Genomic DNA, 141,811 nt, shown 5'->3' on the forward strand with positions numbered 1-141,811 from the left:
GAAAGTGTTTCAGAAAGCACAAGAGCCAAACAGAAGGGCATGGGGTAAAAGCCTGTGACTTAGATAAGGATGGAAACGCAAGAAAAGGCATCACAAAGCCCTTGTGATGAGGGAGACACTGAGGGGGCAATGGCAGGAGAGCAATGGGATGTTGCACCTTGATATATATCAGAGGGGTGCATGGGAACACACAGGCACTGCCCAGGCAGAAACGGAACGGCGAGTGCAGAACACAGTGCTGAGCTGTACCGAGTCCACCTAGACTGCAGTGGCTCTTCAAAGTTCAGGCTCACAATGCTTGTGTGCGTGTCTGCAGCCAGCTCTGGCAAAGGTGAGCTCTTCAGGACAGATGTGCTATCTTGATAGTTTAAAAAAATGTGAGCTGCAATATTGTACCCCTATTGTTCAAGAAAAGGGGAGGCCACCATTGTTCACTTGGAAAACAAACAAAAATGAAACCTGCACCCATTCTTCTCCAGAAATTGGCTCATTAAAAAAAAAAAAAAAGTATTACTGATGAACAACACCTGGTGGGTTTTATCAGCTCCAAAACTCCCTCACTATTACCTTTTCCTTCCTCTCTTAAATTACTATGACAGGTTTTTTGCTTCATAGCAGCAAATGTTTTAAGCTTACTGTTCTCTTACAATCTCTCTTCCCGGTACAACTGCCTCAATGAGAAAAGGAATTTAGAGATACCAGAAATTGTGCTAGTCAGCTGAAGAGAGGGAAAAGAAACTACCTTTTCACCCAAAGATAAAACGTCCAGTCTTCTAACAGATACATCTTTATGGCTTCAGGGACAGTTCTTGAGCTCTGGGTAACAGTTTCTAGGTAATAAGGAAGAAAAAGGTTGAGACTGTAACTCATTAAATATCTGGATATATTGTAATGCATAAGCTGAGGTGCTCTAAAGCTTCCTGAACCAAAGAACACAGACTAAACTGTTCTTGCGCACAGTCCAGGGCTGTTCTCTTTCCTAAATACAAGGACAGGCACTGACAGAGGAGAGCACTACGTGCCTGGCAGCTGAAAGACCAGGAAAGAGAAAATATGATGTGCAATGAATCAGGTACGTGCAAAATAATCATGGCAGGCCACATCATCTTAACACTGCTCGGCATTGTTTCCACCTTGATGATCTTTCAGCATGTCACAATGCTGAATCATGATGACACAGGGGCAGGAAGTACATATCAGATGCAAAGTGAAAAGGTCATGTTATGATTATGGCCCTACAAAGCACTGGCGAGACTTTCTTTACATCTGAGTCTCTTATTCTCATGCTAGAAGACTTGTCTGCACTGAAATCAAGTGCAGTTCCGGAGCAGTTCAGACAAATTTGAGCTACATACAGATGAAACAGGAATCTCCTTTTTTTTTTCTTCCAAAAATGCTTATCATTGTGTCAGTATGTGCATTTCAAATAGTGTTTTTAAAATGTTCTTTAAAAACAACTTTCTGTCCATAGCTGGACTTTAAGCACCCCAAGGGCCTCCTGGCTTGCTTAAGTTAGAGGCCAAAAATGTACATAATTGACAATCTTTAGCAAGAGAGGGAGTTCTCTTTGTAACCAAAGCCAGAAATACTCCCTCTGGAGAAACCTCACAAACAATGTGGAAAAAGCTTTTGAACTTTCCATACAAAGTTTAAAATGAGGACAAAACTGGAATGAGTCAGAACCATTTTCTAAGCTGGGCTGCATTTCCATTGCTTTACAGATATGGACATCTGGTAGCAGCATTTTCACTTAAATTAAGTAGAATAAAGGGACATTGTCTCATACTTCACCAGCATAATTCATTTTTCCTTAACATAATACTCATGAAAGTAGTTAAATATTTTAGTGTGCAAATCTCTCTGGATCAACCCTAACCATATTTTTTTGCGTAATAAAAATAGGCTATATTCCCAGAGAAGCAAATGCGTATCATTTCAGACAGATTTAGGGACAGCAAAAACAACTTTAGTTGAAGAGCCTGGAGGAATCCCACAATATTAAACATAATATTAAACACACGTTTACACAAAGTAATTGAGAATACTTCTCTTTATAATTTAGCCCAACCCTTATAATCTCAGATTATAATGAAAAGGTTTTTCTGTAAACACTACAGCATTACGATATTCAGTGATAAACCACCAAATTATTCTATTACTTTAATTTCAGCAAAAACTTTTAGGGCAACTCCACAATGGCATCAACAAGCACTAAGAGGGATAGGAGGAGATCTAGGGTACTAGGGATTAGTTTCAAGGCTCTGAGCCTGATTGTCCTGAGGGCTGTGTGCCACTTCATGCTGTGACAGGGAGAGTATCAAGCTCTTGGCACAGGAGAGACCTGAAGCCTCGATCTTGAAAACTGCTGAGACTCAGCTTGTTCTGGCCACAGAAGGACTTGACAAGACCTTGGGTCATGTGCTCCTTGGGTCATGTGCTCTGTCATGGTGGCACTAGCAGAGCCAGTCAACATCTCTGCATCTTCCTAATCACCTCTACTGGGTGACCCTTTCCTCCTTTTGCAGATTCAGTGGCAGGGGAGGTATCTGGGAGATGATGTGGGAGACAGTGACCCTTTCTGCACCTCAGGAGAAGAGCATGCATTCAACAAAGAAGCATTTGCACAGCCTTGTGGATGTACTTTGTACAGTTTGTCCTCATTAGAAAGGAAGTGAGTTTAACAGAGAATCCAACTCACACAAACAGTTTTATTTGGAAAAGCTGCAAACCTGTTAACAGTTCACTTGCTAGTATGAAAAGCAAGCTTGAAAAATGCCACTGTTGAGATCATGAATAATGGTTTAAGCAGAGTAAGAGCAGTCAGGCTGAAGAACACAGTAGAGTGGCGTCTAGGGGGAAGAGGGCAAACGCTACAAGCCCCCAAGTTTTGAATTTTAATTGTGATGCTGTTGTGGACACACAACTCTCTGACTGAGGCTTTACATTACCACCAACCTCAGGAGCATGTGTAGCTTCCAAGGGCCTTCTGGCAGCAGTGAAAAACTGGGCCTGGAATCCCAGGGACTTTTTTCCTGTTCTAAACTATCTGAGGATGAGACTTCTTCTTTAATTTCTAGGCTAATTTTGTTCTGTGAAAGCAACTACTCTTGTTATCCTGCATTCTCCCTCTTCCTTGGCCTTCAAAGATTATTTTTTGGTTGCTTATACAACCTTACTGCTGCAGTACATGAAATACAAAATGCATGGTATAAATGCAGCCATTATTACTGCTTAATGAAAACAGAAAAGTTATTCATTGACCAACCTTTTTTAATTCTAATAAACAAATCAGATCCATATCTAAGTGGTGACAAAAAACTATGACCTTGCATTAAATTTATTCCACAACATCCTCATCATGACTGGTATTACTTTGAAGACTTTCCATGTGCATTCTTTTGCAAAGCAATCTGTCCCATCATTACCTAGTCACCAGTCAAGTCCTTTTCCAACATTCATTGACACAGATAAGGAACTGGCTATCTTGGAAATACCATGTTAGCAAGTGAAGAGTAACCAGAGAAGAAAGAGGAGGAAGCCCCTTCCCCCTCAGTTTTGGCAACCATGGTGCTGGTCATTTTGCTTTGTATACCATATGTTGCTTTTTGTCGTGCTTTGTTCTTACACTGTATGTTAAGGAACAAACTCTTTGGCGATGAATAGAGTCTTTATATGCCTGGAAAACATTTCTAGCATGTTGTAGACACTATTGTAATATAAATAGTCATGGTCTTCCAGAGTTTCCTTACCACCACCGCTCTTTTCTGCAGCTGTCTCTTTTCTGCAGCTTTGTTGCTGGGCTACAACCTTCATTAAATTGTTTTGTGCTGCAGACAAAGCGCTGCAACCATAAAATATGGCACATGCTTCATATACCTGAAGATGGGTCTTGCTGAATTCGGTATTTCTGTTGACCACACTGGAGAACAGCCTGTCAAGACAACCTGAAGTAGCTCAGCACATTAGCAAAACTAAAACTTAATAAAAACTGAGACCAAGACACCATTAATCGTATCCCAAATGACACGTGGGAAAGAGAGGGAAAGAACAAAAGACTTTTGAAGCCAAATTAGCCCATGAATTAATACCTATCATTAGGATTTAGCCAGGCACCATACTTGTACCTTGGTGCATTTCTTATTTGTTTCGTAGCTGGATTATTGAGTTTCAAGTCTGTGACCTTCATCTCCGTTATGTTTGCTGAAGGAGTATGCATCGAATGGGAAAAGTCTTTAACTCTTCAGTTTCTTTGTGGCAGGAAGTTATTGTTTGCATTTCTTAAGTTTGTGAAAATAACAGCTTTGACTCTCTTCTCATTTAACCCAGTTTAACAATGCTGCAAGTCCAAGGAATTCAGCTGCATTTATATCAGTTTAAAGCAAGTTGGAGAGATGCCTAGCTATTTCTGACATACCTCATCTACCTGTAGTTAAAGAACAACTCTCATTAAACTTAGATTAAAAATCTGTCCACTTCATGCTTAAAGGCTTAAAACTTGTTTTTTAACTCACCTCCTTCCACCTCTACTGCTCTATTTTCCTCCAACAGCAATAAACAGAGAAATTATTAGACTGCAACTCTATTGGGTTTTAGTTCCCAGCTTTTCCAGTTTTGGTGGGTTTTTTTTTTTTGTTTGTTTGTTTGTTTTGTTTTGTGTGGGTTTTTGTTTTTGTTTTGGTTTTTTTTTTTAATGCAGCCTTGGAGCTTGCTGATTATGTTCACCTTGAAATCTCATCCTTCTGGCTTTCATGACCTTGTCCTCCTAGTACTCCTTTTGTCTAATAATTCATCCTGGTCTTCCCTCTCATTTTCTGCCTGTACCACAGGCATTTGTAGCGTTGGCACACTTCGTTTCTCCTTTTACATCCTTCACATAGTACATGCAGTGCCTAACATTCCTCCAAGTCCTATCGCTATGTCAGTTTATTTTAAATCCAATTCCATGTAGAGATGATAAGAACCAAACCATTTTAGCTGTGTGTACATAAAGCCATCTCACTATAATACAAGTATATCACAGTCTTAAGCCTCACACCAGCCTGTGAGGAGCAAAAGTATTACTATTCCTCTTCTATAGTGGCAAATTAAAAACTGATCTATCTAGAATCACACAAAACTCTGCTTCAGCCTATGGGTTACCACCCAGAAGAGTGCTTTCACCTTTCTACCCCCAGAAGTTTATACTGGATCATGTATTTGACACTCCTTGGACTTTATAATGGATTTGCTTAACTTACAAGCAGTACACACCAGCTGCAGCCGCTGCCCCTTGCCAGCCCAGCCCACAGAGCGAACACTTGCTGGCTGTTCACCAAACGGCTTTCCAATGGGGTGGGCAGAACCTTTCTCTGGTTTATCACGTGGCTCCATGGCACCGACCACCATGTTGCGCTGCATCACGGCAAATTGCACAATACACTCCACTTCCCTAACATCTATCACAAGCAAGCAAAACCATGATTTCGGGATCGACTGGAGATTACATATCACCTCAGAAGAGCCCAGATCCTCATACGGCTTCTGACAGCTGACATGACTGCGCTTGGACCTTTGTCTCTCCACCAGCACTGCTCTGCCAAAACCAGCTTCCTTTTTCCTGTCAGGGGCTTTGCCATGTTGATCACAGCACTGGCTCCAAGTCCTGGCCTTTCCTCGTTTCAGTGGCTACATCACCTGCTCCTTCTTCCTCCTTTTTGCCTTCTTAAGTGGTCTGACTCTGGCCTTCATTACCAAGTTAGGTGGGACACAAGGCCCAGGTTATTTATGAGGGAGCCAAGGCTCGTCCCAGTCTGCCAGCCATCTGGCGAGGATATTTGGGGGCCTATGGGAGTGACAAAATGTAGCCCTCCATTGTGGCCCGGTGTGCCGACACCCTCCGTTGCTCCAGATCACACACCCAGCTTCCTGGTCTTCGGCGCCGAGCCTCACTTGCAGCGGGCCCGCACCCCTGCGCTCACCCGGGTGACAGCTCAACACTGGTGACAAGGTCAAGGGCAACCACGGATTAGCGACCCACAGCCCGCGCGGGGACGCCGGGCATGTGCCGCGCAGCCTAGATCGATGACCCCCCAATCCTCTCAGCAAAGCTTCTCCCCGTCCCTGGCGGCGTGGGTAAGCGGCAGCCCGGGAGGCCGCACTGCTCGGTGGCTGCTTCCGCTCGGCCGCCCTCCCGCCGAACCGAGGTCTCCCCAGTAGAAGCCGCCTGGTCACGGCCCGAAGCCTGCTCGTGGGTTCGGAGCCGGACCCCGCGTTTGCGGCGATGCGGAGCCGCCGATCGCCCCTCCGCACGGCGCGGCCTTTCCCGACTCGGCTCGGCACGGTGCGGTGCAGCCCAGCCCGGCCCAGCCCAGCCCCGCCCGCCTCGCGGCGCGGCCCCGCCCGCCTGACGCGCCGCCGGCGCTGGCGGGCTGGAAGTGGCGTACGTGCAAAGCGGGCCGCGAGAGTGGCACCTCCTCCTCGGCCCGATACAGTGGCGGAGGCGCAGTGGGGAGAGGCGGCGGCCGCGCCGGCCCGCGCACTGGGCTTAGAGGCCGGAGGGGAGCGGAAGGCAGGCCCCCCACCGTGCCAGCCGGTTGCCCGCCGCCGCCGCTCTCTCCCCTCAGGCCGCGCCGCCGCCGCCAGGGCGGCGATGAGGCGGCGCTAGCGGCGTTAGAGGCGCAGGGAGGGCGGCGCGGGCCCCCACGGCAACCCCGCGCCCGGCCGCCCGAAGGAGGCCGCGGGCCGGCGGAGGCGGAGGGCGGCAGGGGCCGCGGCGGAGCCGGGCGGCCATGATGCAGTGAGCGCTCCCTCCCCGCGCGGCCGGGCGGGGGCCCGCGTTAGCGCCGCTCCCGCCCGCCTCCTTACATAACCCCTCGGCGGCGGAGCGGGGCTGCGGCGGCACCACCAGCGCCATGGCGAATGACAGCGGCGGCGGCGCCGGCCAGGGCGGTGGCGAGAGCAGCGGCGGCGGCGGCGGTGGTGGCGGCGGCGGCAGCAGCGGCAGTAGCAGCAGCAGCAGCGAGCGGGACCGGCAGTACTGCGAGCTGTGCGGGAAGATGGAGAACCTGCTACGGTGCGGGCGCTGCCGCAGCTCTTTCTACTGCAGCAAGGAGCACCAGCGCCAGGACTGGAAGAAGCACAAGCTCATCTGCCGCGGCGGAGGCACAGCGGCAGCCGCAGCAGGGGGCGCTGCCGAGCCCCGCGGCGCGCACCCCCCGCCGACCCGCGCCCACAGCGCCGGGGCCACGGCGGGAGGCGGCAGCCGGGCGGGGGCCGGAGCTGCGGCGGGGAAGGGCGCAGCGCCGCTGCCCCCAGAGGCCTCCGCCGAAGCCGCCCCGCTGGCCAACAACCACGTCGCCGCCGCCGCAGCCGCCGCTGGTGAGGCTGAAGCCCCGGCCGCGGCCCAGTCTCCTTCTTCCTCCGGGGACGCGGTGCTGCTGTACCGGGACAAGTCGAACCTGTACCCGGGCGGCGTGCAGGCGGGGCCCGGCGGGGCCGCTCTGCGCCCCAATGGGCAGACGAAGTCGCTGGTGCCGCAGCGGCTGGCGCTGGAGTACATCGTGCCCTGCATGAACAAGCACGGCATCTGCGTGGTGGACGACTTCCTCGGCAAGGAGCTGGGCGGTCTGGTGGCCGAGGAGGTGCGGGCCCTGCACCACACCGGCCGCTTCACGGACGGGCAGCTCGTCAGCCAGAAGAGCGACTCCTCCAAGGACATCCGCGGCGACAAGATCACCTGGGTGGAGGGCAAGGAGCCGGGCTGCCAGGCCATCCGGCTCCTCATGAATAGCATGGACGATCTCATCCGACACTGCAACGGCAAGCTGGGCAACTACAAAATCAACGGCAGGACGAAAGTGAGTGCCGGACCCCTGTGTGTCCCCCGCAGCCGGGGGGCGAGGAGGGGGCGAGCGGAACCGGCGGTTCCCCGGGCAGGGGAGGGTATTCGCGCACGTGTGCGCCTGTCTGCTGGTGTGCGTGCGGGTGCGCACGTCCGGCGTTGCGGGTGTGTGTGTGCGGGTGCGCCCGGAGCCGCCTCCCGGTCGTGGCAGGACCTGGCGGGCCGGTGTCGTCCGGGGACTATCTGCGCTCGACCCAGGAGGTGTGAAGGGGCTCGCTTGCCTCTTCGCTCTTCCAGAGCGGGGTGTGTGTTGCAAGTCCGGGCTCAGAATGCGGCCTGCCGAGTGCTGGCCTTAAACATGTGGGGAGGAGACCCGCAGCGGTGAACTGTTGTCTCAAAAGCGGGATACATCGCCGGCGACCCTGTCAACCAGGGAGCCCCAGTGCGAGCCCCTGCAGTGGGTGCCGCGGTAGCCAGCGGAGCCACTGGTGTGAGGAGCTGGGGGCCTTCGGGCAGAGAGGCTTATTTTTTACTATCATGTAGTCTCTTTTCTGCAAAATTCGTACTCTTTAGATGTATTTTGGGACCAGAGACCTGAATCAGAAATCTCCCATCGTATTACCCTAACTTGCAATTCCCTTCCAGTCCTTTAAATAAAGCTCACGCCCTTGGTGAAGGACTAGCAATGAATATTCATCCGTGTCTTTTCAGTTAAATAAAAAAAAGAGGTGGAGGGGGAAGCCCCTTCAGAATTTGCTACCTCTGTTAAAACATAAGGAAGCTAGTGAGTTAGTAGGAACCAGCCCGCAGTGGTGGTTGCGCTGTCACAGACAGGCTGTTGTTGCTGCAGCTGCAGAATCTCAGTTGGTAGGAAGCTGTGGGAGGGAGGAGGGGAGAAACTGAGAGGCAGAAAACAGCCTTGGATTTGTTTGGGGCACGGGAAACTCCTGTGATAAAGACAAGTGGGTGGGAATTTTCTCTTTTTTTTTTTTTTTTTTAAAATGCTGTCTTTGCATACCTTTAGTTGAACTCAAGCTTTTTAACGGAAACGTGGTCTACACTCCTCCTAGATGTCTGGTACCTTGGACTTTACTAAGCCAACCTGTCTTCGAGACAGTCCTAAATCTTTTCAAGGCCCCAGTGCTTCAAACTGGCACTCTAAAAATATCAGTGGCTTTGCTGGGTTCGGTTTATGCAGCAATAAGGAATACTGTTTCTGGTTTTATGTGTAGCTGTACTCACTAGGGCTTTAGAAAAGGACTTTTGGAATTGTAATCCTGAATCCTGCATGTGATTCCTGGACTACTGTCTGACGTTTCTGAGTAGTAAGATACTAATACTTCTGACAATTGTGAAAGGCAGAAAAAATAGTCTCTTAATGCTGCACACTTCTGAGGAGCAGCAGCAACAGAGTGAGGATTGTTTAGCCCCACTTGTTTTTCTGTCACTGCTGAAATATGAAAACTGTCAGTTACTCTCACAGATACCACCCTGAGTTGAATAAACAGAAGCAGTTGGTGAGATGGACAGGTCAGTAGAACAGTTTGATATGTTGAAATGTGGGGTTTGTCAGTGTTTGGGAATGTCAGAGATAGTGATATGGCTTTCACTTGTCTTGTGGCTTTGGAGAATGCACCTTTCCTCTGCCGTTAATACCACAGTAAGTTGAATTGAAGGGCTGTGGTGGGGGAGCAGTCCATCAGTTGTAACTTCTGTACATCTATGCAGGGCTCCTGGCTGTTTAGAGGGGGGAAGGGAGATGTAAAATGAACAGAGACACCTCTTGGTTATCTGAAATAATTTTTAACTCCTTGCCCCTGCTTTTTCTGCATCAAAGTTTGAATGGTTGATGCTGGAATCCCAGCATACTTTTTATTCTTGACAGTATAGGTGGGTTTAAAGTAGAGACACTGTGGTAGCTGCAACAGGTTACTCTCTTCTCTTAGTGCACTTTGCATGGTGACAACTGCTTAGATGATTTAGTCAAATGCTTTCAAATCTTGGTGGGTATGTTGGATTTGCATTCACAGCAAAGACTTTTTAAAAGGAATGATCCACATGTAATGTTTATTCTTACTGGTTTCGTTTCAAGTAAGAGGACCAAAACACATGGAAATTTAGCACAGGTTGACTGACTGAGCTCTTACAAAATAATTTTACTACTCCGGTGTGCGTATGTTGCAATGCTGTGGTTTGCATAGTTGGTGTATGCAGAACTTAGGGTACCAATTTACTGAAGGTGCTAAATAAACGAATTTGCAGTGTCACTGAAGGTTTGTAATTCCCCAGCATCTGAACCAGCAAAAGAATTACAGCCCTTGGGGATTCTCCTGTGCTCCCTAAAATGCTACCAATGTATGCTAGGTGATGGGTTGGCACAGTATTAAATGACTGCAGTTTGGTATGGCACCTCATGCAGCTGGGGACCTGCTAGAATTGGGCTGTGCTCATAAATGTCAGTGATGTGGCTGTGCTGAGGAGATCTGGGGTGGTGGCACCTAGGAGTCTGTGTTTCCATAAAAAATCATTTACGGAGAAATCAGATGTGCAGTGTTTTAACTGTGAGGAGAAGGGGATTTTGTTTTCACAATTCTAAAAGCATAGTGTTTTGTTATTTGTTTTTTAAGCCTAACTTTAATGTTCTTTTCTTAGACCTTGTCCTGGGTTCAGCTTAAACCATGACAGACCTTTAAATAAAAAACAAAAAAGCCCCAAACCACTTGCAGCCAGTTATTTAAAATATTGTTTTGGGTTCACTGCAGTGTTGTCTTAGAAAACTGGCTTTGTTTTTGAAGGTTGTGCGAGGGTTGGCATTATGTCACAGGAGTCACAGGAGCTCTTATTGAGTCTTTAACCTTTATCAGATCTAGTTCAAGCTTTGTAAACAAGCATATCCTATAAGAGGGAATGAATCATAAATCCGCTCCACAGTGTGCTGAAATTCCTACCCTCTTTCTATTACTGAGTCTTCAAAAATGTTTTGCTAACTAAATATACCTACAAAATCAGATTTATTCTCTTTGCTTTAACTAGCAGCTGGGTACTTTTATAGAAATGAATGGATTATTGATCAAAGGTTTTAATGATGCTGTTGATCAAGGCTAATTGTTTTTGGTGTAACGGAAAAATAGCTGTAGATAAAATTGAAGAGATGATACCTAGATTATAATTTAATTCATTTAAGGCTTAACTTCTACACTTGTTGGTGTTGTTGGCATTGAATTTGCCATCACTTCTACAAAGTGTCTAGAAGCAGTACATACAAAGGTGGTGTATACCCTGCATCTCCTAGCCTGTGAAACTATTAGGGGAAAAAGTACATTGTTTAAATTGAATCTGTTTTAAACTGATTTCCATTCAATAGGACTGATCTCTTAAGGTAAATGACATGAAATAAGGTAAGAGCTTAAGTGTGAGAAACCTGAGATTTTACATTTGAAAGTGTCTTGAGTTTTCTCTAGACTAACTGGGCTACTTAGAGCTGATCCACTTCAACTGATGTGTCTCTGCTTAGACCTGACCGGTAGATTACTCTCCACCCTGAAAGGTGTCTATATAGCAGTAAATACAAACAAGCCACAGACCTGGGAGGTCTGTGGACAGTACAGCAGCAGGTGTAAGAGAATGGGTAACTATTTACTCATCTCGGGCGTCTTGACTTACTGCATTCCTTGCTTTTTTTCTCCTAGTCTCTTTCTTTCCATACTCTGCTTCCTTCTTCTCCCTAGCAGATGATGGCACATACTTGCATACATGAGCTGTAGTGGTTTTTCTTCTACTTCCTGTTATTTTCTAGGTTTTTCTTCTTCAGTCTCTTCCCAAAATACTATTTTCTTCTTTTTTTTCGTTTCCCTTATCAATTACCAAACTTGTATGTGCATGTATTTCTGTTTCCTGCCCATCTTGTCTTAGATAGCCAGTGGAAGTATAAACCTGCTCATCAAAGTCAGGGAATGAAATCCTGAATTTCACCCAGACGAGTTTTTTTTCCTCCTTCCCCACACAGAGGCTGAGAAGGCGTCAAGGGAGAGGGCAGCTTCAAGATTCTTTTTGCTAGGTTTCTCTTTCCCCTATTGTGAACCCTGAAAATCATTTAAGTTTGCATCTTTTACTGCTATTGCAGTGATACTGGGGCATCCCAGTCGTGGGTTCCTAATAATCACTGTATAAATGGACATCTGATGTTATCAACTCTTCCTGCTTCTGCTCCTGTCATACCCAGCACCACCCATGTTCTAACCCTACTCTGTGCCATTTAGTAGTAGGAGATTGAATAGAGGTTTTGACAGTCCCTATTACATCCCTTCATGTTTTGCTTCGTTCTCACTTTTTGTAACCAGCCAGAAGACCTGTAGTTCAAATTGCTGCATTTTAATGCTCTCCTGTCTCTACCAGTAGGCCAGTGGCACCCACTGCTCAGCCACCAGTGGCTTAAAAATTCGCTTTGTTAGCTACACATTGTGCAAGCCTGCTTTCCTGCTTTTTCTTGGAATCGTTCAATTACATAATTGCTCATCTCTTACTTGCTCCCTGCCTCCAGTCTCAAAATAAACTGACCTGATCATAAGTACTTTAACTGCTGCTTATAATTCCACGGATGCTCATCAGTTGGCAGCATGATGCTGTGTGCTAGAGCATCCTGGAGTTTTCTGAATACCTGAGGTCTCTGAATTCTGACTAGTACGACTGCGCCTCCTTCAGAGTTGGTAATGTTCCTTTAGAAAATAATCTTATATAGGAGTGAGTGGACTTCTCATACCCTGCTGTTAGCTTTTCTATAAACTGGAAAGAAGAGGTGCTCTGCTCTGACCATCTGTTTATGTTGGTGCTTTCCTACAAACCAGTTGGATTAATGTTACCAAGGAAAGAGAAATGTACCTAAGGAGCAGTAATCAGCTGATAGAGCTGAAGATGTCAGCAGCCATGTAGCGCACACTGAGAGGGGGCAGAGGGAACATGGGAGGAGGATAGATTAAATTTGAGCTTTGCAGATGCTGTTTAAAATAGTATGCAGGAGACTTGAGCAAGACTTCTGGGTGTTCTTTCCACTATATCTTATTCTGCAAAATACAACCATGAGTGTGTGTGACAATAAGACAAATGAAAATACGAGGTGGAGAATAGGTACTCAGCAAGTGGGCAGGTACTGAAAAGTGATGATGATGGTGAAACATGGTAAAAGGAAAGGGAGCACAGAGGTGGGTGCAGGGCTCTGCTGCAGCTTGTGTGAGTCCCACTGTGATCACAGGCCCCAAGAGCTGTGGCTGTGGATATGAGCTGAGGAATGTCTGTAGTGAGTAATTTCCCTTCAATTTGCTTGTGGCATGCTTGGTTACAGCTATCCTTCTGTATCATCCTGGGGGTTTATTTCACTATCATGCCTTGAATTTATTTCTTAGTAGAAAACTGACTGATGTAATTGGTTCATAATGGATGATTGTATGGCTTTGAATTTATCACTAAGTTGTGGGAAGTGTGGTTGGGTCTCTCTGTCTCCCAGTACTCACTTGAGTTGCTTGACCTTGATATAGAATGTGACCAATGCTCATCTTTATCAATTCTTTTCCCAACAGTGATGTTTCTGTTGGTGATCTTGATGAGTGTGCTGGTCAGAGAAGGATTTCATGGTGATGCACAGGTACTCAGGAGCCTGCAGTTCTTGTATCCTTGTTGGGGTAGAGCCCTGACATGTGATAAGCACAGTTTCATTTGTTGTTCTTCATGTACAAGCATTCTGGGTCCCAAGTAGAATATATGATCAGAAGGCTGTCTGTTGTCTCTAATACGAATGATCTTTTGATCAAGAAGTACAGCATCCAGAAAAGACATTTGTTAGTGGCCAGTGAAAATGAAAATGTGAACTTTGCTGAGATTGTCAGATTCTCCTACCAGAGGAAATGACAAAGATATGCTAGTTTCTGAGGGGCAACTGTGTGGTGGTTTTAATGTTGAAGTGTGGTAGGAATACAGCATGTCTGAGGGTGGGGAGCACTACCTGTGACTGCTAGTAGTTTCTCTGTACCTTTGTGTCTTAGGCTGAAGTTCAGTCAATGCTTTCGGCTGGCGCTGCTGAAGAAGTAGTAGCTCTTCTTTGCCAGCACAAGTATTTACATGGCCATCCTGTGAACTGGTTTGGGGAACTGATCCATCTGAAAAATAAACTGGCAAAAGAAGTGCTCCTGGTTCAGTGTGCGGATGTTTGTGCTGGCACAGGGGACTGGCAGATGGTGAGACTTTCTTTCAGCAGCAATGTAAATTCATGCCAGCTTAAAGTGTTTGCCAAACTACAGCCTTAGTTTAACACTCAGGGACTGATTATCCTAAAATTTGCCCATGAAAATTCAAACACGGTTTAAGAAATCTTTGCTAGCTTTCTTAACCTTTCATCATTCTTGCACATTCAGTGGGAGACTCAGTTCTTGCCATGAGAAATGCAGTCTTCTGTCCTCCAAGGATCTTCCTTGTGGCAGTTTTATACAGCAGCTTTCCTGGTCTACCCCCCCATGTGATCCCATGTAGCATGCACAAGGAGAAAAGTATTTTCTGCAAAGGAAAGCTTACTTTTTTTCCTTAACCCATTTCTGCTGGCTCCCACCCTCCAGCTACTAGCTAGATTTCTTAGGCTTGTTCATTGTCCCTGTCCATTATTCTGGAGCTTTATTAGCACCAAAGACATTCTTCATTTCTCTGGTTCAAGATGGAGCTGAACTGGCATTGCCTGTGATGAACATGCTGCTGCAGCTTGCTTTTGTTTGCTGCTGGCTGCCACTTGTAAGGGAGGTCTCTGCTCAGCCGTATCCCCTTGTGCCAGGTCCAGCACTCCTTCTGCTTCAAGGGCTCTGTCTGAAATAGGCAATTTCAGTCTATTTCACTTCTTGGTTCCGTTCCCTGGTGCATTATGATAGCTCTGTGAAATTCGGTGTTGGTTTCTTGTTTGCTTTTTCCTGGTGATTTTTGATGGGCAGCTGCAGTTAGTTTTTGAGTTGTTGCTGTTCTGGAGATTAGGAACCCTTGGCCTTGTGGTTTGTGCGCATCAGTGATTTCAGTACGCTGTGGGTAATTATTTCATTTTTTCCAGTCAGTGATACCAAAGATTTTCTAACCATGTTGATGCTTTGATGTGCTATGCTGCCTCTTTTGTGCAGAATGGGCTTGATTCAACAGTGCCCAACAATCATAGCTGTGCAGCATCAGAGGAAGAGCTGTCTTCCCTTGCTGGTGGCCTCTTGGACTGAAATTCCTTGAAAGTCATGTCCTGCCAAGTCATAGGACTATCTGAGCAGCAGTTCTCAAATCTCTAGTTTGGTTTTTATCAGTAACCCTGACTGGGTGTTGGAGAGATGTTTTCCCTTTTTCTAGATGATGCTTAATTTCTGAATAGGTTCTGCCAGCTATTTCCTGCAAAGAAATGAGCAGTGTATTACTCTCCTTTGTGTTATTTACCTGCTATCACAGTGTTTGTAATTCAGTCCTGGTTATCTGACAGCTTTTGGCTTGAACAGGCTTGGTTGCTATTGGAATTTTGCAGAATGCTGTCTTTGTAGTTGCCTACTACATTGTCCTGTGAGTGCAAGTATGTATGTTTGTATGTACCTGTAGGTGTGTGCATAGTATACTTGCAGGAAGTAATCTACATTTAACCTCATGGCTTAAATGAAGGCTTTCTCCTGCAGCAGAAAGGAAACTTGTTTTATAAAAGGGGAACAGATACTCTCTATAGAGCAGAAATTTCTTCTTGCCCATCTGGAAACTAAACGGGTTTTCATGAAGTTCCTTGGAGAGTTCTTGTGCAAAGACAGTGCTTTTTTTCAGTTCAAAATTCATTGTGGGACTGTTGCGCCTGGGTTTGTTGGATGATTCTTCAGTGAAATGCTTGTGGGGCTCCCTGTCTCTTGTGCTGTTGTATTTTGTTTCTTTACAATAAGGGAGTGACTGTGGACAACCCAAGGACTGTGCATGTAAACTTTCTCTGGATCTGTCAATACAAGATTTTTAATCGCTGGCATGTTTCTTACACTCCACCAAGGAAATAATATTTTGGAAGTGCTATTTTCCGTGAACAAAGCAGTAAAGTTATTTGACTTTGCAGCTACTATTGAATTGAAGTATTTGTTATTTATGATACCATTTTTGTCTTCCACATTTGTGACTTACTATATAGACCCTTCAAAAGTGGGACTAATGCCTGGTCGTTGTGGCCTTTTGAAAAAGCCACTTGGTGTTCATTAAATTCTTGTTAAACTTCCAGTTTCTGAAGACTGTTGGTTAACAATGGTTAACAATAGCTCATCAAGCATATTTTCAGTGCAGGCCTGTGCCAGAATTAGCTTGTAAGTGGCAGTCACAGGCTTCAGGTCGAAAGTGAATTCACTTGCTGTTCCAGGGCAGTATCTCTCAAAAATAGAGCAATGCTTTTATGCATGTAACAGCTGCTTGCACTTGAAGACTTACTTGTTCTTTGGTATTCAGCTTAAAACTACTCAAGATTATTTTTGTTAGCATATAATGTTATAAATAGGAACTGGGTAGAAATGTGCATGCCTGCACATCTATATGGATGTTGTGTGTGAAGATAAGGCAGTTATGTTTACGTTGCATGCATAGTGCTCCCACAAAGAGATGAAGGCTGTACCTGTAAAGCAGTTGATGAGGCCTAACAAAATAGACTATTTTATACCTAATTTTACACATTAATTTAGGGTCAGACCAGCTTGGAGCACGTAGTTTGACCATGAAGGCATTCTGGACTGTACAAATGATGTATGACTTCGAGGAAATGCTGCTGTGTGGCCCCAGCATGCTGCTCTGAGAGCAGAGTGTGGAACTGCTTTGCCTTGTTTCAGCAAAAACAAGCATTATGTTGAAAATGATACAAAGGTGAACACAGTGAAGGAGTTCAGGAAGCTGTTGTCCCTTTTGGCCCTAACAGGGTGGAGGAGTTGTTGCATTGGTTGTCAGATGACTGAGAGAAGTTTTAAAAGTGCAATAAATGATTGAAGACATGAGGGGTTTATATGTACTTGCTTTTTTGTTTGTTTGTTTTAATTTAAAGGTATTTTAAATCTGTTTACTGGGAGAGCTTGTACTGTTGATTCGCATCACTTTGTTTTGCTGATAGCTCGAAATTCTTGGTAAAGTAGCAGAGGCTGCAGGTTTCTCTGCTCAGCATGCTCTTGCTGTGGCTTGCTGACCTTGTGTGCCAGGGTCTGTTATCTTCCTGCTTGCATAGTTTGTTCGGCAGGCTGCAGCTATATGGTTAGAACAGTCCTAAAGTTCCTAGTCAAATTAAACAAAAAAGTTACAATAATAGACTAATCTGACTGTTGTGATAATGTGGAATTTAAATTGCTATAGGTCAAAACCTCGGTCCATGCTAATTTTGTGGCAGAAATCTGTATATGTTTAAGTTCTCTGCACTGTGACAGTCCATGGATGGAGCATGTGAAAGGTTTCCAAAGCAGTTTGTAGATGGTTATTAATATATCTTTCTTGCTCTTTGTCCTGTTCAAGCATCTGTTCAAGCAGCTCACCCTCACCGTGGGCACCAAGCTTCCTCAACAGCTTCTGCTGTATTCAGACAGCGTGTGGTCTGTGCTCTGCTGAAGGCATTGGGCCCTTCCAGTTCCAGCAGTTGCTGCATTGTTGTTTAGGCAGCTGGCATGCAGCCTTGTTGCTGTGAGAAAGGAAGCTGTGGCCAGTTGATAAAGGCATCGTAAGCTGACTCAATTTCAGCTGGCATATTGTATGATGCCCAGTGAAATAGACATTGGCTAATCGTGCTTCTGGCTTAACCTTATTTGTGTCTCCTTTAGCCCTGATATGACAGAGCATCAGTCAGTCAGTAGCGCTCTTCATGATAGTGGATTTGCTTTTTTCAGGTCATACGGGGAGAGGCTGAGAGAGCTGGGGCTGTTTATGCTTGAGAGGAGAAGGCACGGGGGGACTGTACCAGTGTGTACAGATACCTGGTGAGAGGAGTCAAGAAGGGGAAGTCAGGCTCTTCTCAGCAGTGTCCAGTGATGAAGCAGTGAGCACATTGAAATGCAAGAAACACTATTTAAACTTAAACTCTTTTTCCACTGTGAGGGAAAATGGAGAAGCAGGTTTTCAGAGAGGTTGTGGGGTCTTCATCTTGGAGATCTTTGAAACCCAGTCCCTGGTCACCCAGTGTGCTCTGAGCAAGAGGCTGGACTAGATGATGTCCAGAGGTGTCTACCAAACCTCAGCCCTCCTATGGAGAAAACAAACACTGCAGTTTAGAGTGGAGGAGATACAAAACAAGCCCATTTTTGTAGTTATCAAAAATATTTGTTTTTCCAGTAATGGTACAGTCAGTAGTAAGTCCTGCTTATTGTATCTCTGAGTGAAGTGACCAGAAGTCTGCCTTCCTACTAGTGGGTGGTTGTTTCTTAAAGCAAGATTGTGATCAGATGTGTAAGTAATAGTTCGAAATAGTCCTGTCTTCGATCCCTCTTGTTCATCCAGGTGGTCACTTGTACTATAGTCTGTGCTGCTGCCTCTTCACTGTTTTCTCCCATGTTACCTGTTTTACAGTTCCTGTGTGCGTATGCCCATTATGCAGTCCTGTCCTAGGATAGTTTGCTGATTTGAAGCATGTGCGCACTTCATGAGACTGATCTAAGTTTAAGAAATTAAAATCAATTACTTGTCTACTGGGGGGCAGAGTCATACTTTCTCTCCAAAATTATTTTAAAGTTATATATGACTTTGGGACCTCTTCTGTAGTGAAAGGGTAGAGCACACCAGGGATAGCTATCTTTTCTTTGCTAGTCAGAGAGGAAAGTGTCAGAAGAAAACCCACAAAAAGTGCTTTGCTTTAATATTTCCCATACATTTTATTTTATATAGCAAATTTTATAACAAGCATCTGCACAAGATTATTTTCAGACATTTTAATTTTACTTAAGAAAAATGTCACCTTAACATTAAAAAGTTTCAAAGAAGCATGAGGAGGGAACCTTTGGGCAGGTAAGAGTCAAGCTTGTATGTTTTGTCAGACTCTCGTATGAATCAAAAGCCTGCAGCTCTCAAGTTACACTCCTTGCTCCCTGTTTATCTTCTAGCCATTTTCTTTCATCTGTATTCCCCACATGTACTTGCTGCTCTTACCTACTTTTCTCCTGCCTGTGCTCCCCTGGAGACCTCAGTCTGCCGTAATGAGCTCATTTGCCCACCATTTCAGGTTGAGTTGAGAAGGGAAAAAGAGGGAAGGAAGAGCAGCAACGGGTGCCCCCCCAAGGGTGCAGAGGGTTAGGCTTGCCTCAGTTGCTGCTCTTTGCCAGGTATTCAGCAGTTGCAGGCAACCTGTTGATGGGCTGTCCTCTGTAGGTACTGCATTTGAAAGATAAGAGCTGCCTGCCTCTCTGGAGGTGCCAGTTTGACCATCTGTGACCTGTATCTAGTCACAAATTGAAGCCAGATAGAGTTGTGCTCATCTGAAGTGACCTTCTGTATGAACTAGATGCCAGACCATCCCTGAATTGTAGGTTATAAAGCTGTGTTTTTTTGAAAAGTATCCAGTCTTACTGTAAAAACAAAATACAAATAAAAATGCAGTGAAACAAAGTACAAACCAGCTGTTACTGTTCCAATGCTGGTGACCAGCTTTGCTTTTAGGCCATTTTTGTACTCTTGATTAATTAGTTTCGGCTTTTATCAGGTTGCCTTCTTATGTTTGCTAGACAGTTTTCCTTATCAGTCATTTCTGTTTCACACAAGTATTTGTCATCTGTTTCAATAATTGGTGTGTATATCGAGCTTTGAAATTTGCATAAACCAATGCTGTTATATACCATGTACTTTCTGTCAGTTCAAGAACTGTCTCAATCAGAGGTTGCATCTGGACTGTTGCTTGTAAGACACACAGATGGACATAGTTATCATTAATGTATGTAATCTTGTTTTAAAAGCCGTTTGTACTTTTGGCCTCTGCAATATCCTGTGACGAGTCCTGCAGTTTGATTAGATGGAAAAGGAACTTCCTTTTGTTTAAAACCTACTGCCTGGTGATTTCAGTGTCTCCTAGACTGTATTGGGAAAACTAATTTCCTGGTAGTTATATTTTTCATGGTTTAAAAGTCTGCCATTTGCTGCCATACATTTTTCAGCTGATACTGTTTCCTTCCTAAACTGAAAAATTGTAGTCTTTTTAGTGTCTCTTCAGATGGGTACTGTTCCACATTTCTGGTCATTCCTGCTGCTTTTCTGTGCAGCTTTTCTGTTTCTGCTAATCCCTCTTCAAGGTACCAGAAGCACAGTATTTAACGTAGAAGTACATCATGAATTTGTATGCTGGCATAGTGATGTACTCTGTGTTGCCTTTCCTTGCCTAGTGGTTTATGACAGTTTAGTTGCCTCTGCTCAGATAATGATTTTAGGAGAATGACCTGTACTTAGTGCTTTTTTTTTTCTAAGTGATGCTATCCAGTTTAGAAGACATCACTGTATAAGAAGGCTTTTTTTCTTTTCCAGAGGGTATTCCTTTGCACTTACTCTTTCCTGAATTTCACCTGCCACTCTCAACCCGTGGGAGTTACATTCTTTCGATTCTCCTCCCCATCCCTCCGGGAGGGGGTGGGGGAGTAGAAACTGCGTGGCTGACTTGCCGACTAGCTTAAACCACGACACTGTCCAGGCATTTGGCACTGTTTAACTCTTCTGTGTGCTTTTCTGCATCCTAGTCGGGGTAGGATGGGTTATGCAACGTATTTCAGTATTGCATGTAAACGCTGACCCTCTGCTGCTCACCCCCTTTTCCCAGGTCACAGAGGAAAAGTACGGGTCCTGTGGGGATCCTGCTGGTAACTCCTCATTTTTCACTGAAAGTAGATTAGTTTGCTGTAGTGAAATTTACTGCAATTTACTATTTTATTGCTCTTTGCTGTGCCCTTTCCAGTACTTTAGAATGCCTTGGAAGCAAGATCTATGCTTAAAATGATTTACACTTAAACACTTCTAATTTTTGCATTAAAAACAATGCTTTGAGAACATTTTTATTGACTCTCCATTATAGCTTGGAGAAAATGACATGCAGTGACTCCTGAAGGCCTCTTAACACCTGGCACAGACTCAAAAACAACACAGGAGTTCCTAGACTGGAGTCCTGACTTTGTCATTTTCCTTAGTGAAAATAGAAAATGGGAGTGGTCTCTCTCTTGAGCCAAAGGCTATGCCAGAGTTGTATTGTAAGCTATATAGGTAATAAGATAAACATATTCTTTTTGCCTGTTTAGTCCTATAACTTTATAAAGGGCCTTGTAAACATGGAAAGTAATATTCCTCTGCAGAACAAGATATGTAGCTTAAGATACTATCAACTAGCTTTAAGTTTAGTCTTCTCATACAGCAACATGAATGTTGCAGGGGTGTTGTTTCTGACTTAGCCTTTTACTCTTTCTGTATTCACATCCTGCTACTTGGAAGGTACACACCCGTTGAAAGACAAAGCAAGTAACAAATGATCCTTCCTCGCCATTGAGGCTTTGGCTTCTACAGTTCAACTAGTAATAGTTCCATAGTAAAGCCCCAGAGAAAACTGCCTTTGAGTGAGTGAAGTTGTTTTTCCTTCCCCACCCCCAGCTGGGTACAGCTTCCTAGAGGGAGTGATGGAATTCTTCAGGGGCTCAGTGGGGAACAGAATTTGCCAATGAGGGGAAGATGGAGTCCCTTTGAGATTTCTCCCTTTGAAGAATCTCTTACACATTTTTTTCATCATCAGGCCTTCTTTTGGCAGTAAGGGTTATCTTGGCTTGGGAGGCCTTAATTAATGGTGCCTTTACAGAGGAAGTAAATTCTTGTTTTCTGGAATACCTTTGGTAGCTGCTTAGCACTGCTTGTATTGATCCTGGAAATAAAATATATTATGGCCTTTTTACAGGCACTTTAGGGTTTGTATGTGTGCCAAGCTGGAGCACCAGTCAATACGCTCGAGAGCAGAGCTGCCATTCAGAGACATAGGGACAGTTAGCTTTTTGCAAGGCCACTCCATGTGAGCATTTTATCTGAGAGACAGATGATGTGAGCAGCCTTCTGCACCCAGTGGGTGGATATGAGCAGGATGGTACTGTGCTGTGCACAGAGTGGTGCCTTTTTTCTTTCAGTGGCAATTCTGTGTGCTGAGAGTAGCCTCTGCTGTCTGAGGTGTTTTGTAGTGCAGTTGATTAAGGGACCGGAGAACACAGAAAAGCAATTATAGCTGAGTCCTGATGGGGAATCTTAGTCATTAGTGCTTGCAGCTTGATTTCATGGGATTAGCAGCAGGGCAGTCACAATTAAAGCCCATGCTGTGGAACTTGTTCCCTTTATTATCACAGCGCATGGTTGGCAAGCACCTCTGCTGTCCGCTGGTCCTTACCTGCTCCTCCTTTTCCTTGCTCTTCTTCAGCCTTTCTCTGGCTTCAGAATTGGTTTTCCTCTTCAGCTGCACATCTCAAACTGTAATATCCTTAGTGCAAAGATACAGGGCTATCTACTATATGTAGTAGAAGTTAGTAAATCAGTTGATTGCCCATGGTTAACTTTCTGATATTCTGTCTCCTATTCAGAAACTATTATCCACTGTTAGTATACAATAATAGGCACAAGTTTTAGAAGATCTGCCATTTATTTTGGTAACGATGTAGAAATTTAGTTTTAGAATATGTCTATGGCTGAAAAATATACTTCTGCCTGCCCTGGAATCTAAGGTGATTGCCTGCTGTTGATTTTTTTTTTTCTTTTTTGTATAGAAATCTGGAATCTGTATTTTGCAGAATTGATTGTTCCACTTGTTCCTTCGTTCTCATGGTACTCAGCATTATTTTCTGCCTTTTGGTAATGCAGACTTTTGTCAGTGCTGTTATTCTTTCTGGTGTCTGCTTCTTTATCTTCGTCTTCCTTTTGTTTCATTATACATCATCTGTCTATCAGTAATTTCCACTGCTGTTGTTTAAGATGATGATGAGTTCCTATCCTTGAGTTGTTTCAGGGAGTTTGCAGGCTAAGGCACTCAGGTTCGGTTTTTCATCCGTTATTTTCCCCCTCCCCCCCCCCCCTCCTTTTTTTTGTCACAACTTAAAGCTGGCACCAGGATTTGAAAAATGAGACTTTGAAAAATAAATCTCCACAGATCTTCCATGTAGGTTGTATAAATATGTCCTACGGGACAGTCCTTATGATCTGATGTGACTCCTCTGATCTATGCTACTATTGCTGATCCCTGCAATCTCTCCCCAGTGAGTATGATAGATTGTAAAGCCTTAACTGTCCATTGGTTTACCAGAAAAGCTCCTGCTGACTGGATTTTTGGGGACATACAGGAAAATTTTTCTACAGGAACATGAGAGAATGAGGTGTGCATGTCCTGTCTTGAAAGACGTCATTTCTGGGTGGGGTGTGGAACAGTGTGCTTCCGTTTTTCACTAAATGCAGTGCTTTTATGAAGGTTTAAGAGTATATAAGCACTAGCTGCATGCTCTCAGCTGGTGTTAGGATGACTAACTTTCTCTGTGAGCATCTGTGGAGAGGTCCTGATTCTGTGCTCTTCTGAATGCCTTGAAAGAGGTAAAGAAATTCAGTGAAACATTGTTTCAGGGAGATTTCCTTCTTGTTCCCATCTGATTTTGTACACTCTGGCTTTTTCTGCTTACCTTATTGCTTTGTGTGGAATTTGAGTTCTGCCTCCTGATTTTTAGAGTGGTAAATTTGGAATTTGAGGTTAGCATCCTACTTCTGACCATGATAGTGAGGTACAGACAGTCATAGCAATGTTGATTGACAGGAGCCTTTGCAGATTGTATCAACAGGTTTTTTAGTAGTTCACAGAAAAGGGGCAGTCTCTGGAGAGGCCTACTTGCCTTTTAGGAAGGGTGAATAAATTTGATGAATATATGAGATACTATTTTTGTCATTGAAATAGTGGCAAGAAGGAAAGTAGGTAATTTTTTGCCTGGATTGGTTGTTTTTATAGCAGTTTCCTAATGCCAAGTATAAATGGACTTGGAGCAAACCAGATGGGGTTCCTTTAATCAATTGATAGCTTGTAATGCAGCATGCTTTATTTTTCCCAAGGCATGAGGCTGATGTGTTTTTCCATCACGCTGGTCTCTTGGGGCATAAGTGGTTGTGACCCATGGAGAGAGTAGGAAAAGGCTTTTTGGAGCAGCACCAGGGAGCTCTGCTCTCTGCAGTAGGTCCTAACCTAAAGATGATCTTGTTGCTGCCGTGAGTTTAAATCTGTAGAGTTGGCGAAGACAGGCAGTTTCCTCAGGTGTTTGTCACTGCCTGGAGTCAGTGTTGGGTACATTCAGATCTTTCTCATGCTCACATGGCCATGTACTCCTAGGGCAAATACATCACATTCCTGAGCCACCCTCCTCCAGGAGTTTCACCAAGCAGCACAGCTGAATGCGTCTTTAACCTGAAATAACGTGGCTGGTTGTGCTGGGACATTCATAGAAGGGGTGGGTTTTGGAATCGCTTTCCTGAATTGCATGCCAACATCAGCAGTCCTGCTCCTGGTGTTTTTATAGTCCTTCTTTAGCTGTGCAGGGCCACTGATGTTCCTCAAGGCTTTCCCCAAGCACTGGTGGGAGTCCAGCACAGCTGGAACACCAGTAGATTTGTATAATGCCTGTTTACGTTTGAACTTGGATACGTTGGGTGATCTGGTTAAAACCAAAAAAACCCCAAGTGTTGTTTATGCCATCTGAGAGAGAGGCCTTATTACAGTGTGATAGTGGGAGTGTAAAGAAGGGCTTGGATGGAGGCAGTTTGTGTGAAAGCCCATAAAAAGCAGCATGGGCAGAGTCAGCATTTCTTGGATTAAAATTGTAGGTGACTTGAAAGTGTATTACAGGCTGTTTGTTGCCATTTGGCTTTAAACCTTAGTCAGACTTCTGTGCAGTGTTAATATAAATTAAAGCAGCCCATTGTCTATTAGCATTTCAGTGCATAGTTACTTGTTTTTCTAATTTATAAATATTTTCAAAGAACTGTCTGGACTCTTAATAGTAGGAGTGAGTGCTGTGGTGTATGGTGTCAGGTTTGGAATGCTGTGGGCATGCTGAATCATGTGTGCCCCCTTGCAAAAACCATTAAAAAATATCTTTAAGTAATTTTCCTCAACATACTGCTTATAGCAGTAAATCCATCTGTGGTTAAAATCTGAGACCTTGACTTGGGCACTTCAGTAAATGTTTGTGTAGATACATTAACCTTAAGATATCTACAGCACACAAGCACCTTCAAATGTCTGGCTAACCATAGTACTAAACATGCCATCTTATTACTATGCAGTTGCACATAATTCAAGTTTATATAAATATCTCTGTCTTGCAAGCTAATTATCAGTTACATGGTTATTTTGCGCCACAAAGCAGAAACAAAATTACAGTTTTAAGAAATAAATAACTAAAATCAGTTCTTTTTACACACACACACAGAGATCTCCTAGTATTCACTTAGTTGCTTATCTTCTATAGGGGAAAAAGTTCCAGGCTTCTCAGTATGTATAGTTTTGGGGGGAGAATGGTAGTAATGATGAATGATATTTTTTAGATGGCAAATCTCTCAGCCATTTCATAGATATTACAGTGAGATTTCATTTAAAAATAAACCAAAACCAGTCACCCCGTTGCCCACCCTTAATGCTTAAGCTTCCTTCCTCCTTAGCTTCTCCTGGTATCGAGAATAATAAAAAGTCTCCAGCTGTGAAGCTTGGGCTGGAGTGCATGCTTTATTTTTAATGCAATGCAAGTTCAGTTTATCCAGCAGATCTTGCACAATTAAATCCACTGTTCGTGTATAATCCATCAGTGTGCCTGTTGATGTCATGTGGTTGGCTCTGGAAATCCGGTGTGCACAAACTACTGTTAGAATGTATTTTAAGTGATGTAGCTGAATGAGACTTCTTACTATATTAGTGCACTGTTGTAATTTGGTTTAGTGTTGTGTTATTTTTAGTTCTTAAAAGGTATTGCTTATCTGTTTTCTTTCTGAATGGTTAGTGGCAAGCCTAGGAAGTTGACTAGTCTTATGCGAGAGCAGAATGTTCTGCACCAACTTGGGGGAAAAGAAAGCTTGAAAGTACTTATTTTCTAAGTGGTATTATTCATTTCAAAGCATTTATGGTGTTAAATTAAAAACAGACTCTTAAAATTTGTGTTGATTGACTTACTTCTCTGTCAAATTTTTGTACAGTGCCAAAACACTGAGTCACCAGTCTGCTTCTCTTGGAGGGAACAGGGAGTTATCCATGGAGGCCAGCCAATTCTGCAGTTGTTTGAATCTGAAACGTATTGGTCAACTTCATCATAATTTAGACAGATTTAGGCTGACACAAAGTATGCTTTAAATTCTTCTCACCTGTGAAGTCAGGTGTTGTATTTGCTCCTAGGCTTTTAAGAGAGAGAACTTTCTGCCCCTGGTGATAGTGTTTTTTGTCTGCCTTCTTTGGGAAGCCTCCATTAGGTATCTCTGAGGGGTTTGTTTGTTCTAGGTTATTGACTTTTTTTTTTTTTTAAGTTTTCAGTAGACTTTGATATTGAAACTATTAGAAAATATGTTGAACCTTAGGGGGAGCTATTAGTGCTTTGGAACACTAACATAGCTTGGATGTGCTCATACTTTTTTGTTTGGGAAATGCAGGTGGTTTAGGCTTGGAAGACATTGCTTATATTCAGAGATGTGTTAGATAAACTTTAATATTTTGTGTAAGTCAATGCACAGCTCTCTATACTATTTTTTAGATTTGAACCCAGATTTATTTTCCTAATAAGCAGTTACATTATGTTAATGGAAGCCAGGCCTTCATAAGATTGAAGGACTTTGGGTGTTTGCACTGGTTTCACTGATTCAGTTTTAAACCAGCACCTTTAAGCTGGCACAATTTTGAGAATAAGCTTGTCATACCTAGTTTGGCTAGCAGCCTGGAAAATGCTGGTGTGTTAACTATTAAAGAAGAAGCAATCTTCATTATTCCCCCTGTAGCTTGTAAGCTGACTTGGTGATCTCTTTGCCTTTGGAGATTTGAGCCTTGCAACTTTACAAGCTCAGATACAGGACAGCAGGGAGAACCTCATTAATGTTTAAGTGTTGCTATCTCAGTTTAGTAGCAGTGGGAAGTGTGGTTTTGGGTCTTCCTGTTATGTCTGTCTGTAACTCTGGTTTCAGTCGCTGAAACCAGGTCACCTGTTGTGTTTCTCTGATTGCCCTGGTTTCCTTAGCCTCTGTGCAGGAGACGTGCCTTTTATCCCTGCTTTGAGAATTGCCACCATCTCCCCTTGGTTAATGGCTCCTACTTGATAGTTTCATGGGAATTTCTCTATCCTATGTAAGTTTTTTATTTATTAGATGTATTTATCAAAGTGTGAGCACATCTCACATTTAGTAATTTCTGGAATATCAGACTTGAGCAATTGGAGTTCTGAGTTTCTGCTTGTGCCATTTGGAAGGACTAATAAATTATCCAAACCCATATGCATATTTCTTCAGCAATTCAAGAGCTCATGAACATTTTTTAAAGCCTATGTGCATGCATGAATGAAAGGAGTGATATTTGGAAATCAGCTTCGTGTGATGTTGCTGTTGAGCACAGTTAAAATTGAACAGTAAGGGGATGTACCAGACTTGAAAAATACCTGAGCTTGTTTGCTGAGTGGCAGCCTGGTTACTCTCAAGGTGTTTGGATCCAAATTCTGTGTGGATCTTGTAGAGCTGGAATGTTGGGCTCGCCACAGCCACTGAAATGACATGACAGTTTCTGTCTTCCAATTTGTGTTAGTTATTAGGATGTGTGAAGGGAATGTTGTAAGCAGGGACATGCCATATGAAACTGAACACAAGAGTGAAGTAGTGACCTAATTTGAAGTTAAAGAACCTGCTACCAAGCTGCTATGTTGACAAAGCTGATTGGCAAGTTAGAAGTAAACAATGTAGTAGAAATATTAATCTGTTGCGCCAAACTTTTGATGGAATGTTATGTTGCTTGATTTTGTAAGCATATGAAATGTTCTATCAAAGCAAGCAGAAATCTTGCATTGGCCATTGCACTGAAAGGCTGGGAAGGAGCGAGGTAGGTCAGGTTCTTACAATTAGTTTCTGAACTCCCTAGAAGGTCATGGAAGATACAATCCATGTACTTAGCTGTGTGCTGTTTCTGTTTATAGTGTAAGCAGCTGTGTCATCTCTCAGTTTTTTCTCTCTCCCTTCCTATCTGAGTTAATTTTTCATCTCTGTTATCAGTTCAGTTTGTCTTCCCTTTGCCAGCTCAAGAGCTGGCAGCTTTTCCAAGCCTGTGTCCCTGTTAGAACTTCTGTTACTACCTTCAGCAGCTGCAGGAGAGGGGTGACTTACACTTCTTGTCCTTCCCTCCAGTTGTTTTTTCCTAGAAGAGCAGCTTGTGCTTGCCAGAAGATGAGCCAGATAGCTGGTATGTGAAGTAGTGAGGGGTTTTTGTTTGTTGTTTTTTTCATTTATTGTTTTTAGTGAGTTTGTGGTTTTGTTTTTCTTTTGTTGGGGTGGTTTTTTTGTGTGTTTTTTTTTGTTTGTTTTTTTTGGGGGGGGGACGGACGTTTTCTCTTTGTTTGTCTGGGTTTTTTTCTGTTTTGTTTGTTTTGGGTTTTTTTTTTTGCTCTGCACCTAGGTGTTTACCATAGCTACAGAGAAAGATGCAGCAGAAAATAATACCTTGTAACTGCTTTGCCTAGTAGACAAATTGAGTGGCTGTAGTGGTAATTTAGGAGAGAGGGCTTAAGATAATTTTTCTAAGCTGCTGCAATGTGTCAGTCTCTTCTTTATGTTAGCTTCTAACTCAGATTTACAGATTCCCATTCTCTCTTGGAGACTTGTTAACTACTGTGTTGTTAAATTTATAAGCTCATCGGTAGTAGTTTGCTTTCCTCTTGCAGATTCTCCAGTTGACCATGATTGCAAGGCATGGGATTTTAATGAGGGAATCTTTACAGGGGATGATAATTCTCTCCAGCTTTTCTAGTTTCACAGTGTTGACTTGTGTGAAAACTTAGTTCTCCAGAGTTGCTTACTAGATCATGGAGGATATCGGCATAAAGTTTTACTCAGATGAAAGCTAGTGTGGAAATACTTGGATTAACTGTGTCCCAAAAAGTTTATTTTACCCCTGTCAGCTTCCTCTGTTTTGGGTAAGCCTGACAGGAATTTCTCCCCAGTGATATTTTCTTTCTGTTGCAAGTGTCTGTTTCTGAAGAATTTGCAGGAGCAAAATTATGAATTCAAGTCACGTTGTACCACATTAGCATGTTTAAATCAGTCATCTTGGTGCTCCTGGCACAAGGTAGTACCAATACCACCTTCCTTCAATTTGACTGTTGTTTTGTACACCTTGCGAAAATCTTAGACTGTTATGTCCTTAAGCTGCAATGTATTTTGTCAGGACTGTTGTTTGTCCCAGATGAATGAATTCTTGAACTAGAAATACATCACAGATGGAGCAAACAGGGACAGGTCAGAATTTTCTTTTTGTTTTATTTGGTTCTTCATTCCAGCGGTGTGGGGGTTTTTGAAGTTGGGTTTTTTTTTGTTCTTTGAATAGCCTGTCAGATGACCCTTGCCAAGGATTTCCAGTGAAGTCTGTGAGAGCATCTGATAAATTTTGGTAGGAAGTAATTGGTCTTGCATTTAGACACCTTGTTTTGCTCACTGAGATTTGCAGTTCCTTCAGCAAACAGCAAGTGACATCTCCTTGACTGATGCAGCTTTCTTTAATTTGAGCTAAACAATAGTTATTTTACATTAATAAATTAATATGACAGAATACGGCCTCTCTCCATTTGGTTTGTGATTTGGGATTTTTTTCCTCTTTGAGGAATTTTACGTTGTCATATAACTGGTGTTTTCCCCTCTTTCCTAAGAGTTTGCTGTTATTGCTTCCTTCTTTTTAAGGAACAATACCTAGACTTGCAGGTGTCCAGCTGTTAGAGGAATGGATAGAGAAAAAAGCTTCAGTCTGTTTACCTGCAAGTCTTTCTTTACATATATGTGTGTGTGAGGCTGTCAGACTTCTCTGGTTGAGGCTACTCCCACATGAAATCAGGATGTGTTGCGCCTCCCAGAGTTGAGGTCTTAGCTGATGCCTCTTTACATAGTAAACTAAATTGTATGTCAGTGGATTGTTCCCTCTGATGTTACCTTTGTGCATTTAATGGTCAATTAGAGTTAGGGCTGACATACTAAGGATGCTGATGTTCAGCAAAAAAACTGTGGTTTCAATTAGTTCTTCTATTAATAACTTAATGTACTCGTTTGGGCTGATGGCCTGAAGTTAATTTTCTAGAGTTAAACATTTGCAAGTAGAACATATGTGTGTGAAAGAGCGATCAGCAGCTTCTTAAGTGTGTGAATACTTGGATTTGATAGGATTGGGTGGATTTCAGAGTTGGGAGGGCTCTTTCATGCTTTCTCGATTACTCATGAATTCCAGAGGGTATCTTAGGACAGTGCTCATGTGCTAGGCATGAGTACTCAGATGAAAAGAGAATGTTCTTGAGTTAAAGAAGGTTAATATTAAGAGTGTTTGCAAAGGAATCCAGTGGGTGAACAAATACACTATGTGACTTAAATATATTCTTTGCAGAAATTTAAAGATTACTGAATACTTAAAAATTGTAATGCCCAAGAAGCATAAAAAGGGAGAGCTCCTTCTCTCTTACGAAAATGCAAGTTACTCATTGAGTCCAATTCATCAATTACTTTTATGGCAGAACTGACGAGACAGGTAGCTCTTTGTTTTGGAGAGCTAACAACTATTGTTCATGGTCTAAAATATTAAGGAAGCTTGGACATTCTGATCTCAAATACCTGGCCCTCTCCGCTGCCATTAACAGTGTTTAAGCAAACAACGAAAAAGCACCAACCCTCAATTTTTTCTCTCTGATTGCATACATGTATTTGCTTGCTTACTCGTACTGTAAAAATGTTAAAGCAGCAGTAACAGAAGTATATGACTTCATAGCCAAGCCACTTTTTTTTGTCCTTTCCATGTTGGTAATCTCGCAGTACATGACAGTTTGACATGAACTGACTTCATGTTCTTTCACAAAGCAATATATTTTTCATGTCTTGTAAATTATGACTTTCCTTATCATAGTTCAACCGGGGAGAGGGAATGGTCACACTGACTGGCAAAAGCAATGTATATTTTGCTACACCAGCCACTTCAAGTTTGTTTGCTTTCCAATTTGCAACTAAAGGCTGAGTCATTCTTACTGTTATAACAAATACATATTAGATAAGTTATTGCAGCAGAACTGTTTCTCGTCTCTTGCAGTAGATGATAGCAGAAGTTTCAGTCAAGTCTAAAGTCAAAAACAAGGGCTTTTTTAAAACATTGACAGTATTTCAGACTCAAATGATTGAATGAAATGCTTCTGACATTGAGTATGGCTGCTCATTTATATGAAATCGATGATAATTGGTGTTTCCCCAGACCTTCGAAAAAAATGGTGTTGATGCGCTTTCTCTTTAGCAGTTGATGTTGAGGATTCTTTTCTTGATTTCCCTTCAGCAAAGACAGCAAGTGCCCATTTCAGTACCTTATAAATGAAACTCTAGCAATAGGATACAAATTTATGCTTCTCTAACTGCAAAATTATTTGTTTTGAGGAACAGACAAACAAGTGTGCCCTTGAGGGGGAAAGAAAAACCAACCCAGCAGGCCCGTGTTAGCCAGAGAGACCTGGGAGCTGCCCTAAACTTTTAACACATTTTGTTTAGCTCGGTGACAGATCTTTCATATCTGAGGCTAACTCCTCATGATTTCAGTGAGAATTTTCGTTGCTCTAGCTACTTGGTCTCAGTGTTTTCGCCATTCTGAATGAGTTTTAGTAGCTGGTTCATGCAGAAGTTGAGCAACAGTTAATGTCAGGGTGTAATTTATGTGATAACTTCTCATCAAAATCCCTTACATTAAAACTTTCCAGTTGTTAGGAATGCTGTTACAGGATTGGACCTGGATCTGCTTTCAGCTCCATGAGAGCTTGATAGGGTTTATGTGGTGTATGGGACTTTTTTCAAGAGGGTTGGTTTTCCAATGGAAACCGAATACCTTCCTCTTCCAGCCCAGCTTTGCTTTTGTTCCTTTTTTCTCCATAAGAAAGGAAATTACAGAACCCGTATTGCGTTATTTGGTATCTTTAACTCACTGTTTTTGATTTTTGTGGGTTTATCTTCCTGCAGCAAAACTGATAAGTAATGACTGTGCCAAATATTAGATCACATAACTTGATACATGTAATATGTTTGCATAATGTGAGACCTATAATGATGACTACGCTGTGATTAAAGAGATTGAGAAGTGCCTGATCTCCAAATTACAAGTATCTTTGAATTTTATAATTTTGAGTACTTTTCATGCAGTGTACTTGTTTATATTTCACGTAAATGAAGATTGGCTTAATTTTTAGAGTTTTTTTAATAGCCACAGTGCTATTACTTGGCAGATGATAAATTCTGATTTCTGCCTAGGATTTACCAAAATATTGCTTCTTCTCTTAGTGGAGTATATGGAAATAGGGATTTTAAAATGTTTGCTGCTATAGCAAAATCCACTCTGCTTGTATGCAACATACAAATATTTTGCTGATTGAACTGCAGGTACTTTAAACTATTTCCCACCCTGCTCAAAGCTCAGTTTCTTCCAAGTAATGCAAACTGTGGAAAGCTTCATTTGTTAACATTTAGAGGGGGTAAACTTAATAGAAACCAAAAAATGCACTGAAACAGTTGATCCAAAATACTTTTAAACTGATGGGTTATATTTTCACAGTACACACTGTATTGGGAAAAAATATTTTTGAATAAGTAATATTTCTGTGTATTTATTTGGGGGGGTTGTTTGTTTATTTTTTATATTTTACTTGAGAGGTGAAAGAGTTTGCAATCCAGAGGTCCAGGGCTAAACCAAGACAGGAATGATTGTGTTTGAAAGGCTGTTGTTGCTGCAGTCATCTGAGTACTGCGGTGGCAGTGGATGACTTGGCCTGGAAAACTTTGTCTCTGATCTCTTTCAAAAAGCTGAAATGATTCGTATTTCCAGCAAATGCATAAAGATACGGGGATGTGCCATACAACAAACAGGCCATGTGAATTAATAGCTAATCAAGCCCATCAGGCCATCCGTTAGCATGGCCGGTTTGTGTCACACGCACATCCGCATGTCTGAAGACTCAGAAACCAAATCACCTTCTAGGGGTCTTTCAAGTCAGCTGGGCTAAGTGCAGCATGGGAAGTTAAATGTATTACTGTACTGGGAATCGTTTGATGTCAGAAGGTTATTGCAGATTACTGTTCAGTGTCTGTTTTCAATTTCTCACTTCTTGGCTAAAAAGGATGTTTTTGTTATACATGTGGGCTTGTTTCAACAAAGGTTCAAAGACCTCCTATGTACAGGACAAAACACAAGTCTAAGAATGTAATTGGAGTGATTGGGTAAGATGGGCTAATGGTCTTGTGTAAAAAGTCTCCTAAAAATAGTTTGCTGTTTTTTGAAGAGGAGGAATTCTTTGTATTGGAAACATGGAGGGGAGGGATGAGGGGGGTGGTGTGTAAGACAAAAAGATAGCTGTCTGTGAACTTGAGTCTGGAAAACAGGTATTCTTATCACAAGAAGCACGTACTACTTAATTATACACAAGACATTTTTCCTCTCTTGTGTTTCATTCAAGGGAGGGAAGTCTGAAGGATTAGTCACAATATGGAGCAGCCCCACCTTCCATACCTTAATTAACAGTGTTCCTCTCTGTGTGTTTCATGCCTCTGTTGTAGACATCTGTGTTCAAAACCGGTTTTTTAACTAGCTAGAAAAGACAGATAAAAGAATTCTTTTCCCATTATTTGTAACTTAACTTTTCTGTTGCTTATGTATGAACTACTTATGAGTTTATACAGATAAAATACAGACTTTTCCCCCTCACAAAGATAAAACTAATTACCCTGTTTGATTCTTTGACTCTAGGCTATGGTGGCTTGTTATCCAGGCAATGGAACAGGATATGTGCGCCATGTTGATAATCCAAATGGAGATGGAAGATGTGTTACATGTATATATTATCTTAATAAAGACTGGGATGCCAAGGTATGCAATAATTTCTTTCTATAACTATTTTTTTTTAACATACTTGCTAATGCACCTTTGCCACGGGTCTTTGTTCTTGTCCTTGTTTCTGTGCCAAGTGTTGTGGTTAATGCTATATCAGTATAGTTTAAAGCAGCACAAGTCTTTGTACCATTGTAGATACAGGGTGTAGAATAGATAAGGATTTATAACACAGTTAAAGCGGTCTAAGAATTTACTACCAGTGACTTGAAACTCTCCATAAATGTAGTGACCATGGTAAAGTAACTTTTTAATACGGATCTTCCTAGCCAGTCAGTGGCATTATGTGGATTGAAAGAATGGATGTAGCTAAATGGCTGTGTTAAAATCATGAGTAATGCAAAGACAGCTTTGTTTATTCCTTGATTGCTGTGCAGTTAGCTATGGAGAAGTTTATTCTCACTGTATATGAGAAAAGAAAAAAGACAAAACTTCTGATACTTTCGTCATACTTGGGAAGTGTAACATGTGGAAGAGCACGTAAGCAGTACGTTTCTGTCAATTGGTCACACCAGATATGGATAACGCAGTAACACAGGCTGCAGCTGAGAAGTTCTGCCCCCCTCTGCCCCTGCTTTTTTTTTTCTCTTGAGTGCTGTCCATTTCCTGTAAAAGCTGGATGGGACAGTGAGGCTGATAACACTCACATAAAACTGGTAGCTGAGAAAGCTGAGACAGAGATGGAGGAACTTGATGCTTTCTTTTTCTGACTTGCTTTTTGAAATGTCAAATTTGATCCTGCAATTAGAGAATAAATTACTAGCCCTTTTTGCCACAATAGCATCTTCACATACAAGTGGATTGTTTGGACTGAACATCTTAAAATGCAGCTTTGGGGCATTTTTAGTTGTTACATGTTTTTTTTTTTCCCATGGAAAAAAAATACGTAATAGAGCATAAAAGTCAAGCAAACTGCATTTTCACAATAACTGTGAAAGCTAAATCCCAAACAATCAAAACCCACAGCTTTTTACTTAAACATGAATAGAAGTTTTAATATTTGCAAGCATTCTGAAATTACTCAGTTAAAAATGTGTAAAAGATTTTGCTAAATTAAATATATTGACAGAAAAGCCGTAGATACATAATTTCTGTAGCATCTGCTGAAGGTTTTTATTTCAGTTCCAAGTGTCTGAAATATTTTCATATGTGATACTCAGTACCTTTACATACAGTGAGGCATTGTTTTAAAGCACTGGTTTTAAATATTTAATTTGTAGGTAAGTGGAGGCATCCTCCGGATATTCCCAGAAGGTAAAGCCCAATTCGCTGATATTGAACCCAAATTTGATAGACTGCTATTCTTCTGGTCTGATCGCCGCAACCCTCATGAAGTACAGCCAGCATATGCTACAAGGTAAGACTGATTAACTCTCTTTATATTGCACGATGTTTTTTCTATTGAGAAATGAGCAAATTCTAATGAGAAACGAGTGACACTATGAATTATGACCTGCTCCCAGGTCTTCCCATGTACAGTTCCAGTTGCGGTATGACAAGAAGGGGTTTATTTCTACTGATTGGTTAGGCGTCTCTCCTGCTGCTGAGTTTGTACTGACGTCTGATCTTGTATTTTTGAGAAAACATCCTGTAGGGTGGGTAGGAGGGAGGACTGGAAGCACCAGGAGTTTCTGTGTGTGTACTTGGCAGAACTGAGTAGGAGCACACAGCCATAAGCATACCCCACCTTAGCCAAGGGGTGTTGTCTTCACTATTTCTCTGTAATGGCTTTACACTCCCTTCCCTTTGTCCTTAGCACCTTACTGTGTTAGTGGAAGATTGAGTAGGTACTTCAGCTTTCTGTCCCTAATCATTTACAGACCAAGCCACCCCATTCTAGTTTGGGAATTGGAAGAGGGGCTGTGGGGCAGAAACGACCATTGTTACACAAATCTTTTCTTTCTTTGGAGTATTAGAGGAGTTGCTCCCAGTCTGAGTCACAGGGGGAACTTGGTATCTCTTTTGTCCCTCATGGCAGGGCAGTGGATGATGTTAAAGGTACCTGCATTCAGTGCCCCCACCTCTGGGCAGTGAGTGGGGATTACAGGTAGCATTAATAGGTAAATCATTGGAGTTGTTGATCCAGACTTCCTGTTGCCCGAGTTGCAACACGTTTGGGTGGCCAGAGCACTGAACATGGGAACTGTGAGATAATGCAAGTACCTTTGCAAGAAGTAACTTGAAGCTACACGTCCTCTTGCAGCCTCTCAAGAGGCTGTACTGCTCTCCCCTCCCCCTTTGTGCTCTGAGCAGATTCAGAGGGTGAAATGCATTTACTAAAGCTCCTTAAAGATTTTTTTTCTCAATAGCTGGTATTTCACATTTAAATCCTCTACGGGCAGTGGAAAATCAGAGAAGCTGTGTGAGAAGGGGTAGTTCCTTTATGTCAAATGTGAAGAAAAAAAAAAAAGAATAGGTTCTTGTAGTGTGTCTCAGTGATGGACTGGGGCGAGTAGAGTGAAAGATGAGGTGCAAGAAGAGTGAAAAGAAGAGATGCAAGAGTGAAAGAAGAGGGCAGGGTGATAGGGACAGAGACTACATTACAGCTTCTGCACAAGAACCATAATAGCAACTCATCAGGATAAAGAAGCATAAACTTTACACCATCAGTGTCACCCTTCTGATGACTGTTCAGGCAGTACCTACTGATGGGACATGCACACATACACACAAAACAATTGCAAACTGCCAAAACTGCTTGCTTTTTGTTTTATGAAATATTTCCTCTGTCAGACTGCAGAAGTATCGTCTCATTTAGGTTGTATTTTATGTCAAGTGCTTCACTGTTTTTTTGATTCAGGGTTCAGGAGTTGTTTTTCCATCCATTTCCCTAGGTACGCAATAACAGTGTGGTATTTTGATGCAGATGAACGAGCACGAGCTAAAGTAAAATATCTAACAGGTAATCTCTTTTAATATATTCTGTGTTGGTTTGGTTTTGTTTTGTTTAATGGAAGAATAGCTAAGTAGTCCTCCAGCCTCTTTGGCCTACTCTGTACACAAAAAGGGAGAGAAGACCAGTGTAATTCAAAGTCAGGTTTTACAGGGAAGGTGACCCAGTGGTTGAGCTGTTAGGCAGTGACTTGGGAAATCCAGGTCAGTGCCTTGTCCTGCTCACACTTCCTCTGAGACTGCTCAGTATTTTCATATGGGGGTTACAGCCTCTCCCTAGTCTTGTCTCCCTAGTAGTAGGTGTGGAGGATAAATACTCCAGAGACAGTGGGGCACTGCAGACCTGAGAGCCCTGGAAATAGTTTTGATGGAATATAGTGATTCAACAAGTGAATATGACTTAACTGGACTAGAATCTCTATATTGGAAAAACAAAAGCCTAAAATTAAAATCTGGAATCAAAGAATGGAGTTACTTCCTCTATTTCCAATTCCACATATCTAGCATCTGTTTTCCTTTTCTGGCTTCTCCCTCAAGAGGAAGTTGATCTAATTTTCCTGTTCAAATTAGCATTATAAGGAGAAATGGCCGAGGACTTCTGTCATGCTTGTAATTGCCAACATGATTTTGTGTTTGTTACCACAGTTTAAAAATAAAGCAAAATCATGTGTACTGCAAGTGCACACATGCACAGGGCCAGTTTCTCCATGGCTTCATCGAGAGCTCTGAAACTGATGATGTTGAAGACGTGGCAGTGATTTCCGAATGGTATTTCCATTCATTGCTGTTAGATATCTGAAGCTCATGACTAGCCCCAGAGCTATCTAGTGGCTGCAAAGGGTGCAGTTCCCCCTGTGACTTTGTGTGTTCTGGGAGTGGCAAGAGTAATGCAGGTCCTGCAGGGCTTGTGAAGAAACACAGGGGTCCCTCAGCTCCAGCTCGGCAGGTGACAGCAAGGTACCGTGGCTTGCCAGGCACTCAGGAATGCCGGATATCTCCCACCTGGTGTCTGCAGGAAGCCTGTCTGTAAGTTAGCCTCCGTGTCACATGCGTGTGACCACACAGCTCCTGGAGCCAGCCTTACTGGATCAGAGCTGTTCTGATTGTGTCTGCCCAGCTTCAGCTGCTGCCCTTCCCCAGAGAGTGCAGACTTGTGTCTGCGTGCAGGGAAGGTGCTCCCTCTGGCCTCCCTCCTTCTCCAGTTTCCCCCTAAACTGCAGGCATTTAAGGAAGGAAGGCTGGGTTGGAAGGGTTGTTTTAAGTTTCAGTATCAGTATGTCCTGTAATTGATTTATGATATCGTATTGTGGTGATCCCAGTTTTCATTTGCAATTAAAATTGCATTCTTTGCTCTGTATCAGCAGCAAAAACTATGCAAGATGCCTTCTATTTTCTACTGAAAATAAAATTCAAAATTATAGAATAATTTTATAATTTTGTTTATTATTATTAAATTTATTATTATATTTATTATATAATATATAATATAATAATTATATAATTATTATTATAGAATAATTTTATAATAATGTTATGAAAGAGAAAACTAAGAATTTCTGGCTTAGTGTCTAAAGGCATGCAGAATCTGTTTGATTTTTTTCTTGAATACGGGATACTGTGTCTGTTAATGTTTTGATAGTAAAGCTTTTATTTGGGGGTAACTGAAGTTACCTCGCTCAATTTATATTAAAAAAGGAGATGTGGGTTGGTTGGTGGTTTGGGGATTTATTATTATTTTTTTAGCAGCAATTCAAATGGAATGGTTCATTTTAATCATGCCTCAGAGTTTCTTTACAAAGCTAAATACCCAGAAACTCCAGATATTCTGATACTAAATAATGGAGGGTACTCCCTCACATTCTCAATTGGCTGTTCTTAAAGCTTACCTTTATAAAGGCTGAGATGATGAGCTGCAGAACTGCATTTGTAATGTGAAGTATCCAGTTTTCTACTTGGGCAGCCAAATACATGCCCACTTTCAGAGACGATGGGTAACCACAGCTTGTTAACTATGCAGCACAGGATATAGAGCACGTATACAAAAATACCTGTCTTGCTAGATCATTTGTACTAGATAATCTTCAAAGTGCTCTCTTAAAACTGATTTTGAAAGTCATGTAGTGATTCTGTAGACTGTACTTTGATAAATGCTGAAAAATAATGCCAATTTCCTTTTCATATTTCTGCAGGTGAAAAAGGTGTGAGGGTTGAACTTAATAAACCTTCTGACTCAGTTGGGAAAGACGTTTTATAAGCCTTTGGTTTAGCAACTCCCCTTGCTATTCTCCCTGATAAATCTTGATGCTATCTATTAACTTTTGAATGTGAATAACAAGATAAAGGAAAATCAACAACAAACCAACATTTTAATAAAGAAGCAAACAGTGTTTCAATGTTGCATCAAATAGAAGGTTCTTTGACTGCTGAAGCATTGTACTATGTGATTGTGACTCCAGGCCTGTGACTGCTTATGTGAAGAAGATAAGCAATCAGTAAGAAACAGCATATGCATCTGGACATAAATAAGTGCCCTACATAGAATTTGTCCATCCTTATATTTTGCCAGACCTGTCATCCAGCTGAATCCAATTCATCACTCCCTTTTTTTATATGCTAAAAGTTTGAATTTTGGGTAATTTTTGTATGACCAGGTACAGTTAATCAAAATTGAGTCTTAAAAAAAAAAAAAAAAAAGAAAAACTGAAAAAAAAAAAAAGAAAAAAATTACCGTATTCTCCAAAATAACATGGATCTATTTTTGTAAAACTGTTCATACTGTTCTCCTCTGCCATTGAAGACCTAATTTAATGTAAGGGTTGCCAGTAACTGATAATCACTTTAATTTTCTTTACACCTTAAGTCAGAAAAGGAGCACTTTAATTACCAGCTAAAAACCTGATTGTTTTATATCATATCTCACACTAATCTTAACTTTTAAAGATTGCTGCTGTATTGTTTTTTTTGTTTTGACTATGTCCTCCTGAACCGTATTAACAAGCAAATCAGTATCTCGTTATTAGTAACATTCAGTTTGTGGTTTTGTATGTTGGATCCACAGAGGGGAAGTTTCTGTCTCTGTTTTAATTTGGGTTAGGGGATTTTTTGTTTTGTTTGCCTTTCTATTTTTTTTTTTTTTTTTTTAATTTTATTTTATTTTGTGGGTCGGTTTTGTTTTGCTTTTGTTTTGGGGTTTTTTTAAGTGACTGGCACTAAGTGAACTTGACACTATCGGTTGCTGTCATTGGCTTTGGGGACCTGGTAAATACCATCGAGTTACAAGAACATACAAGGGCTTTCCTAGGCTATTAGAGGTACCCAGAACCTCCTTACGTACTTGACGGAGATTTTTGAGCTTTCTCTGTTTTCTAACGAATACTTGGCACTCCACTTTCCTTTGTATATAAGTTAATAGAATATCAAAACCCTCACTTTTTAATTTCCTTTTCAATTGTTGGTGTCCTGTGCAGTCTGTAAGTTGACACCTTGATCTATTATATAGTATCAAGGAGATGGTCAGCACACTGAAGCTGAAGTGCATCACTGTAGGCTCCTTGTGCAATACATCTTTAGGTTTTCACTGGGCTGAAGGATTTCCCCAAAAAGGCACTGCCCTTTGATCAGTACTGAGGTATATATTTAGTAGAAAACATTTACTTTCTTTTACATTGTTTTAAGTTTATCAAGGAGAGGGGACATCACAGAATAGAAGTGAGATGTGCAGAAATGTTGATACTCTTTTATTTTTAAGAAATGGATGGGTTGGACACTGATCTCTTTTTATTATTATTATTATTTTTTAATTCTTTCCTTTTTTTTTTTTTCCCCCTGAGCTTTAAAAGCTTGAGAAAACAAAAACAAACCTATAAAAGACAGCATTCGCATTTTCAGGAGTTTGAGGGTTGATCGACTTGCCCACTGCAGTTTTCTGTCTGTCCCTTATTTCCTTACTTAGCCAAAACAATGTGAGTGTACAGAAATATTTCTGTATATATTACAACTTGTGACAATTTTAGCATCTGTATAGTTTGTATTCAATTAGAGACCTTTTCTATGGAAAGCTCAGTAATTTTTTATTAAAAACATTACTATTGTTCATGTAAAACATGAAAAAGCTAATTGTTTAGTAACAAACTGACAGAAGGGGGGGGGAATCAGTATTGGTATATCATTTAGGAGAACCAACAGAAATCCCAGTTTTGTTTTGATTTTGCTTTTCCTTTTTTTTTTTTTTTTAGTATATTCTCACCCTTTACAGTTACCTTCCTCTTTCCTCCTTTCTTCCCAGAAAACCAGACAGGATACCTTTACTCTAAGTGCCTCTGCCAACCTGGCCAAGGAGTGCAAATCTTCATTACTGTCTGGTCTGCAGTGCATTTAGGCTACCAATGAATCAAGCAAAAAAGCCACCTCTTCTACTTCACCTTCTTCAGTACTACTCTAACAGAGGTTTGTTTAGTTTTTAGAAATGTAAGCATAAGCCTTTAAACTCATTTCAGTCCCTCTGTAATTCAAAGTTCTGCAGTTACATGGCGTATCAAATTCTAATCACACTGTAGGTTTGTGCTTGCCAGACAGGTTTTAAAAGTGCTTATTTTTTCACTCCATGTAAGTTATTACAATAGGGTCAACAAAATCAGGTCAGCCATTTCTTCCATGTCCTTTAGAAACTGTTCATTTCATGTCGGTTGAATATTCAGTCTTGAGCATCACCAAGCAGGTCCTTGTTCTAAAACTATTTTTTAAACTGTCTTATGATCTGTATGTGTCTAGTCCTGGTTAAAGATAAAGCTTCATAATGCTATTTTTATTCATGATGTTAGCTGGCTGTGAAATACGAGACCTTTATCTATAGCAGGCGAAGAAATTCAGGATTCATTTACAGGTTGCCTATAAAGTTGTGTAATTTGAAAAGCAGTGTTCATTATGAAAGAGCTCTCAAGTTGCTTGTAAAGCTAATCTAATTAAAAAAAAAAAAAAAGATGATGTATAAAGGTTCTTGAAAACTATGTGTGGATTTTTTTTTTTGGGTGGTTTGGGAGGGAGAGTCTTCTGTTAGGTTGGGGTTTGGGTTGGGTTTTTGTTTGGGTTTTTTTTGGGGGGGGTGGGGGTGTGTGTGTGCGCTTCTTTTTTCTTGAATCTGAGCTACTTCTGGTTTAGAGGAGGTTCAGGGAATGGGCTGTGTTTTAGGCTGCCTGCAGTTACCTGGCTGTGGTGATCATTTTCCTGGTGATTTTGTTCTTTGAGGGGCAGCACCAAGTTTAGACTGGCTGGAGGGTGATGATGGACAAAGATGCAGCTCTAGTGTTTTCACCACTTTCTGACAGGTACATGAGGGGCAAAGTGGAAGTCCTCTTCAGAGAGGATTTGTAAGGTTTAATGGGAGTTCTTCAGTTTTATGTGGCTCCCAATGAATTATGAGTGCTTTGAAGATGGCAAAAAAATGGTAGAGCCTGCAGACGCCTGTCCGTATGAGATGCCACACAATTTCCCCCAGCTTTTTGATGAGCTTTGTAATGACTGTATGGTAATCAAGGAAGCATCTGCCTGGCTGTGCTTCTGCCATTGCTGTGCATCTTGTGAAGCCCCCCTGCATGCACTTGTCTGCCTTGTCCCAGTTCAGAGTTACCTAGTTCTCCAGATGAGTCTGTCAGCCTTAGTGCACCTTCCGTGGCACTTGGCTACCTGTTGTGCTCAGTTCTGCTCTAAGGTGATGGCTCTTGGCAGTATGTTAGGCTGAAACTGAAGTGCAGTAGCCCTGAGCTGATCCCAAAGTCTTTTGAGGCTTTTTCCATGCTCCAGTGCTATATAACATCTTACATGTTCTCTTGAAATAGCCTGTGCCCCATCTTTGTTTTTACATTTAACAAGGAAGAAGCTTTTCAGCACTTGCAACTATCCTGTGTCGACCTGACCTTTTTAATTATCACATTGTTGAACACAGTATGCAGGGGGATTGTTTTGCATAGTAAAGTCAAACACTGCACCAGGGAACGATGAGGTTTCTCTTGGATGTTTCTCAAAAGAAGGACACTTGCAAATCTGAGAGGAAGCAGACAGCCTGTATCTTATGTAAAACATCTGGCTGTGCTGACGGCTTTTGGGTCAGGAGTGGAAAGATCACATCTCCAAGTATAATCAGACTGGAAAGTACCATTTTTGTGCTTGCTGAATGCTTTGGAGAAGAGGGGGGAGTGCAAAGTGACAACAGCAAACTCAGAGCCTCAACATCCTGAAAGTCTAACACGTACCTTGCTTGCAGGCATGCAGATGTGCAGATGGCTGCATGCGCTTGCAAATACCTAATGGGAATATGAGTACTGAGCAGCAAAGACTTGGAAGCAATTCATGGGACTCAACTGGATTCGGATTTCATCTGCTTTTTCTTGGGGGGGTGGGGAGGTGGGTGTATAGAGAGACTTGGGTCTCTCATTGTCGGCTTTCATATTAAATACTTGGGGGCTTTTTTTCAGCTGTAAAGCCTGCAAGTAACTGCAAATGCACTTAAGTCTGTTCATTCTATTACACTGATGCAGGAGCTGTGTTCGCTTTGGAGCATCTGCAAGTTGCCTGATGCTGTCTAGTGGGGGATGATAGCAGCTGACAGAAGCAGGTTCAAGGTCCTCTGTCCTACCAGACAAAACCAGTTCCAGGGAGTTTGCTCTGTTGACTTTCACTACCACTTAATTCCGTCAAGCTTTTCCCCCTAGCTTTGAAGTTGAGGAGTGAATATACAGCACATTTATCCCTTGCCTGAAATAATAATAAAACCAGTCCAAAGCTCCCAAATGAGTGAGCCAGGTGCTAACAGTTGGCTCTAAAAGTGGAAAGGGTAGATGAGATGCAAATAACCAGCCCATTTAGGGTAAGGCAGGACAGGGAGGAATTGAATAAGTTGAATAGAAATGGTAAAGTAGGATTTGACTCCTACTCACAAACAGCCTAATACCTGAATGTGGTATTGGGTTATGAGCTGGTATTTCACATTTCAGAACTACCTTAAGGCAAGTCTCTTGGATTGTAAATGTATCTACCTTGCTTATATTAGTGATTGTGGACACCACTAATGTTTTGGCAAGGGAATCAGGGCCATGGGTAACAGGATCTGTTTTCTGAGATTAGAGTCCAGTTGATGGTGTCCCTGATAGCAAAGAGCAAGGTTTGAGCTGTCAGATTGGGGGTATTTATTTTCCCTTCACTTCCCCTTCTCCAGCCACAACATAATAGTAAGTAACGCAGTGCTGGGCACGTGTTCTACAGAGTCATATCTTAACAAACAGGCAAAACCTGTAGTAAGTTAACACTTTGGCCCTAAATTTGTGTTTCGTGTAGAACTCTTTAATGGGATGTGGGAAGCAGTTTCTAAGCTGCTTTGATTACTTTTATTTTTTCCCACCTGCACTATGAGAACATTTTAGTTAAACCCCCCCCCCCCAAACTTTATAGAAAATAGCACAGGTTTATTTAAAACAAACAGCTGTATATAGTTAAGAGTTGCTGCAACTTCATAACCATGCAATGTTACGCAGTGACATAACCAGGGAGGGCATATATTTTACGGTAAAAGTTGGGGGAGGGATGCAGAAATCCTTCGGGAACCTGCTCCCGGAGAACGGCTGGGAGCAGGAGCGGTTGACTGGGTCCCCCTGGTGTCCTCACCAGGACACGGCCTCTCTCTGAGAGCAGGGAGACGTGTGTGCCGTGTCCTAGACGTGACAAAGAGACAAGTGGCTCTGTTTTAGGTGGAGGAAGTTGTGCTGCACAAACAAAAAGTTACTTTAACTTGTAGCAGCTAAAGAATGCAACCTGGTCTAATGGAAGGTGTCCCTGCCCATGGCAGGGGGGTTGGAACTGGGTGAACTTTAAGGTCCCTTTCAACCTTAACCATCCTGTGATTCTATGATTCTACATGTATTTTGGTTGGGAGGTTTATTTTGCTGTTGATTATGATAGTGCAAGCTCTTGTTTAGATACTCACGAGCCAGCCTTGTCTATGAACAGCCACCAGTGCAGGGACAAAGGAATATCAGAAGAGAGAGGTGGTTGGTTACACATCCAGTGCCTATAGCAGATTTGTTCTGGTTTCCTCAGGTGAAGCTCTGCTTCCTACCTCCCGGGCACATTCCCTTGGCATTTCCAATCCTGCACATGTGTGGGGCCTCTCCTGCCCCTTGCTAACCCAGGACTTCTGCATCTTTCCAGGCACCATTAGCTCCCCAAGTGCTGTCCCACGTCCCACCCGCCGAGCTGCAGGGTTCTGTGTTACATGGCTTCTGGGGTGTTGGATTAAGTTATGAAACTCACAGCTGAGGAAGACGTTTGGGGTTGGTTTGTGTGAGATGAAGGCTGGCAGCAGCCTGGCACCTGCCTTTTCAGGTGGTCTGGTGCTACCTAAGCCCTTGGCTGAGAGTTGCAATAAAAGGCCTAGGGAGGAGTTGGTGCTGCCTGACAGAAGCTCAGTGCAGCAAGCTGCTGACCATCTCAGGGAAGCAAACTAATGTTGAGTTGCTGAGGGTGCTGCTCCTCCCCTTTGGCAGAGATGGTGGGGTTAATCATGACACAGCTGAATGGTGGCAGTTCATGGGACATACCCTTCATCTGGCACTGTATTCAGTGTCTCTAGTTAGAGACACTGGCATCACTGGCATACAGGCATCACCCAGGAGCAGTTTCGTGCCAAGTTTGGGTAGTCCTATTGAAGAAGGAAGGGAAGGGAGAGGCACAAGGAGACTGGAAACTGGTGCAGGATTCACAGACAGGACATCTACTTGTCAGTCTCCTGACACTGGTATCACTTCCACACAAATCCACAGCCACGTGGAAAATACGCGTGGGGCTGGGATCAACCCATCATACAACTCAAAGCTGAGTGGGGCTGCTTGCCCAGGAGCAGAGACCTCCACTCCCTCTCCTCTTCCTGAAGAAGGTAAGCCAGTGTTCCCCTCAGTACCTGCTGCAGGGTGGGCATGGACTGACTGAAACCCTTGGCTAAGAGTATACAGCATCAGTTCAGTGTGGGAGCCCCACACTGCAGGAGAGTCTTGGGGAAGGTAACATTGCTGGAGCCCATTGGTAACATTGAAGGGATTAAGAAGAGGGCTGCATTAAGGCAGCTTTTCAGTGTCTTCCTCAAAAACCAAGGTCTGCTCATTCCTTCAGGGGATACTTGTGTCCATAACACCTTGCAAACAGCTCCAAAGTTGTGGCATCACTTACCACTTGCATCTGCATTTCAAGACCTAAGTGTCAGCCCAGATATTAGCAGCAAGACCTCTTGGGTGGTGTCTTCTTAACTCTGCCTGGGAAATGCTGCCAGCTAGCTTGAATAGTCTTTCAGGGGTTTGCAGTACCTGAAATACCTCCTATTTCCTGTCATCCGATACTTTTCCTGCCTTCTAAATATCTTATAGGTACATTCAGAGTTAATTATGTCTGTGCTTTCATTCATGTCATCTGGAGGGCTGATAATCTGCTCTCCCTTCCCAGCGTGGCTTGGTGAGGAAGCAGCAATTAAAACCTGCTTTTCTGTGGCCGGCTGTGAGAAGTGGTGACCCAGCTACCTGCTCCTCCATCCAGCTTCCTTGTACCTGTTTTTGTGTCATGGCACGTACCTGGCTCCAGCCTGAAGTCCCCCAGTCTCTGATGCATGGGATATGGGGGACTTCTCTCTCATGGTTGTGGCCTGGGTGGTGGCAGGGATGAGAGCTGCCCGTGTCAACCTTTGCAGGGAGAGGAAGAAACATACGGCTTGAAATAAACTGAGGGTTACAGATGCTATAAGCACTCCTGGGCTGTGTCAGTGAGGATCTTAACTGCTTTCGGCTGTAATTTCACTGTCCTGAAGTGCCTGTGGGGTTGTTACGCAGAAGCCCAGGGTGGTGGAGGTCGGAAGTGGCTCTTGGAGATGGTCTTGTTCAGTTCCCCTGTCCCTGTGCAGGTTCACCCAGAGCTGGCTGCCCAGGACCGTGTCCAGTTGGGGTTTAGGTATCTTCAAGGATGGAGACTCCACAAGCTCTTCAGGCAACCTCTTCCCTTGTTCAACCACCCTCACTGTAATAAAGTTTTTTCTTGTGTTTAAACTAGATTTTCGATATTGGTACCACTAAATGCCAAATCAAAGGAATTACCTAAATAATTGTTAGTGATATGTCCCACAGAAGACAACTGATTTAAAAGGCTGAAGTCCCTTACTTGCAGCTTTCTATACTACACCTGGTATACAGGTACCATCCTCTCTGAAGCCCTGGGGTGTTTTATCCTCAGGACATCTCTTCCCTTTGGATGTGTTTCCACTTGCCATATCCCTCCATTGCCACATAATCTGGAGCACAAATGGGTGGCAGAACACCCACTTAGCAGATCCTTCTGGAAAGAAAGCAGGTAATTACTGGGATGCTTCCAGGAAAAGACCAGGATAGTCAGTGGGAAGGCAAAAGCAGAGGAGCAAAGCAGCAGGAAAGAAATGGAGTAAGAACAGAGATGCTCTATGGCTGATCATCCCACCAGTAAATTATGGAACGAAGCTACTAGAAGAATTAAAACCCCCAATGACTCCATAATCTTATAGCTGACATACTGTACCAGGACTTCACCAAGCTGTAATCCACATCTCACCCCAGGCTTTCTTCATGACCAGTGACATCTCTTTGAAGAGAAGATACCTGCAGCAAACACAGAGGTTGATGTCATTAAATATTTACTGCTTCTGAATTAAGCAATGGGGGAGCCAAATAGTTGGCTTGCTGGGTGTTGCTATTTAAAATGTTCTTTGTTATGCAGTTTATGAACTGTCAGGTTCAAGACTTACTAGGACACAAAAAAACAGATGAAATGATGCAAATGATAAGGAATGGATGGGACAGAGGGCGAGTTATTCAGGCCAAGCTGCTGCACTATCTTAGAAACTTAATCTAGTCTTAAAGCAGCCTGGCCAGGCAGAAGCTAAAAGGGAATGGAAGGATTAAGGCCGTGTTCACGTCCCTTTTTTAGTTTTCACACCTATGGTGCACTACCCTTCCCTGGGCCTGTCACAGCCCTCCAGCTCCCCAGCTCAGCTGAGGTGCGGGAGTTGTTTTGTGTTCTGTAAACCCCTCTGACTTGTGACAGCTCCATCCTGACTCTCTTGCAGAGCTGGGTCAATTTCAAATGATAAAAGAAAATGATATTTTTCACTGGGATGGATGCAGACCGCAAAAGAATGCCTTTTGGGTTGTTCACTGAACTCAGAACTAGAAAAAAGAGCTACTGCCTCATCTTCCAAGTCCCTCTTGCAGCAAAGCTAAAAGAAGCACTCACAGAAAAGCCAGATAGTCATAAATTTACTTTCCATTGCTCAGCTAGTTGCAAACCAACCCCCATTCCTCCTCCTTTAACTTGTGGTCCGTGCTGATCCATCTTCAGCCTGAGAGTGCAGCCTAGGTGAAATGCGAGCCTGCTCATTCTGCACTTTCCGTTCTTGCCCTGTATCGGTTGGAGAGGAGGTATTCCGTAAGTGCAAGGAGTGCCACCTAATGGCCCGTTGAGGAACCCCAAGGCTCCACCCAGCCTGCCGTCTGATGCTTTTTCCCCCCATATACACGAGTATAGTAAAACACGGTATATTTTCACAAGCACTCTGAAACGCAAGTCTCTTTCATGGCTTGTCTACCCATAAACTATGTTTTGAGGGTAATGTAATGTCGAGTGTTTAGTTTCATACGCGAACACTTGTTTCTTTAAGCTCAAGACTTGTGTAGCAATCCAGATGCAAGTAAGAACTTGGATGTCCATGGTGCTTTTTCTCAGAAACTCACCATTTGCTTCTTTCTTGCTATTACTCTTCAGTACAGTGTAACTTGCTTTACTTTAAGGATGTATAGGGATGCTGTATGGAAAATACAACAGAAATGAGGGCCTCCAGAAGAACACACACAAGCCATTTACTCTATAGCACGTCCTGCTGCTGCAGCAGGAATAGCTTGAATTTTCAATAGCTACTTTGCATTTCAGGAATTATTCACTAGTTGTTCACAGTATCACAGTATGTTAGAGATTGGAAGGGACCTCAAAAGATCAGGTTCAGTTACAACCAAGCCCTAACCTTTGCTTTGGTAAAATATTATTACCTCAAATCCTTTATTACTAACAGTGGTCCAGTGCCAGGTAGCACAGCCTGTTCCAAAGGAGCAGCATTTACTTTTTCTCTTGAAAAACATTCCTAGAAAGGAGGCTCAGGGAACTAGTTCCTATACAGTCTGAGCAGCAGCACCTGCCCTGCCTGAGAAATGTACTTCCATCTAGACATAAACAGCCTGCTCATCAGCTTAGGCATAGGCATTAGGGTTGAACTTGCTGCAAGAACATACTTCCCATACAACCTAGATCTCCCAAATGAAAACAAATAGTAGTCATAGAATCATAGAGCGGTCTGGGTTGGAAAGGGCCTTCAGATCACCTAGTTCCAACCCCGCTACTGGATATGGTGAAGTATAGAGGTATGCACATTATCACTTTTAACACACACTATGAAGCAAACTATTTCTATTACATATCTTTTTGCAAGATACTAATTCATTTTTATTAGTCCAGAGAAAAATTCTACTTCCCTCTTCTTCATCAGAACTCATCAAGTAGTATCAAAACCTCAATAACATGTCCATGAAGGAGAAAACAGTTGAAAATATTTGACCTTCAGTATTTCTTGCCCAATAACCAGTTTCAAGGTAACTTAAGAGCAGCCTTTTATTACAATGAAATATTTAAGCAAACCCCCACTTAGACAGTTTAACCCCCAGAAATGTTACCTGAATCGTTCTGAACAGTTCCAGTAGATCACCACAGCATCAGATTGCTTCTGCCTTCAGTGTGCTGACAAACAGCACACACTCATTTTTGACCTCTGTCGTACCTGATTTGTCTCAGAAGCATATTAACTTGTTTCTCAGATTTCCAGTCAGGTCACTTATTTTGCAGTTCAGTGAAGCGTGGTTGTTCAGGATTCATTACTAACTTGTGCTACAGACAGTCTCTAAACTCAGAGGACAAAGTCAACTGACAGAGAAGATGGAATTTCTCACCTTTTACCCAAATTTACCAGCATATTTTAAAAACAAACTGATAGCCATTGTCATAATTGTGGGAAGGTCACTGTATTCAAGAACAGTCTTACAGAAACAGCATTCACAACAACATACCCAAAAAACCAAGGCCATGACCTGTTAATAATAGGCTGCAATAGGTAGGAACTGCAAAGTGCATCCACCTAGGTCTTTGTCACCTTTACCTCCATATGAAGGACATCTTGGCATCATAATACCTCACTGTAAAAACACACATGGGCAGCAGTAATGTTTTTTCCACGGCTGGCCCAGAACTGCTCAGTTGTTTTGAAAACAGATCTTTTTTAGGACATTTATGTATTTGAGACAGAACTTGCCTGTAGCTTAAGTTAGCCCTGCCCCAACAGGCATTACTGGCCACTGAATTCTGCAGGTCAATCCCCACGTTTGTTTTCTATTTGTTGTTCAAATGAACACCACTGATGTAGAAGATGACATAAGAAAGAAAAAAAATCCATTCAGCTATACCCACAATCCTCTCTTCTCCTTTACTCTTATCAGTTGCAGTGGGACAAACAAGGAAACTGGTGAGAACAATAGTAAGGGAAATACCTCTCAGAAAATGCTTCATGATGTGAGATACCACTGACACTATGAATCTAGTCCTCTTCTTAAAAACCTACGGTAGTAAAATACATTTTAGGAGTACCATCCATGCACACATCAAGTTTCACTGAGAACACAGAGATACTGCAGTTTTACAAAGGAAGCATGAAAAATTAACATGTCAAATCAAGTTTTAGAATCACTATTTGTAAATTTTTCCACAGAAAAGAAATAAAAGTGAAACTGTACTAAAAATATGATGGAGAAGGCAGAGCTGGATGCGGTCTATGTTCACCAATGCCTGTTTTGACAGGGAAATTTAAGAAGGAAAATGTTGATACAGATAGGATATACTAAATTGGACAGTTGTTAGACAGCCGAGCTCACTCATGAGCAACACAAGATGGCCACAACTGCCATGAAAAACCCAGGCTTAATTAAGTGTAATTTAATGAAGATGAAAATTCAGTAACAATTTATTCAACATATTTAAGAACAATCCAATTCACATTAAACCTCTGTAGCATCATTATTTAAAAAAATACACCAATGTTTAAAAAAGATTAAGGTATTATTTGCTAAATTCCATTGCACATCAGTTTATTTTTGCATTTCAAAAGGGAGCAGCAAGTAGTTGATTATATAAAGGCAAACATACGTGCATCCAAGGCTAATATAGCCATTTAAAGTTGTAGCAACAATATATGAAATAGCATAATTAAGTTTGGGTTTTTTTAAACAGAAATATTTATAATCAGTTTTACAAGTAAGGAATCTAGATGTTAACTGTGGAACCAGTTAAATACTTTCAGTGCAGCAAGAGAACGGTTAACATCTCACAAAGTTTATGTAGAAAACACATCTGCTCAGCATTCATAACTTCTCATAGCACAATGGTTTTAGTACTCAACTACCTGGCTCCTTGGATACTAACCACCAGTTAGCAGCAAAATAAAGACTGTCAGCTGCTGTCAATTTAACACCATTTTGACTTGTGAAGCACTGGAAGTTTAACTGAAAAATCATCTTTTAATGACATGGCCAGGAACAGTTTTTATCAGTACTGATACCAATATTCCTCACAACTTTTTACTTACTAGTGTCAGGATACGGGGGTCAGTTACTTGTGCTCATAATTCTTATATCCTAACAAAAAATAGTGAACAGTTTGTGCAGATGATCAGAAGCAGCGGATGGAGAATCTAGCTGGGACCCTGGACCAGACAGACATACCTAAGACTGAAGTTCCTTAGCTTCCATGTGACCACTCTGACTTGCAATGGTGTAGCCAATGTTTAAACAATTTCTGAAAATAAGCTCCTCAAAATGCCCTTTTTTTTTTAACTTTTAAATTGAGCCCTTAAGTATAGGGCCTTCTCCTCGTCTATCAAGAACCTTGTGCTTGATTTCCTAGCACCTTCATTGCTCTTCTGGATCTTCTCTTTCCTGCTACAATCCACCCATTAAATATAAATGGATGGTTTGTTATGTTTTTGATGCCTATGCCTCTCACATCTTTGGTAAAATCCTCACTCTCACCTACCTTTCTGAAAAGCTTACAGGTGAGATGACCACCTAAGAGTGTAACTGTGGCTTATGCAAAATAGTTTCTGTTCTAAAAGTACATGCCATTAATGACACTACAGTAAACAGAAGAATTCTTATCTATTACAGGTGATTAACTTTAAGAATGGCCAAAAAAACCCCTCACTTAACTCTCTCCTCCCCCAAGACAAAGGGGCTTTAAGAACAAACATAAACTAACAGGATTAAAAATGTCTTAATATTAAAAACTGCCTTGAAACTAGGAAACAGGGAGTTCAGCAAGTGCCCACCTCCCTGTGTATTGCCCTGTTTCTGCAGCAAGAACATTTGCACAAACATCCACCTGCTACAGCTTCAGAATTTAATTCCTTGGAAGACAAGCAGCAGCTAGCTTCCCAGCCACCACTGATGTACCACTCCACAAAACTTCTTGTTCAGCATGCTGACAGTGGTTTAAATTCCAGTTCAGAACAGGCACACGGGGAAGTAACCACAGCTTAAGCAAACCCTGAGCAAAGTAGTTTTGAAGCAATGGCTTATCTTTTTGAGACAGCTTTCTGAAAGGTTTTATGCAAGACAAGAATCAAGGTGTTCATTTATTTTAGACTCCAAAACCTCAGTCTGGCAAACAGGACAACTGACTTTTTTATCCTGCCTCACAGCAGTGCTGGAACTTGCAGAGGACACTGTAGATTCAGCTTTGGTTTTTGAAGGTGTACTTATACTTGAAGTGACAGCAGTACCACCTTTTTTAATGAAATAGTTTTCAAAGGCAGTTCTGTCTTCCATTTTTGGCCATTGCTGAAGTGTATTAGAACCTTCTGAGCTTTTTTTCTGACCTGCTGTTGTCTGCTCAAAACAGATTTGTTTTGGTGACCCATTATAAAATGGCATAACCCTCTTGCCACTTGCAGAGTCTTGGTTTGATTTTTCTTCCATAACACGAGCAATTTTAACAGGTGATCCGCTCACATTCTTGTAAGCTTTTGAATTAGCAACAGAGAGTTTAGGAAACTCACGCTTCGAAGCTAAGTTGATTTTCTCACTGGCATCACCAGTATGCAGTGGAAAGAAGATGCCACTGCGGGGTGATTTTTCAAATATTATCTCATTTTTAGGGATTGGTATTGTCCTTACGGGGGAACGAAGTTGTGAATCAGATGTTTCATTTGTGCTTTTTTCTGAGAGTCTACTGTCTCCTCCCCCAAGCCGATATCCCTTTCCACTAAAGGGCATCAGATCTTGCGTATCATGGGTTTTTGTCTTGCCTGCAAATTAAGAAGAGAAGAAAGTAAGAAGAGTAACTTTTTAATATACAAGTCATAGGCTTACTATTTTACATACTTCATAAAAACAAATCTGCTGCTTGAAAATAGTGCAGTAAACTAAACCTTTTGCAAACAGTTTAGTTGAGAAGGAGCCTAGAAATGCACAAATAAAATGGGCCCCGTTCTTTGCTATGTAACAGTAGTATCTTAAGCAGAGCTCATGTAGTGGCTGATCTGTACTTGTTCAAGGAACTGTTTGGACAAAAACAGTTTGGAAAACTGGCAGAAAAATTATTTTAAATACCTTTCTTAGGTGACTCGGAATTTGGAAGTTTTGCTGCCTGAGTTTTCTCCTTGGATTTCTTATAGACGTTCTCTGGCTCCTTCACTTTTGTGAATGTACCTCCACATTTCTCTTGATGCTCAGCCCACCAGAAGTCTCGCGCAGAGGGTGCTCTATTCATCGAACGTTTCACATATCCAAAGTAAGGTTTCCTATTTTGGCAGGGGCCGTTGCATCGCCACCAGTGCTGGCGGTACAGATCCACCTCATCATGAAAATCATGATAGATCTAGGTTAAAAACCAGAATAAAACAGTCATTCAGAAAGTTCCTAATTTTACACCAACAGCTCTACAATATTCTTTAAAGATACATTACCATTTCATTCCTTCCATTACTGCTGTGATTTTTACATTACCAGTTCAAAGAGCTGAACCTGGGTAAAATTCGGTCAACATTTAGACACCATTTAAACAAAGCTTAAGAGACAGGATGCGTAGGAATGTGTCCTGGCTATCTTGTCTGAACTGCAGTAAAATCACTTTGAAAAATCTATCTACAATTTCACCCTACATGATGTACTGGTTAGAATGCATTGCAAACAATGCCAGTACTGTATTCTTTCTCCAGATACTATCTTAATGGATCTTGCCAGACATATTATTTTGCAATACTATCAACCCACTTGCCTCTACTGATACAAATCTTAACTAAAACAGATTGTTCTTCTCCAAACAGTATTCTGACATGGAGCTATTCTGTCTCTGATAGCATTAAGTTGTTTCAGGTTTAAAGAAAAATACTCACAGAGGGCATACTTGAAAATCGTATGACTAACAACTTGCTACACCTTCCTCAACCTGTTCCCACCATCATCCCCAACAAAATAATTATGGAACTGGCATACACTTGGATGCAAGTTTGTATTGGTACCAACTGTAGAGAGTCAAACAGGAACAAGTCTATTACTCACACCACATACACCAAGAAACCAAATCAGGAAGAAACCGCTATTAAATTAAGTGATTTGTGCTTACTGTGACATTGGCTCCAGTCAACCGATTAATGCGACGCATATGTTTGCAGAACTCTGGTCCATGAGATTCGCGATCTTTGTCATTATTAGTAACAAAAAGCAGGGCATGGATCATTTCATGCAACAGTGTCTGAAACGATGAAAATCATTAGCTATTTACTGAAAAGCGTTATATATAGTTTCAAAATTAAGCTGTAAGTATTCTACTCCCCTACATTTATCTCTCTACTGATCTTCTCTTCATGCATTCACATGTTTATTCTGGGGCATAAAAACATGTACTCATTCTACCTGTCAAATGAAATTACCCCTATTCCCATACCACCAAAACATATTACTACAATAAGTGACATTCCAAAAAGCAGAAATAATCCCCAAACTTAAGTCAGATCTTTGAAGAGATCATCCCCTCTGCAATCAAAAGAGACACTTGTGAGAAAGTTGAAACCCCACAGCATTTCTGCTCATTAAGTAAACAAGGATGTTCAGCCAACTCAAAGCAGCAACCCTGACAGAGGCACAAGAAGCAACACAAAGTTATGTTTGCAATCATATCCTATACCCTTATTTTTAGCTGTTGACCTTTAGAGCTAAAAGATGAAGCTACAGCCACCTTCCAATTGTGCTATCAGTCCATGTTTGGTTTTAGTATTAGGGAATAATTTATGAGTAAAAAAGTTGGGGTTTGGGTTTTTTTCAGTAAAATAAGCAAGTGGCCTTAGTCTCCCACTCAGAGTTGCCCATTTAGAAATGCAAAAATGAAAGATGACCACGACACCGAAACATAAGCATCACAAGCGTAAAAATAAAGACACCATTATTTTACAATCTATAGGTATATAAGTATATATAGTATATAATGCATACTACAAGAATCCTACTATAAAATATTTGGGGGGGGCTACAATACATTTTATGTGCAGATTCATGAGCACTCTTCAAATACCTCAACGAGATCCTTCCTTGGTCTTAACTTGAGGAGTGGCTCACTTAGACGAATGGAACACATTCCACCTTTTCCTTCATATTTACACACTCCAGCACAGCTGAAAGAAATACAGAAAGAAAATATGAAAAGCTACTTGTTTCTGTAGTACATTAATTAAGAACTGGAGTTAAAATGCTGTCCTCTGCCAGCACATACTAGGTAACTCTCATGAAAAAAACCTTTTAGTAGTTACTTGAAAAACTCAAGAAAAAAAAACAAGAAAAAAATCCAAACCCACAAGTTCCTTAGAATAAGCTGTGACTGAACCAGCAAAAGTGAATCTGTAGTTTATTAGATATCTTGCAATCACTTTAAGTCAAAGCTGAAGTAATCCTGAGGAAGGTAGGGGGGGATCACAATGGACTGTTCCAAGCTAACCTGTTTAGGAGGCAGAGGATTGTTTTTATTAGAACTCCTCATGGAGTGAAATACATAAAACAGAGGTTGGAGAGTCAAAGCAGCCAACACCAACTTAACAGCTGGTTGCTGCAATTTAACTCCTCATCCTCTCCCAGTGTTTGACTCTTACTGAACTTTCATGTATCATCACTTCTGCATACTAACCCAGCAGAAAACATTTTTCTTTTTTTTAATGTTACTGAGTTAGTGCTCTACCTGTTCAGTGTTAAAATATTTTCAACTATTTAAAGAGTACTGCAATCAGCAGAGAACAAAAGGGGGCAGTACTCCAGCAGCCAGCAATTGCATCGGCTGATCTGCTACAGAACTGCAACCGGCAGGTCAAAGCTTTTTTTGTTTTCATCTCAGATTCCCTGTATATTCCCCTTCCTAATCTAAGCTTTCTTAATATACTGTTACAATTTCATATTTACCTTTCTGCCATGGTGTAAAATTATAATAGAAACTGAGAACAAGAAAAACAACAGCAATACAAATATGTTCTTATATATTCTGACATACAGTTTAAGATCAAATTATTTATTCCACTTTAACATCTCTCCAGTGTCGCCTGCACCCCAGGAGAAGACATCTAGGGCTGCCAAGGATGACCAATGAAGGACAAAACAGACAATGACCAATCTACATCCTAGGGTACAAACCACATCAGAAAAGCAGGACACCCAAGTACTAGGAAGAGAAGCTGTGGCACTAGCACACTGTGCCTATGAAGCAACACTCAGGAGTAGCATGTAACTATAAATGTCAGCTTTTACTTCCCTGCTCCCCCCCCAACCCATAGCTATATACATGATATATTAGAAATAAATTCTTCATTGTGAGGGTGGTGAGGCACTGGAACAGGTTGCCCAAAGAAGCTGTGGCTGCCCCATCTCTGGCAGGGTCCAAGGCCAGGCTGGACAGGGCTTGGGGCAACCTGGTCTAGTGGAAAGTGTCTCTGCCCGTGTCACAGGGTTGGAACTGGATGAGCTTTAAAGTCGCTTCCAATCCAAACCGTTCTATGATGAGATGAGCTACTCCTTATTTGAGGGGCCACAGACTCTTCCAACAGCTCTGACACAGCACCGGCACCCTACTGGGGCCCCATAGCAGCTTCCCCTGTCCCCCCCACCTCGCCTGCCCACCGGAGCCGGGCCTGCTTGGCGGGGAGGCCGCTCACAGCCGTGCCCGCCTCCCCATGCAGGGCTGCCCTGCGCGCCAATCCAGCGCCCCCCACTCCGATAGCGTACAGGGTCATGCGCGGGCTCCACGACACGTCCACCGCCGCCAGGCGCCCCCAGAAGAGCGCCTCGTTGAACTGCACGAAGAGGCCGTGCACATCGGGGCTGGGATCCAGCAGCTCCCACGCCTCATCCACCACCGACAGCGGCCGGAGGGGAGAAAGGTCCCGCAAGGCCTCAGGACACGGCGCTGGTGCTGGTGCTGCCGCTGCTTCCTTGTCTTCCGCTTCCCACAGCTCCTGGAGCTGCAGAGCCAGCACGAAGTCCTCCTCCATCCCCCACAACACAACACCGCCACAACCGCTGGGCACTAAGGCCGCCCCATCCGCCAGAACCGCCTAGCGCGCACGCGCGTTATGCGTCTAAGCCCCGCGCCACCACCTTGTTCCGACCACGCATGCGCCTAACGTCGTCTCAGTCCATCTGTCCCGGGCGCTCGCCGAGAGGGGAGCCGCGCATGCGCGTTGGGCGCTGTGCTGTTGTCGCATGCGGCCCACGTCCTGCGGTGCGCAGGCGCAGCGCGGCTGTGCCTGGAGGCGGTGGTAGTGCCGGTGGGGCGGGTGGCTGGCGCTGGGTAGTGGGGCTGCTGAAAGTGCGGCCGTGGCGATGGCACTGTCGCTGGGGGAAGGTGGCGGGAGCCGGCTGCGGCGGCAGCTGGAGTCCGGGGGTTTCGTGGCGGCTGAGTACGTGAAGCAGCTGTCGCAGCAGTCGGACGGGGACCGGGACCTGCAGGAGCACCGGCAGCGCATCCAGGCGCTGAGCGAGGAGACGGCCCAGAGCCTGAAGCGCAACGTGTACCAAAATTACCGGCAGTTCATCGAGACGGCGCGGGAGATCAGCTACCTGGAGAGCGAGATGTACCAGCTTAGCCACATCCTCACCGAGCAGAAGGGCATCATGGAGGCCGTCACCCAGGCCCTGCTCCTCCAGGCCGACCGCGACGACCCCGAGCTGGGCCCCCGCCGCGCCGCTACCACCGACCCCTTCCTGCCCCTGTCGGCCAAGGAGGCAGCAGCCAACGAGGAGGGGCGGCAGCGGACACTCACCACCCTCCTGGAGAAGGTGGAGGGCTATCGTGACCTCCTGCCCGAGAGCCCCAGCAAGTACCTGGTCTACAACGGCGACCTTGTCGAGTACGATGCTGACCACATGGCACAGATCCAGCGGGTGCACGCCTTCCTCATGAATGACTGCCTGCTCGTGGCCACTGCGCTGCCCAACCGCCGTGGTGCCTACCGCTACGTTGCCCTTTACTCCCTCGATGGGTTGGCTGTGGTCAACGTCAAGGACAACCCTCCCATGAAGGATATGTTCAAGCTGCTCATGTTCCCCGAGAGCCGCATCTTTCAGGCTGAGAATGCCAAGATCAAGAAGGAGTGGCTGGAGGTGCTAGAGGAGACCAAGCGCAACCGGGCCCTCAGTGAGAAGCAACGCCTGGAGCAGGAGGCCCTGCCCCGGCCTGCCCCAGCACCTGCTGAATCCACCAACCCCTTCGAGGAGGATGAAGAGGAGGAAGAGCCCTCTGCTGAGGAGGAGGTGGTTGATCTGTCACTTGAGTGGATCCAGGAGCTGCCTGAGGACCTGGACGTCTGCATTGCTCAGAGGGACTTCGAGGGGGCAGTGGACCTCTTGGATAAACTCAACGAGTACCTGCGGGACAAGCCTGTGAGCCAGCCTGTGAAGGAGCTGCGGGTCAAGGTGGATGAGAGGGTCCGGCAGCTTACAGACGTGCTGGTGTTCGAGCTGTCTCCAGACCGCTCTCTGCGGGGAGGGCCGCGGGCCACCCGCCGAGCTGTATCCCAGCTCATTCGCTTGGGCCAGTCCACCAAGGCATGTGAGCTCTTCCTGAAGAACCGGGCAGCCGCAGTGCAGACGGCCATCCGGCAGCTGCGCATTGAGGGTGCCACACTGCTCTACATCCACAAGCTCTGCCATGTCTTCTTCACCAGCCTTCTGGAGACAGCAAGAGAGTTTGAGACGGACTTTGCTGGCAACAACGGCTGCTACTCGGCCTTCGTGGTCTGGGCCCGCTCTTCCATGAAAATGTTTGTGGATGCCTTCAGTAAGCAAGTGTTCGATAGTAAAGAGAGTTTGTCGACTGCGGCAGAGTGTGTCAAGGTAAGAGGGTCCAAAGAGGATGGTGTGACATGATAGCCAAAACAGAGGTTGTAAAGCTTGTAAATCTGCTTTTCTAACCCTAGTTTAGTTGCTGACTCTTGGAAGGGTCTGTGGAAAGGTTTCCTGAGTTGAAAAGTGAATATTCATTTGGGGTTGGTTTGGCTTTTTTATCAGTTTAACAGAGGAAAGGATTAAGATGAAAACACACAGCCAGAAAAACCCTGCCTTTATCAGAAATATGGTGTGTTTATTCTTAATTTGCCTTTAACCCGTAGGAGGTCCTAAAATTTATGTAAGCTGCATTTGAGTGATGAGTATTTGAAGACTTTTTGTCTCTTTTCCAAGCCTGTCCTGGACTACATTTCCATAGTTTTTTGCAAGACTAATTTATTTCAGCTTCTAGTGGGGGAAGAAGTAAAGAGAAAGGGTGAGGGAGTTCATAATGTAATTGTCAGAATGTTTTTCATAGGGTTTATCTTTCAGTTATTAATTTCTCATTAATAAGAATTTTCTTGAAGCAGGAGAAATAAGTGAAGTATAACTAACACTTCTCTGTTTTCTGAGAATTATAAATTTGGTAAATAAGGTGTAAGGGGGGCCTGCACACTAGTAACACCCTTTGCTTTTTGTTACTACCCAAGGTAGCTAAGGAGCACTGCAAGCAGCTTAGTGAGATTGGACTGGACCTCACCTTCATCATTCATGCTCTTCTGGTAAAGGATATCAAAGGTGCGTTACAGAGCTACAAGGATATCATCATCGAGGCCACCAAGCACCGCAACTCTGAGGAGATGTGGAGAAGGATGAACCTAATGACTCCAGAGGCGCTGGGGAAACTCAGGGAGGAGATGAGGAGCTGCGGAGTGGGCAATTTTGACCAGTACACGGGTGATGACTGCTGGGTCAACCTGAGCTATACTGTAGTAGCTTTCACTAAGCAGACTATGGCCTTCTTGGAGGAAGCGTTAAAGCTTTACTTTCCAGAGCTGCATATGGTTCTTTTGGAGAGTCTCGTAGAAATCATCCTGGTGGCTGTCCAGCATGTTGATTACAGTTTACGGTGTGAACAGGATCCTGAGAAAAAAGCATTCATTAGGCAAAATGCATCCTTCCTGTATGAAACTGTCCTTCCTGTTGTGGAAAAAAGGTTTGAGGAAGGGGTTGGAAAGCCGGCCAAGCAGCTACAGGATCTGAGAAACGCTTCAAGGTTGATGCGTGTAAATCCGGAAAGTACCACCTCTGTGGTGTGAAGTGACCTAACTGTTCTTATGAACAGTCTGAAAGCATTTGCTGAAAATGTTGTACATTGGATACATGAACTAAATGGGTTTTCCGAGTCCTTGCAAAATGCAGAAGTCGAACTGCTGCATTCCAGAAGCTGAAGACTTACAATCAAAGCCTGAGAGGATGCAACACTTTACTTGGTGGATGGGAATTAGGGGAGTGAGAAGTAAGGTTGAGGTCCCATGTCCTTGGACAGCCTATCTTGTAAGAATAGCTTGTGTAGTGTTTGTGACTTGAGAAACACTGCAATATACAATTTTTGGCCAAATGTTTGTGAAAGTCTTAAATATATGTACACCACATGGCAGGAAAAGATCACTTATCACATCACTGTAGGAATTCTTTTTTTAAGGCAGGGTTCTGGTAGGAGGGGAAGTGCTGAAAAGTTCCCAGGGTGTGGTGTGAGACACATCCACCATCCAGATGTGAATCAGCACTGCAGATAAACAACATGAATTTGCACAGTCTGATTTGTTTGGTGGCAATACAAACTCTTCAGTTTTTTCCAACATTCAGATTCTTTCCATTCATTTCAGAGGCAGATCTAGATTAAAAATGTTGGGGGGTTTAAGGTTTTTGTGTTTGGATGAAAGGGCTGCTTCTATTTAATAAGCTTGCTTGTCAGCTTAAATTGCAGGTCTCTGAAAACAAACCTGCTGCCAGAAACATTTGTTCCCTTCAGAGAAAAAATGAGAATAACTTTTTCCTTCCCTTTTGTGTTCCCGTTCCGTATTTTTTCATGGACTTAATTGGGGTCAATTTGATTAAGCGTGCACTCTTGCTTGAGGTGCTGTCATAAATGCATGACACACCATTGCCTACTGGTAGAAACCACAGTGAAGAAGTGTAAATGCTCTTGAGATGTGCAGGTCAGGGAGAAGGTCTGAAGGTACTGTTTCATTTGGAAGAAACAGAATGCTAGTTCTGCTGTATGGAGGCAGCACAGGATGAAGGAGTGAGTGTGAGGCTTTTTGTAAAGGATGTCATCTGCAAAATACACACTTTGTCCCTCCTGCAAATATTAGTATTGTTTTCTGTAATACAGCAATAACCTAGAAGCACTATCTTTTTCTGCAGAAAACCCAAGGACTGTGTATGGTTGGGAGCACTAATGTATATAGGGGAATTTTATGCAAATGCTTGTATGTTTGGATTGAACGGTGATGGCTGTCTCATTCAGTATATGTCTCTGAAAATACAATAAGCCAATCTTGTATAAAGGCTGGCTTTAGAAAGCTGTCAGCATCATGTTCTGAGCTGCGTAAACTTCCCCTTTCGTGAAGACTTTCTTAGTTGTGAGAAAATCGTGTTGCAGCTACGTAATCTTGTATTAGACTCTCAGTAAGTGTTCTTAACTGGAATCATTGAGTATCCTATTCCTATTATACTTTCGGATGAAAGATTTTGCAGCTTGTATCAGCGTAATGAATGCCTTGTGACTGCCGGAACAAATAAGGTATCGCTAGTAAAACATTCTGCATAACTGCTCATACTGGAACTACTTTCCTCCCTATTTTCATGGTGCTAATTCATTGCACTTTTTACTTTAGTGGCTAGTTTTCATTCTGTTGCTCTTTGAATGCCTTTTGAACTGTCTGGTTTTGCCAAGTGTGCTACTGTCTCTGCTCACTTGCTTTCCAGTGTTTGGGCTTTTTGCTAGCATATCATGGGAGAAAAATGGTTTTAATGGATAACTTATTGCTCTTGCTAAAACTGATTGAAAACCACTGAAACAGCTATAGTTTTATTTTAAGGGACTGAGACAGTGAGAGTTAGAACTTGTGTGAACATGTTATGTCCAAGAGAGAGCCACACAGGTGTTTTTCACTAATGAACTTGTTTTGATACCAGATCCTAAGGAAGTACATCAAAGTAATATATTCTTTCTCATTTGCTTGAAGTGGACAGAGGTAACAACCTTACTTAATCTGAAGACAGATATGTTTTATTGTTTTCTTTACAGCAGAAGAAAGCAGAATTAATAGAATTAATACAGATGAGTTGTTTTGGTTTTGTGTTAGTTTTTTTCCTGTGCAAGAGAAAGGTAAGCTGTGGAACTGCAGCTCAACACTAATTATTGTGATGCTTGAGAATTTTGTGTAAGAAGCTGAATTGTAGTTTCATGATTCCCAGCTGTGGAGTAAGATTGAATAGGAGGAGAGCCCTGTTCATGCATCCGTTGCAAGCTGGTGCAGCACATCTTATCCTCATCAGAGGATGAAAGGTAGAATGTAATTCTGCCATGTGTTCTGTTATGCCTCAGTCACTGCTCTCGTTATCAATCTGTTTACAGCACGTGAGGCCTACTGGTTTTGTCTCTGCTTTCATCCGTGGATCAGTGGGCTTATGTGGATGTTGGTTTAATGGATCAGGGAATCTGGCGTTTCCTCTGGGTGATTAAATATCATGTTCGTGTGCCTGGCACAATCCAAATATGCGTGTGGATTTGTATAAACTGCTGTAGGTAGCATTGATACTTTGTAACTTGTGAATCAATTCAAATTGTAATGAAAGAAAATCAGTAACTTAAGGAAAATGGTGTGCAATTAAATTAAACTTTCTGTATGTTAATTCAGTTAACAAAAAAGTTAACGTATACAGAGAATCATGGTTTAATAAATTTCAGATTTGAAGACAGTAATTTGAAATGGCACTTTTCCTGAGCCGTACACTTGTATAGTGTTGTTCAAGGTGGCGTTTGCAGTAACTACTGAATAACATGATAGCAGTTTCGTTGATTTGGGGAAGAACTAGTCTTTTTGTTTTGTTTTGAGACAGTTGCATATAAAATCTGGTTTCCTTTAGCTGCTGTGACAAAATTGTGATGTGTAAAATGAAGATTTTTATTATTATTATTCAGATGAATTTATGTATTACAATTTAATGCAATAACTTTTCTGAACAGTGAGGACCATGTATTAAAACTTTTGGACACACAACATTAATGATGAATTTCTATTTTTATTACATCATCATCAGGAGGAGGATGTTGATTCAAAGTTCGAGTCCACTAATAAATTTCCAGTGAAGCAGGAGAGCTGCAGGTCAGTGATTTGTGAGGGAGATGTAAGAGGCAGCTAGGTGGTGAAAGCCAAGTGATGTCACTTCAGTTACATTCTTACAAAGTCAGTGTGACCAGGGCAGTGTCATGCTATGGGATTCGTTACCTTCCAGGGATGATTTTGTCACCGGAGTCCATTCGCTCTTAACTTGAATGCTCCACGTGCAGTGCAGCCCTTCTCCTCGCTAGGTGGAGTTCTGGCTGTTGAAGCTTTGCTATGCCAAGGACAGGCCCAGCCATTAGACCTGTGCCATCTCACAGAGAGGCTTGGGACGTTTTGTGACACGCTGGGGAATGAAAATGCTGCACTGAAGTTTTTGGATGTTAGGGTCAACTTTTTTTCCTTCCTTGGTAGTGCTTCTCTTCTGCATTTTCTGATTTTTGTGCTGTTAATGTCTTAATTCTTCATATTTTCTTTTGCTGCTGTTTCTATACCATTGGCAGGCATCCTGCAGAGGATCTCACCTTTCTACTTCTAAAGGTATGTACCAACATGTGACATTTGTTCTGCCTGAGACATGCTTTGCTAGACTGCAAGCTCCTACAGAGATGTGAAATCACTTGTCACAGCTTCAGCTATCTTGTGTAAGATGCTCAGCTTTATGACTTCTCAAAGTCAAGCTTGTATGACCTCTTGTCATTTCACTTCAGCATTGAACTGAAATTCCAACGAGAGCTCACACTCACAAAGCAGCTTTGCACTCCAACATGATAATGCAGAAGATCCCTACTGTCAATCTCCATAACTTACTCTTCACACTCCCTTTGCTGCACAACTCCTATGTTTTAACTGGGTTACCTTTTACTTAAAAATCTCAGTAGTTCTGCAAACTCTCACTGTGTTTTCCCTGAAGAAAATCAAACCCAGAATGGGGCATGTCTGTCAAGGAGCTTTGTGAGCATATCCTGTAGACACATCTTTTTCCTCAGTGGCTTGAGAGTTCTGATGTACATTTAATCCCTGTAAACCCTGAAAGGTAGTAGGGAGAGAAACACCTCAAACTGTGGCGAAAATAGATTTATGACCTTGATAATTACAAGGGATGCTGAATAGAGTAATTAATCAGAATTTGATTGAGCTACCTCAGACACAGAATAATCATGTCTTGAGTATTTAGGAAATTTTGCTATTACAATTTTAGTGGCCTCAGCGTGCCCTGTAATGCAGTTTTCAACTTCAGGGTTACAGGCTGAACTATATTCTCTGCTACAGATGTGCTAGGTTTAACAGCAGAGAGAAAGTATAAGCAAGCAGCCTGTGCTGACCGCTGAGCAGTGTTCCCCTTCCAGGTGACTGATCAGGACAGATTTGGGGCAATTTTAGATCACTCTAATGTGCCCCTCTAGTATTTATCCTCTATTGCTCCCCATACAGTAGCTGCATTCCTTTCAATGGCCTGAGCATCCTACTTCTCACCCAAGCGAGAGATGATCTGGGAGGATGGAGAGAACCTGCTCCTCGGATTTCTTGAAGAGGGCTGTGATGGCACATGATTACCAGTGGGGGTCTCACAAGAACTCTGCATCAGCAAGCATCTCCTCTGCACGGGAAAACAGGCTGCTCTGTATGCAAGCAGATACGGTTGTATTCGATTTGTTCTCATAGACCAGTACAAGAGCTAAAAGCAGGTATGGAAGCTAAGATATTAATCTCTTCATGTCATGGTAGGAACTAGACTCTGAGACTTTAGATTACCCAAAATATAATTTGGCCCTGCAGTTGCCAGGAATCTTGTTCAGATGTGCTAATATGTTGGCGTATGATTATTGAATGTATTGCACTAGGAGGTGGACCACGGAGAAAAGCAGGTAGCTTTAACTTCACTGCTGCTAGGGAAGTCCTTGCAGATGCTTGAATTAATGATGATTTCAAGTTATTTATAAATAAAACAAAACCATGCAGCTCTTCAGTGAGTTCTGCCAACACACACAGTTCTTTCTCTGTCCTCCCAGAAAGCTGAACCAGTCAAAATCTAAATGCTCATGAAGGTGTGAGAAAATTAGCCAAATCTTTTGCAGCGCAAAGCATGACTTGGGGTCTGAATTTCATATACCCCTAAGCTGACTGTGGACTGAGAGAAAACTTTTCCTCAAACACTTCCAGACATAAAGTTCTCTGGGTTTTGAGTCATTCCTACTGTTTCTAAAATCACAGTTCACAGACAACTGTCTGTGCCAGTCAGATTTGTTAAGACTAATGTGTTCTGGGTTTGTTTTAGTTACAGCTTCACAGCACTGCTGCAGTCTGGGATTCCTGTTGTTATGTTCATTCTCAATTCACTGGGCTCAGTTTTCACCATAGGAAGGGGCCCAGCTCCTGCAGGATGGGGTTGTCAGAAGAATATTTGAAGCTCTGCAGAGAATCCTTCCTTCCTCAGGATTCAGTGAAGTTTTCTCTCAAAATGTGGGTCTCTGATAAGCAGCTCCTGTTCTGCTTTTTTTCCTCCCTCAGTAACAATTGGCAGGATTGTTTGTTTTTCCCACTTTGCAATGTAACTTCTCCACCAGAGGTGCCAGGTTGGCTTTGTGGAGGAAGGAGGCCAAACTGCATGTTAGATTACAGTCTGTGCATCTGTCTTAACGTAATTCAGGCAATATACCTCCCTGCCTGTTCTCACTAATGACAATGTGCATGGGGAGGTGGGGGATTGGGAGGTTTGCAAGGAAAGATCTGTAGTCTTTGGCCCTCCAACTTGCATCCAGTGAGGTGCTTAAGCACACACTGAAGAACATAATACTGAATTTGAGAGGCCCACTCCTGCACACAGAGCTAATAAGATGTTAAAGTGCTTTTCATGCATGCATCATAAATAGATTTCATAAAGCCAACTGGCAAAGAAAGCATAGGGCAGCAATACTGGAGGAACAACAGCACATGATCGAACAAAGTGTGCATCTCTGTGACACCTCAGCTCTAGTGTGACAAACTGTGGTGCCTAGCAAAACCTTCCCCTTCTTCAGTGGGTGCAGTAAGCTCCATGAATCATCAGTGTTGCAGCTTTCAGGAGGCAGCAATAATAGAGTTGGACATGCTAAAATGTAGTTGCTTCATCTGACCTGGTGTGATATGTGGCACCACATCAGGGTGGAGGAAATGCTCTCTGGATAACTATGATGCTTAAGGAAGGGTGTACAGCGAGGTTGGACCAGCTGCTGTTGTGTGATATGGCTCCATCTGAGCCTGACCCCAGTGCTGGCTGGCACAAGGAGCAGCAGCCTCTTCCCACAACTCATCCTTCCTTGTTTTACCCAAACCCAAAGCCTCCCATTGTGAGCTTTCCCCTCCTGCTGTCTGCCTGGCATGAAATAAGTCTCCTCCCTCCCGGTGGGATTAAACCCTATGATGTTTGCTTGGTGACAATTGATGTAGACAGTAGGCAGAAGCGCTGCTGCCTGGCATCTTTGCCTCAAATAGCCCCTCTCCTGGTGTGCCTGTAATCAGTCACCATTTTTTGTTTTCCTCTGAAATTTATTACCATTTAAATAGCATTCCAGCCTGAGACGTCCTGTGGGGTTTCTGGCTCTGCTCCCTCGTGCTCTGTGAAATTAATTCCATTAAGATCATGTCCTCACAGGAAAATGGTGCAGGTTCAACTAAACTGATTTAGATACTTTTAAACCCACACAGGACCTTCCGTGCCCGTTTAGTTGTGAGTGGAGCACTTTCCACATACTTGGCTTGGGCTATAATATGCTTAGACAGGAAAGTGTTTATTCCCAACCAAAATTACAGCACCAAATCCTGCTGTCTGGGCCAATGTTTTTGACTACTGTGGGCAAATTCCATATTTAACTCAGTGTGTGCTTTTAGGCCTTGAAAATTTAAAAGCCAGACTCCAAATGCCTTTAATCAGGAAGCAATTAATTGCACAAGTTTCCTCCTTGCAGCCAGTGTAACACTCAAGTAGGTAATACTCCATGTGAGGCAATGGCTCATGCTTGTACACTACTTTTATTACTGTGTATCTCTGCTAATTAGTTCCTGTTGGATGGTAGGCCAGGTTGCTACAGGGGGTTCAGATAAAAGGTTAAGAGGCAATCAGTTAAGACAATCTAAAGATAGCTTTAAGAAGAAAAATAGACGGTTTGTTTTCCTGCTGAGCTCTTTTTTCTTTTCTTGTTATTACTGTTATTTCTGAAGAAAACTCACAAGCAGGACTCATGCTTTTGATGGAAGTCCGGACCAGGTTTGCAGGGGTTGTTCCAGTACTTTGATGTCAAGCACATTAGATTGGAGCTTCTTCCAGACTACCCTGGTGCTCACCCAAGACCAATCCCAAGTAGGAAACACCTAGTTTGTCTCTTTTGCACCCACATTCATGCAAAGGATCACAGTCCTGGTTGTCCCTCCAAAACCATGCTCAACTTCATGTTGAGAGAGGTGGATGGGTACCAGTGCAGGGAGAGCTGGGGGGGTGTTTAGCCCCTGTAGACAGTCCCTGGGGTTGCGCATACCCAATGTCTCACAGAACAGGAGGGTAAGGCTTTATCTACCTCTCTGCTCCAAATTCACACCAGGGCCATTTCCCCCACTGCTATCACTCATACCAACCTTGCTCGCCTTTTCAAACACAAGCCACGCATCCTTCCTGTCCTACGTGCTGGCCAGAAATGTCAAACTCCCTCTTAAAGCTATTATTATAATTTCCTAGCAGAAACCGTCCTCTCTGCACACACAGGTCTTCATGTTTGACTATTATAATTGTATTTTCAAAGTTATAAATAACACATTAGCCTGGTTTATGTGTTCATGCAAGTCAAGCTATAAACTGGCAGATGAATGAAATTAACTGTCTTCAGAATTCACATTCCTGTCACTTATTCAATTATTTGATCAACATAATTGCTCAGAACAAGAGCTAATTGGAAAATGACATGCATTTGCTCTCTCTATAGAGGAGAGCCTTATCAGGTATTTTACTGCAGGCACTTTCATTATTCTAATATTCTGGAAGAAACAAGGTTTTTAAACAAGCCAGGCCCAAACACACAAAGCTTGTTTGACAGCCAGATGCTTTCCTGCCCTTAAAATAGCTCCAGTATTTTGTGGTGCAAAGGTTTGAACACGTCTGTGTTGCAGCGCACACAAGTAAGTACCTTGGCACACGTGTATGGGAGCCACAAGCCAAGCTTGCCTCCCGGAGTCTACAGCGCTAAATGTGTCCTTGCTACCGTGTATCTTTATTGATGCATTCATGCTGGTGCTGCAGCTGTATGTGTTTGGTTCTGCCTAGGACTGGCTCCCATCCTTGGGAGCTGATACAGAGGATGCCGATCAGCAAAACATCCTCTCAGGAGTAAGAAAGGCAGAAAGTGATTTTATTGTTGCTGATGTGGAAAAGAGTGTAATTTCCCACCTTGCCAGCTCAAACCCTGCATCGAGGTCACAGTTTGAAACACTGATACCTTTGGAATGATTGGTTTTTGTCACTCGCCTTGTTCAGATGTTCTGGTTAACATCACGAGTCTGGACACACACATCCAGACATCTGTGCACTTGGTTATTGAATGAAAATCTAAGTGCCAGAGCAGAGGGGTGGAGATTGAAAGGATCAGGAGGTAGGAGATTCAAATCCTAAATCGGTCCCTGTTTCCATTATTTTCTCTAGCATTGTTTGGGGTTAGAATATTCGATTTGTTTAAGTAAGAGACAAGCAAGCACTTTTCTCTGCTGTGTGGAGGGGGAGGAAGCTCATCTATCAACGCCAACAGTTTGCAACCTATTGTTTGCAGGCCCCGAGGGGATCTGTGAGTTATCTGTAGGGGAAAGGGAGCTAAAAAAAAATCAACCCTGTTGTCTATTGCTTTAAATTCATAGCAGATGGCCGGCACCTCCGCTGGAGAATATTGGGGTCTGCAAATTGAAATCGGATAAAACCCGGTGTGTTTTTCCTCCAGGTGTTTGTGAGCAGTCCAAGCACCAGCTTTAGCTTGCTTGAAAAGACTCTGAAAGTGCTCCATGGAGCATATGAGAAGCACACTGTACTGGATCTTGTCCCCTGAGCTCTAGATGTGCTGCTAACACTGCACAAGTGGTACAGGACAGTGCTAGGAAACACACTGTACTGCATGCACCGTCTTAGGGGGGCTGGTACTGTCTATATTTGATGAGAAGTAGTTAACCAGGTAAGTGGTTATTTAGTTCATCCACAAGGAGATTAAGAAATGAGTGCAGCAGGGCCTGTTTGTACTTACACCAGGACATTTCTGAGAGTGCAGCGTTTTTAGGGCAAGAAGCAAAAGTATGCAATAACAGAATAAAACCCATCAGGGATGGGTAGGGAGCTTGCAGTGCTTATATATGTGTCCCAGTGGTCCCTGGGGGAAAGAAAGTTAGATCCATCAAATGACCTGTAAGCACAATCTTGTGCTGCCTAATGGGGATGACCTGCAGTTTGTAAAAGAGAGGTGCTGAGGACACCAGGGACCATTCCTGCTCACAGCTTTGCATGGCCACAGCAAGCTGAAACCGAGGACGTTACCAAGGTTTGGTGTCCTGGAGGTGACTCCAGTTAGTAGATAAATAGCCCCTGAGTGCAATGCTGTGATTTCTAAGCTGTGACTAACAGTATAAATCAGTAACCTGATGGCACCACAGGACATCTCACATCGAAAATGCAGGCTCCTCTGTTGCCAGTTTTAGGCACAAAGGGAAGAAATAAAACAAACAAACAAAAAACAAACAAACCACCAAACAAACAAACAAAAAAAACGCCCAATATATGGGATTATTTTACAAATTCAGGCTGCTGCTACGGCCAGACTAGGGGAGAGGCATGCAGGGAAGTAGCCATTGCTAGAGCTGAGAGAAGAGGCAGCCCTGCAGCCTGTCAGGCCTCAAAGCAAAGGGATGTCACAGGCGTCTCGAACCGGCGGTACGAGCGGAGCAGCTCCCGGGGGAGCGCGGCACCCTCGGCCCTTCATCCCGGCTCCGCACTGCCGTGCAGCCGGGGGCGTGCTCCCGCGGAGGCCAGCCTGGCACCGGTACCCGCACCCGGTATCGCCAGCAGGGGGCGGCCGTCGCTGCCGCAAACCACTCGCCGCCCCTCTTACAGCCCCGCATCGCTGCATTCCAACCCAGACACACGCCTTCAGCCCCACAGCCCGGCCCTCAGCCCTCCATCCCATCACTTCCCTGTGCCCACCACCCAGCAGCCTCATATTCTCCCAGTTCAGTGTCCCGGCAGTCCCACAGCCAAGTTCCACACCGGCAGACCTGCAGCCACATGTCCAGTTCTGTAGCCATGCAGATCCACTGACCAGCACCTCAGCCTCCCCACAGCCCAGCATCCCTGCAGCCCACCATCCAGTGTAACATCCAAGCTGCATAGCAGGCCCAGAGTCCCACAGCTCTGCATTCCCAGTCTCATTTGATTTGAAAATCTGTAAAATGGCTACTCAACAGAAAACAGGTTTTTCCATATCGATGTTCACAAAGGTGTTAATCCATCTGTATTAACATCCTTCATATGGATTAAACTATTTAGGACTTTGAAAAGGGTTGCATGCATGCAACCATGAGCCCTGCAGTCCAGCAGCCCTGCCATCCAGCATCCCTACAGCCCACCATCTGAGGGCAACATCCAAGCCCTACAGCAGCCCCAAAGCCACACAGCTCTGCAGCTCAGCATCCCCATAGCCAAACCATCTTGGCATCCCAGCCAGGGCACACAGCAAGTGTGGTTGGCACAGTGCTGCTGCTCCTGGGTGTAGGTGTTATTGTGGTTTCTGCCTTCTGGGGCAATGACAACTGTGACTGTGGAGGTAGTTGTAGTCACACTGGGCCTTTTTTTGCTTTGGGTCCTGTTATAAAACGTACTGGTGAAGATACTATTTCGTTCCTCAGAGCTGGAAAAATCTTTCTAGTGTGGGCTTGCCACCGCCTGAGTGAGGAGGCAGCTTTACAAACATACAGGATGCAGCCAGGGTGCACTTCTGGTCCAGCTGCTGCAACCTCTTAGCTGCAGTGCTACAGCCTGGTACTTCACAGTGAGTTTTGTCCCCATCAGGAACAGTCCCTCCCCCTGCACAGTACAGCTTTTTCTGCAGGATTTCAGAGTTGGAAATGCATACTAGGAAGCTGGTGCTTTTGTTCCTTTGGGATATTCACCCTGCTACCTGTGAATAGGCCTGACTGCATTTCTGCAACTGGAAAACTCAAGAACTATATGCAGAAAAATGTTTATCCCCCAGTTTTTTTGTCTATTCCTGTCCACTTTCTTGTCTTGCTGAGCCTCGTGCTAGTTTAACTCCTTGCAGAAGGCTCGTAGCATGTTTGATCTGATGGAGTGCTCCTTTCCAGCCTTGCTGTATACCCAAAGCAATGGCACAGGTGTGCTGCTCCTGTGTGAACATATTCCAAAGGCACATGTGGGCTGTCTTAGCTAGAACTTCATCCTATTTTATACTCAGGCACAAAATATCTGGTTACTATTTTCTAACAGAGAAGGTACTTGAGATGGAAAAAGTCCCTCAGGTCACGAGCTGGGATAGAAAATGAAGCCATGGAAAATATTTGCAGGCGAACAATAAAAATGCAGTTTGAAACAAAGGAAATATTTACTTTCAAGCAGATTCTTTTTTTTGATCACTTCAAAGTAAAATTGTTTAAATTGTAGAAGACATTTGAATCAATAAAACATTCTAAAAGTCAACAATGGGAAAATGTGATGCTTTGATATTTGTAAATTTTTCCTTATTACTTTTATTTGAAAAAATGTTTGGGACATGTTTTCTTTTGTAGGTCCCTCAAGAAAAACAATAGTTTTCAGGAATCAGTATTTTTCAATTAGAAAATATTTTTGCTGGAAACTCCTATCTGGAAAAAAGCTGGAAATAGTTAGTGTGAAAAGTCTAGCAGGAAGCTTTTAGTTCCAGATGTGTTGTTCTGCTTCCCCTGGTATGACAGAGGTACTTACAATTAGAGTTCAAAGACGCAGCACGGGTGGAACTAACTACATATTTCCTGACGTTCGTGCCTCTCAGTGCAGGGGTGGTTCGACCACTGTTTACAAACCTGAGCTTAATTCACTCTCATACCAAAGGCAGTAATTAAAACCCCAGCGAGAAATCAGGGCCAGTGTATCACAGGCTTTCTCTCATCTTATGTCTGGCTGTGCTGTGTTCAGAAGAAAGATGCACATAGTAGATACAGTCCAATCCCAGCCCTCCTCTGGTGAGTCAGAGTCAGCTTCTTAGGTCTTGCGGATCTAAAGTCAGGAGGGAAGGATGGTCTTGTGGCTTAGGATGAGGACTGTGAGTCACAAGAGTTTATTTATGGAAAAGAAAGTGCTCCTTTCATGTATTAGCAGTTGTCTCTAACCAGCCTAAGCAAGTTGCCGCTGGAAAATTTCAGCTGTAGGCATGTTAAAGCTGGAGGGGGTTAAAAAAGCAAAGAAGTGCAACTGACATTTCACCATTTCTGCAGCAACATTCATCCATAACGGATTGCCCTGCTAGGAAAAGGACACACACCAGGGTAAATACCAGAAGTATCTTAATTAGCGTTTCAGGCTAGCTAAACTCCCATTGATTAAGCTGGGAATGTTGATTAAAGACCTCAAGCTGTGACTCCAACAATTCAGTCAGGTTACTCCTGCTGCTTAGCAAGGCTTGAGTTAAATTGGAAAGCAGGATAGAGTTTATCAGCTCTGAGCAGTGTGCTTCTAGGCAGATAACCTGCAAGTACCTCCCTGCTCCGAGTCTTACAGGGCATTCAATAGGTTTTCTGTGTGCTGGTGGGAGATATTAAAGTCTTTTAGGAAAAAAACCTAAAAGCCAGCCTAGCTTTGGATCAATCCTCTGGAAATCAGTCTTGCAGTTCATATAGTTAATGATCAGTTGGCGGGTTAACAGTCAAAGGTGAAGTCAAGGGTGATTAAAACTCAAAGAAAACCCTAAACTGCTCAGTGACTGTAGTCAAAGACATTCAGCTCTTTTCTGGTGGTTACTTTTCTGTCTAGGCTCCCAAGGAGGCTGACGAGGGATATTTTAGCTTGTTAAGGCAATAGCACCATAGCAACAAAACCCTAAGAAGCCTGTCAGTTTGGTGCACAGGACCTGTTTTGCATACCAGGCCTTTGATCCACAAGTGTATGTAACATTGCCTTTTTTTTATCAGTGTGGTGAAAAGGTGAAATAGGTCCCTTGTTTAAGTGGGACAATTTATTATCATCATTTAGCTCTTGAAGGACAAGCCATGCAGAAGAGCTCCAGTCAGGGGAGAGAGGCCTTGAATGCAAGAACGTTTATGCTTGGGTTAACAGGGAAGCAAGCTGCACCAGGCTTTGCAGAATCCAGTCCTTGCATTGGGGAAAAAATGATGTTTTAATTTGTTAGTCTGTTTCCTCAGTTCTTTCTCTCATAGAGAGCAGTCCGACATCCAGGACAGACAGCATTTAACAGGATCTAGCTGTACATCTGACAGCTCTTGACTGTGGCTTCTCACACGCTCTTGGACTGGCAGCATGACCAGGGCAGAGCACCCGTGTGTGCCTCACCCACAGAGCTGAGCAATGCCCTGGCCACAGGCACTTCCTGAGGTAGGGCAACTGACCATGCTTGCATGGGGAAAGGATCCAAACGAGTCCCATGAGGATATCCAATCCCATATTTTTCAGGCTGTTTTTCAAGGGCACTCTGGTGATCCACAGGACAAGAGGAGGTGGTCAGTGAAGTGAATGGAGAAAAAGTGAATGGAAAAAAAATGAAAAGTGAATGTGCAACAGGCACATCTACTTCCACATGTGCAAACAAATATTACAGTGAGAGAGCGAGAGCACTGACGAGTATCCTCAGCTTTGTCTGGTTTCCTTTCTGTTGTCAATGAAAATCACCACGAACCCGTAGCACTTGATAGTCCTTAGATTGTTTTCCAAAGGTATGGTTGAAAGAGCAACTCTCAGTGAACCCTAACTGCCTAGAAATAAAACCGGCTGTCCCTGACCATTTCTGACAGCCCTGGATGTCTCACCTTGCTGGAGATGCCTCAGGCCCCAGGCGCAACTGCAGTATCCAACTGCCCATACTATCAGAAAGTTTGTCCTGACTTCAGTATTGAGCTCCTCATGCTGCAATTTGAGCTCATTACATCTTGCCTTACCTCCACTCTCCACATCTTTCCTTTTCTGTTGCATTGGTTTTATTCATTGCTGCCTTCCCAACCTTAACCACCTGCTGGATTTAACTCTACTTCTGAGTCCTTTTCAAGCGCTCCTTCCTATCCCTGAGCTGTATTTCCCAGGAGCAGCTGAAGCACATTCCTGTTTCCTCTGCGCCTGCTTTGCTCCTTTGCTTCCCTTCAGAAGGGCTGCCTTTCACAAAAGGCTGCTCCCGAACCTGCAGGAACTACACCACACACACACATGCAAACAGCTGCACAGTAACCAAGACCTAAGATAACTCAAAGCACGAGAAATAAAGATCTCTGTGTATAGTCGGTACCTGGAGCTAAACAGAGATATTCTACCCTCATATTTTCTGTTAATTGTTGCTCTGGACATTTTTGTTTTATCAGATGGGGAATGACACTTGAGACCTAACTAATCTGTGCCTCTTGTCAATGGCTCTTTGTTTCCTTTTAGGTTTTTTTTTCCCTTATTTTTCCCTGGCCCTATAATAATTTCTTTGTTCCCTTTGGTAAGCTGACCACTTGGAGCATTACATCCCTGCAAGGCAGGCCTGGCCGTAACAGCAGCAGCATCCACTGGGATGGCATCGATGCACAGCAGCCAAGGCTCCCTCTGCTAGGCACCAAAAATCACCCCACTTGCATCAACCAAACCCACCTCCACAGTGACCAGGACAAAAGAGATTGAACCTTGGATGAGAAAGTACCTTTTTCCCACAGAACCAGTTGAAATGCTTTAGACCCTTCCCTCCTAGGCACTTTATTGCTCTTGTTAATGGCAGGCTCTCTGTCTATACTAGTGCAGGCTAGAATCAAGGTACTAATAAACTCATAAACAACGTGGAGGCAGGGAGCAGGCCCGGGTGGTTGCCCATATAGTTAAATGGTTGGCATTGTCCTTGCATGAGTTTGTCCCAGACCAAGCAAATATTCCCACAGCCCATGCCCAGGCAAGTTTCAGGAGCTGGGGTGGGCAAGGGAGAGTTCCCAGCAGGCAGTCTGGGCACAGCTCTCCTGCTCCAGGCAGACAACAGCTTGTCCCTCTGGGGATGACTGGGCACGCCAATGAGTGCATCAGGGGCTGTAAACCTTCCCTGGCCTGTCCTGTTAATTTACGTAGCTGTAGTCTTGACACTGCACAACTTTTAATGGATTTACTCATTCCAGCATCCCTGTGGGGTGGGGAAGTGTGCTCAGCCCCTGGGTCTGAGGGGCAAAACAGACCCATGGGGACACTGAAAGGGCAATGTGGCTCCAGAGAAGCCTACAGGTCCCACAGCCCACTTGTTTCCCAACCTCCTGCCCCAGCCACACTGTTTGAAGCCCCTTGGGCTGGTGAGGATGAGCCAGGCAAGGAGATGTGCCCCAGGCCTGATGCAGATGCTGAGCTTCTTGGGACCACACAGTGTGAGATGTGGCCACCTCCTCTGAGCTCTGCAGTTGAGATGAAACCCAGCTTGATGAGGCTGGGTGGATTAAAGCATGTGCTGGGCAAGTCTGGTCCTGAGAATATGGTCAGGCTTGCACTTAACTTGACCCTTACGGACTTGCAGGAGCTTAGGCAGAGACCTGGCTCTTCCACCCCTTGTGCTTTGATTTAGTGGGCATGTGAGGCCTTGGGGCCTCTCAGAGGCCATGTATCAAATCCATACAGAGAGTTTCTGCAGAGAAAATCGGTTTGGAAGAGCAGAGGGTGCTCAATGCTTTAGATCTGCATTGCCTGAAGTTCCCCTGCTGAGAAAACCAGAAAACAGTTCAGCGTAAATTTTCCATGTTTGTTTTCCCCATGCCTGTGTTAGCAGTGAGATGATCGGTCTTTTAGCCACTGCGTCATCTGCTCTTGGATCATGTCCATCACCATGGTGTCAGGGACTGCTAACACAATCTGTGTTCATTAATTAAGGCATTGTATGAAAATGAACTGTTTCATCTACAACTCTATTTTGAGATCGATGTTTTTATAACCAGTATCATTACTTTCATACCTGAACAGTCACAACTGGACCTTTCAGCAGAGCACCTTCAGCTTTCCATGGCCAGCTCCCAGGCACAAGTTTAACATCCCTGTGGAGCCCTGTGCACCTGGGGTGAGGATTTGTGGCAGGAGGAGGAGGTGTTGGAAGCCACAGCTCCGGGACGCTGGGGTGACAGGTCACCTTGCCCCAAGCCACCCAGCTGCAATAAGCCCACCCTTGGCCATCACCCAGTGACAAGCTTTGCTATGGCTGAGGCCAGCTCAAGGATCTGCTGGGCAGGAATAGATCCAGGGGCCATATGGATCCAGGCTGGGAGGCTTCACCTGTGTTTATCCCAGCCTTTTGTTCTTCCTGGCTCACCTCTCACTGACATCTGCACACCTCCTGTGTGGTGGGAATGTTTTGTGCCTTTCCCTGCTTTGGGGCGCTGACAGCAGAGGGTGCAGTGAGGGCTCATTACCCACTTGTGATGGGGCTGCAACGTCGGACCCCACCGAGGAGATGAAACCCACTCGTGGCCTTTTCATAATTATTCTCGTTCTCCTTGCTGAGTCTTCTCCTTGCTCAGTGCTGCTTCTGGTAGGAAAGATGTTTTTCTTGCATTACCTAAACAGCTTAAATGCAAAAAGAAAACTCAGCAAAATGAAAAGTACCACCACCACCAAAAAATCCATGAGAGAAATCTGGGCCTCATTGACTCTTCTGTTAATTAGCTTTAAAGAACACAATAAAACCAGAAAGCAAAGCAAAAGCCAGTAGAGGTAATTGGGGGGTGGCTGCTGGTGAAGCAGCAGCAGTGGGGAGGTGGCTGTGGAGGGCATCACCTTGCAGACAGCCCCAGATTTCTGAGGTCTGCCTCTCCCTCGAGTCCCATTTTGTGGCGAATCAGAGTAGACAGGGTAATTATTGCAGCTGTGTTTGGGGCTGGTTTAAGAGCTTGTACTTCCCCAGCTGTGTTGTGAGTGCAACAGCAGTGGCAGGCAACATTCCTGCCAGCACAGCTAGAAACAAGCAGCCTTCTGGAGAAACTCGCTGGGTGATTTTTGCCTGTTCATTTTCAATGACAAGTTTCTGAGGAAAACAGTAGCGTCTTAAAACCCACACCTACAGCCAAAAAACCTTGTGGACTTTTCCCTCCTGCTTTCCAGCAAATACTTCGCTGCCTCTTTTACAATGCCATTTCTATTGACGTAAAGCAAAGATAAGAAATGTTTGCCTGCGCTGCCTCACTCAGTTTTCCATGTGTGGCTCCTGGCTGACTTGCCATGTGTCCCTGCTAAGGTCTCAATCCACTTTCGACTGAAAGCGTCTGGGTCCTTGCTTGGCTTATCATGCCGACACAGCTGGCAACCTATTAATCTCCTGCTCCCAATGCCTTTACTGCAGTGGGAAAGCTCTGGTGCCTTTTAGTGGTTTGTATTTACAGCTAACAGAGGCCGGTGCTCGAAGCCCCTATGTTACTTCTCCATTGAAACCCCTCTTCTGAATCTCTGGATCCAGGGCAGGTTCAGCATTTTGGTCCTTCTTGCTCTAGCACTCTATTTCAAAGGCATGGAAAACCATAAAGCGGCAGGAGGAGTAGGTTTGAAGCCAGAATCTACCAGTAATTCTTTGCCCTTGCTCACATCTTTAATCTGAAGACTTCAAGACATCCAGGAAGTATCTTTTCATACCCTGGTAAAATTAGGCTCAGTTTTCACTCAACAGAAGTTGTCCTGTAAAGCTGCTTTCAGGCACATGAATTCTGCCTGCTCTCTCTCCAGCTAAGAGAGGACATTAGCCTGTCAAGGCTACACAGCAAGGGAGCCCTTGGAATCTTATTCTGTTCAGAAAACTGGTTTAAGCCAGGCTGGTCAAAACACTGATGTGTGAAAATAAACCACTCTGTGAGGGTTTGCCTTGTAGAGCTGTGCTGGTGGTACCATTCTGACAACTCTTCTTTCTAAATCCAGCTCAATCCTCAGGCAGAGGGAGGTGTGTGAGCAGGAAAGCTGGGACTAGAATGGCAGTTTCCTGAGCCCAGCCTTGTACGCTGGCCAGGCGACACTCTGGCTGCTAACAAAATAGTTAGCAAGGGACTCACAGGTAGAGATGGGACGCTTGAAAGGCAAAAAATAACTCACAGAGTGGCTGGCTTCAGTGTCTGATTATGCATACCTATTGTGTATGGCCTGAAAACTTGGGAATTGAAGGTTTACATCCTGTCCCTGAAAAAGAAATGTAATGCCTGGGTAACTGCTTTCCAGCATCCCAAACCTGTTTACAGTTCCTGTCCCAAAGCAGATTCTCAGCATGCTGAGAAGTAGCTGCTCCTTCCCCAGCTGTGGCTTCCAAGGCCAGGGATGTGGCTGGACTCAGTATTGAGCTGGCTCAGCTAAACTGGGGATCAGGGAGGTAACCGGGAGCCTCCAGGACAAACACTGGAGACAGTATTTATATAAATAAATGCTGAGCCAGAACAGTGCAGATCTGGACAGCAGGGTTTGCTCTGCACCAAGTGCATCATGTTCTGTGCTTTCCTGCCTTTGTGTTACCAAGCAGCACAGAAAAAGACATGGCTTTTCCCCCTCTGCTAAGCTATCCCAGAGACAGCTGTGGGTGCTGTCCTGTGATGCCTTCCCTCAAAGTCAGGCAGCTATCAGGAAAGAGCAGCCTGCTCGCTTTCAGTAAAACTGGCACTTGTGCTGCCTTCTTCCAAGCCTTTTAATCCCCACCTAGCAACTGCTTTCAGAAAAGATCTTTAAAGGTGGAAAGGGAAAAGGCTTTTCAGCAGTGGCCATGGGGTTCTTCCAAGTTTGATACCAAGAGGAAACGGCTGGCTCCAAAGGAGATAACACTGGGACCAATTGTTGTTTTTCAGACTTTGAGTAACCAACTAAAAATGCATGGGTCAAACTGCCCATGGAGACAGGTCAGCACGGATCCATTGGCTGGCCAAACTTCACTGGAGAGGGTGAGTGCGGAAGCGAGTGTGGGAGCATCCCTGCAGAGCAGATAGGTCTCTCTGTGCCCCTCACCTCCCAGCACTGTTGACAGAAGTACCCCGTTAGGAAACTGCTCTCACCCTCCATGAAACATGGGCTCATGCAAGGACACATAAGGCCCAGCAGGAGGTGCCCCTGGGGGCAGCTGGTGGTGGTGGAGAGATGATGGAGTTCTCTAGAAAGTACTGATCTCTGTTTACCGCTTCAGGTGACCATTTCAGCCCAATCTGGGCATATTTTACAAGCACTGTATGATATAGCTCAGGTTTATGAGGCTGTTCAGTGTCCTTTTCAGCAGCTGTGACCCCAGATCAGCTGAAAAGGATTTTGAAAGCGAGATAAAGGGCTCACCTCCCACCGTGGTTCCCCTGCAGAGGCACTACAGATAGGAGGTTAGGGTTAATTTGTTTTCTGAATTAACAAGGAATCTGTGAGGCTTGAAGCAATTGTGCTTTATTTTATTTTGGGGTTTTTTTTTTTTCATGTTGATCTCAACAATCCTTTTTGCCTGTGAATTTTTGCCAGTCTCTTCTCAGTCAGAGCTTAGCTGGAAGGGTGGTGAGAGTTTATTGTGTCAATGCGTGCCACTCACTAATCCTTTTCCCCAGGTAGTGAAAACTTCCCTGAGATGGTATCTTGGGTGATTAAAATGTTCTTTAAAAAAAGCCCTGGGAAATATATATAGAGAGTAAAAGCAGTAGTAACTTGTATTTCCCTAGCCTTTCCTCTCCTAGTTCTCAAATAACAGCCTCTAAAGCACTTCTCTTGAGTCAGAACAGGTCAGAGCCATGCTTCATAAAAGCTGCCTTTTCTTTCCCAGGTTGTTGCCCTTTCTTTGCTCCCTCATGCTTCCCATTTCTTTTCTCCCCACCTCCCCTGGCATGGGCCAGCTCAGCTTGATCCTGCTCTTTGGAAAACGAAGGGGTGCATCACAGACGGTTTTGTTCCGACAAAGAACAGGATCTTGGTGACAGCCCTGCAGAGCAGGCTGTACCCTTCCCTGGAACAAGCAGCAGTGCATCACGTCATGCTCGGACCTCACAGCCTCACTCCCTCGCCTCTCTCCGTGTCAGGCTTTTCAAGTTTCTACAAGAAAAAAAGCTTTCATTCTACAAGGCCAGCATCCAGTTCATATTTGTTATATCACAGGGACAACGATAAGGTAGGATGTAACAATGACCTGCTTCACGTCTTGATAAAATAATTTCCTCTCTCTGCCATTTTTCTGGAAGCATAATATTTAACTAATGCGAGCGTATAAGATAGAGCAGGAGCTTTTCTGTGAACTGCCTGATAATGCGACAGATTCAGCCCTGAGACAGACAACTGCCACCCTGTTGACCTACGTGGAGTTAAGCCTGTTTATCCCCCAGCTTAGAGCTCTGAAAACAATTGGGTTAAACCTGTAAGATGTGCGCGTGTGATAGGGTTGAGGCCAAAAGCGTTGGAGACAGCGGCTATCTGTTACAGCATCCCTCCATCAATGCCCCCTCAGCCCACCACCAGCACGCCTGCTCGGGAGCTGCTCTGACTTGCCGCTGTGGTGCAAATGGGCCCCCCTCCTGCAAAACAACCAGTTAGCTCATCCTTTTACACAAAAGGCTACTGTATTTGATAGGGTACATTACAGTATAGGGCAACCATGCAGCTCTCAATCCACTCACGCCCCCCTCCCCAGCACAGACAATGCAGACTGTTATAGCTGTCTTGGTGGAGCCTACTTAGCTCAATGCATTGGCTGTGTTTGTCTACTGAAGGTGTTTAAAAATATGCATGTGGCATTTTTGGCTCACAGCATTTGCATGAAGAGCTTTCTCACATCATCTTTTGATGCTGTTTAAGTGAATTGTCACCCAGGGCATATTGCCTGCCTTCTCATCTCCCACCTACAGGATTTTCCTTGTGGTTGTGCATCTTTTCTCTTACTGAGTTCTCGTTGTAGCATTGATACATTGTAGCATCGATACATTGTAGCATTGATACATTGTAGCATGGATTTGCCATTTGTCACTGCAGATAAGAGGTGACAATGCTCAGGCACCTTTGTGCCCTCCTCAGCTGGGTCATATTCCATCCTGGCATCAGAGATCACAGTATGTCTGCTCACCTTCACTTGGCACACTGTCCCAAACAGACAGAAATTCATCTGCTGACATGACTTCAGCATGCCATGACACAGTGTCCAAGGCGGCCAAAGCTGACCAGCATACAGTGTTTCCCACATTTACTGTATGCTGACTTCCAGCATCACATGCCATTCCACGGTACTAATGAGGTATATGATTTATGGGATGCCGCTGAGAGTAAAATATAGTTATAATTTTAGTACTACTTTTATTTCTTTCCTTGCATAAATGTGGTATGAACCTAGTCTGGTCTATTGACTTTTCTCCAATTTCTTGTTCCCCAAGGTGGAAAATTCCTCTGGATTTCTAGAGATGGAAAACTACTAACTGCTGGGCGCTGGCAGGAGAAGGGTAACAAGCATCTGGGCATAGAGATGGAGACTTCTCTTGACAGCTCTGTTCCTCAGGCAGAACAGGCCTTTCTATCAAAGCTCATGAGTGTGTGAGACAGCTTTCTTGGGCACTGCTTAGAACCTGAAAAATCAACTCTCAGAGGGAACTAGAGTCTTAAAAGCCACTCCTTTTCCCATTATATGTGCCTTTCGTTAGCGTCACCTTGTCTTGCGTAGATCCGCAGCTGTGCATACACTCAGAACCATGCAAAATAAAAATGAGACTGGACGGCAAATGTGACTCTGCCCCCTGCACAGAGCAGTAGGGACCAAATGTATCAGACATAACAGCATCTAGTCTCCATGCTCCATGTAGTTCCTCAGAAATGAATGAGTATGTTATTCCTTGTCTTGTGTAGATCCTGACTACCTTCGAACTTTCACTGAAGCGATCTGTTTTCAATTCAGAAGGGACACAAGTCTCTGTGCAGTTCACCCATTTTCCTCTTGGCTTAGGTGAAGGGAAAGAAAGACCCATAACAATTTTTGGTACTGGGATCAGTACTCGATTTTAATCAGGGATGTGATTTATCACCTCTATCACTCCTACATTAAGCTGTGTGGTTCACTGTTGAAACAGCCTCGCTGCTCAAGGTGTTACCTCACTATGGGTAGCTCTGAGCCCCCTCACCCATTACAGCAGAACAGCCACACAAAGGCTTCTCACCCCTTTCAGTGAAACATCTGCTGGGCTGAAGCTGCCTAATACTGAATTAAACACGATGACTTTGCAGCCAGGTGGCTGTGGAGCAAGTAGCCTTTTGGGCTCTGCTATCGAGGCAGAACACCCAGAAACAAGTGCAGCAGTGGGCCGTCATGGTGGTAACGTTTCTAACAGCTGTAGCTGTGTGCAAAGTGAGCCTGCACCTACACACGTAATGTTTTCCCCTTTCCCATCAAGAATAAGCCATATTAGCATTATCCCGGCACAACTGCATCCATACTCTGGGGAGTTAGCTGCAACAGCATTGTTAAAGCAATTCAGCTTTTCTAGGTAGACAGGCTATAATTACACTAAATTAAAATAGAGTGCTTTTGTTCTAACCTAGGCCACGAGGACTTGCACCAAAAATAACCAAAGGTATGAATTAAGCCGTTTCTGTTATTTTAGTACATGCTTGAGCACAGGCAGGCCCCTGCTCCATCCCTTCTGGGTGTCGAGCCTGGCAAAGCTCAGCTGCCTGGGTCATTGCCTCTTCTCAGACTTCATCACGGAGGGGTCAGTATACAAAAGCACCCGAAGGAGAAACGCTTCTTGCTTGTCGTGGGTGCCCTGTGATGTCTCTTTCTGGCACTAGCGCCCATACCTGACAGCACCCTATCCCAGCCGAAACCAGGACATTCATTTAGGAGAAGGTAATTCTGCAGGACTGGGGAGTCTCACAGGAGGGTCAGCAGTTCCTAAGGGTTTTGAGCATGAGGGTCACACTGAGCTCCTGTGCTCTGTTGGCTGCTGTGCTCCTTGCAGGGAGTGGGTGCATGCTGCCAGCCCAGGACAGGGATCAAGAGCTTTTTCTTCCCCCACCCTCCAACTGCATGCACAAGGCATCTAACCTGGGGTCTTCTCATCTGCCTTCAGACAGGGAGGACCTTGGCTCTGGCCCTGCTTTGGTGTGCAATGTTGTCATGGTGAGCCACAGTGGCTGGTCCCATAGGAGAAGCCAGGGCACATAGGAAAGCAAGATCAGCTGTACTGAGTGCTTATTTCCATGAGGCATGAGCCTTGGTAGGGTCTTTGGTGGTCAGACCACAGAGCTCCCGAGTTTATAAAAGCAGGAAGACCATAAGCCCCATAGGCCTGACCTTTCCACATGGGACAGGCTGTTGGCGCATGATGTGTAGTGGGTACCACATGCTGTGGGTATGAAACTAGCAGCATCACGTGGGTTTCCAGTTCATCAAGGGAAATTGGGAAATAGTACTCCAGATCACACCAGGAACTCAGTGACGCTGAAAATGGTAAACTGAAATCTCGACTCTGCCACAGAGCTTTCAGCACTGCTTTGGGTAAGTTAAGATGCCTGTACTTGCTGCCTGCAAAATGACGGTACCAACAACGTGTACATCCCAGGTGCTCCAGGTGGCACTGTTCATGTTTGCACAGTACCATTAAGGGCCCCAGAAGAAATGTGTTAATAATGTTCCCAATTTAGGGCACAGACAGTCTTTTCAGCAGCTTTTCATTTTCCGTGTTCAACCTCAAAACTTTTCCACGTCTAACTTATTTCAACGGTGCTAAAAGCATAGCTCCCCCTTTCCCACGGCACATGGCCCAGTTTATCCCTCCCGAGGCTGCAGATGAGAGATTACAGTGTATAATACTGCTGGGTACATAGCAGAGAGAGTACTGCTTTCCAGGCGGGCAAGGGGTACAGTTCCCTCAGCACCCCGGTAAAGCGGTGGACTCGCCGCAGTCCCGCGGCTCCCGCAGGGCGGCGCGGGCAGAACGCGGCCACCGGCAGCGGGGCTGGGCAGGAGCGGGCACGGACCCCGACGTGCGTGTTGGGGGGAGAGCCGGCGCGCCCCCGTCCCAGCAGCCAATAGCGCTGCGCGGCGGGGCGAGGGAGCCAATGAGGGGCGCTGCGCTCCGCGGGCTCGCCCTCTGCTCGTCTGTCCTCTGCCTTCGGGGCGGGCGGTGCGGAGCACTGTGGCGCCGCCTGCCGGGCGGTGCCGTGCCGCGCCGTGCGGCGCCGGCTCCTCCCCGCGCAGCGCTATGTCACGCGGAGGCGCGGGGCTGGCGGTCGGGACTTGGTAGTGCGGGGTGAGGCGAGAGCAGTGCAGCCGGGATCCCGCCACCGACTGCTCCGGGAGCCACCGCCTGCGCACGGGAAGAGCCAGCGGCGCCGGGGCTGGCTTCGCGGCGGTCGCGCCGCGCCTGCCGGCCCGCCGGGACCCCGCACCGCACGCCGGCCGCCGCTGCTCCCCGCCGCCCCTCGGCCGGCGGCCCCGGGCCGCGCACCGCCCCCCGGCCGGCGGGGCTCTGCGTCGCCGTGCGGATGCCGCCGCAGCAGGAGGGCGAGGCGGGCTACATCAGCAAACCGGTGCCGGGCGGCTGCGAGGTACCGCCGGTGCCCCCGCGCAGAGTGCGCAGCGGCCGAGCGGCTGCAGCGCTGGGGGCAGCGCTGGGTGGCCGCTGCCGGGCGACGGGAGCCGGAGCCGCGGCCGGGGCCGGAGCTGGGGCCGGAGCGGGGACCGAGCCGCGGCGCAGCATCAAGTGCGTGCTGGTGGGGGACGGCGCTGTGGGGAAGACCAGCCTGGTGGTGAGCTACACCACCAACGGGTACCCCACCGAGTACATCCCCACCGCCTTCGACAACTTCTCCGGTAAGCGCCGGGGGCGGACGTGGGGGGACCGGGAGGGTGAGAGGGGGTGCTGCCGCCGCGGGGAGCTGTGCGTCCTGGCTGTTCCTTCCTCGGGGCTGCTCGGGGGGTGAGGGGATGTCCATCTTAGTTAGTTGAGGCAGGACCGGAGCGTGTAAAGAGCTCCGTCTCAGGAAGCAGCACCGGCAGATCTCCGTGTAACGGGGCCGGGCTGGCAGCTGGTGTCGCGCCCGGCAGTGCGGCCAAAGCCGGGCTTTAATTATGTACGCTCCGGTCTAAAACTCCCAGCTCTCGGCCAGATGGGAAGCGCCTAAAGGAAGGTTTACGCACTTGCCTCGTTCCCCCATTACAAAGGAGGAGGTTCAGGGGTTTCCCTTTGGCTCAGCGCGGGGGGTGGCGGTGTGTCCCGGGCGTGTTGAAGGTGTACGGGGTGGTATAAACTAAACAGACTAAACCTTTTGTGGTGGAAGAAGGACCCATACGGCTGGGCTCGCTCTCCTGCCGCCGCTGAGGGTTAGTGCAGTCTCTGCTTGCCACATCTCTTGCGGGGAAGTGAATCGGAAAGCCCTGAAGGCTTGTGTGTGCCCGAGTGTTAGCAATGGACTCCCAGCTCTGCTCAGTTGTTAAATCTAAACTAATTGAAGACTGTAAGAGCTGAGGGATGGTAAATCTTCTTTTCTTCCTTTTTCTTTAATGGAAAACATGTAAAATTGGACTCACCACACTTTTCCCGTCTCCCTCCTCTCCAAAGCTGTCGTGTCTGTCGATGGCAAGCCGGTGAGACTTCAGCTCTGCGACACAGCTGGTCAGGTCAGTGAAGCCACTTGATTTAACTGACGGCGGGAGGGGAGAAGTTGTTGTGCAATGTAGTCCTGCTAATGACTTCATGGATTTGAAAGGCTTCCCAGTGTTTGATCATCTTATTAAACTGCTATCATTTTCACTGCTGCTTAACTTGCTGTTCTGCCCGGCGTCTGTTGAAGGATGGGGTACCCCAGTACAGGGGCTGGGCACAGGCTGCTGCTCTGCTTGCTCAAGCTGTCGCTCTGCTTAGCCTGCCTAGAGAGGCTGAACATATTGGGGATTCAAGGGCCACCTGGTTTTCTCTTTGAGCGGTTGTCGCTGTCTTTATGTTTGCTAAGTAACTGCTGGTTTAGGAATTACAGTGTTTGGGATGTATGCATGCAAAGCATCCACAGCTGTAGGTGTCTGGAGATAGAGAGTGTGCTTTTGAAGGAACAGAAACTTAAGGGAGAAAAAAGTCCTCTGGGGTGTTGCCTGTGGAGTCCTCATATTTGCCATTCCCACCCCCTTCAAAAGTGCTGCCTCCCCAAAGCCAAGAGTTGAGGGAGGCTGATGCCTCTCAGCTCCTGGTTTGCCTGATAAGTGAAAAGAGCCCATTTCTTCCTGCCTTATGTTTTCTGCAAGTCCCTGGCTTGTACCACCCTGAGCAGTGTGCAACACTGCCTGCTAGGGTGGATAGCCAAAAAGTACCCAAAAGTGTTTTGCTACCTAGCTAGTGCTTCAAGACAGTGGGAGCTGGGTTCCTGTGCAGCTCTGTGGATCTGGGTCTATGCCTTCCCAAACCCATGCTGAAAATCTCAGTGGCCTTAACATACAAACCTATTTAGGTAAGTTGTAACTGGGCGCCCTACTTAGGAAAGGGGTTTGAAGGGCTGTGCAGTCCTAGACAGCAGTGTAGGACTCCCATGTGCCCTACAAACCAAAGCTGAAATCCTACAAGCACCCTTCTGCGAGAAAAGGGTAAAGGATGGGAAGTACAACAGTGGAACTGTCCCATGATTTTATGTCCTGCTGAGGGTGGTATTACACCAGCTGGGGCTGTACATGTTCATATGCAGAGCGTGGCAGGTGAAATTGCCATTGGGTGACAGGCAGTGCCTGTGAAAACCTGGCTGCAAGCTGCAGGAGGGACAGGCAAGCCCAGTCACCTCTTGCCTTTGCTGCTCTTAATGGTTAGGATGTTTGCTCTGGCTGCCCAAGTGCAGCCGGAATGGGTAGAGTCGCTGCTTCAAAAATGAAGGGGTTATCTAAACAGACAGAAGTCATCCTGAATAAAAGATATCTAGCTGGATACTTCAGTAAACCTGCTGCTGTGAGATGGCTGCTGAAATCTACAGCTAAACAAGCACTCCAGTCAAGAGAAATTGTATTTCAGCATCACCAGCCCAAAGAAGTGTAGAGTCCCTGCAAGGACATGCACCCACCACTGAAACCACAGGAGTGTACTTGGGATAGAAAGGGCACTATTTCATCTCGGTAGACACCCTTAAGATCTGGGTTTGGCTTTCAAACTCATTGAATGGAGCCCTTTTGAGGTTTCTCACATAGCAAGAAGAGGCAATTATAAGCTAAGGTGCCTCTCTGTAAATGGCCCTGTCTTTCAGAGCAGTATCTCTCGATAAATGTGGGCCTTCTCTTGAGCCAGGCAGTGAGAGCCTGGTTTCCTCTGAGGCTTAATCTGAGAATCAAGAGAGCTAATGAAGCTTGCTTTCTCGACTCATGTTTTATAAATCGCTGCCTCTCTTTGAGATACTGCTGGAAGAAATTAATTTGTGCAGAACAAGACTTCTGAGGCTTCCAGGGGGTTTTAAACTGCATATCCTGGGCCTCCAGAGGCTTTAAAGCAAAATTCCACATCTCGAAAATTAACATGGAACTTGCAATGTAGCAATAAACTGCTGGTACCAGAGAGATGTTCTCAGCTGTGAGTGTGCTTTGCACTTTCAGTTCAGAGCTTTTGAGAACACGGTCTGTTTTAATTAAAATGTCAGTGCCACTGAGGCAAATCCTACCTGTTCAGGCTGCTAGTGTTACCCTGCTTTTATCCTGCTGTCAGCATAAAAGCAGCCTGCTTGGAGTTAACCCTTGCTTCTTGCTGCATTCTTCCCTGAGGATCAGCATGCCTTTGTTACCATGAGGTGTTTGGCTTTTTTGTGGCTAGCTCCTGAAGCTGAAAAAGAGCCTTGCTTTGCTGGAGTTTGCATTAAAAGGGAGGGGGAAAAAAAGAGGAAGGTAGGCTGGAAGACCTGTTTTGCAGTTTGTTTGATGTGGCTTGGGTGGGAGGGAGGGAAAGGTAAAGCTCTTACTCTATGCCATTGGCATGTTAAGCCTGCACATTGTGAGTCATTATTGCTCCCCTCAGATTTAAATCCCTAGGCACAATGGCAGGGAAATTATTCCCATATCCTTTAGGATGTTGTTAAGCAGTCACAAGTTCAGAAGGTGATTCCAGGAAAGGTACAAAGTATTCTTGCTGCTCTTGCCTGTATCTGGAGGTAGGGGTGTCAGCAGAGCAGCTTTGAAGTACATGAGTGCTCCTCTTCGCGGCTGCTCACTGACTCACCCCTGTAAGAGATGGACCTGTAGAAGTGCCTTTTCCCTTCCAAACTTTGATGTTTTGGCTTTTGTGTGCTGTAACCCGCTTGCTGCATCATTGCTCCTTTGCTGAAATAGGGCAGAGGGCCTGCGTACAAAGAGCTAAGGAAATATTTAAGCACTCAAAACAAGCCGCAGCATTAGTCATAAAATCTCAGCTAGGTGGGGAAGCCACCACCTTGGTCCCACGTGCCCAATGGTGGCAGGGTGCCTGCTGGCTCGCAGCTGTGAGACCTCAGGCTGGGTATGGGGAACTTCTGCTTGTAACGCACCTCGTTGGGTGGTCTGGGTGCTCATGTTGAGGTGCCTCTCATGGTGGCAGTGGTATGTGATCCTCAGCTTCCCCAAGGGTCAGCGGCAAGGGTCAATGGTGTCCTCTGGGACTGATGTGCTCTTTCCATGGGGTGCTAATGCAATTTTGTTCCATTCAGGATGAATTTGACAAGCTCAGGCCTCTGTGTTACACCAACACGGACATCTTCCTGCTGTGCTTCAGTGTGGTGAGCCCTTCGTCCTTCCAGAATGTGAATGAGAAGTGGGTTCCTGAAATCCGGTGCCACTGTCCCAAGGCCCCCATTATCCTTGTTGGGACGCAGTCGGACCTCCGGGAGGACGTCAAAGTTCTCATTGAGCTGGACAAGTGCAAAGAAAAGCCTGTCTCAGAGGAGGCTGCGAAGCTCTGTGCTGAGGAAATAAAAGCCGCATCCTACATCGAGTGCTCTGCTTTGACTCAGAAAAACCTCAAGGAGGTCTTTGATGCGGCCATCATGGCTGGCATTCAGTACTCGGATACCCAGCAGCAACCAAAGAAATCCAAGTGCAGGACTCCAGACAAGATGAAAAACCTCTCCAAATCCTGGTGGAAAAAATACTGCTGTTTTGTATAGGGGTTGCAAGGACCTGAGTGCTGCTCTGAGGAAATCAAATAGAGGCTATATTAGCTGAAATCTCATTCTGTGTCGTCACGAGTGTATAGTGTAGATCTGTATGTATGTGTATATGTTGCTACTGGATATCTCAGCTGCCCTTTTGAGGGTGGCAGAAGGATTCTTAGTTAAATAATTGCTATAAATCAGGTCTGGCATACAGTTTCATGGTTAAAACCTCTCATTAAGGAAGAAAAGCACCACATGGCTGTGAGGGTAGAAGGATTTGTCCAAAGGATCTGACTTCTTGTGTTGTAAGATGTGTGCAACAGAGAGGAGCACACCAGAGGCCTTTGCTGCCAGGGCTTCGCAGGAGGAACGCGTGAGCAGTGGTAGAAGTGTAGAGCTCTGTACATGGACGATCAAAGGTTAAAATAACACTGTGCCTCCTAACTGACGTTTGTAGCTTTAAACCCCTACTCCTGCTCTCTTCTCCATGTCTTCCCAAGCCAACGCTCTTGGGGATCACTTTAAAAAGGGCATGCGAGAGGTGTAATCTATACGCAAATGCTACGGTTGGAAAGGTCATGAATATACCTTCAGCATGTGGCGAGGGAACCTAATCCCTTATGGAGCTGGTATCTCATTTGTCACCTCCTGACTTTGTGAAAGCCCTTTCTGTCCTCCTTCTCCTGCCCTTCCCAGGAAGCCGAGTGAAAGCCCGAGAACATGACCAAGCTTTAACTCGCCTACCTCGAGCTGGGGCGAATTCCTCTGTATTTTTGCAGAGATGACGACAGTTCATCTATTTCAGCTGAAAGGAATGTAAATGCTGTTGTGTTGGTTATTTTTTTTCTTTCATTTTTAAAGAGATGTAACAAATGTCTGTGCAGCAGCACGTAAACCACATCTGGCTTTAAATCTACAGCAAGAATTTCAGGATGCCCCACCTTACCTTTTAAGGCTGCTAAACAAATAACAAATCAGGCAGGTTAAGATTTATAACAAGCCGGACTCTAGAAACTGAGGCTGCTGTGTCCTCTTCATGATGCTGTTTTCAACCAAGTTAATGTTTCCTTTCTAAAGGCAACAGTCGCTTGTGGTTGAATCTTGTCCAAGCTCATAGTGGTGAAATTTGCTGAAGCCACCCCAGAAATTGAACTGATTGGGGTTTTTTTCCCAGACCAGTCCAACAGATTAGCTGAAATGTGCCTAAAATGTAGCTGAGTGATCAACATAGAGTTGATATGTGACCTATTCTCTGACTAAATCTGGTTCCTACTAAACTAAGCCTCATTCCAGTCCTGGCAAGCTCAAGTGACCTGAGGGATAACGTGACTCTCTGCAAGAATCAGTATTCTAACTTATCCTGCAGAGAACATTTAGTTTGTGCTTTCTGTCTGCCTACCTTTTTATGGCCCTGACTATGGGTTTTTTTTCCCCTAGATATTTCAAGATCAGGTTATATTGGTTTTTCCCTCCGTCAGCCATAGCCTTCAAGTGACCTTTTTCATAGTCTTAAACTAAACTGCAGTGACAGAAAGCCGGAACCCTTTTTTCATCAGAAATAAATCAATGTCTGATACAAAGAAGAACTGTGGAAGCCATTTGAGTTGATAAAACCGACCATGGTTTACCTTCTGGCACATTAAATAAAATGACAGTATGTAAATGGATTCTGGCCTGTATTGGCATAGGCTCCAGAGGCAGTACTTTTTCCTCCTCTACAGTGAAATGAGTGCAGAATGGGTAATGTTCCATCGCAGAAAACTTGAAAATGGGATGGAAATCTTTACCTAGGGCCTAATTCAATAAAAATGTGTTGGCTTCTGCACTGGAACAGCTTGGAAAAACAGTTTCCATAGCACAGAAGCTGGATGCATTTAACTTGGTTGCATCTGGTTGGTAATGGTTTAATGTTTACTGGTCATGAAGTTAACATCGGAGCCTTTATATTTCTTACTCGAACTCTTTGACAGGATTTCAGATATGCAGTCATACCGTCATCTTGGAGAAAAACATAAAGCCGTATTTCTCTTGGGTGCTTTGCTTCTCTGTAAAATGGTCTTGGTGGATCGAAAATGTGGGTTTGGGAAGGAGACAGGCTTGAACCTGAGCAGCTTCCATTTGCAAAAACAACAGCATTTCTCCTGCAAGACCATCCTACTTTGTATCACGCCATATTGGAAGCAGTAGGTTATATTTTATACGCAGCCTGTTTCATAGTCTGGAGTAGCATTACTTTTAAATGTAGCCAGCTGTGACTGTTTCTGAAAATGTGATGTATATACAACTTGTTATAGCCCTTTACTAGGTGTGTGTAAACTGAGTCTTATAACTTTACGAATACTGCTCTACACGGGGCTACACAGGGTCTAGGTTTTAGAAATACTACTTTTAAAATCATCAGTATTTTACGAGCGCAAGCGAGGGGAAGATAGCGCAATTGAGGGAAAGATATCTCTATGTAGTCTATAATCTGACGTGCCTTATGAAAAAAAACTTCTCTTCTGTTTTCTAAGTGTAGGCTATATTCTGAAAGAAATATTTCATGTGAGAATGATATAAATGAGGTATTTGGAAATAAATTCTGACCTGTGTATGTGTCTGCCTCTGCTGCCCGCTCGGGGAGGCTGGAGGACAGTCCCTGGCCATGCACCACACTGATGCCTGGGGCTGTGCTCCTGGTGCCCTGGCAAAGTGCCTCTGGTTTAGAACTACAGAGTTCTCCCTGCCTGCCCTGTCTCCAGCAGGCTGGGCTGGGTGGGAAGGGTGTGATGGGCTTCCTCACATGCAGGCTTGTGCCCCTGATCATGCCTGCAGTGCAGGAGTGCCTGACCCACCAGCAGGTCCTTTCTGGTGAGTACCTGATGTTGAATCCCCACTGCTGTTGCTGTAAGAATCACTTCCCATGGGTTTGGGTGCTAGTGGCATGAAGTTGGGGTTTGCTTGCCGGAGACAAAGTCACCCCATGTTTGCATGCTGATTTTGCAGGAAAAGGGGCTGTGCTAGCTGAAAGCCCAGACCCCGTCTTGCCAAAAATCACTCTGCTACCTGTGGGGCATTGCCTTCCTGCTGAGGCAGGATGCTGGCCTACACATCCCAACATCTGGACAGGGCTGATGCAGTTCAGGTCATCCTTTACGCCAGGGTGACTCTGTGCATGTGTGTGCTGCCGTGATCAAAAGGCTCCTTCAGCTGCCCTGCTTCAGATACTAGATGGGCTGGCAGCTGAGTCTGATAAGAGCACACTGAAGTAAGCCTGCTGCATGTAAGGTTTTCCAGGAATGCTGAAATTGCTGCAGCTTTGTGATGGATGGAAGTTCCCAAGAGAGGATTTTGTTTTCTTTTATATCAAATTAAAGTGCTCTAGGAAAAATGGATCTTTTTTTTTTTTCCATTTTCATGGAAAAAAATGTCACCTTTACCATTTCCCCCCTGGTATTTTGTGCGTTGGACATGCCTCTAGGGTATGATTGAGGGTTGACTAGAGCTGGGACATTGACAAATACGGCAGTTCGGTAGAGGGTATCTAAGGAAACTTAAGCACACTCTTACTTTGCTTTTCATTTTCTTCCCAGACCTAGTTACTACCCACAGAGGGGGAAAACTGCTACAGGAGATGGCCTTTTTGTATGACTTCATGCAGCTGACCTAATATTGTCATATGCGCTATCCTTAAACACTGAACCTCACTGAAGCATGTGAGTGTCCTTACAGCTGAACAACCTTTCTAAGCCCTCGTATATAATTGGTGTGCTCAGAGGTTTGTACAGAAGATACCTGTCAACTTCTGCCTTTAGTGCTGCCGTGGCATGCAGCAAGGTGGCAAGAGGGGACAAGGGGAAAAACAAACTACTCAGGAAAGAGTGAGACATTATAAACCTCAAGAAGTACTGGCAACAGGACTCCTAGGCAATTGGGAGTGATAGAAACTACTTTAGGCATAAGCAGATTAAAAGCCCAGTTAGAGAAATGCATTGGGAAATGAATAGCCCCAACGAGGGCTGTTAGCTACAAAGGTACAGCCTTTTCTTTAGGAAGTCTCAATGCTATGGATAGCTGGAAGCTGGGAGGAAATATCACTGCACACTACAGGGAAAAAGTCACTCTGTTTGCTCAGCTCTTATACTTTTTTCCCAAGCACCTGCACTGGCTAGGGACAGCATATGGGATGAGGTGGGCTTTTGGCATCAACCAGCATGGCTGTCCTAATGTATTTAATGTTTTTGAAAGAGCAGGATGGGTTTCAAGCCAACAGCAGGCCCCCAAGATACAACAGGACCTTCTGTAACGTGGTGTAATGATGATGGTTGCTCATTACCCATTAAGTGCAGTCCTCTATGGTACAATCTGAGGAACAAGCAGTTGTGTAATTCAATGAACTTTACCATCGGAGGCAGAGTATTCTTCAGCATTACCAATTTGTTTCCCCACACTATTTTAATGGGATGGATAAATCGGTGATGTGTATGGAAAAAGGCATAAACCCCCAGCTTGGAACAACTTTTTTAGTTCAAACCCAGATTTTGGTTTTGTTTTAATTCAGCAAGGGAAATGGGTCTAGAAGATGAAGCATGAGGAGCAGCCCTGCTGATCTGCAGGGGGCTGCACCAGTCTGAGGAGCTCCCCTGGCTCTTCAGTGCAGAGCAAGGAGACCTGCAGCAGACACCGATTCAGACACTAGTGGTGGGTACAAGAGTGCCCACAGGCATCTGGCGCTCTTTAGGTCTGTGCATGTAGGTTGGATCCTGATCTTATTTGGAGGCAGAAGAGGAATCATTTCACCAAGGTCAGCAGAGCTGCTGACCCGTAAAGCTTTATGTAGCCTGAAAAAGACTCAAGCAGGGATCCCTGTTAAGCTTTTGGAGTTGCAGGTGTGCTTGTAATGACATTGCCTCTCTATGGCTCTTTTCCCCCAGCTTTCACGAATATTGATCCTCTACTGCTGCTCAGAATTCTGCTTCTCTTGGTGGTCCCATGGGTCCAGCCCACCTACTTCAAGTCCTCTGTAAATTTTAGCCTGCCAGTTTTGTGTATAAGCATTAATCACTCTAAGGAGCTTGTTTCAGTGTCTGCCTCACAGTTACATAGGAGTCCTTTGGTTATTGTTCATCAGAGGGCAGGCTTAATCACTAGGTTTATGCAATACCAACCTATCACCTCTTGCAAGGTGGGATGTCCTTGTGCTGTGGGCCCTCTGTGGCCACCTTTCCTCTGTCCCTGATGGAGGCCTCTGTGGTGATGCTACTTGTTAATAAAGACAGAGAACAAGTTCCAGGTGGAAATGTGATTTTTATGAGTCATGTTTCCATTTTCAAGTTGCTGATGGAGTGAGAGCTGCATGCACAGAGTTCTATCTTTTGTCCTGGCGAGTGCTTGGTCTTCCGTGATTCAGCGGGGCTAATAACACCATGAAACAGCTGCACTGCTTTCCTGTGCCTCACTACACCTCATAGTCTTTTGGCAGAGGAATGCCAAATAACATTTATCTGAGGGCAGTACTCTAACAATAGCCCTCCCTAGTCATCCTCTCTTCCCACAGCTCCTTGCCCCCTGTGTTCCCCTCTCTATAGGCAATTTTCTCATTTATTTTTAATTCAGAACGGCATGTTGCCCGAAGCCCAGTGCTCAGCATATTCCTGCTGCTTGTATCCCATTCTTCCATCTTCTGAGCTCTGTCATGGCCTTTCTACATTTTAATTACAAGCTCAGCAGGCTTCAGGCTTCCCTGCTCCTTAGTGCTGAGCAAACCCACTCCTTTTTCTTTCCCTTCATTCCTATAATCTGTCACAATGCACCTGAGTGAATCCGTGGAGAAGATGGGCAGCACATCGCAGAGCAAAGGCTGGAGACTGGGTGGCAGTAGCAATGGGGTAAAGCCTTTCCCACTGCTCGCTGTTGTGGCGGTGATAAGGCGGCATTGGACGCCTGTGTGCGAGGTAGCTGTTGACTTCTTGGGGCGAGGGCGCCTGTATCTGCTGGACTACAAGCAGAGTCCTGGCCATTTTCAAAGGGCTTTGAAGTACCCTCTGACAATCTCTTCTGGGAGATAAGAGATTGTGGGAGAAGAAGGCGTCCCTGGAAACAGTTTCAGCAGCACGTATGTTTATCTAGGCTGGGTAAAGCAGGAGGAGGCCAAAACCTGGGCATCTGACACCAGAGAAGATACACAAGGATTCAAGGGGAAAATGCAAAGTAATGTGAAACCTTGGGGTTTTAAAGCTTAAATCAATAATTTTTCTAGCATCTGACTCATGCCTCCTGTTGTAAAAGGCAGACATTGGTGGCTATATCCCTGCCTGGTCCTTTCAGTATCTGCATGGCGCTGTTATTTGTGAATTTGCCTTCTCCCTTGCTTGTGCTGTCTGCCCCTGCAGCTGCCCAGGGCAGACATCTCCAGAGGTCCCACACCCACTGCAAAGGAAGTATTTGTTTTTCTTTGTTTTAAACTGAGCTCCTGTTCATTCCATCACATGCTCCGGCATTGCAGGAGGTAGTGAAGAGCAGTTTACAGAGAAATAGGTGGCCAGGTGACCAGGTTAATGACTGTGTGACTTCATTTGCTGCCTTCTCTGCTTTGTAAACCACCACCATGTTTGCTTTTTGTCTCCCCAGCTGAGGAATCCCGGCCTTTTTTAGTGTCTCCTCATAGGACAGTCGCTCCATTCCATCCATCATTTCATTTGCCATCCCTCCAGATCTCTCTCCTAACCCCACCACCCTACTCTTGAGAAGTAGAAGGCAGCTTTGTGTGCAAAGCCTCTGCTCCATGTTTTGTTCCTCAGCACTATTCCTGGTAATGCCCCGTAATTTATTGGTTGAGTTTCATCAAGCTTTAGTGTTGAACCTTGTCAAATACTTTCTGGAAATCCAGCTATACCATGACCTTGGGACCTCCATTACACCCAAACTTCTCTTCACCCCCTACAATTGCAGTAGCTTTCCAGAAGCATCTGTTGCATTCAATGGGTTTGGGAGCAGAAACATCAAAATAATGATGAGAAACAGACAGGAGGCATTTTGCAAGCCTGATGACAGAAGGATACCTTGAAAAGCTCTGCTATTGTTTGGGATCCAGTCCAGATTTTTTAATTCTTCATCTCAAGGGTCAGTTAAAGCAGTCACTAAACCCCTTTCAAGTGCCACAGATTGGTTCTAATTAGGACCAGGTTGTTCTGACTGGAGACTGCATTTGCCGGTAAAGCTCTCTGGCATGATCCAGGGCTGGCTGACCAGGAAGCAGCTCCAGATCCCCACTGAGCTGTGATAAGTTCAAAGTGGATCGTTATGTCACAGCGGCTTTTTTACAGGTCCTTTGCATCACTTTACTGTGCAGGTGAGAGTGTTAACATTTATGAGGCTTGAAATTTTGACCTATGCTTTGGATGACCACGAGGGAGAGGGTGGCACAGCAAGAGAAGTGGAAGTGGCAGTAGGCAGGGTCAGGGCTGCAACTATGCAGTGCCCTGGGGCTGCTGGGATCTTCACAGTCCTGACCGTTGTCATTTCTGTAATAAACAAGATAAAAAGGTGTTTGGGGCTGGAGATTGCTTGATCCTAGGGTACCGGTTTAATACAAACCCCCAGTTGCTTTGTAGCCCAGTCTATTGGCTCCAGGGGGGTGTTTCCGCAGTGAGGGCAGCAGTTGCTGCACAGGATCCTGTTTGTTTTCCCTTGACACTTTGTATTTCTCACCCAGGCACTTCTGTTTCTGATTAATTAACAATCAAGGTGGCAAAAAGATAGCACAATCTGGGGTTTACAAATAGCTTTATCTCAGTGGGTGGACCAGAGTGGAGGTTCTTGGGACACATGGCCCATAAAATCCCCATGATGTAAGGGCTTGGGGTTGGTTTCCCCCCCCCCCCCTTCTCCTTTTCTCATCGTGGTTGATGGTGTTACTCCCAAGAGTGGTGTTGCTGATTGGTAATTTCTCCATGTGCTGCAATCAGGTTGGGACTTCTGCTTCAACGACTATTCCATTGGCTCTCCCAGATCCCTGCAGCCACCATGCGCTGCCTTTCAGAAGCAAATACTTGAGTGGGAAAATGTGTAATAAATGGAATAGCAGCATTGATGGTGCTCATTTGGAAAGAAGATAATCTCCTTTGCACTACCACGTGTTAACAGGTGAAGCATCTGCGTTGCTTGTTCAATAAAATTGGTGCTGGATTTGTCTCCATTGCCTAGAAAATCCCCTTTAATCTTGTGAAATGCTATCTCTGTAATAAGAAGTATATCTTGCATCATTTTGGTTATTCCCCACTATTGTCTCGATGCAATGTGGTGCCAATTTGCAAATATTTAGCCAGATTAAAGCATTAGGCTTGTGTGACAGGGAGAAGCATCATATAATGAGGAAAGAAAGAGAAGAGACAGAGTTTATTGTATAAATACATGTGCCTACAGACCCATCTTACTCAACACTTTAGTCTTTGGTTTTATTTCTTCTCAAGCAAGCTTTGCACCCAGGCAATTCAAGCTTTTCCCTTCCACCTTTTGTAGCTGCTGATAAAAATTAGGTGCTGTTTGGTCCTTTTGCGCTGCATGTTACCACATTAGTTAAATAAAAGCCTCATTTATCTGTGCGTGAAGGTGGTATTGCTCTGGCTGGATAACTTAGGAAGGCCTTTACTAAGTGCTTTACTAAGCAGACAGATGGGGCTGCTTATGTGAAGAGCCGGAGAGTTTAGGTGAAATGGAGAGAGGTGGGATTTTCCCTTTGTGGTCTGGTTCTTTGGCCTGCAGACTGCAGGTCCCAAATCTGCTCCCGATTACACTGTGTAACTTGATTTACAGCAGCCCACTCTGGATTTAACTCTGCATAATTGATGGCAGAGTCTGGTCCTTATTATTCATTCTGCACCCAGGCAGTTTAAAGGGTCAGGGAAAATATCTGAAGGACAGAACTGCCTTTGATCTTTGGTTTAATATTTCTGCTACATTTTACATACACAAAGAGTTATCGTGGCCTTTTACTAAGAACTGTTTAGCAAGGAGAGGCATAACAACTGGTCCCTGTGATGATGATGATGGTCCCTGTGAAAGGTAAAGTAGAAACGGGAGGAGGAAGAAAATGGATTTCTCCCCCTGTTATTCCCACTAATAAGGCTATATGCAGGTAGAAGAAAGGAAAATAGTGAATACATGGCCTCTTTATTAGAACTTTCGATTTGAAATTTTTGGCTTGCAGTGTCACAGAGAATGACATTGTGAATACCATCATCATAATACACCGCGAGATACTTGCCCTAAAGAATTCACATTTGCCAACGTATACCCTACACCTGCACTACCTAGTCATTATTCTAAGTATGGCAGATATAAGTACATATATATATATGTATAAAAAAAGAGATGACTTCTCAGTTTACTGTTTGCACATTCTGGCTTGTGTGACATCAGTGCTAATATGTAATTTCACCACTGTCCCAGAATGTAACAGGAAGTGTCAAGAGGGTTTTGGAGAGGTGAGACATATATCTGTAACATCTGTTCCGGATATTCATCAGGGCCCAGTTAATAAGTTGTATTTGATGCTATCTGAGCATAACTCGCTTTTCTTCTTTGCTTTGCAAATCATCTGTGGCAAAACAACGAGATGGAGACTTGAGAGGTGCTTTTCAACACCACTCATTATGAGAAGCAATGCAGCGTGGCTTTCCCCGCACGTCAACAGCTCAGGTTTTCCTTTGGAGACCCATCCTCTTCAAATCAAGTTAACAGCCATGCAGAGCAACCAGTGGTCGGAAGCCAGGATTAGCCCTGAGGGATCATTTTAGTGGGCTTCCAGATAAGCCAGCAGGTTCCCGAACAATCCAGACTGTGGTGACCACTATGTGTTTTGGGGGATCAAGGAGGAATGCAGATCTCTGTTAGGCCTGTTAGAGTTTGTTAAGGTAGGTGCAGATTGTGCAAATGAATTTCTAATGGTCATGGGGCCCGGACCTTGACCAGCATGGTGGGAGCGAACATGAGGTGGACATAAGCACACAGTCTGCTACAAGGAGAGAAAGCCTTAGGAAGTGGAAGGGATGGGCTTGGGATTCAGAAATGCTTCACTTTCAAATCCCTACTCCTGGTTAGAGAAAAATCATTTCCATTCTATGCTGAGGTATCTGGGGACGACCTGTCTGCAAAATGGCAATGTCTAGAAAAAAAATCACATGAGCATGCATTCCCGACAAATTCCATGTATTGAGATACTTACTGATCAGAAAAGAAGGCTGCCTTTATAGGCCAGTCCAGACTTTCAGCTGAACACGCACAAGGAATGAAGAGCACTTCAGATCTGTATTGACATTTTGATCCAATGGCATATAGAAACTGCTGCCCCATAAAAGTCCAGTATAACTGCTGTCTGTGCACAGATTTTGTCTGCTTTTTGCATATTACTTCCATGACTTGCTGATATTCAAGCTGACGCTGTGGAAAATTGGCTGTTTTCACCTCACACGGGGAATCAATTATACTTTTGCCATTCTGACTTGCGAAACTCGTGCCAGATAATTTTCACGTAAGATTAGGGGACTGAGCAAACCTATGAAAAGCCAAACAGCATCAGCCCTGCGCCTCCTGCCATATAGAGGTCCAGGCAATAGGAAGCCAATTAATGTCCCCAGGAAGGTTTATACACTTTGGCTCGCATCCAAGTGCAAACGTGATAATGACTGGAAAAAACACATTTGCCCGCAGCCTGTGCTAACTTTTTAGCTCCGAGTCCATTAATTATTCCATGTGTCACGGGATGATAGGGCATCCCTACAGACAGACCCATGGGTCTCTGCTGGCAGAGCACTGGGTGAGCATCGGCAGCAAGGCGAGCAAGATGCCTACAGCCCTGCCTGTCCATGTGTCCTGCAAAAATGCCTCCATCCTGCTCAGGTCAGGAGGGGCTGTGGATATTTGGCTGCTGGTGGGATGTGCACAGCCTGAATTCGATGGATCTCTGGGTTGCACAGGGGACACGGATGAGTTCCCTGCTTGGGGTGCAGCTCCAGCTGCACTATGTGATCAGGATCCCTTGGGGCGTGCTGCAGCACACACCCTCCCCACGCCACTCAGGAGAAGATGGCTGCACTGCCTCACCTGGAAATACCTGAAATACCTGTAGGCCACACGTGCTCCCTCACTACGGGCTTTCCAAGCACTCCCAATGACCTTCCCTCCCTCCTCTGCCTCCTCACTTCTGGTCTTGCTTAACCTTGGCAGGGCAGAGGTTTGGCCCTGTACTCCCCTTCCAGGGAAAGCATGTCTTCTCCTTCTCTTGGGCCATGCAAGGGTTTGGGTTTGGACTGAAACTTTGCCTTGCGGGGCCGTTTCTACAGTTTTGGAGTGGATTTTCCTTTCCCAGGACCTGCTCTCCTGTACAGGCGTAGCGCAGATATTTCCTCTTGTAATTAGTCCTTGAGCCCCAGAAAAAAATGCAGCTTTTTAAAGGGGCAGGATTTAAAACCCCTCACTGAAGCAGAACATCCAAGCTAATCCACATTTTGGTTTTACTGTCTTTAGTGTCTTTTACAGTCTTTAGTGCCTAAAAAATGTAACCCAGTCCTTCCCCCTACTGAACAAAGGCAAGTGCCAAAACCATCTCTTTCCTTCTGTCTCTGTCTCCATCCTTGGGCAGCAGGCCTGTACTCAGAGAAGGGAGCTTAAACCAAAGATTAATCTGGGATGTAACCTTGAAGTGTTGTCCAGCAGGAAGACCAGTTGCATAAGCAACATGTGGATTTTCCCTTTCAGCAACAGGCAGCACCTCAGCCACAGCAGCCCCTGCCCTAACTCATCCCACAGACTGCACATACGATTGGTGATAACATGGGATCCAGTTTCCACAGGGAGAGGCATTTGGCAGGGAGGCAGGAGCCAGGGGAATCCTCTATCTGAGCAGCACTGCAGACAGGGCCCTGCCTTTTCCTGGGGTGCTCAGGCAGGCAGGAGCTTGCCACGGCCCTGCCCTTGGGATCGGGGCCTTCCCATGGTGCAGCCATCACAGAGTGGCTCAGGCAAAGGGTGGCATGTGGGCAGGGGGGGCTCTGGGACACCCCAGCCCCATCCGAGCTGTGCAGCTGAAGGGAGCCAATACTCCCAAACACACCCAATTACTTGCTGGGGAAGGGATGCTGTGCGTCTGGGGACAGCCTGTGGTATGAAGCATCTGAGCCTTACCCTCACACTCTGGTAGGGAAGCAATGGCTTGGCATGTCTATGGAGCACAAAGCACTCAGGAAATGCATTCTGCAGAAGCTGCGCCCTGCTACAGCAATGGCTGAGGCAGCGTGCACATCCTTTATCCAGCAAATGAGATTTCTTGCGAACTTTCATTTACCTTCCAAAGACCTACATTTTAATTGAACCTGGAGGGATGAGCATGATTCGTCTTGCAGGATTCCCCAAAACTGTACTTCCACATTTCTCAAAAGCATTTTGAACACCTCCCAAAGAAGAATCACAGTTTGCAGTAAATGCATTGCATAGACTCTGCCCATGATACAAACCAGTCCTATAATCCTGACGTTTCCATTTTCCTTTGTTTAATCTCGATGTCTGGCTGCCTAGGGCACACCAGTCTCCTGGCTAGCAATGCCACTTGGCTAGAGCACAAGCATGGAGGTTTTACAGCCCTTTCTTCTTTGCAGCTGAGTATCTGTGTGATCATGCGGTCCCTGCATCACCTGAATAGTGCTCACAGCCCTTGCAGAGCCGAGCACTTAAACAATAAGCAGACGTCCCCAGGCATTTTGGCCTTTATTTTACCAAGCAAGGAGAAAACAGAAGTCTCTCTGAGCATGCACAGGTGAATGCACATGTCACAAGTGAGTGACCTGTGCAGGGAAGTCTCTCTTGGCCCTCGCAGGCAGAAATAGCCAGCACCGATTCAAAGCTGCTGTCTGCAGAAAACAAGGGCAGGATGGCTTCATTGCTCTGCAAGCAGCAGGGAGCAAGGGAGCAGATATTGGGCTCAAGCAGGCCTTGCTTTGTGTCAGCAATAACTGCAGGATCACAGGAGGATTCTTTTATTAAAGAAAATAAATTTGGGTAAGTTGGGCAGTTATTCTCCAGTGGGCTGTTTGAGACTGATTGATTAGACCACAACTGGTACCAGGAACATCTCTCTGAACGACTGCTGCTTTTACAGCCGTGTTTTAATTTCTCTCTCCTCTCTACTTTGTTTTCTTTAATAGATGAGGAGACTAAAATGCAGGTGAACCCTGTGAACTGCAAACAATGGGAGCTCAAAGCTTCATATTGAGACATTCAGGGACAGTGCACTATGTACTTTGTGCTGGGGGGCTTTAGTTCCTCTGGAGGAAAATAAGTCTCTTGTTTGGAGAGGTAGAGCTTGCACAGCATTACAGAGAATAAAGGAGTTGAATTTGAGAAAAACAAGTGAATGAAAAAGAAAGGAAGAAGGAAGGACGAAAGGAAAGGAAAGGGAAAAAAGAGAGGGAAAGAAAAGGAACCAAGTGTTGCAGAGAGTCCTGGACACTGAGATGCTGAAAGGACCTGTCCCCTGGGTCAGGACTGATGCCTCAGGACTGATGGCCTTCAGTGTCCAAGAGGTGTCTGGAACTCTGGAGTCTGGTCTCTGTGAGCTCTGGCCTCTGTGGCTGTGAAGAGGGAAGGAAGAAGGTCAGTCCCCCCACACTTTGCTCAGTGAGTGCAGCATGGCACAGCTTGGAAGGAGATAACAGCTGAGGAGCTGAGAGGAGGGAGTCACGTGAGGACTAGGATAGAAATGGTATTTGAACGTGCAAGACAAAAAAACAAGGTGATAGGGAGAGGGTGTCTTCAGGAGCTGTTGTGCAGGAAGGGGTAGGATGAAGACGACAAAAGTGAGGAAGATCTCTAGAAGAAGTAAGTACGAGTTTACTGGGCCTCTCAGTGTGAATACAAGGGCAAAAAACATGCCAGTGCCAAACTGGTAACTGAGAAGTGGGAGGTTTGCAGGCATAGACCACATGTTTAAGATAACATAAAGAAAGACTCAGTAGTGTGTGTAAATGGGGAGATGGATTATGGTGCCTATGCACTATACAGGTTAAACACCCTGGAGAGACCAAGAGATGCAGCAGCATAGTTCTATATCAGGACGAAAAAAGGAGTAAAATAACACAAGGTCCTACCTGACTGAGAGAACAAGAGGGATGTAAAGCAACTAAGAACAAATGACAGTGGCAAGGAAGAGATCACAGGCGCTTCTGTCTCACAGAAAACTTCCTTCTGCCCAGTTTGACCCTGGCCCAGGTCATAAAGATGAACTTTCAGCAGGATGGAGCCTGCATTAATAGCAGAAACTGTTTGGACTCTGGTTTCCAGGCACTACAGCAATACAGCATGAAGAACAGCTCAGATGCTTTGGCACCTGCTGAGGGCTGTGAACAGCGTCTCTATGTACAAAGCGTCAAGGAGGAGAAGGAAACATATTTTATCCATTGTTCCCCTGGCTTAGAAAGGACATTTTTATGGAACTGCAGATTGCCTGGAGTCTGTGGAAACTTGGGGAGAGGCACTACCACTTCCATCTCCTGTGGTCGAGGGGGAAATTCATCGCTGGGAAGAGTCTGCCCTGCCAGGGCATGGGGCTATGGAGGTCATCAATTCCTGCAGCTTTGGTTCCTTAACATCAGCAGCAGCCAGCCACAGTGTGTGATCTCTGAGTTCATAAAAACCCATTTGATCATTGCATCCCCAAGAAGCATTTCAGGGAAAACAAACATGTTCACACTGCCTTGGGTGTTACCGCAGGATGGGTCATTTTGGTGATGTCAAGGAATACTTCTTCATGTAAGACAAAGGGCTGCTCTCCAGTCAACAGGGAAGCTGCTGGGGTGCCTTGAGCAGATAACATTTATTGCCTTCCAGGGGAATGGCTGTGCGGTGAGCATCCAGCAGAAATCTGCTAGTGAGGTGGAGGAGAAAAAGTCCTCAGTCACACGGTGGGTGTGATAGATGGCTGTCACTGCAAAGTCATCATTTATGGCTTGTGTGAAAGACAAAAATGGGAAGTAAGAGAGCAATGATTCATTTTAGGCAAACAAGGTAGAAGAAATACTGGAAAAATCTAGTGGTGTGCATCCCCTAGGAAAGAGTTAACTCCTATAAGGCTTCTCTGTTGCACAGAAGCTGGGAACACTGACATCCCCCTTGGCGATGATCAGCCATTGAGATTTTTTCCGGGTGATGTAACACTGGTAACGTGACATCTTGCATACATTTCCTGGTTGGGGTAGTTCTCTGCAGAACCATACCCCCACACGTTGCTCTGGCAGTTGCCATGATGCCATGAAACTCAGTTGATTTATTTTGTCTTTATTAAAATCAAGTATTATTTTATAATCATGGCTTTGCTGTGTAGCACTGTGGGCCATATTATTGGTTTCCAGCTATTCCAACATGGACCATTTATGTTAACATATAAGATATAAATGAGGGGGGTGCAATGGAGGGAAATTTTTTCAGCTGCCCCAAAAGTAGCAACCCTCATCTTGTTGGTAACAGGGCAGTGAATCCAGGATCCCCTTCCTGGTGTCCAGGTGACATGCTGGAAAGGCATTCGTCTGCTGCAGGCTCCTGTACATATATGTATATACCTGCCTCCCCATGTGAATAGCTAAGATAAGGTAGGGCAGCTTACAAAGCACTAGGCAACTCAATCCTCCAACATGTTGAGGGCTGAGCTGCTTTTCCAGCTTAAATTTATAGTTTATGGAGGAAAGTAATAGTTTTGTGATTGCTGTGGGCTATTTTAGCTATCTACCATAGGAGAAGATGAATTGTTTCCTGTAAATGCCTGTTTATCTCTGTTAACTGAGCCCAGGGTGTCTGGCTCACGTGTGGATGTCACTCACATGTAAAGACATTTCAGACAAATCTACTGCAAAGTCTGGGAAGAGACCGCAGGCAAATTTCCCAAGAGCACCCAAGCCCCATTTTACAGAGGGTAAGTGAATAGGTTCTTAAATGTCATGGAAACCAAGGCAAATGGGGCTCCTAAGGCTCCTGAAATACTTCCCCTGCGTTAACTAAAGGCTCATGGAACTTTTCATCTCCCTCTTCCCTTTGGGAAGTGAAGCATTGGTAGTTGAGCTCAAAGTGCTGGGCACTTCAGAGACTGGCGGCTGTGGGTACCTGCTGTGGAGCTCCCAGAGGCAGAAAGGCCAGGACATTTAGGCTGCTAAGTGCTAAGTATTCCCCGAAGTTTCCAGAGTGCCTAGCAAAGAAAAGAGAAAAGCTAGCAGGAGTCCTGTGTGCAGGTCAGGGGAAGAAGATGGCCCAGAGTAATGGCTGGCTGGGGCTGCCTTTGCAGTAGGTGCACGGCTCTGGGAGCAAAGAAAGGAGGCAGCTGAAGTGTAAAAAATACAGCAGAGCACAGCCAGAGTGCTGCAGGGGATGGAGGAAACACAACTAGGCAGGAAGTTCAGTAATCCTGGATCTGTTGTCTCGGGGGAAGAGGAGGTGATGGGGCCATTATAATGCACAGAGTGCTTTGCTCTTCTCTTGCACCTTCCAGCTAAGGACGTGCAGATATTCACATCCTCACACCACTGTGTATTGCTACTTATTTCGACGTTATACAGAGGAAAGAGGTGTGTGGGACTGTTTTAAGCTACGTCACGCAAAGCAAGGCAATGTCAATATTGGGAAAAGAGCTATATCTTTCAAGCTGTCATCCTCTACTTGGCTTGCAGGTTGTGCTGCGTATACTGGAAGATAGGCTTTCAGGCTACCTACATAGCATCATACAGAGCAAGACAGATACAACTTAAGGAAGATATAAGGGTCAAAAAAATGAAAGAAACATTCAAAATGTTGCTTGTCCAGGGCAGCAGGAAGATTGCTGAGGTAATCAGCAATTCTGGGGATGAGTGTGCACTATAATGCAGTCATAATGGGGTGTCCTTTTGTACAGGAATCTCTGTTCTATTTCAGTTAAGATATGGCAAAGGCTGCTCACAGTACTGATCAAACTAGACAGTCCTTGTGAGCCTTGCAGTGATCCATTAACTTTGACTTTTTTACTTCCTCAATGAGAGCCATTTTATGACACCTGGGCATGCCTTAGTTTCTTTTCTAGGATATTGAGATAAATACTGTATGCCAATGGGAAAGTGAGGAGAGGAATAAACAATGTCTTTGATACAGTCACACCTTTAGTTCCTGATATTGAGGTAGAAAATACTCAGAGTACAAAGCCTCGTAGCTGTTGCTGAGACAGAGATGGACAGAGCTCTTCAAGAGGTTAAGAAGAGCATCTCTGGGCTAGGACCATGGGATTATAGAATGATTCTGGTTGAGAAGGACAACTCCTGTTCAAAGCCAAGCCAGCCTTGAGGTCAGGCCAGTTTGCTCAGGGCTTGATCCAGCTGGGGCTTGAAAGCCTCCAGGGATGGAGACAGTACAGCCCAGTCTGGGTTGCCTGGCAGGCGAACGTGGAGGCAGAGAAAGACCGAGCAGATGTGGCTCCAGTTCAGAAAAGCTGTGAGGCTGAAGGATTTCCTGTAGTCAAAACTTCTACTCCCAGTAAAGCCTGCTTGTCCTGTTTCACTGTAAGACCTGCAGTGTAGTGCAGAGCAGCTTTAGGGTGGCTGACTCGGCACAGGACAATGACTCTGAAGACGTTGCAGGCTACCTGAGCTTACACTGTAACTATTAAACAAACCTTGGGTTTATTAGCCTGCTGTTAGAGCCTGAATGTATTAGATCAAAAGTAAGGTGGGTATATCTACAACACAAATCAGTGTGGTGACTGCACGGCAGACCCTTAGAAAGATAGTAGGCAAATATTTAGAGAAGTTATGCCCCCGGCTTCTGAGAGAAAATAAATGGTATGCAGTGGTGTATAATGAAAGCAATGAAATCAGATATTCTTTTTGGTGGCTTCTCTGCTTAAATATTTTTTTCCTCTTCTTATGTGAAAGCCTAAAATATTAAGGGTTTATTCTGCAGGAGACGGTCTCTGCTTACAGCCCTGAAGGCTTAAAAAAGTTCAAACCCAGACATTGTCAAGTGAAATGCTATGATCAGTTTGAAATTCAGCTTAAACGCTGTCTGTGTTATCCCGTTAGTGAGGCTTCCCTAAATCCCATTTGCACATCAGAGCTGCACGTTGCCTTACAGATTATTATGGTTACTTACAGTGACCGCTGACAACAGTCCTAGTTTAACAGATAGCTGCTTGTTCCTGTGAAAGGGATGCTTTTGAACAGGGTTGAGGAAATGAAAAAGAAGACTGGGAGTATCAGCACACTCTGGGCACATCCTTTGCATCCTCAGCAGAGACTGGCACCTTCACTTGGTCTTAAAGACATCATCTGCAGAAGCTGTCCCACGATGGCAGCCTCCCACTCCCACCCCTGCTACGTCCTGCCTTCTCTTTTGTGCTTGCTCGACTCTCCCTTACTGTGACATACAATCAGCACCAGGCACAGGTTTGAACCTATGAACTCTGTATTCAAACAACACTGGGCTTAGAAGGGTTCAACTCCAGGTAGAAGAAAATCCTCCTTCACAGCTTGCTACCTGCTCTCTATAAGGAGCAGGGATGAAGCCATCTTGTGTGCTTCCAGCATGCCTTAAAGAAAGCAGAACAAGCTTGCTCCTCTAATAGTGCAGTGTGGTTTTGCACATGTGAGCATCTGGCAGCTGAGCACATGCCATTCTGCATGTGCAGAAGACCTCTCTGTTCCCTTCACTGTAAGGAGCTCTGTGGAGGATGTGGGCAGGACCACGCTGTCCCTGTTAGTGATAATGAGGAGCACAGTGAAAACTCTGGCTCTCTGAGCAATGTGAGTACTTGCGGGACTCCTCGTGGCTGCAGACAGCCTGCCAGGATGGGGTTTGTCACTGCCATTCCTCTAGTGACATTCAGATTGTCACCGTTCAGCCCCTTCTCAGTTAGGGATGGAATACACCTCAGGAGACATTTAATAGCCCTCAGGGTTTTGAGGAGGGAAAGTAGAAAGGAAGAAAGGGTTTAAACTTGTCTTCCTGGCTCGGACAGCCTTTGGACCATTTTGTTCTTGCACCCAAAAGGCACTGGCCTGGCTCTCTCACAATGCCAGCATTCACAACTGCAAACCCAGCTTTCCCTTGCAGTGGACCCACCGCCATGTACACACAGATTTTCCTAAACCTTTGTACACGTCTACAAGCTCACCTTCTTCATGAACAGAGTTCCCTAAATCTTTGTTCACAAAGTCACAGCAATAAACTTTTCAAGGTCTCTCAAGGTCTCCCCAGAACATCAAGGCACTCATGGCCAAATTCTGTGCTTTGAAATTTCCACACAGTTGCTCTCCATTACAATTGTCTTTCTTAGATGGGAGTTGCCAACAATATCCTCAGGAAATATGTGCACCTCAGATCAGTCCTTGGTCAAGGCAGGAGTGGAGAGTTGAAGCATCACATTCTCCCTGAGGTGTAATAGCTCTATTGCCAGTTGAGATTTAAATGAAGGCAGATTGTGGTCTAAGGGTTCAAATTCCTAGCCGAGCTGATCTGACCTGCTGTTTCTCCTGGAAGGCTGGGCGTATAAATAATACCACTTTAGGATTATTAGAGTCCCTTAGATCCTATTTGCATGATTTTAAGCTCTGAGCTTCCTACACTTCACATCTAGGTTTGCCTCTCCACTGGATAGATGCTTGGAGAAGAACCAGGGGCCTGTCAGAGGGACTGAGGCAGGAAATGGTTTCATGAGCCAAAGGGAAATTGGAGAAGGTTAAAAATTAGCTGTCTGAATTCTCTGCTGATATCAGTTGGCCTAACGTAATGGAGCTGCATTAATTTACTCTAGGAAACCATCTGACACCACTCCTTGTGCAGGACTCTGCTGACAGAATAGTAACCTCTCAGGCAGAGACAGGGAGGCGTCCGTGTCCCGTTTGGCATGGACCCTTTGCTGCAGACTGTTCCATACACATTTGTTAATGCACAAATGCCACAACTAGAGATGGTGAGTTTTGCAGATATAAAAAATACTAAGTCTGGATGTAGAAAAGCTTTTGGAAGTGCTAATTGACATCAAGTTTTCTTTAGTCTCCTCTGAATCTGGCCCAGTGTTACTAAATAGCTTCATAATGCTGTGTAGATTCAGAGTGTTTGCTGAAAACAGTTTGTATGAAACCTGACCAGCTGAAACAGAGTCTGAGAATATCTCCAGCTTGCAGAGCTGTCATTAAACATTAACAGCGAGCAGCTGGGTCTCCCGTGAATAACACAGGCTTGCACTCCTGCCATTGCTAGCAGGAGCAAGTTTCATAAGGGAAGAAAACACACCCCAGCATGTACAACCCAAATCGTGAGTCAGGAACAGAGGAGCAATGGATTTAAACTTTAAAATGGGTTTACAAAAGTAGTTTAAACTGCTTTTGCCTCTGAGGCTGAAGTGGGAGGCATGTGTCCCCAAGACAAGAGGCTGGGTTAAACAAAGATGGGGCTCCTTCAGATACAGCTGTTCATATGGCCTTTCTTTGGTGTTCATGTTACTTTCTGTTCAGCTCAGCACTGTGGCATCGTTAGGGGAAGCAGAAGCTCTGGCAGATGACATTTCACAGGGGCTTAGGTCCAACATCAGGCTGCTGAAAGCAAAATAAAAAAGAGGGGTTTCATTGATGATACTTGTGATGAGAACCATGTGGCACCCCTGTGCTGTGCTAGCTGCTCCAAGCAGATCCAGGCTGGTACAGAAGTCTTTCCACAGCAGGGGCAGTGCAGGAGTTGGCCACCACCAGCCTGGGCATCTCCTACCCCATTCTCAGCAGTTAACATCACTTTGCCCTATAGACCTCATTGCTGTGGCATAGACTGGGATGGTGTTTGCCCCTGCTCACACAGGACCATCAGTGGCTCTCCTGCCACAGCCCTAGATACAGTTCAGCAGACAGCTGTGCTAATTCCATGGAAATCCGTCAGAAGAGGATCAATGGGGAAAGGAGATGAAGACAGACAGAGACTTAGGAGCTGAAAATATGAGTGTCCTGAGTTGGATGTGCCATGTTGTGCATTATTCTGTGGTGAATGCCCATAGGCACCCACTTGCTGATGGGGCAAGTAGCTCAGGCAGCTAAGGAGCCTCCCATCTACCTGTGCTATGATATAAACCATGAATGCTGGCAGTTACCACAGGTTGCTATGGCACAGTGCCCACACCTTTCAGTTTCCCATACCTCTGAGCTCGCCTTTGAAAGTCCCTTTGCAATCAATACATCAGGGATTAAAACCTGGGGTAGTGACCCTGCACACCACCACACTAACCAGTTCAGAGCTCTGACACCAGCTTCCTCCTGACCCCTGTGTGGCACTACACAACTGCAGGGTGCAGGCTGCAGCTGGTGGCTGCAAATTATGGGGCTTCACCCGTGTCTGGTTATGGTGGGGGCCTTGCCCCAAGCCTCAAAAAAAGACACTCACCCAGCCAAGGATGATTTCCTTTGAATACGTGCAGGAGTCGCCTGGGGCATCACCGCTCTGCTCCATGGAGTCAAAAAGAGCTAGGCTTAGGATGCACGAGCTCTACGTCAATCGCAGCCCCTGTGTCTACACAGGAGCTTCTTGACTCTGTTTCCAAAAAGGGCTTCTTTTTGAGTGGATTTTCAGAGCCTGGTGCCACAGCTGCGTGGGTAGGCAGGCGATTTCAACTGAAGTTAATGAAAGATACGGAGCTAAGAACTGCCACCCCTGCAACCCACACGGCTTAGAAAAAGTGCCCCAAAACTTTATGTCCTTTTTTATTTTTAATTTACAGGAGGTTTCTTGGAATGGAAAACACATTTTTTATAGGCTAACGCGTGTTCCATGGATAACGGAGGAGGTGTGTTTCCAACTTAGGCTCAGCAATTGGCATTGGAGTGTACAGGGGAAGACAGTGAAACAATACACAGGAAGTCTTTAAATACAGTACAAGAGCATGTGGGCTGATGAAATAATAATTGGAAGCTGTATTCAGCAGGGTATTTAAGTGTCTGCCTGATTCTGCCCAGAAACAGTTCCACTCGCTTCAGTAGGATTAATCATGGGATTTACGAATGAATACTTTAAAACATCCTGCAAAATCATGGCCTGAGCAAACAAAGCACATTAATTTGGGTCTTTTTTTCACATGTACTTGTTTCAGGGCCCTTGCTTTGCTTGCTGGAGACTCTTGCAAGAGCTTGTTTTACTGGCAAACCTAGAGGACGTTTCAAAAGCCTGCACGAGGAGTCATGGAAAAAAGACTTTAAATGCCCATCCTCAGGGCATTTCAGCCAGAAGACGGTGCCAGTAAGGGAAGAGCCCCAGTGTAATGTGATTTATTTGTCTGGACAAAGTCGCTTGGATTTCATGTACCTGCAATCCAGTATTTTATGGAATAAATATCCAAGCAGTTCTGGTTTAGATACCTGATACGTACGAGATGATTGAATAATTAATAAATCTGAAGAAATCCCAGTATTCTCCATGCTATTTGCACCCACAGGGAAAAAGAAGTGAAATCCTTCCCTACCCCGCAAGCCACTCACTCAATTCCAGTAATAATATTTCAGTTTTCTAAATGCATCTTCCATTTCAAAGCACTTTTCAAATGCTAATTAACTCTGACCGCAGCCTTGCCAGAAAGGGAAATATTACCCCATACCAGACAGGTGAGGAAGACAAAGACCTAAAGAAGTTCCCTTCCTTGCCCCAAATCTCATAGGAATCACTGGCGGACAGACCTGAGGGGCTGTTTTTTTTCTTTTGGCTTTTCAGTTTCTGGTCTTGTGCTTTAGCTGTTTGTCTAATCTATGTCTAGACATTGCTTCCTTGTCAGAGCAGGACCACTGTGGGGGCTGCCTGCCTTTGAGCAAGGGTACCCCTTGGAGACAGGAGCACTGGAAGATGGCCTGGGCACAGTAAAAGGGCGAAAAACCCTAACCCTCAGCTGCAGAAGGGAAATACTTTAACCTCAGACTAGGTGCTCGGTGCTGGAAACAGTTCACAGCCCCCTTCTTTCCCATTCCCCTCCACACAGCACGGCCTCACACATGAGGAAGGGAGATGATATGTTAAAGCTATTCACCATTACAAGGTGAAAGGCAGCAGCTTGAGGGCTTGTCTTTGGTGAAAAGGGCTTGCTTGGCTCTCCCAGTGTTGTGCTTTAATCCCAGATGGCAACTAAGTACTGTGGAGCTCTCATTCACTCTTGGTGTCTTCTCTCTGCATGGTGGGAAGGGAAGGAGAATTGGAAAAAAGGTGAAACTCACAGGTTGAGATAATAGCAATTTAATAATTGAAATGAAGGAAAATTATTACAATAGCAACAACAACAACAATAGTAATAGGAAAAAGAGAGAGAGGAACAAAGCACAAGAAACATAAGTAATGCGCAATACAGTTGCTCACCACCTCCTGACCAATGCCCAGCCTGTCTCTGAGCAGCGATTGGCAACTCCGGGCCAATTCACCCCAGTTTATATACTGAGCATGACATTCTATGTCATGGTTATGGAATATCCCTTTGGCTAGTTCAGGTCAGCTGTCCTATCTCTGCTTCCTCTTGGCTTCTTGTGCCCCTCCTCACTGGAAGAGCATGGGAAACTCGAAAGTCCTTGGTTTAGGTAACTTAGCAACAAGTGAAACATTGGTGTGTTATCAGCATTATTCTCATACTAGATACAAAACACAGCATTGTACCAGCTACTGAGAAAAAACTATCTTTATCACAGCTAAACCCAGGACAGTATCCACACCTTATTCCATGTCATTTGTGTGATGACAGGTTCCACACTTCCAATACACCATCACCTTTCCTGTCTTTTGATACATAAACACACAGATATTGTTTTCTTAGTCTATAAACCATCCCTGTAAAAGCCCATTGAGTTCGTTTAGTCCATGACTTTGGGCTTCATCTAACACAAGAGCCTTTTAAGGCAAGAAAGATGGTGTGTGGTGGTGGATAGTTGCATGCTGGAGTCAGTTCTGGTTCCATCATCAATTTAATTCATTGGCTATTCTCACCCAGAATCGTATCCACTTGTACACACTGGAATTCCCCGTCCTCCCACATTAGCCACCAAGTGCACCCAGGTTCTTCAGCAAAAGCAATCCCACAAACGGGTTTGCTTATGCCTGAGGCATAAATAACCCAGACTGCTCCCCTAGGATATTTTTTATGTGCACTACAGGAACTTTATCCCCTTCTACAGTACGTAAAGTTTTGATTGGGAAGGGCCAGACCCATCCTGGCAAATAAAATCCAGATTGTCCTGCTGGTATAGCCTAAACCCATTCCTTGATGGGAATAAGCTGTATCAGCAGCAAGATATAGTTGCCTGTATAGCTACATTAACACTAGGAAGAGCGTAGGTTAGGGAGGTAATATATTTTCCCCTTATTCCCATAACTGATGTAGCTATTCTCACCTACCTTTATAATTACATTGCTAGCACTGCCGCTGCCGCGTTATGTTTTCCTATTTCTCTGCCCAGCAGGTTGTAAACCACTTCAGATGTGGTTAAAGCAGCTCAGGGCTTTTTTGCTGAGGTTATAATGAAAGGCATTTAGCTGGCAGAAGGCCTTGGTGACACTGAAATCCCCACAGATGGTCTCCGCTCCACCCCAAGCCCTGTGCCGGCCCTCAGCACAGTGTGAGCTCAGCCAGGGGAAGGGCTCCAGGAAGATGCTCCCAGGAGGGACTGTCCCTGTTTCATGGATAAGCAGACCAAAGCCCAGGAAGATTAAGGAGTCCTATTCCCTTGAGCCACCACCACCGGCTTGGTGGTTACTCAATTGTGATTAAAAACACAAGTGGACTGAGCTATCAGGGATTATGCACAGGGAAGGACCCACTCTCTATCAAATTAAGGCAAGGGGAGCTTTGCTAGGGGCCGGGTTGTTAGTGGTGGATATCCGCCTGCTTACAGACATAGGTCTCGGAACCCAAGCACTTCCATAAATCAAGTGTACAGCTCTGGGGAAATATTGCACCAGGATAAGACTGTTAGAAGGGGGATCTGCACTGGGGTGGAGACGTGAGGTGGGCATGTGGGAGCCTTGTTGGGATGGGATTGCCCGCACTCTGAGGAGATAAAAGCCATCCCATAGCCTGCTGCTAACTCCCTTGTTGCTCTTCCTCATTGTAGGAATGAATGAGAAGAATGTGTGTGTATGTCTTAGAGGGTAAGACAAATCTGGCACAAATCACAGAGCAAGGCTACTTTTGGTAAGTGTGTGCAGGGGACATAACGGGACCTAAAGGTGGGGAAATTAGAATGTGGAAATTTGTGCGTGCATCTGTTTTAACTCTCATTTGTGTGATAGGGAGAGAATGAAAAAAGAACTGTAGAGCATGTGTATGACAGAAACATGCTTTTTTATATTCCTGTAATTCATGCTCTGCATAGCTAAATGTTAGTGAGCTTATAGGAGATGGTGAAGGTGACAGGCTGTGCTCATCACAGAGAAAGCAAATTCACTGGATCCACCCACAAAATTAGGATCTTCCCGATTTTTTCCCCCTTGACGTTTATGCAGGGTTTGTTCTCAGTAGAAAACTCCAGAACTACTTGGCAGGTGTGTCTTAAAATGTTTATGGCTGTAATCATGACTTCACATCTGTGAAACGCTGTCTGTGCTGGAGCCTGGGGGACAACTGCAGGCATCTTTCCTGGCCTCTCCTCTACAGTCCTCTCAGCAGATTTTGGCACCTCCATTTTTTACATGAAAAAACAGATGGGAGAGAGAGCATTTCTGAGAGGGCCTAACACCTTCTTAGACCAAAGATATTTTAAGCATAAATTTGCTAAGAGACCTCATGAGGTTCCAGCTCCACGCTCTCCCAAGGCAGCAGACTCAGCTTTGGTATTCCATGCTGTGCAGATGCAGCACTGGTAAGGAAGGAGGTCCAGAGGCAGTGGGACCACTCCAGCCATAGTGGAGTCACACCAGAATAAATCAATGTGGAAATTCATTGAGCAGATGGGGAGAGCCGAATCCTCCACGCCAGAGAAAGTACCAAGTTGCTTTGAACCGATAACGCATTCGCCAGGACGAAAGTGGCCGCATGAGCTGGCCTGAACAAATGTCAGGAAAAGCAGTCATGGGATAACGCCAGTTTTTGGAACTCAAGATCCGCCTCTGCCTTCACACAGCTTTGTTTCAGTACCGGCAGGAGCAGGGTAACCCTTCCAGGGGGGAAGGTGGTGTGCCAAGAAGGCATCATGGCACAATAAGGAGCTGCCGAGTGACAAGAACAGGCTGTCCCTGTGTTCCTGACTTGTTCTAGCTGGACAGTGAAGGTGCTTCGGCTTAGATGTTCGCAAGAAGAAAGTTATTTGCTGAGGGAGGAAATGCACCACCAGCTCCTGCTTAAATGGAGCAGGGGCTATGATTTTACCAGTGATTCGAATGCACTTTCATAAGGGCACAATTCATTCAAACCTGCCACACTGCTCACTTCCCCTTCCCTGTTAGTGATTACAGTCACAGTGGTGCTGGTGTCAAATCTCTGTAGAGGTACTGGCTGAGCTTCTTTGTGAGCTGTTTGATAAACAGAAAAAGATCTTTCCCAAGTGTTTCGAATGGCCAGCTATAAAGCAGCCTGACTCCTCACTGCCTCCGGGCTCCCTGACCCAACACCTGCCTTGGCTCAGCATCCTGGTCACCTCTGAGAGCCTTGCTGGAAAACCTGCTTTCCTTAACAAAGCCCCTGATGACTGTTGTTTAACACAAGTGCCTTTTCAAGTGGTGGAGATGGGGTGTTGCTTGGCTGGTGCCAATGCATTGCCCCTCAGCACTGGCACCATTGACTGATGTGCTCCCATGTGTGTCACTTTTCTCTCCCATACAATGATGGGGCTTGTGCCTCACCCTACCGATGTGACCTCTTAGACCAAACGCTTAAGCAAGCATTCACCCTTAATTTCAAGGTGAAGTGTTTTTTAAACTTCACATATCTCCCCAGTCTACTACACAGTGCCTATCCTCTCTATCTTTAGGTTTCAGCCTTCCCCTGACTGAGTTGCAAGCAGCAGTACCCCAGCAAGGCTGCTATTTCCTATTCCCATCACTGGCTGTAATTGATGGATGCTAAAGGAAGATCAGAACTGCCTTTTATACACATTTGTCCACCCGGCACTCCCTCAAGCTTTATTTTATTCCACTGGAGCGTCAGGCAGACCTGTAGTCATAACAGGCTGGAGAATATTTTCTGTGCAGGCTCAAAACTAGCACAGGGTTTCAGACCCTACTCAGAGAAGGGATTACAGCATGGGTAAGTGGACTCCTGGTAGACATAAGCCCAAAAAGCAGTGGCTGGGGAGATGACATAGGGTTACTGCTGCCAGAACTGTAAGCTGCTCTCTTGGGCATGCAGTGCGTCATGGCACGGCATGGGCACTGCCACCACTTTCACAGGCTTACCCCTCTCTCCCTTGACTTCATTCATCATCCACCAAAGCCACAATTTTGCTGTCCCATCAGGAGGCAGAAAATGGAGTGTTCCATTTCACAGAAGTGTTTTCTTCCCTGTACAAGAGCACATTCATACGCTCCTGTGATCATTGAACACGTTCATGCCATGAATGATTCCAGTCAAGCCCATAATGTCCTCCGAAGAGCAAAGGTACCATCCAGGAGGGGTGGCCTATGGTTTGCTGCCCTGGGTACTTACTGATAACTTACTGCTAACTATCTTCACAAAACCACCACCCTGTGCTGAGTTACATCATATCATAGTGTATTGCCTTCAAATCACCAATCTGCCTGACTTCTGGACTAGAGCCAGAAAAACTGATGAAGGCCAGGCTGAGTTCAGATCAAACCAGAGGACACTGTGGTTACGTTTATGGTTTTTCAGAGGATCTCTCACCTGCAGCCACAAATCTGCCTTTATTTGGCCTGAGCGTGATCCAGAATTACCTCAGAGGTCAGCAGTGCATGTCTTGTGGATTAGTGAAAACTACTGACTAACCTAACGTAATGTATTATTATTATTATTCCAGGAAAAAGGGTGGCTGTAGTCTTGTTTCGTAATAAAAGCCTAACATTGATTTTACTCTCTTGGGAAACAAAAGCCAAAAAAAAAAAAAAAAGCCAAAAATAAAAGTCATGGGAGTGTTTTGCACCCTGCATCTTACTGAATGCTGTAGCTCTTGCTACAAGGAATCCATTGTAGGCAACACTCTACATCCGCTTTGTAAATGTGAATTAATGAAACTTCTCAGCACCTTCCCAATGTAAGTCAGTGGGGCTGAAGTCAGCCTCCACAGGAGCCGTGTTAGGGAGAGGGACTGTGACTCAGGCCAGCCTGGGGAGGAGGACAGTGGCACTCGCTGGGATGCCTGGAGATGCAGCCAGGGAGCTTGGCTCCTGCTGCAGCCCGGCTGGCTCTGGCTGTTTGTTCTGGCGGCTCCTGTTCAAAGTCCCTCAGACTCAGTAGTAAAAGCACCGCTGACTTTCCCCAGCTTGAGAGTGTCACCTTTGCTCCATTTGTGTATCTGTAAAATGGGAATAATAATGTTTCCCTGTTGCCCCGTGGCTTGGGAGAATCCCTCATTGTTCCTGTGGGTGAGAAGGGTGCAGGAAAGGGAAAGGAGAATAAATATTTGCACAGAATCGGATGCAGATAAATCGATCTTTGCGATCACTCCCTCCTCCAACAATGTTTCCTTCCTACAGGGAGAGGGAAAATCCAGCCTCTATTTGGTTAAATCATTTATGTACATTAACGAACAATTAGAGAGTGAAGAGGGGGGAACCAGCCCAGAAAACATTCCAGGAAAGAGCTGCCCTCGGTTGCGCTTGTTTGATTTAGGATAGGAGGGGAACAACCTGACTGTGATACACGAGGACTCTGTCACGACCCTGAGTGTCTGTAAAATCAAGTCTGGATGGGAGATTTAAGACAAAGGGCCAGACATGGTGTTGATCTAAACTATTGTAGTTTCTCTGGAGTCACTGGAGCGATGAGAGTCATATTGGGAAGGTCTGGTCCCATGGGAGCCGAAAGAGAAGGGTAGAGTTGGAGCAGAGCTGGACTCTTGGCAGGGTTTTGGCTCTGTCAGAGGAGTTGTGGGTTTTGCTCTTGGTTATTTAATTTGTTCAGCTCAGCCTTGTGATGGTCCCTGATGCCCAGCTGCTATTGAGAGCTTTCAGCTTTTCACATGAAAGCTATTGGATGTGACAAGGTACACATGGGTCATATACTACTCTCTAAGTAAGCCACGTTTAAGTGCTGTGTGGCAATAAGAACAGGAAAATCCCAAACCCATCCTTTTCACCCCATCACAAGCTGCCCCACATCCCAGCTTTGTTCCTGGCCTCTTTTCCAGCAATGTTCCCTGCTGGAAGCTGTGCAGGAGGTCCCTCCACTGATCCTCTGTACATCGTGGGTGTCTCTCTGTGCAAGGAGAATATTGCGAGCAGAGTAAGGAGCCAGTGAGCTGGGACAGTCTCCTAGTACAGAACGGCCAGAAGGGGCTAAAGACCAGAAGGCACGTCCCTATTTTATGATCATTTGGGCTGAGTAAACAGGTCTGTGTGAGCTGGAGCTTCAGTTGCTAATTCTGACTGAAGTTCATCAAAGCTAAAGAGATGGAGGTGCAGAATATGGAATAAACTAGATTTGTTTTGTTTTATTTGTTTTGTGCTGGAGAAGAGAAATATAGATCAAGCAAATGCAAGTTCAAGGAGAAACCATGTACCCTAGAGATCTTTGTTTAAAAACATCTTTTTTTCCTCAAAAAAACAAAGCATGAGAAAAGCAAACGTAATAATACCATCCCAAAGTCCTTTCTGCTCTGAGTAACACTGCCTCACACTTTGCAGACTTATCCATGCAGCTCTGCTAACTCCTAGCTTGGGGGATGCATCTGAACTATTATTACAAACCACCTCCTCCAACCAATAGTTTAGAAACACAGAAGCACAGCCTCCGGGACCCTCCCAGCTCATACCCGGCATTGCTCGATCTACTCCTTTCCCACATGTTGGAGGCAATTCACTTGCGCTTTCCCTGTCACAGCAGCCCTGGGACAATCTGCTGGGTTTTGGGACAGGGCTGTGAGGTCACTGGGGACACAGTGCCCTTTACAATCCAGGAGGGGATGGCTAGTGAAACTGCCAGCCTGACTGAAGTCTGCTCCATTGTGTGGAAGTCCTTTGACGTGGCAAGTGGCCATAACAGATCAGAGGTGACTCAAGTCCCAGCAGGTGTTTGAAATTAAATCTCCAGAGGTTCAAATATTAGCCTACTCCATCACCTGTCCATCAAACATTAACTCACTCCACCAAAAGCACACTTACCCAGTCCCTTGGTTCACTGCTTCCTGTACTGGTAATTTTTCTTAAGACAAACGCAAACCATCTCACCCTGGATGCTGCTTGCAGGAGACAAGCTCCGGCGCGATTATGGGAGGACATTAAGTACCATTGATTCATGGCTGGAGATTTATATATGGCTGGGGACTGAAGGTCAGGGTAAAGAAAAATAGTTTCAGTGCATCTGAGAGTTAATTTGCACATCTTGGTAATGAAAACTGTATTGCTGAAGCCATGTATGTAAAAAAATGTAAGTCATGCTCCTAAACAATCCTAAACTACCACAAGACTAGCTTGAAAATCATACGGAGAGGTGTCTTTTGAATTGTCTTTCAGATCCTGGAGGTACTAGGAGGTTGGGATTTCCATGCAAGAGGCATGGAAACTTACCTTCATTTTGCAGGTTTGGTTAGATCTGTGCCGTTGTTCCCAAGAGTGGGGAGACTTGGGTAACCCACTTGGTCCCATTGCTTTTGAGAGGTGGGAAACAAGTGAGGTTGCAGGAGGCAGCCTTGCATTTTTTCTAATGTTGAGACTTTGCGGTGAACAAGATTATTTCTACGTGTACTATCAAGATCATGTATTAAATTCATAAAATGTTATTTGTAACCTCTATATATCGTGTACTCCAAACTCATTAATGATTAACTGTGAGGGTGTATTCCCAGCCCTACTTCTCAGTTGAAGTAGGAGGTTTAATTGAAGTGCTTTGAAATCTGGGATAAAAAATACTGCCAAAGTGCTATGTATTATAATTATTACACATTTATGAGACAAGTGATGTCCATACAGTAATATGATGAATGAATGGGGTTTTCACTTCCTATTCCTTCAATCATAAACATTCTCAACAAACAGAGGTTGCGGTATTAGAACCTGCTTAATACCATAAACTTCAACATAAATGTGTAAAGTTGGGCTGGCGGTCACACTTTCATCATCTTGATAAAGGAATGCATTTTGGACTTATTTCCTCATGCTGGGATTTAGCATCCACAACTTCCATTCTCTGGGAGATTAAACTCTGCCACCGATGTTATCATGCTACAGTATTTGAAATGGTTTTGCACAAGCACTGTACAAGGCAGCTCCAGCTGGGGCAATCAAGGCAAAGTTGTCTGGCTGCCAGCCAGGGGGGACAGGCTCCTTTCTCTAGCAAATAGCTTGGAGATATTTTTAGCTGCAAATGCACTGTCTGATGCGTTTAGTATTTGGCTTGCGGGGCCACAGGACTCATCACCACGGTTCCTGCTAGGAAAAGTGGCTGACACGTAGGGTGTTTGCCAAGTGTGAGTTTCCTGCTCGGGTGGCTGGCTGTGAGCCTATGAGGAGCCCAGCATTGCCAGGAATGCTGCTTTCGGCTCTGGGAGCAAAGAGCGGTGCCAGGCTGGCTGGCAGCACTAGTCCCCCCATGAAGGAGGGACATATATTTGTTACATACACACCATTTGTCATACACACACACAACATACACAACATTTGTCCTGTAACATACGTGTATGTCACAGGACAAATTGTCAGTTCCTTTGCTGGCAGTGATATAATGAAAATGACATGAGCTGCTGTTAATTACAGAGCAAACCTTTCCAACCCCAAACCAAATACAGGAGTGGGCTGGGCTCCTCACAAAGCTGAGCTGCGCCAGCCTTCCCTTGCAGGCACAGGTGACCATGATGGGGTACAGCCCATCTCTCTCCCACAAGGCATCCAGACTAACGTTATGACTTCAGCTACAGTGGGATGAGCATGGACTATTCACCCAGTGATGTGGGGACCAAAGGAGTGGGAAGGTGGCCCCTGGTGTTGGGAGGTATCAGGTTATCTGCAGCTCACATCAGGAAAAGATGCAAAATCACTGCTCTGTCTCTTTCACCCCAGAAAGAACAAAAACCTGCACTTCCGCAGAGGCATGCCCTGGTCTCAGAACATGAGGATTTACTTTTCAGCATGAATGATAGTGAGTTTCCCCAAACCTGTTTTTCTGGAGAAGTATCCCCAAATGGATAATCACCTCTCCTTGTGCATGTGGTAGTGGACTGGAACTGTGATCCGGTGGGAGTTTACAGGCTCTCAGCCTCTTCTTCTATGGAACTGTGGTGAGAAGGGGACATCTTTACTAAGGGGTCATTTATGGGTAGCAGATATTTCTTGCACTCAGCCTTTGGGCAGATTGCAGCTTCCCAGCAGGAACAAACTAATTGCAGGAGGTGACAGAGCCCAGGAACAAGACTTTAAATACATTTGAAGCAGGTTGTGGTACTTCTTGCACTTTTAGCAGAGCAAGTATCCAAAAAGCAGGTGCTAATAGACCAGGTGATAAGATGCCAACAACTGAATTACTCCTTACAGTGTTTCTGGTACATTACAGCACTAGACTTAAGATCTTAAAACCCAGGAGAGATGATCACGATGACCTAGTCAGTCCACCTACATAACACAGCCCAGGAATTTCACTTCAGTTTTCACTCCACTAGCTTGTGTAACGTGTGGGTGAATTTTAGTGATGATTTGAATTATCTACTCTTGAGTTATACAGGCTTCAAGCAGTGGCAACTTGACACCATCCTTCAGTGAGTGCTGCCAGCAGTCATTTATCCTGGCTGTTAAAAACTTGCACCTCGCTTCTTGGTCATACTTTGCTATTTCCACTCACAACTTCTGGCTTGCCAAGTGCTCTGTAACCTGCTGAGCTACTAAAAGTGTTGGGAAGACCCAAAGGCTCGTCTCCAACCACCCCAGCAGCCTTTAGGGGTCACAGCAGCAGCTGCTGCCCCAGGGAGGCAAGCTGGTTCACAGCCCTGCAGGGACCTGCCACACTGGCTGCGGTGGGCTCTGCAGGGCCGCATGGGCTGAGAGCTGCTTCCTGGCGCTTCCTTTGGTGTGGATCAGCATAGCTTAGGTGTCCTGCAGGAAAACGAAGCTGTTCCAGTAACCTGACCAACCCAACAGAGGTTTCCACAGCCCTCAGCAAATATTTTAGAAGTGAGCTGCCAGGTTGCTTCTTGCTGCTGTGCACACAGCACAATATATATATTTTTATATATATATAAAAATATATATTTGTATAAGATGTAGTCTTTCTGCCACTCTTTTAAAAGATTTAAAAATCCTTTCCCAAGGGTGTGTGTAGAAACTGTCCTATTTCTAACATGTTGCAAATCTGCATTTCCTATTGATCTTATCTACTCTCCTGTGCTGCAGCAGTTTCTGTTTCACATCGTAGCCCCAGGGCCTCCATCCTCATTAGAAATCCTTTCCCAGGAGACTGGAGATGCACCAGCTGATCACAGATCCAGCAGTAACAGCCGGCGACCAAACTCCCTGAACCCTGAAATAAAAGCAAGAAAGTGAAACACAAGGTACCTTACAAGCAGGTTTCCTAATCCCCTGCTGCTGTTTGGCAGCCACGACAGTCACCAAACCGTCCCAAGCACCTCATAGGCATTAACGGCAGCAGAAAACAGCATGCACATATCACTGAAAAATGGAGGCTTTTGGGGTTCATTGGCTATAAGTTGCCTTCTTGAGGAGCTACACTGGCCTCAGAAGTTGCTAAAGCGCTTGGTTAGAGCAGCCTGTCCTCACTGCAAAGCATCTGCCTGGCCCAAGCAATGCCTGTGGACATATGACAGCCATGGGCAGGTTGAGACACAGTGACTGCTGCAGTCCTGGTTCTGTCCTCAGCTTTCTGGCAGAGTGTGCTGATTGTCCAGGACTCATGCAAAGGAAGGGTGTAGAGACTGTGGATGTGGTGGCATAGAAGGGCCCCATAACACAAGGAAGGGGTCAATTAGTTCCCTTATGCACATAATTTTCTTGCCAGAGCATGGCCAGCTTGTCAGTGCAGTGCAGCAGGGCCCCGACCTGCCTGACAGGCAGACACTCTTCCCTTGAAGCCAAAAACAAGAGCAAGGAGCTCACACCAGGGACAGTGACAAGAGCGTGGCCATGGGTGCTCCAGGACTGCAGGGATGCCTGTGCCTGGCACACTGCCTGCCCCAAAAGTGCTTCAGGAGGGCACAGCCCTCAGAACCCCTGATACTTCAAAGCCTGTGGAGCAGTGAGCATCCGAAGGGTGAATGGTTTCTGCAGTTAAAGCAGCAAAAGCAAGGTTTATGTGAGCTAAAAATGCCAGTGCCTCAGGAAATTAATTGATTTGACTGAGATTTTCAGCCTGTCTTCGCCCCAGAACTGCTTGCCAGGCACTGTCTTAAGTTGCTGCTTTTCTTTTACATGCCACCTAAAAACACTGTAGAAAACAATTCTTGGACTGCGTCAGAATACCTGTCCATATTGTTGGGTTAAGCCTCACATGTATGTTTTCCCCAGCTACAAATCTTGACTGTGCTCCTTAGCAGGGCATTAAAACCCATGCTGAAATCAAAGTGATATCCTCCATTCATCCCTCTTTTGGTCGCAGCAAGCTTTTGAGCCCTGTGTTTTACCATGCTTAACACAACAGGACCCCAGCTAAAAACTGGGGATCCGCCGAGTCCAATAAAAATAGTACATAAAAAGTTCATTTTATATCAGGAAAGAGAAAGCATCAAACTCACATCCTTTTTAATATACAACATACGTGAAAATCAGCTACAGGAGCAGAAAAAAGCTCTCCTGAGTCTTGCTTTCCTAGGCAGAGTTGCTGCCTACCCCTCTTCTCACAGCAGGCAGAGGAACCTCAAAGGAGCAGGTGTTTTTCATGGATGAGACAAAGTCCCTGGTCAGTGATTGTAGCCTGCTTGAAACACCACTAATTTTCAGTGGGGTCTCTGCTCAGATGTGCAAACATGCTTTTTTATGAGGATTAGGTTCAAATTCATACGAAGTTTTATGTCTGTGCTTTAAAAAGAAAGATGAATCAAAAAAAAAAACCAATAGCTTGGATTACTTTCTGTTTGGAGAAACAAGAGTCTGAGCTTTCCCACAATCTAGGGCTGGGCTGACCTCAAAGTTATACATCCCTAGCAGCTTCCATCTGTAGATTTCACAGCTCTTTATTAGAGGAACATATTGCACCTTGCATGGGTTAGAGACAGGAGAAAGAGGCCTGGCTAGCTTAAAGGCTTTCCTAAGGTGGTGGAGAAAGTACTGCCCACCACCAGTTTCTTGCTTTAGCAAGTCTGCTTATGAGCATAGCTGTCTGTCCTCCAGTACTCATGAAAACAGTGGGAAGAGTTGTCAAGAAGCCTATTAGAGAAGCTATTTTATATTTTCCAGTGTCTGTTTGTCTATTCAGTCCCACAAGAGGTTCAGGAGAGGTGTAGTGCAGGCATAAAGTATATAAAAAGGGAAGGAGGAAAAAACTTGATACCAGGGATGAGTTTGAGCAGAGGTTCAGGGTGGCTTATGTTTACCCCCTTCCATTGTGTCCTGGCCACTGTGAGTGAATTGGCTTCAACCAAGCCATCCTGGGGCTGTGCCCTGCACACAACCTTTTTACATTGGCGTTTTCTCCTTGCAGAACAGTGAGGGCTGTGACTGGCACCACAGGGAGTAAGTAGCTGGAAGGCTAACGATGCAACCTGCTGATAGCTCCATTTTTACTACATCCAATTAAGCAATAAATGATGCTGGTGGAAGTATGGAGGCACACAGATTATTATGCAAATGAGTTCCTTTTGCTATCAGTGGGCTCCTGCATTGCTTGAAATAGCACCGGTAGGATATTAGTGCAAATGTCACCTTTCTCCTCCGTTAGTTCATGCCTCCCATCTCACTCATCATGAGCTTCCCAGAGGTCAGAGCCATGATTTCTCACAGACTCGGGAGTGCAAATGGATTTTAAAGGGGATTTTTAACAAAGTTCCCGTCACCTTCCATGAACATGTTAATATATAGGGGGCCTATAAGGACGCTGGAGATGGACTCTTCATTAGGGACTGTAGTGATAGGACAAGGGGTAACGGGTTCAAACTTAAACAGGGGAAGTTTAGATTGGATATAAGGAAGAAATTCTTTACTGTAAGGATGGTGAGGCGCTGGAATGGGTTGCCCAGGGAGGTTGTGAATGCTCCACCCCTGGCGGTGTTCAAGGCCAGGTTGGACAAAGCCTTGAGTGTCACGGTTTAGTGTGAGGTGTCCCTGCCCATGGCAGGGGAGTTGGAACTTGATGATCTTAAGGTCCTTTCCAACCATATCTATTCTATGATTCTAAGATTCTATATCCAGCACTGGTGGACCGGGGAGGCCTGCTGCACCGCAAAGCCACCTGAGAAGCCCACCTTGACTTCTTCACCAAGAAGAAATGTGAGTGGAGCCAAGCTATGAACTGGTTCATGGACATACTCCAGACTAGAAAAGACACTTTTTGAGAGATAGCAGACGAAACTGTCTGGAAGCAGCAAGTTCTGATGGAAATCTAGAGCTTTACTGTCAGTTTACTGATGCTATTAAGAAGTAGAATGAAGGAATACCACTGAGAATTTTGAATCACTTTATTTCCCAAGCTACAGTGTCCTCCCTGCTTGCCTCAAAAGGATATCTTTTGCTTCATGTCCCCAAAATGAGAGTGAGACAAGAAGTGTGAGCTGTTTGCCACCATCCCTGTCGCTAACAGTTGTTGGCAGACAAAAGCTATTGTTTGCTGCCACTGGTTATTGTTCCAGTGGTGGCAGCAGCCTGCAGCACCAGCCCTCAGCTCTGGGCCCTTTTTGTACTCCATAGGGCATAAAGAATTGAACAGTGCCTTTCTGTAGATGGCTGCAATGTGAAGAGAGAAATGCTTCTCTGCATTCTCCCACAGGCCCCAGGGGCACAGAAATTCACAGGCTGGCTGCAGCCACCCTGGAAACTGGGGTCAGAGAGGGAGCAATCATCACCTACCGCTATAGCACGTGGCCCAGACCAAGCATACTGCAATCCCTCAGGTGAAAAAGGTATTGCTCCATTGGTTGCACTGGGTAGATCTGTACCTCAGTTCCCAGATCAAAACCTCCGTCCCTCAGAACCCAGTTCAGTGGGGTTTACTGCAAAGTCCTCATCTCTGTCCCTGGTCCCAAACTAGACTGAATTCATCCAGATTTGCTAAAGAATGTAACTGTCCATGGCCAATGATGCCAAGATATGACCTCTGGGAACAACACTGATGGAAAAGATGAATAGAAACAGACACAGGTATATAGAATGTGCAAGAGACACTGATAACAAAGTGGTCCAGGTCATTTGGTGATTTGTTTGAACATCCACAGCACAACTCCAAGATGCATGATGAAACCTGACCAAATGGTGCAAATTTGTTTGCATTTGTCTTGGAGTTTTGGGGGTTTATTCAAACATGGGACTTGGGAGACAGTGAGACACGTGGTCTGAAACAGAGCCAGCAGTGCCATGTGTCTCTGCAAACCAAAGGTCCTGCTGCTCAGTATCTCTGGGGATAAATGATGTTCAAAACCATACATAAATCTTCTGCTTTAGCCTCAGATCATTCTTTGCTTTGCACCACAGTAAATCGAGAAGTTCCTAATCCACCTTAGAATAATATAAAACAGAAAAGAGAGAAAGGGACAAATCTTTATTTTCCTTCTGCAGCCAACAAGGCAGAATTCAATATTTTCTTCTTCTGCCTAGATAGAGAGAAAAGGATATTTGTCTTTTCAGATTGCAAATCGAATTGATTCTTGCTTGTCCTTTTGTGAGAAAAGGAGTGCAGTGGCTTTTTAAAATGTCAGGAGATGGTACAGATGGGCAAATCACTTTATCAGCCATGATGCAGAGCTGGCACATGGCCATTATCCCCTCAAAGCTCCGGCTTGCTGTGATTGCTCCCAAATTTTGAGATAGGAGAGAAAATTAAGGGAAATAAGCAGGTTTTAGAGGTTCCTCACTGTTCTGACAAGTTATTCATCAAACAGCAGCAAAGCAGTTTCAGGGTTTCCTTTGCCTTCTTCCACTAACTGGCTTTGCCTCCAGCAAGCAGGAGAACAGTCTTCAGGCTCTGTGCACTCTGCAACATGAAAACATGATGGCTTTATTCTGAGGGCCATGTTTAAGCATAATTTGTGTTAGGAAGGTGCTGTCAAGGAGCCTTACTTTTGTGTCCCACTACATCTTCTGGTTCCAGATGCCTACTTTGGGTGTGCAACAGCACAGCCAGGCTGTGCAACACCCCCTGGGGGCCATGTCCCCGTGGTGGCTGGGGGCTAAGGCACAAGCATTGCCCCCTCCCACATGTGCTGACAGCTGTGTTCCCACTCTGCTCTGCAGTATCCCAGGACACAGCTAATCACTGTCACTTCATTACTGGCTGCTGGGACTTTGCTCAGCAGGGAGCTGTGAGCTACATGACCTTTGGAGACCGAGAGCTTCATGCCTCCACGTGTGTCTTGTCTCTTGCCAGACACTGTAAAATGGGGAGCTGGAAGCTGCTTCATGGCTTGAACTTCCAGGGACGCAGCTTGCCGTGCTAGACGCCATTTGCCAAAGTGTAAGGAGCTGACTGGGGACACAGCCCTGCTGCACAGCGAGAGCTTCCCCATGACTCCAGCCAGCTGGAGAAGCTGGGAATTCCTCAAGATCCAGCTTATAATAGGACATGTGTTAATGGCTGAATGGCTGTGCTTCCCATGGTTGCTGTGGTTTTTTAATGTTACTGTGCTTTTCCTGCCTCTTAGTCTGACCTGTGTCACAGCTAGGCAATTTCACGTTTGCTTGTGGTCCCACCACCCCATGGAGGTGACCATGTCTATGATGGTATCAACCTGCACTCGATGCAGCCACTAAAGCTGAGGTCCTGGCTACCCCTTCAGCTTGGCAAAAGCAGTTCCCTGGTTTCCCTGAAGCTGCTGACAGGGATGGTGGGGCCAGTGAGACCACAGCATGGAGACCCTAAACTGCCTCCTGTGTAGGCATCTCTGTGTGCCATGCTGCTGGTCAACTCACTGCTTACAGTGGAGAGGCTTGTTCTTTCAGCAGCAGGACCCAGTGCATGTCACTAGACTCATCATCACCATTCAGGAGCCTCAGAAGTTTATTTTTCATGTTTATATTTCAATCAGTTTAGCAGCTCTGAGATGAGCTCCCTGACCCATACCTTCGCCACCTGCAGATACCAGCTGGCTTGAAGATCTGGGCCCACTCTCCACCGCTCGATAGCCCCCTCTGAGACATGAACAAGTTTTAGTGAGAGAGCACATTTTTGTTAGTTCAGGCACTGAGGTCTCCATACAGGTCCTGTTAGTGTTTACCATCTGGGCTCAGTGACCCGCAGTACTTTATTCGTTAGTTTCAGCATCTCCTCTGTCAACACCTCAGGTTCTCCTGGTGCATTATTTTATTAGCTGAGTGGTAAACCCCTTCAGCACCCTCTGTGGAAAAGAACAGCATTTAAAGATATCAAATACCTATTATGCCATAAGATTACAGCTTTGTTTAATTGCTCTGCTTCCTACTGACCCAGTGGACAAATGTATTTTCCCGTGTATTTCAAAGAATTGGTATGTTTTCTTTCTAATGATGATCTCGCTATTTGCTTTTCCAATTATCCTTTCTAATTTCTTGTATTTGAATGGCAGAAGATTCTTTTTACAGAATTAAGAACAGACAATTTTTTTTCTAAAATTCTAATTGACTTTTTAATCTTCAAATCATAAATTCTTTCAGTGCTGCAGGAGCCTGATGCTAAAATAAATACGCCTTAAGCACCATACCCCTTGTACTTCCCCAGGCAATAAATCTTCCCTACCTAGCAACTCTTCAGGCAATCCACCAGCTCCCTGCCTCTTCTCAGGACTTCCAACACTATAACCCAGCCTCCCAGCTGCCCAGGTCCCAGGGCACCCTGTGTAGTCCAGGTGATGAGTCTAATGGTCATTTCTGGCCAACAACTGTATACAGAGGTGTGCATATATATATATATATGCATGAAAAATCCAATCAACATAGAACTAGTTAATTATTTGAGTGGAGTGACTTTAAAAGAGCCAGGGGTCAAAGAAAACCAGCTGTCAAGCTCCAGCCAATCCCAAATTAATAATACAATGGGAGACAGGCCTCTAAAGGTTTTTTAATGTGTTTATATCTTGGCTTGATAAACACAGTCAAGAGAGACAAGATGGAAGAGGCAGGAAGCTTAGCAGGGTTACTTTTCTGTAAAAAACAACTTGTGAAAACATCTGTGCAGCCCGCAACTTCCAGATGTTCTCTTTAACAGAGCACTTCACTTGTTTATATTTTGCCTAACACTGGAATCGTGGCAGATTATTTTTGTTGCGGGGTCTTTGCAACATTTTGTAGGTGGTCTCGTAAAAGAGAGCAGATATTTAACCCCACCACCACCTCCTTCTCCTTTGCCCTGGTTGTTTACACGATGGAGCTTGGTACCAGTTCCCTCCGATAGCGTGTGCATGGGGGGCCTGGGTCTCAGCTATCGCTCTGCTTTTGTACCAGAGTCACTCTGTTGGCTCTGCTAGGAGAGCTGAAGGCTGACAATGGTGAAAACATGAAGTGAGATGATTCAGGCATTTACTTCAGCCTGAGATGTCCAAATGATGGTTTGAAATCCGGTTATTTGCTGCCTTCAGCTTGCTCACACCAGCAGCAATGCAGCACTGCCTAAAACCTGAATGACTTGTCCCTCTGAAGCCTGCGGGGTGTCCTTTATAAAAGAAATGTGCCCACAGAAAAAGGATCTGGAGAGCAGAGTCTACATACACAATGAACATCAGTGGGTTTCCTATTTCCATGGGCTGGAGAACCACATACATGTATCTTTTACTACATATAGGTACAGCTTTCATTGGGAGTGTTTTCTTTTCCTTAATCCTGGCTACCATGCAGGAGATGCACGAAGTGCCTGTGATCTTGTCAGGTCCAAAACTTCTTGGGGTATGAAGGGCTCTACCGTCCCTCCCAAAGTCTCACCTCACAATCCCATGTCGAATGGCACAGTTGCAGACTCACAGGCTTTAAAATGGAGCTGTGTCTCCTGCTCCTGGCCAGATTTCTCTGAGCAAGTGTGGGATTCACAATTGGATCAGGTTTTGGTGGCATATTCTCAAGGAAGAACCCAGGGGCTACAGCAAACGGTGTGCTTTTTACACTCAGTTTGTAGCTCTGACTAGAGCTGATGCTCTTTGCATCCTGCCTAAAGGGTTATTTCTACAGCAGGAATACATTTATGAAAAGCTGTTAGAGCATGGCCCAAAGTGACAGGCAAAGGGAGGGCTGGTTATGTCTCCCGGGGAAGACTTGCACAGCTGTAGCTGGGAGCTAGGTACATTGCCCCCAGAAAGGTCAAACAGGGTTTACCATAGATGTCTTATTGACATTGGTGCCTTAGAAAATCTTTTCGAACATGACTATATGATTGACAGGCAGAGTTAGGTCATATAGGCTGAGGAGTTAGGAAGTCTTGTATTACCTTAATCCATTTGTTTTCTGTTTATTTTTTTGTCAATTTAAAATTAATTAATCCTTACTGCACTGGGTGTAGTTAAATGACAGATGCTGTAGAAACACTCTAAGTTTTCCAGTAATGATATTTGCAAGCTGTGCTAACAATATTCCATCCCCCTGACAAAACACAGACAGTTATAAAAAGTCAGTTCTCCAGAGCTCTCTGTAGTTAAGTGCTTGAATGCTGGAGTACGAGCTAACAATAGTATATAAGTCTGGGATACAACTTAGCATATCATCTAATATACTCTTCATACATGCTTTAAATTCACAGTGTTCACTGAAGGGTGAACATTATTCTACCAGTGTGCATAATGATAGCTAAATCTACTTACTCTTTCTGGGTTGTTTTTTCAGGCCAGCTTTCTTTGATTCGTTGGTTGCTGTTTTGCTCTTTCATATTCCCTTTTATAGCCACTCCATTTGGTTTTCCCATGTGTGGGAAAAACATTGACTTTCAGAGCAAGAAGCCGCTCTGTGGGGAACGGTGCCTAACGTACCATATGGTGCAGGCAAAACATCTGTGGATCTCTGACGCTGCAGTTCCACTTCACAGGCCCAGGGTGCATTTCACACACGTGCGAAGGAGAAACGAATATGATATGAGTATTTTTCAGGAACCTTGACGTATGAGAAACAGAATGAATTTGCAAGACTGTAAAAAATCAGAATGCTCCGTTATGCTAAACCAATATCTCTAATGGAACTGTATTGCCCCTATTACGCTCCCTTAAATTGTAGTATCTATTTTTTGTTGCCATCATGTAGTGCTGAAATAAATCTCGTGGTGAATGGAGGTGGCTCATCTTACAACTTGCAGAAAGGTTAATTAAATGGTGCGTGATGCTGGCACTTGTTCACTGCAGCCTGAACCTGGGGATGACAGATTGCTGAAGGCGTACGAGCAACTTCCTCCTTCACCCTCACACAATACACATGTCAGAGAGCTGCACTGGGAGCCAGGTCCTGAGAGAGTGTCTGCTCACAATAATTCACCTTCTACAGGTAAAGTTATTCACACGAGTTTCTGGAAAAGTGAATTCAGATTTGCATATGTGTTTTGGATAACATTTTTGTGGTCTTTTTATGACTTTTTCAGGAGTCTCATTGGCCTGCTTACTAGTGACTTTGGGTGGTTTTTGCACTTGAAGACCTTTTGCTTGCAATGGTCCTGGTGGTCTGCAGTAGTAATGATGTGGATGAGCACTCAAGTGGAGGAGTGGGCTGCTGCGCACTTTTAGCACCATCTCTCCTCTTGATCTTGCCCACATAGCGAGGCACTACTCCTTGGTGAGTGCCACAGATAACACAGAGCACCCAGACACTGCCAAGGAAAGACAATGCTGAGGATGACCTTGCATTTCAAGCACTTCACAGAGGCTGCTGAGAGTCAGATTCAGCTGCTGGCTCCACCCCAATGCATGTGTGCCCTTCTCTGTGCAGACATTGTGTGCCAGACCATGCGCAAGTTGCCAAAGTGCAGATCCTGCTGAGTGACTGACATCAGTGATTGATGGGGGCCATAGACTCTGTGAAATGCTTGTGATGCTTCCTTACCTCCCAGGGCCATTTGTATCTGGCAGAGGAAAGATGGGAAGGTGCTTTGGTACAGGGGTGACTGGGTTTCTGGATGGACCCTTATGTGGGGAGTAAACATCACAGTCATGCATAGGAAAGATCAGCTTTTGCTGCTTGTGCAGTGCATGGCGGGTTGCCATCTGCACCGGCTTGGCCAAGGAAGGGAGATACGCGTCTGCTTATCAAGAACCATCAGAGCAGAAACATCATTGCTGGGACAGAGGCTTCTAGGCATGGTGACGCTGGCTGCTCTGGAAAAGCAGCAAACTGTGCAGCTCCTCCATAAGGTTGCAATCCTACTGTGAAATGCCCATCAGGGTAAACCCCTAAAACTTTCATGCAGCATCCATGTGTTCGCGGGATGGTTAGACATTGAGGACTCTTGCTGAATTTTGCATCCAGGCGCAAGTCAAAAGCACCAACAATAGTAAAGCATCCAGAGGCAAAATTCCTTTCCTTGAAGTGCACAGGGAAGCCCTTACTTCCTTCCAACAACAGTGAAGAAGAGACTCTTGGAAGGACTCTAATGTGATCACTTCCCTCGAAAATCAAGATGCTGCAAGGTGCTGCTGGTTTTGAACAGACAGCCTTCGCTGTGGCAGTGCTGTGAAGGGGCTCGTGACCAACAGCTGAACACTGTGCTGGAAACATGCAGTACCTAACAGTGCAGAGTCAGAAAGAAAATACAGGCATTTCTTAGCCAAAAAGTACAGCCATAACTTTTAGCTGTGAGGACAGCAAATACACCAGCAGAAAAAGCCATTGCTGCTACTTAGGACTTCAGCCCAGCGCCTTGCTGAGCCTCATGCATTTGTAGGCTCCTCACCCCTTCTTTATTGCTCTGCTTAGCCGTGTTAAACAGGGAATGAACGTGGGAGTGCCTTGGAATCATTAAGGAGATTTAGGAGTAAAACCCTTGTCAAGGCTGTGAGAAAAACTCTGCTAAGTGGTACCAGCCAAAGGCCCCATTCCCACACACACTTACGCACATGAGCAACTGCATCCACAGGAATAATCACCCTAGAGCCCAGAAGGATCAATGACAGATTCCTATGTTATCATCAGCAAGGGGCAACTCGGTGTGAAACTTGTTGCACAGCTTTTCTCAGTGTATCCACCCACAGTAAGCTGAAATGCTGTCCCAGGTTCTCTGATCAGGACACACTTCAGTGGGATTTGAATGTTGCATGGGCCTTGACCTGCAAAGATTGGAATTTTACCCTTCCATAAATATGCTGTGCCCTGGCAGGTCCTGCTCTCTGGGGCTGGCTGGAGCTTGGGAAAAACTATCCAGCCACAGCATTTCTAATGTGGGTGCATGAGGTTTGCTCATGCCTGGTTTGCTGGTGCATGTGGACCACCCTGTCCATCAGCTCTCCAGTAATATCCAGACAGGCAGCAGATCAAAAAGCATCACATGTGTTTCCTGAGCTCCCACCCAGGGCTGTTGCCTTTGCCATTCCAGCATCAACGGGCAGGAAGAAATGGCGCCAGGAGCCAGGATGGTTGTAGGACCTACAGATGTCTGCTGTACATGAGCAGACTGAGACCATAGGCTGATTTTGCCGAGTTCACTACATAAGGATTTTCCCAGACCTCAGCTGTACTAAACCCCACAATGTTAAAGTGAGTGGCACCAAGTTGCTGCCCTCCCAGGCATTGCTCCAGGACATGCAGCATGAGCCACTGTGCACCCGACATCAGTGTTTCTCTCTCCTGGAGAAGAGGCTGAGCCTTGTACCAGGGATGCTGACAGTCCAGGAGTGCTGGCGTGCCAGAGGATATTTTGTATTTCTGGACTGAGGATGCAAAGTGTGTTTACCTTGACTTAATGGTGAGGGCATTTAGAGAAGGTTTCCATCATGGAAGACTGAGGAGGCTGATAAAACCAAGGTCTGATTCTTCCTGGACTGTAACACAAATATTTCCTTTGGCTTTCTGTTTTATTGGCTCCATTCACGGTGGTCTCTAAGGAGCCCATCAGAGGCCTCTCTGCTCATTGCGTTCAGAGCAAGCATGGTTTCTACAGACAATTGCCTGCAGCTTGCAAAAGCAAATTTGCCAAACCACACATAATAAATCAAAACACAATTTCCAAGAGCTAGAATGGGCAAAAGATACATCCTATTAAATACACTCCTTCCAGGAGAATTTCTTGTCCTTGCATTTTCAGGAACATATAAGGGGGAAGAAAACAAGTGGGTAGTACAGAAATGAGATTGCACTGGCAGGTGGCTCATTGACTTTATCTGGTTATTCTCAAAAGCAATCATTTTGCAACTATCAGAGCTACAGTCTTTAGGAGCTGCTTCATATGCCCCTATGCTAGGGGCTCCCACAAGCAGCCAAGCAAGTTCAGTTACAATTCTCCATTACCCATCAGAAGTAAACTTCCTCCAGAAACAACTATTTTCTTTCCAGATACTAACAGTCCTCAAAAAAAGTCAAATATAAGGTTGTAGATAGTTTTTGTAAGGGTATAATATGATGCTTTTCAACCTCCTAGATATTAATAGCTTTCTTTTTATATAATAACAAAACTTTATAGTCTGCAAATTGGTTCAGCGCTATCTTAATGTTTTTAACATCAGATTGCATTGTATTGGTGTCAGAACTTTTTCTTACTGAAAAGGTCTAAAAGCAAAGAAACTGCAGTTATGATTAAAAAACCCCAGACATGAAAGCTGGGCCTATTGAATTAAGGTCCTAGAACAAGCCTCTATTTCTTACTTTCAGTTCTCTTTTTCAACAGGCATCTGAAACTGATCTGAGTTTCACTCTGTTTCCATCAGAGATCACAATAAGAAGCTTCCTGACAGCTTTTGCCTGTCACTGCCTGTAGCTCTCTGTAGGGTTAGCGTTTTCAGTAGGTGACCCAAAGGTAAACCATCCTGCATTAATTCTTAACGACTGCCTTGTGTGGGATCCTTCTGACAGCTCTACAGCCAGACTTTCTGTTTGCATTCAGAGTTGCCCTTTTCCAGGAAGCAGGCTTTTAGAAATCCATGTGACACCTCCAGTTATGATCCACAAAGCACAGCTCTGGCAGCTGATTTGTAGATGAATGCGTGTGAACCAGAAAGTGCCCTGAACTACTTTTTAAAGTGGGCCTATCTGGTCCATCTTTCATTAAATAAATGTTAATAGCCTGAAACTGGCTTCCCTTTCCCCTCACTGTGACGGGCAAGGTTTGTAATGCAGACCTGTGCCTTTGTTTCATGGAGTATCCTCAGTTAAGCCCATGTCACCTCTGCCTATCAGGACCATCCCTTTGGCTTGGATCCTTGGGAACCATCACCATCTAAATCTTGCAGCTTTCATTTCCCAGTCCCAAACCCTGCTGCAATATCACCCTTCATTCATTTGGGAGGCCCACACACACATATCAAAGTTAAGTACCAGTGTGTGGGAGGAATATTCCTCCCTAATTTTTCAAAGTGGTTTTCAGGGATTCTCACACTCGTGGTGGGAATGAAGTGTACAGCTAGCTCCCTTCAGCTCTGGAGTTTTAACCAATCTGCTAGCTAAAGCCACATTAATTATTGTGGAGTCCATGAAAAATTACATATCAAATACTTTACTCATGCCCGTTAATTTTCTGCACTCTCTAAGACATTTAGTATTCTAGCAAATGACAAATGTCCTGCCTGCAATATGCTAATTACAGTTAGCATTTGCAAATGGGTCCACAAAAAGGGGCAGGTTCCCATTCACTGAAATGGGAGAGGAAGGATGCTCCAGGGTCACTGTGCCTGCATCCTCCCCCACAGCACACCTTCAGGCATATTCCTCTCCAGGGCTTTGGTGTGACCAATTGCAGATTGCAGAGGAGATTGGGAACACCTTCTGTAAGCAGACGGAGTACTGAAGCATTTCCCTCCCAAAGTGGCCTACTTTGTTCAGAATTTCCAACCGAGTCAGGAAAAGCAAATTTTCACATGAATCACAGCTAACCTGGTTTGTGATCCCTGTCTTAGGCAAGAGTTAGTGTGCAAGGAAAGCAGGGAGGCAGCAAGGATTACCAGCACCCCAGAGCTGGTAGGAGCTGAGTGGGCCTGGGCGGCAGTGGGCTTACCTCTCCCCCAGAGCTGGGGAAAGTGAGTTTCCAGATGAGATCCTTCAAACAGTACTGCTGGGAAATGTGTACCTCTCCCAGCAGATTTCAAGGCTTATTGTGTTTCTTTCCCTTTCTCTCTCTGTGCCTTTTCCCCACCACCAGAGTATCCAACATCTTCTATTTAAAGTAATTAACAATAATGAGGTCCCTGGTGAACTTCATAGACTGACTGTAATATCTGCCTTTTCCAAGTGAAATTCTGCCTGGGATGAAGCTTGCTGCTTCCCTGTAGGGACAGTGAGACTTGGTGACATTACGGTGCTGCAGCCTGACTGTGGGTCTTTCAAACCCCTCCTATATTCTTGAGAACACTGACAAGGGAAGGAGTTAATCTATATTTGTTTAATAACTTCTTTTACTTGCTAGATTGATAGAAGAGAGGTAGCCTGTCAGGGGGAAGGCAGGGGACTGCCACCATTGCAAGTTTGGCTTGTGGCTGCTTGCTGACCCCCATGAACCTGCTCTGCCATCCCCTGCCAGTGGGTGCTACTGGTGCCTGTGGAGGAGCTGGGCATACAGCATGGGGGATGCAAGACAAGAAATTCTCCCTGTGCCCAACAAATGATGTCTTTCTTCACTTTTATTATTTTCAAAACCCCACGATTTCTAGAGTCATCACAGGACATGAGGAATACCCAGTTGTGAAAGAAAATCCTGAAACCGTAAATTCATGAGGCTCAGCCTCTCCTCTTTGCCTCTTCACCTACTAAAAAGGGAGACAAGGCAGGAGGCTGGAGAAGAGCCCATTGTTTGGGCCTTATGGGGCTCCCAGGTCTCAGCCACTACCAGTGTGGGCACCTGACAGGGCATGCCGTCACCATCATAGGATGCTTGTGCTCTGGCCACCCAGGGTTTCTAGCAGTGCATTGCTTCCCCTCCCGCCTGTTACTACCCCTTCTCTGAGGACTACATGTGGGTCAGAAGGGAAGGAGGAGTTGAATGGGGGTCTTGACTGGGCACTCCTGTTCCAGATCTCTCTGTAGTGCCACAGTAGCAGTTTCCCTCTGCCTCACCCAGCCCTGTGCTCTGGGTCTAATCCAGTGTTCTCTGGAGCTGCAGTGTGGCCTCCCGCCGTGGCCTGTGTGCCCAAAGTGCCAGGGCAGCCCTCAGCCCCCCTGGCAGGCCTGCTCTCCATGTCTAATTGCTAGCATCTGTTGGGACAACCATTTCAGTTGTCTGCAGACTCCAGGGTGGGGATCTTTGGGTTTTTCATAAGAAACCACTTTCTTTCAGGGTGGGATTATACACTTCCTTGAGCTGTAAGAACATGCAGATGTTGCAGGGCCAGACAGCCCCGCCACTCACCAGGATGAGAGGAAATTACTCTCTTCTCTCACTTACTTATTACAGGGGGTAGGAGTCTGTGTTTTCACTCCCTCCTTGTGTTCCACACACAGGATTCACAGGCAGCAGAAGCAGGAGCTTTGCCCATTTGCACCAGGCTTCCGCTCTACAAAGCTGGTAATTTTCTGAGCTGAGGGCAGATGCAAACCTCTGCCCCCAGATATTAAATCAGAAGCTCCCACTCTTACTGGATGTGGATGATGTCCGGAGGTGGTGACAAAACTTATTCCACTGTGTTATTCTGTAGCCCTTCACCTGAAGCGCTTAATCATGGAAAGAGAGCATCCTTGCTGCCTCTGCAGGCAGGGGGAAGCAGGCACAGAGAGGCAGGCTGCTGCCTATGGTGAAGGCAGGAACATCATTCCCCTGCCTTAGCTTTCAGTCTTTTGTGAACAACCTTTCCTTCCCAGTCACCTACGCTAAACCATCATACTGGTACTGTTACCTCCCAGTTATTGCTCTCCTCGCTCCAGAAGCTTGCAGAGCTCCATGAGCAGGGCTAGAGGTGATATAAGTGAGCTCATAAAATACAAAGGGCAGTAAAGCAGACACCCCTCAGTATGGCATCATTTACAGAGCACTGTGAAAAGGAGGGATGCTTCACTTTCCCTTGGGTCTGGGACTTCAGCATTTCCTCTTGTTCCAGATAGGAATGAGAGGGAAAACCAGAAACCAAACCCTAACAAAAAAATCCCCACAGTACTCCATGAAAGATAACAGAAGATATTTAAGTTTGACTGAAGCATTCTGTGTCAATTTTGACTTTCTAGTTAACATGTTGCAGTAGAGATAATAACCCCTGAAAAGCAGTCACATTAAAAGGCTGTTCCTGAGAAATCAAAATATTTAACTCTGTGACAATAATGAAACCTTCCACTTCCCTGCTTTCAATCTTCCTCATTGCTCCCATTTTTCACCAAACACAAAGTGGTTTTTGTTCAAAAGGAAGCTGTGTTCCCAGTGGCTCTGCCACAGTTGTCATGGCTGGCTCTGGCTGCATCATAAAATTACAGAGAAAGATTCAAAACCTCATCTAATGTGATGGTCTGGGTCTGGAGAGCTCATCTGGGTTAAATTCTCCCCCATCCTGACTCCTGTCTCTCAGAGCCTTCCCACCTTGTTAGTTGTTATTGCATTAGAACTGCCTCTGTATTTGTGTCTGCGTCCATATCCATACCTGTACCCGTCTCTGTATCCATATCTGTACCCGTCTTTATATCTGTATGTATATCTACATCTATATCCTCTATATGCCTATTGCTTCCTGAACTGCTCCGTGTCACAAATATTAGAGAAAATCAATATCTTTGTAGTTTTCTCAGCCTGGACTTTATGTAATTGTGCATACTAAATTCAGAGCCTGGGGTTTACCTGCTCCAGGTGCCCTGGCCCAGCACAAGGTTACTCTGTAGTGGGGCTGCACTTCCTCAGGCTGAACTGGGAGGCTTCACATGAAGGTCACATCTTTTTTAAGACAAGGTCATAAAAACAAGTTGTCTAATTTGTCCGGGTCTGTAACTAATATACATGTGTAATTAACTGTCTCCTCTCCAAGCAGTGGTGACACTGGGTAAAAAGGATATAGGTTACACGTTGGTACCAGCCACATCATTGAGGAACTTTTTAGGTGAAAAATAGTCAGACTTTGAAAGGAAAATGCCCTCTGCCCACTCCTGGTGGGAGTTATGCTGTTAGCTGCTGTTGGCTTCTTTGTAAAGCTCCCCACCAAATGTAGTTGTATCAAAATCCCCAAAGTCTGATCCCTCTTCTAGGGGCCTAGTGTGGGCAGCTTGTAACAGATTTCTTCAACTCCCGAGTGTTGGAAGATAATGGCAACCTGATCTAGTTCAAGATGTCCCTGCTCATTGCCATTGGAATAGATGACCTTTGAAGGTCCCTCCTAACTCAACCTATTCTATGATTCAATGACTTGCCAGTGTGTCTTCACAGGGCTTCTCTTCTTCTCTGTGAAGAGCTGCGAGGGCTCTGGAGGATATTCTGGGCTATTCTAAGCACAGAAATATTGCAATGCTCTGAAAACTGTGGGAAAGAGACTCATACTAGACTTTAATCTTCCCTCAGCATGTGACTGACATGTTCATCGTTGCCCAGGCCTTTCCCTCTGAAAGGATTACTTTATCACAGGATTCTTTTCCTCATTAAATTAAAAAATCAAACCAAACTAACCAAGACCATAGTTTATTTTGTTTCATGCTATGGGTTTATTTTAAATGTATTAGATTTCCTTAAAAAAAAAAAAAAGCAATAGCTGATAACGAGTGCATATGGATCTTTTCAGTTTAATGCTTTGTTTACACTGATCAGTGGTTTGCCTGCAAAGTGTGTGTTTTAAATTACTCTGCTTTATTTTAAACCAAATATCAACTTCTTTGTGTGTGCGTGAGAGAGAGGAGAAAGAGAGATGAGAGGGAGCCGGATGATGAGGACCATGTTGTGTGCTGCACTGTTGGCGGGTGCCTCCTCCCCTCCTACTCCTGTGTTGTTCCTGCTGCTCTGCTCCACTGCCTTTAAAAAGAAAGTCTGAATTTGGAGCAAAGTAATATGAGGCTTGTGCCACAAAACACAAAAGGAGACAAAGAAAACACCGTCTTTCTATCCAACCCATAGGGGCTGCTCTCCAAGGGCACTGCTGCGAGACCCAGTCCTTTCTGGTGACCTGGACGATAGTGGTGTCAACGCGTGATGGGGCTGCAGCAGGAGAGGGAGCAGAGTGCTGCAGGTCTCAGCCTAGGAGCAGAGCATACAGGGATTGTCAGACCCTCTTGAACTGGGTCTCCATCAGTAGGCAAATCCAAATTTCTCCCATAGTTACAGAAGTGTGGTACCTGGTTAGGAGATTTTTGGAGCCAAACCCACTTGAAGCAGCATGTCACGCTGAGGAGGAGCTGTCCCTGGGCTTCTCTTAAGCCCATGACAGCAATACAAAGCCCTGAAATGGCTTTCCAGCTTGCATTCAAAGTTTTTTGGCTCAAGCTGATTTGACTTCAAAGGCAGGCAAATCCACAAAATTTCTAAATCTCCTCAGCCTATTTCTAAACACAGACCCAACATGTTATAGAGTGCTTCCTGTCTGTTGGACACATACCCCCTGTATTAAATGAGCGCTAGTATCGCAAGCGGAATCCTCTGGAATATCTCCAGACTGCCTAGAAAACATGACCCAGACTTGAATTAAATCCTTT

General features: G+C 45.0%; 4 protein-coding genes and 2 long non-coding RNA genes across 13 annotated transcripts; 4 read left to right on the forward strand and 2 right to left on the reverse strand.

The window, feature by feature from the left end:
- Nucleotides 1-6,428: 6,428 nt before the first annotated feature.
- EGLN1 (egl-9 family hypoxia inducible factor 1) lies at nucleotides 6,429-43,593 on the forward strand. 5 transcript variants are annotated; one of them, XR_013956642.1, is made up of 6 exons: nucleotides 6,434-7,835; nucleotides 33,807-33,926; nucleotides 35,168-35,304; nucleotides 36,782-36,849; nucleotides 39,029-39,648; nucleotides 41,125-43,590. XR_013956642.1 is itself a non-coding variant. In XM_080616186.1 (5 exons), exons 1-5 carry the CDS (start codon nucleotides 6,891-6,893, stop codon nucleotides 41,226-41,228), a joined length of 1,374 nt encoding a protein of 457 aa, XP_080472312.1. In that variant the 5' UTR covers nucleotides 6,429-6,890; the 3' UTR covers nucleotides 41,229-43,590. The 5 variants fall into 5 exon arrangements, 3 of the variants coding, with proteins under 3 accessions (XP_080472312.1, XP_080472314.1, XP_080472313.1); XR_013956643.1 differs by having other exon boundaries at nucleotides 39,029-39,331; nucleotides 41,125-43,588; XM_080616186.1 differs by lacking the exon at nucleotides 39,029-39,648 and having other exon boundaries at nucleotides 6,429-7,835.
- Nucleotides 43,594-47,817: 4,224 nt separating this feature from the next.
- On the reverse strand, nucleotides 47,818-50,517 carry LOC308220381. The gene is made up of 3 exons (XR_013956653.1): nucleotides 49,619-50,517; nucleotides 48,629-48,699; nucleotides 47,818-48,296 (listed from the first exon to the last, which is right to left on the reverse strand). It is a non-coding gene; the product is annotated as an uncharacterized lncRNA (long non-coding RNA).
- Nucleotides 50,518-50,748: 231 nt separating this feature from the next.
- SPRTN (SprT-like N-terminal domain) lies at nucleotides 50,749-57,553 on the reverse strand. Its single transcript, XM_080615343.1, has 5 exons — nucleotides 57,248-57,553; nucleotides 55,557-55,656; nucleotides 54,612-54,740; nucleotides 53,597-53,864; nucleotides 50,749-53,292 (listed from the first exon to the last, which is right to left on the reverse strand). Exons 1-5 carry the CDS (start codon nucleotides 57,511-57,513, stop codon nucleotides 52,592-52,594), a joined length of 1,464 nt encoding a protein of 487 aa, XP_080471469.1. The 5' UTR covers nucleotides 57,514-57,553; the 3' UTR covers nucleotides 50,749-52,591.
- Nucleotides 57,554-57,765: 212 nt separating this feature from the next.
- EXOC8 (exocyst complex component 8) lies at nucleotides 57,766-72,454 on the forward strand. Of its 4 annotated transcripts, none has more exons than XR_013956647.1 (4): nucleotides 57,766-59,356; nucleotides 59,998-60,844; nucleotides 64,146-64,182; nucleotides 65,077-72,454. XR_013956647.1 is itself a non-coding variant. In XM_080616215.1 (2 exons), the coding sequence occupies exons 1-2, from the start codon at nucleotides 57,845-57,847 to the stop codon at nucleotides 60,604-60,606; spliced, it is 2,121 nt and encodes a 706-aa protein (XP_080472341.1). In that variant the 5' UTR covers nucleotides 57,766-57,844; the 3' UTR covers nucleotides 60,607-63,579. The 4 variants fall into 4 exon arrangements, 1 of the variants encoding a protein (XP_080472341.1); XR_013956648.1 differs by adding an exon at nucleotides 63,620-63,684 and having other exon boundaries at nucleotides 59,998-60,806; nucleotides 64,146-72,454; XR_013956649.1 differs by having other exon boundaries at nucleotides 59,998-60,806.
- A 7,103-nt stretch (nucleotides 72,455-79,557) lies between these two features.
- Nucleotides 79,558-82,313, forward strand: LOC308220328. Its single transcript, XR_013956650.1, has 3 exons — nucleotides 79,558-79,758; nucleotides 80,610-80,951; nucleotides 82,201-82,313. It is a non-coding gene; the product is annotated as an uncharacterized lncRNA (long non-coding RNA).
- A 2,510-nt stretch (nucleotides 82,314-84,823) lies between these two features.
- RHOU (ras homolog family member U) lies at nucleotides 84,824-92,496 on the forward strand. Its single transcript, XM_080614801.1, has 3 exons — nucleotides 84,824-85,631; nucleotides 86,380-86,438; nucleotides 89,459-92,496. Exons 1-3 carry the CDS (start codon nucleotides 85,304-85,306, stop codon nucleotides 89,912-89,914), a joined length of 843 nt encoding a protein of 280 aa, XP_080470927.1. The 5' UTR covers nucleotides 84,824-85,303; the 3' UTR covers nucleotides 89,915-92,496.
- The last annotated feature ends 49,315 nt before the right edge of the window (nucleotides 92,497-141,811 follow it).

The sequence above is a fragment of the Psittacula echo genome, assembly GCF_963264785.1.
Source record: "Psittacula echo genome assembly, chromosome: 4".
NCBI lineage: Eukaryota > Metazoa > Chordata > Aves > Psittaciformes > Psittacidae > Psittacula > Psittacula echo.

What these genes read in the sequence shown, in the direction of transcription:
- SPRTN (XM_080615343.1), bottom strand. Translation starts at nt 57,513, where the DNA reads ATGGAGGAGGACTTCGTGCTGGCTCTGCAGCTCCAGGAGCTGTGGGAA. An exon ending in TGGAGCCCGCGCATGACCCT is followed by an intron (nt 55,657 to 57,247) that starts GTACGCTATCGG and finishes TATTTCTTTCAG; the next exon opens with CTGTGCTGGAGTGTGTAAAT. An exon ending in CAAGGAAGGATCTCGTTGAG is followed by an intron (nt 54,741 to 55,556) that starts GTATTTGAAGAG and finishes TCATCGTTTCAG; the next exon opens with ACACTGTTGCATGAAATGAT.
- EXOC8 (XM_080616215.1), top strand. Translation starts at nt 57,845, where the DNA reads ATGGCACTGTCGCTGGGGGAAGGTGGCGGGAGCCGGCTGCGGCGGCAG. An exon ending in CTGCGGCAGAGTGTGTCAAG is followed by an intron (nt 59,357 to 59,997) that starts GTAAGAGGGTCC and finishes TTACTACCCAAG; the next exon opens with GTAGCTAAGGAGCACTGCAA.
- RHOU (XM_080614801.1), top strand. Translation starts at nt 85,304, where the DNA reads ATGCCGCCGCAGCAGGAGGGCGAGGCGGGCTACATCAGCAAACCGGTG. An exon ending in CGCCTTCGACAACTTCTCCG is followed by an intron (nt 85,632 to 86,379) that starts GTAAGCGCCGGG and finishes TCCTCTCCAAAG; the next exon opens with CTGTCGTGTCTGTCGATGGC. An exon ending in TCTGCGACACAGCTGGTCAG is followed by an intron (nt 86,439 to 89,458) that starts GTCAGTGAAGCC and finishes TGTTCCATTCAG; the next exon opens with GATGAATTTGACAAGCTCAG.
- EGLN1 (XM_080616186.1), top strand. Translation starts at nt 6,891, where the DNA reads ATGGCGAATGACAGCGGCGGCGGCGCCGGCCAGGGCGGTGGCGAGAGC. An exon ending in AAATCAACGGCAGGACGAAA is followed by an intron (nt 7,836 to 33,806) that starts GTGAGTGCCGGA and finishes CTTTGACTCTAG; the next exon opens with GCTATGGTGGCTTGTTATCC. An exon ending in TAAAGTAAAATATCTAACAG is followed by an intron (nt 36,850 to 41,124) that starts GTAATCTCTTTT and finishes CTTTCTTCCCAG; the next exon opens with AAAACCAGACAGGATACCTT.